Source organism: Anomalospiza imberbis, chromosome 4 (genome assembly GCF_031753505.1).
Source record: "Anomalospiza imberbis isolate Cuckoo-Finch-1a 21T00152 chromosome 4, ASM3175350v1, whole genome shotgun sequence".
NCBI classification, from domain to species: domain Eukaryota; kingdom Metazoa; phylum Chordata; class Aves; order Passeriformes; family Viduidae; genus Anomalospiza; species Anomalospiza imberbis.
In genome coordinates, this window is record NC_089684.1 from 29,606,998 (window position 1) to 29,728,893 (window position 121,896).

Genomic DNA, 121,896 nt, shown 5'->3' on the forward strand with positions numbered 1-121,896 from the left:
CCCTGGGGCTAGGATTGTTTTATTTACAGCTGTCTGTGCAGAGATTCCAACGCTGTGCGTAGGAATGGTTTCAGACTAAAGCCAGTTAATAACCAGAGAGCCAGCAGGTGGCACTCAAGAATATCCAAGACTCTGGAATCATGCAGGACCAATAAAACTTGCATCTGCAGTGCACAACAGCAACCTGTGCCTCATTACATAGGTGTGCTGCCTATCAGCAGCCTGAGAAAGAGGCGATAACCTGAAGTGCTAAGGCCACAATTGCTTTAATCTCCTTTATTGAAGGGATCCAGGCATCCCAGGCAGGATCCAGACTCTTGCCTGGGAGCAGCTTGCTTCTCAGCAGGGGTGCAGCTGGGCAGCACCGCTGCTCCCTCTGCGCTCCCAGCCAGCCAGCACTCGTGCACGGGGGAAAGCTGAGGATAATCATGGCAAAGGGCCTGCCACGGCTGAACAGGAACAATCTGCAGCTCTCAGGAGCACTAAAACATCTCCTAAACGCTGCTAAAACAACAGCAACAGGCCTCCCATTAGGGCAAGGCCATCCTCCTTCCCAAGCCCAGGCTCTGGCAAGGCACAGCAGTGCGAGACATCCACTCCTCCCTCATGCAGCTCTGCCAAACACATCCACGTGATTTGGGATTTCTGGGTGGCAATGCTCGCGCAGGTTTTTAAAGTTGTTTCAGCAGCCTGAAATTAAAGGTTTTAAAGCAGGTAAACAGCTTAATCCCTTTTGTGGTGGCTCTATTTCCTAAAATTAATTTGGCTACTCACAAGCCCTCTGCAAAGACCTTTTTCCAAAGCACCTTTTTCCAAACAAAATCCAAGACAATCAAGTGATTCCCCCAGATGGAGTCTTTAAGAAATTACCATGAGCCCACCAAAAGAAACTGTGAGCAGCTGTTAGCATTGGGCCCTGCAGTGAAACATGCTTGGTACTTCTCTCTGTACAAGGATTTCAGAGTTTTTTAGTTTGCTTTCCTAAATCAGTTCCTCACTGGAACTGCTACAGGGTGGACCTGGCTGGAGCAAGGAGGTTGCTGGTTAAGAAGCATCATTTAATGGCACGTAACTGTCATAGGTGACCTCTGGAAGGTGGTGTAGCATGTCCAGCCCAGAAGAGGACATCAGTGAGCCACAGCCCCAGCTTGTGCCCTTTGCACAAGTTCATTCCTGGAAAATCTGCATGCTTGGCCCAGCCAGCCCCACTAGAAGCAAGCTGCTCCCACCCTGCTCATTTCCTCCTGGGATGACGGTGATGCCCCCCCTTCAAACCTCTGTATGGTGAGCACCAGGGGGAAGGCAGCAGGGTCTTCTCCACTCACCCCTACATCAAACCACAAGTCAGGCTGGCAAAGAGCGAGGCAGGGGAGCTCCCAGTGAGCCCGGGCTGCCGCAGCAGGGGACAGTCCACACCCGCTTGGCAGGTTCCATGGCTGTCCCATGGGCACAGCCCAGGGCTGCTCGATGCCTCGCACACACCATCTGCTGCCTCTCGGGTCAAGGCAGCTCCCAGCTCATGGAAAATTTTGACATGAGTAATTTCATTGTTTTTGTTTAGCTTGGACTGAAATCAAATTCCACAGAGACACCAGGATGGCCCTGAAAGCCTATGTTTTAACCAGCTTATCTGTACATCCCTTGAAAGATAATCCAATTCCGGGTTCTGCAGCAATTCACATCCCCAGTTCTGCACCACCCTGAGTGCTGTTTGGGATCCCTTGTGCAGCCCTAGCTTCATGTGGGGTGTGAGAAGCTGCAGCACGGGCCTCAAGGTGCTGGTGCAGGAGGCAGTGGGAACAGAGGATCACAGATAATCCTGAGTAAACAACCAGCTGAGCCTTCCTTGGCAGCGCTTTCCCATTGTCTATTATGTACAGCTGGACAAATGTCAATAAATTACCAATGGAAATAAGCCCTGGTGAGCAGGCAGCTTGGCTTAACAGCTGTTTTCTAGGTGGCACAGTGGCATTTCAGCTCCACTTTGCAATCGGTGCTGCATCAGCCGCCTCCGGGGGTGGGAAGGGAAGGAGGAAAGCAAGCCCTGCACAGAGGGAGGGTTTGTACCTGGCCTCCCTCAGGGGAGAACACAGTGAGAGTTGGATATCTTGGGGGAGGAGAAGGTAAAAAGCCAAGCAGGCAGTGGTGAGTCATGGGAAGCTGTGGCTTCCTGCCAGACACCACGGAGGTCACAGCCAGCACTGGCATCCCACTCCCAGCACACTTGCTCCTGCAGCTTATCCATGGGGGAGCAGTGGCGGGGAACACGGAGTGGAGCAATGCAAGGGCTTGCACAGGATCACTGGGAAGCTTCCTGAGTGCCAGGAAAGCTTGGGAAGAGAAAGAAAACCACAGAGGGATGCATGGAAGGCTGCAGCTCCTCCATCTGCACCCTTCAGCGTACACACATCGCCACACTACCTGACACTACTCTCATACCCGCCATCCAAGTTTGCCGGCGTGCCAGCCCGGCTCCGAAGGCTGGCTGGCAGCCAGCGCCCACAGAGAGGCAGTCTCACAGCTGATCTGCACAGGGAAGGAGATGTGGAGAACTGGGGAGGGCGAGGGACACGTCTGATTGACACCTATTCCTCCCAAAACAACTTCACTGCTTGGCTCCTTCCACACTGAAGTGAGGTGGGTTGTCAACTTCAGCAAGAGGCACCCTTTTTTATCGACCCTGGGTCGCTCAGAGGGATCTCAGAAACAGGTCACCAGCGTGACAGCAAGCTAGTTTGTCTGACATATTCTGCAGGAGAGTGTGTATTTTCACGTTGCTCAGCACCTCTGAGGGGAGCAGAGCTGGCAGCAGCCAGATGTGAGAGTGGCACGCAGTGTCCAGGACAGCTGGAGCCAGTGCACTCACTCCCTGCTGTGGAGCCCCTGTAAAAACCACCCACCAAACTCCCATAAAAACTCTGTGGTCTGCTCTTGGGTGGCTGTTAAATATAATTATGTCAAGAAATGAGAGGCTCTCACTTTCAGAGGAAAAGGCATTAAGCTGCAAAATCGTTGAGAACTGTTTATTATGTAGCATCTGTTTAATCTCCACCAGGAAAAAATACCTCGGAGGATGGAGGGCTGAATTGGTAACTCCATCCTTTGCCTTCAGCCTTGGGGATTTTTGTAATTAAGCACAGTGAAATCAGAGATGATTTCAAATTGTCTTCCTGGAAAGGCAAAACAGAAAAAGAAAGCCCACCTGCCTGCACACAACCGGACCTAAAAGGGTTGAAAGCAGACCACAGGCTGTGCATTCCAGCCACACAGCTCCCACAGGCTCTCCTGGTCTCCCTGATCACCCAGCTGTGGCCAAGATAAACTATGAAATCAGCCTGAACACAACCAGGAATAGGGAGGTGAGAGGAGTAGTGCTTACAGAAGGAAACTATGCAAACCACAACCACCCCACAAGCCTCTTCTGGTCACAAGCAAGCCGGGGGGGATTGTGCAAACCAGGCTGCCAGTGAAATGCAGGTGCTCTCCAGGGACCCAGAAACTGAGGATGGTAATTGATGGAAAGATTCATTTCCCAACTGCAAGCAGCAATGGTGGCAATTTCTGGGGGTTTAAGACAGACTGAATATCAAAAGCTGAACCTGTGAAAAAGAGATTTAGGACTTCTCCAAACAGAAGGAATAAGCCTGACTTCTAAAGCATTTAGCTGGGGCTTCTGAAGAGTCACCTCGACAGTAATGATTGCAGCCTAACAGCCCAAATTCCCTGCAAGTTCCTGCAGCAGAGACCCTTGTTTCCTCTGTATAAAAGAATCCCAGGGTGTTATATCCTCCACTTACCTCAAAGCAGGGTATTTATCCAAGAAACTGCATCAGCTGTAAACACCACTCAAGTTTTTACCCTCTTGGCCACCGAGATTTATATGAATCAATATACGGTTCTGCCTGCTGAATAGTGATGCTGACATTCACCATCTATTTGGTCTCACAAACCCTGACAAGCCTTGCACAATACTGCAGTGCTTCTATGTAGCATTTTCTCCCGGCATCATTCTTCTGTGGAGAAAAGAGGACCTCACCACTGTAGGATGGAAGAAAAGATGCTGTATTTCATATTCTCTTCCCCAAACCGAATCCTTGGCTTTTCATGCCTAGCAGGACAGACACTGCAAGCCATCTCTCCTCAGAAAGCACAGCCTGGTTTATCGTGTCTGTGACAGCACCTTATAGCACTTACTCGACTTTCACATCTTCCCTAATGAAAATTTGTTATCACCTTCCACAAGAAACAAACGAGGAGCTGATTTTCTACTCCAAACCGAAGCAGAAAAACACGGGTGTTCAGAAAGTAACACGGTAAAACAGCAAAGGGACGGCCAGCGCGTCCTCCCTCAGACCTTTAAACGGAAACACCAGCGCTTGACTGGGCTTTTTAACTGAAAACCCAGATAAATGTAACCGGAGGGAGAGCGCCTCCTGTTTCTACAGCAACCGAGGGCCCGGCGCGGCGCTGGCAATTGCATCCCGGGAGCGGCCGTGGGGGGGCTCGGGAACAAAAGCCACCGCGCCGGTAAACAGGGGACGGACACGGGGAAACCGAGAGGCGCCCGCTGCCCCGGGGTCGCGCCGCCGGCCGCCCCCGCCCCACCTGTAGCGCATCCCCGGCACTCACCCCAGAGCAGGGTGAGGATGTGCGCCCGCGGCACCAGGCTGAGCGCGTAGACGGCGCCCAGGTGCAGCAGCCCCATGAGCACCACGTTGCGCCAGACGATGGCCTGCCCGCCGCCCGCCGTGCCCGCCTCGCCGCCGGCCGCCCTCCGGGGTGCGGCCATCGCGCCGGCCGGGCGCTGGGGAGGGGCGGCGGCGGCCCCCGCGCAGCGCGGCCCCGCAGCGGCTACGGGCGGCCGGGACGCGCCGCCGCCGCATCTGTTGCTGCCGCCGCCGCCTCCATGGAGCCGCCGCGCCGCCGGCTGCGCCCCGCACCGCGGCGGGGACGGGCAGGGGGCGGCCGCGGGGACCGCATAGCGACAGCCAATGGTGGCCCCGGGCCGCCCGCTCCGCCCCGGCCGCCGCTCCGGCTCCGGCTCCGGCTCCGCCCGCGGCCGCCTCCCGGCGCGCCCCCGCGGCAGCGCGGCCCCGCTGCCCGGCCGCAGCGCTCACGCCGGCTCGCCGGAGACAAAGGTTCCAGTGGCGTTTAATTCTGGCAGGTCGTGCCATCAAAGTAAAAGATGCCGCCGGCGCTAGCGGGGTGCGGGTGTTGGAGACGTGGTGGGTAAAGTTTCCTGCCTGGGAGTGACAAGGTGGGCACTGAAAACAAGCACACAGACAGGCAGCAAGCTGTCGGCAGCGCACACCCGAAGGAAGAGCTGCCTCGCTTGGTGTTTACCCCGTCCCACTGCGGATGGAGCGGCATTGTTTTAGCGCTCCGGTGTGGTTTTGGGGGGCGGGGGCCGCCGCTCCCTGTGTTTCCCCCGCGCTGCCGCGACCTCCCGCTGCCAGCTGTGCCGGAGAGAAAGAATCCCGGGACACCGGGGATGCCAGGGTAGGCGTTGTCAATGGCAAGTTCACCGGTGGCACAAGGGTGGCCCGGAGGAGCGGCAGGCGGAAAGCAGCTCGCTGTTACTAGCGAGGTGCTTCACCTGCCGCGGAGCAAGAGCATCCTGCACAAGCAGCATACAGAGGGTTTGAGTCATTAGGTGGGAACCAGACACTGATTCCAGATAAAACGTTTGCTTGTGGCAAATTTTGTTTGGTGCTGAACGCTCCTGGGAGGACTGGAGGGAAGGAGGGATCGGTCCAGGAGTGCCAGCCGCCCTCTGCCCTGGCTGGGACTAGATTTGCCATGATTTACAGCTTGCCATGTTCTTCACTTGCTGCACCAGGACCGCAGAAGAAGGTGAATTAACTTGCGCTGTGCTTTCCTGCCCTGACCATCTCCAGGTGCCCAAGGTCAACTGTCAGGCTTATTTCAAGTGTACCTACTACTGATCTAATACGTGATACTCATCTTCCTGTTTGGACTCTGATGTTGGGGGCAGGTAGGAGAGAAAACTCCATCCCTTCAATGATTTTTCCATGTCTCGGTGCCTGAGAGCAGGAAGAAGCCCTCACACCACACAGAAGGAACCTGCAGAGCCCAAGCTCACCTCTGCACACCACAGATAGGATGCCCTGAGTGTTTAAGGCAGGAATATCAGGGTTCAAGGTGAATGAAATGGGAATGCTACCAGGCAGCAAGGAAGTACGGTGACCCAGGGAGCACATCCCTCTGAAAAGGCAGGATGTAACCGTTCATCCTGACCTGTTTTTGCAGACTATTAAAGCATGGCACAGGATAGATGTCAGTCGTGTATGCTCGTGCAGATGCAAGTGGCACTGAAGCCTCCTAGCTGCCTTCCACAGACATTCCTGCCACCCTGGCAAGAGGCAAACACATAGAAATTTCTTTGCCAGATTTCTAGCTAATTCAAGTCACTGATGAACACATCTGTGAAGGTTCCCTCTGTGAGCCATTAAACACAAGACTGTAAGTTTCATACCCCACATTTACCTCTAGCTCCCAGCAGTTTGCTTACAGAGTAGCCAACACAGCAGGGACAGCAGGTGAACAGAGATGACATGAAAAATGCTCTGCTGTGGCCACAGGTCCTCTGGGTGTACAGAGTGCTGATGCTTAGGGTGACACTGTCAGGTAACTTCTGTGGAGAAGTCCTTGTGTCCCTCTCCAAGTGAAGTTGGCTGCATGCAGAGAAAGCTGGGCATGCAGAGAAAGTGCAGCAGCAAAACTGTAAGGGGGATATTATGTGGTACCCAGCCCAGATGGCTCCAGAGCAGTCCCTAATGCTCATGGAGCTGCTGGTCCTGATGGAGGACCAGCGGAAGCCCAAGGCAGACTGAAGTATCCCCGTTTGAGAATGTCATTGCACAGTGTCATTCCCCATGCGTGGAGCCCATCACTCTTCCCCTGCTCCCAGAAATCACTGCTTGGGCAGTGGCAGCTCAGTGACAGCATCAGCATTTGTCCCAGGATCACTGCAGTGGCTGTGGGAAGCAAAATATTTTGGGACATGATGATGTGAAAACATCTACTCTCTTAAATAAAGATACCTGGCTACACAAATCACAATGTCAGGACTATGTGTCACAGAGAAAGAGCTGAACTTTCAGATTAAGGCCTTGCTAGTACCCAGAAATGCAAAGAAAAGATTTTGCAAATCTGAATCCTACTTCCCTTGGTGTAAAAAAAAAATATAATATTGGAAAACATTCAGTGAGCCAGAATTGCCTAGAGAAAAAAAAACCAAAAAAAACTGGGGAGCAGCAACCAAAACAGCAACAGAGTTAAAAGGAGATTTTCTCAATAAACATTCCTGAGTTCATATTTTTAAAAGCGAAGGATGTGCAAGTCTGGAAGAAAAAAAAAAAAGAAAAAAAAAAAGAAAAAAAAAGAAAAAAAGCTTGAGTGTAGTTCAGAGATCTGGAAACAACTTGGTTTTGTCTGCTGTACCCAATGGTGCATGGAGATGAGCTGAAAAGGAGAACTCAAGGCAGTTTTTTGAGAGGAAGGTGACAGCCTCCCTCTTGTCTGCACATCTTGCCTTAGCTGGCAATTCCAGCTGGACTTTCTGTTGTCATGCCTGTCCATCTGCTCGCTGAGTTTGGCCTCCAGTGCTGCAACAATGCCTTTTCTGTGCAGGTAAAAGGGGCACCTGGCACTGAGCTGCGGTCCAGGGGACCTGTCTGTAGTTCTTGTTCCTGTCTTGTGCATTGACTTCAAATGATCTCACTGTGTGGTCTGCCTCACACAGTTCTTGCTTAAATCTCACTGCTGGGTGAGAGGGCTGGACTACAGACTCAAATCCACTCGCGGGAAGCAGGCAGGAATGTGATTCCCCCAGGACTGAACCTGCCTTTCTGAACCTGCCTGAAATGCTGCACCAGGTTGCTGAACACACTGGCACAGGCTCTGAGAAGTGCTTCAGTGCACCTCACAAGTGATCACACATCCTCTCAGCCTCGCCAGTGAGAGAGGGCTCATCCATCATCTGCACCGAGGTGTGAAATGCTGCCCTGGACACCAGCCTGGGAATACCTCACTGGCAGATTCCCACTGCTGATGGGGACAGCTGTCTCTGGGCCACAAAGAAATTTCTGTGTTGCTGGGAGGAAGGAGGTTATAGGTTACTCTGGCAGCACAACTGAGTGTCCGTCAAACAATGTGAGAACAAAGGACAAGGACCTAAATCTTGTGGAGCTTCCCGTTCCAGCAGAAAACATCATGGACTTGCAGGGGTTCAGGGTTCAGCACTGCTGCTGGAGTTAGGTACTGCCCCTTAGACAAAGCCTGTTTTCTTTCCTCACTTGGCAGGGAGAAGCGCGGGGCAATCCACTCAGAGCTGCGAATGGCCGCTGCCTGGTGTGTTCTGTGTGTCAGTGCCTGTGTGGGCACAGCAGCAGCTTGTCAGGTGGATGGATGCCTGTGCCATCAAAAATCCTTACTGCCAAGCAACACGAGGCCTAGAGGCTCTCTGCCTCACTGTGGTGAGCCAAGCTGGGATGCTCCTCTGGAGCTGAGACTGAGAAGGGCCTGAAAGCCTTTGTATCTCCACAATTTTATTATCACAAAGGTTTCAGCAACAGCAAAAACTGACCCCTAATGCTGCATAGCTCCAGAATTTATTTGTCCTTCTCCAGTTATTTGACCTGGCTATTTCCTGCCTTAGAAAGCCACCCAAAGGAGGTCAGAGGGAGGCTTTTGCCAGGGTTTGAGAGTGGTGTGGCAGGGGGAGGCAGGCAGACACTAGCTCACCTCCATCCCAAGTGGGTCTGGCGCAGCACTGGCTTCAACTCCTGATGGGCCTGGACCCAGCAGAGCATGGCTTAATGAGTGATATTGCTACAAAGCACATTAGTCTGAGGAGCTTATTAATTTCTAACTACACCTCCTGAGGCAACTGGATCAACAGAGAACATATCATTAAATCCAAGATTGTTTTTGATATATTTTAAACATTCTGCTAGAATCCTCTGCCTGGAAGAAAGAGGGCAGTGGTGATGAAAGGTGGTGAATGGTTCGTGGGAACACTGAGTATATTTTAATGGTTCTCAGTCCTGCCTGCTACCATCACATTTCAGTGTCAGTGCAGACCTATTTAATATATATGTTGTCAACAGTGGCCTTTCTTTTTTTTTTTTTTTTCTTTTCTCTTGCCATGAAAAATAAAGATCCCAAAGCATTGTTCAAATGAGCACTTTAAGTAAAGAAGGAAACAAAGCCTTAAACGTCAGAGGGACAAGGAATATGTGATCAACGTTTGTGGATTGAAGTGCTTCTTCTGTACCTGGCAAAGAATTTGTGCAACAATTTCTCAAGAAGCCTTCTGTGTGCTGTCCAGGCAGACACAAACTTATTGGGTGAGGTCAGCTGCAGCTGCCTTTTTAGAGTGCTTCTTAATAAATCTTCTCCTAATTAGATGCTCTTCTGGATAACTTGCAGCTCTAAAGCTCAGAGGAATTTTAATCAGTTCATCCTCTTCTGAGTGAGGATTACATTAAATGTATCCATACATCCATTCTGACTGGCCATTTGGTGATGTATCTGTTTGATCTGCAGGATCTCCAGAGGAAACATGGGAATGATCAACCCAGTACACAGCAAGTCAAGGCTGGGAGATTACCCATTTAGGGCTGGACGTGCTGAAATTGTTCCTGGTATCAGTACAGTATTTATTACATTCTTCAGTATTCTCTGGTAATGGCCTTGGCCCTTGTTCAAGGCTGAGCAATTCTGCTCAAAACCTCAACAGGACACTCAGCATTCCCTGCAGGGGAGGTGCTGTCAGTTGGTGGCAGATGTTTGGCTGGATTCCCCTTTCGCTTTGAGCCCTGCCTGCCTCTAGACTTGCTGCTCTGCCTTTGCCATGGATGCCTCAGAACAATGAACACTTTGGGGTGTGGAGCCATGTGGGATGGCAGGTAGTGGGGAGGGGAGGTAGGGAGGGGAAATATCTGACTCAGGATCTCCTCTGTTTCCCCTCTCAGGCGTAAAGGGGCTGGGCTAATGATCCAGCGGGGCTGGTGCTGCTGAAACCAAGTACCAGCATGGTGGTGAAGGTGAGGGTGAAGCTGAGGGCAGCCTGCAGAGCTCTGGGGAGTGGTGCCACTGCTCCACATGCTGGCTCTGCCATGCTTCCCAAAACATGCCCCCTCCCCTCCATAGCTTTTTGGAGAAACAGTTCTGGCAGCAAGACCCCTGTCCCTTGTCTCTCATTAGCCTAGTCAGCCTAGCACATGCTTCCTTCTGGGCAGAGAAAACACAGTGAAACACTATGCAGTAAACTCACATTCCCAATTTATGTTTGGGAACTGCGTGATCCGGAAGGTGCAACACAGGAAAAATCTGATGTACGCTGTGCACAGGCTAGAAAGGCAGCAGCAATTAAAGACAATCTCCAACATTCATGCCTAATGCCTAATGCTGACCTCGGACCTCTGCCAGCAAAACCAAAGTAAATCCATTACAGAGCTTTACAAGCACAAAAAGGTTTTCACTCAAGCGCTTAACTTGGATGTCCTGCCTGCAGCCAGGCCTCTCTGCAGCATTGCTGCTGTTACATCCCCACCTGTTCCCAGCAAATAGGACACAACTGCATTAACTCTGCCCTTTCCTGCTGGCCCTTTTGCTTGGATGGTGGCCGCTGAAGTAGCAAGGTACCTCCTCATGTCAGCTGCCATCAGATAACACCTATGCTGCTCTGAATACATCCTTGAATTTCCTTCCATCCCTTCTTAGAATTCTGCAGCCTTGGGTGGCTGCAAAGAGGAGCACTTGGTTGGTTTTACAAAGGTATAAATCCCTTCTCACTCAGTGAGATCAAAATTAGGCTATTTGGGGCCAAATTATTTTACCAGCATAACTTGGCAGGACTTTGTTGCCTTCTGTAAATGAAGATGGCTATTTGCATTTATCCCATCAGATGGGTGGCTAATTGCTTGGCATTCCTTGAAGATACGAACAGACGGCAGCATAACCGATAATTCATCTCAGCTGCTCTCAGGAGAGAAGTAGCAGATTTTTGCATCCACTCCTGTTACGCACTCGGGCAGTGCAGCTTTCCTGTCCTGAGCTCCTGACAATGGCTGAAGTGGAAGACAGCTTTTGTTTCAGCAAGGAGAGGAGATTACTCCATTGCTGACAGTGTCCAGGCCATGGTGCAACATCAAGGTACCCTTAGGATACTATCACCTCAAAACCTCTCCTCATTTCTCTTATCTGGTGGTCTCATTTTTGATCATTTCAATTTCCAGACCAAACCTACACCTGGCCAGCTCATAGCACATTTGTTCTCATGCAACACTGCTTTCTAGCTCCAAACAACCCGATTCCCTTGTGCTCTTCACAAGGGGAACAAGCAAAATTTATTTAATTTCTTCCCATTAAATAAACTCTTCAGTCCTGTCCCTGGCATGTGTGCCTTGCTGAGTCCCTTCTCATTTGGCATCCTCTTTGACATGGATGCAAGTCTCATGAAGGTTTGTGTCATTAAGCACTCCTTAGCTTTCACATAGCCATATCTTACACAGGGATAGTCCCAGCTAATTACTCTCACATCCTGCTGCTCTTGTTCCCAACTTATGAGCTTCCAATTTACAGCAGTGCTTTTGCCCACAACCCTGCACCTACTGGAGGGCATGCCCTTCTGCCATCAACACCAATCTCCCCAGTTGTTACTGCCAGAAACAGCCAGCTTCCCAAAATATGAAACATCTGCCCACCCTTCACAAGTGCCAGCGCATGCCACCATTCCTGCTCCATGTCAAGAACTCCCAAAAATTCAGGGAGAGCACATGCAAGGCCAGCTCCTAAATTCCTTTAGCATTACCTAAATTACAATTTATAAATAAAAAGATCTTTATTATTATTTTTATTATTAATTTATAAATAAAAATAAATTATCTGCAGGTTTGGTCCTGAAGTACTGAGATTGCTTTTTTCTTTTCCTTGCTCAGCAGTGCATCACAGAAAGCAAAGGCCAGCCTAGCACAGCTGCTTTTCACCCTATTGAGGATTTTTTAAAATTTATTTTTGTTTACCTTTTAATGTGTTCTTATAAAACTTCTTTTCTACCTTGAATCAAGACACAAAGGTGCTGAATACACTGCTGTAAGTATATTTATACAAGAATACTTGTAACACTGCTTAGAAACCTATAAACTAGATTAAAAAATTTACTTCAAGTGTTGTTTAAACTCCTGAAATAAGGTAACTCCAAGCTGAAGCCTTGTGTTCACCAATTTTAAAAGCTTATGAAGTAAGAAAATGCTGGAAAGGAAATAAAAGTGTTTTGCCTAATAAATCAGTTTGAATTAACAGAAGCCAGCAGTGATTTACACTGTTATTGAGATTATTGCTTGCAGTATGCTCTGCCAAATCTACATTCCACAAGCACTGATATTTTAGGTTGTTTTAATGCAAAACTGCCTCTTTTGTTTCCCAAACCCAGACATTTCTTCCAACTGCTGGTCTTTCTGTGTCCTACACAGACCTTTTAGTGATAAAAAGAGAACAACAAAAGTATTCTCATGCCCAGGACACAACAGAAAGCAGCCCCACTGTACTCCAGTTCAAAATCCCTCCACTGCACTTCATAAAGACAAATTTTAATAAATTTACGTTTATTGAAAATATCACATTAGCTTTTATTTTGCTCATTTTCCCCAGTGCACAATTAAGCTATTTAACATGTAAATTGTAATAACAGAACTGCAAGCAGCTTCATAAAATGAAAGACCAAATACACTTGTAATATGATCAGACTGTTTTAATCTGGTGGATAAGGAACAGTGGGGTGGAAGGGAATAATCTGTTTTAGGGTCCAATACACAATCTATCTTGTTGTTTCAACACATACATCTGTTATTAAAAGCCACTGTTTAGCAGTGTAACATGCACCTAAAAATTGACAACGTGGGACATCAGCCATTAAATATTCTATTTGTAGATGAGAATCATTAGGGATGGGAAAAGGATTAAAATAAGAAGAAAAGCACCAGGGCTCCACAGCCCTTCTAGAACCAGGTACTTTGCAGGGAGAGTGTAATGCCATTTGTCAGCTCTACTGCGCCATGCTGTGAGGATGAGCATTTGGTCCATTTCCCCCATGTCTGCCGTAGAAATGCACTTCTTTGGGAAAGCAACCACCAGGGCTCTGCAAGTGTGGGGCCACCTCATACCCCCAGCTTATTGGCCTGGGTGAGGACAACCTTGAGGACTGGCATGAAAGCAGAGGTCTCGCTGAAGTTGCTGGTGCTGACAATGTGTGTGTGGATGTTCAGTCCCTCCTGGTAGTTGCGGGTCTCGATGCTCTTCACAATGTTGTGCAAGCCACTAATGATGGTTGGAGAGAGCTGCAAGGAAGGCAGGCAAAGCACATCAGCACAAAGGAAGAGAAAAACTAGAAAAAGAAAAACTAGAAAAAATTTGAAAAAGAAATTCTGAGCATGGCACTTGGCTCTCAGGAAGGTGTAGCACTTAGCTCCTTTATTTGGATAGCCATCTTCAGAGCTGCACCACACTGGGAAATCTAACAACAGACTTCAACCAGAATGGACCTTCTCTGCAGTATTGCTATGCCCTGCAAGCCTTCCCTGCCAGCCCCTGGATGCACTTCCCTGGGGTGGGAGACCTGCTGCGACACACTCCTGGCACCAGAAAAACCTACTGAGTTTTTGCCTTTGGATAAGGTTGATTGCTCAGCAAACGTGGCCTGACAACAAGAGGATTACATCACTCTAATCTTAAGGTACTAAGACATTTAAGCACAGTCCTTTATTCTGCCAAAGCCTCCTGGAAGGCTTTGGAAAAATTACCAGATCTTCAAAAGTACTTGCACATCTGCCTTCCAGTGAAGTCACTGAGCTTCCAAAATTGAAGTCCCCTGGTTTCTGTTTTGACCCCAGGCTGTGCGTCTCGGTTCCTGCCTGGAGCAGAGAAATGGTGCCTGCTGCAAGGGGCTCTGCTCTTTGGCTCAGCACAGCCTCTGCACAGCTCCATAAAACTCATGACACGACCCCAAAACAACACTGTAAAGTCTGCACAGGCATGTGGGGCCAAGCACAGTAACTGGCTGTTTTCTAAGAAATCCATGCAAACTTCCAATAAACGGATGTGGAGCACACTTCCAAAATAAAAATGAGCACCTGCTACATACTGCAGAAGTAGTACTTCACCAATGAAGTCACTGGCCATACGTGACTGAGGGATGGGGGGAAGTAAAACAGAACTTACTGTCTGTTCCCTAAGTTTGTCATACAGAAACTCCAGGCGTTTATTTGCATCATCCAGTTTCCTCTTGGTTTGCTGCAAGACAAATAAATGCATCAAAGGACAGCGGTTTTTAGAATCCCAGACCAATCTGATATCATTGCAAACAGGTCCATGTGGCACATCAAATTCCTTTCTCAACATTTTCCTAACACATCATTTAGATTCTTTGAACTGTACTCTTCTCCCCGATTTTGCTAGGAAAGACCACATGACTGTAGTTCTCCACATGTAAGCACTTCAGCTGTCTACAGAAAATAGAAAACAGTAGGTGCACCCCAAAAGCCACTGGTCATTTGCAAACCCCACTGGCATAGCTGATAAGAAAAGTGACAATTCTGAGTTGCAACACAATTTTTTTTTTTCCTGTGGTTCACTGAAAAAGCATAGTGATAACTGGATAAAATTATTACTCAAATGAAGAATCCAGCAACACTAGTGAGAGCTTAAGGGCACATGCAGATTCTCCATTTCTAAGTGTGTAAAACTCAGCCATCATTTATGGCAAATCCTAATTATATTTTTCCTTATGTGAATAGTAAAGCCAGTAGTTTGTCTAAGTTTTTAGTGTCAAGAGAAAAAACTAATAGCCTAACCCAATCTGTCCTTACAGACACTTTGTGCTTCCATGACTTTTACAAAGTAAACCTCTCACTGGTGTGCCTGGAATTATTTTGCCACCAAAGGCTCTTAAAATAACCCCAGAACATTTCACCTGGAGCTGCAGCTGCTGTAGAAATGAATTTTCACCCACTTTTTTTTTTTTAACAACATCTGAAATTGTAGATTTTATTCCAGAGTAATAAAACAGAAATAAAGCATCAAGGTTACAATTGCAGGAGCACAAAAAAGCTGCTGGTCAACAGCAGCAGAAATGGCATCAGTGCACAAGAGTAATGGAATTTCCTCCGAAATCAGTCTGTGCACCAATCCATCTTCACTTAGGATAACCGCCATTTTCTCTGGCAAGTGGAAACGTTTCTCTGGATTAAATAACTGCCTGGAGAAAATAAAGCCTGTGGGAATGCTCTAGCTCAAGGGTGAAGACCAACTGCTGGCTGCTTGCTGTGCTAGAAATTAGGGAAAGCTGTTCAGATGGCATAAAGGCGAACACAGCACATGGATCTTGGGCCACATGCTGAAAACTCCTGAGCAGCAGTTATGTCATCAAGGAACTGAGATATCTAAGGAAAAAGTACCCCAAGAGGAGCAGCTAAGAAGCCACCAGTTCTTTTGGACTGCCTGACTCTCAGATGCATGACCACAGAACACTTGTTTCAAAACCCATGAAAAGGTGCACATGCTATTTTTATTTTACAGATGGCCAGCTAGGACAGAGAGGAATAAATCGTGTCTAGAAAACAGCAAGACATCTCTCCAGCCAAAGCAATTTGGTGGAAGTGCAAACTGGGTGTTCTCGTTCTTTGGGTCCCGTTCCCATTTTCCCCTTTAGAATGTAATAGCTGAACAGTGTCTGTATTTGCTCTGACAACAACTGATGTGTACAGTCAGGGTGGTGTCTCTTGTCTCCATGGGCTGAAACACTTTCACTGCCTAAAAAAATCAGAGAGACTTAACAAGAAGCAAGCAAAATGTATTGGCAGAGTAGAAAAGCAATCCCCAGGTGCAGATATGAGTGGAATGCTTTTGCCTTCTGTCTGTCTGTCTGCGGGAAGGGGCACTTAGAGGAAGAAAAGGTCAAAGGGAATGCAGAACACACTATATATACATACAAACACAGACATACACACATATATATGCACTCTACAGCCTTTAAATAAAGGATTTTGAGCAACTGTGTGATACTGAACTGACAAGAGCAAGAGTCTGTGCTGCTGACCAAGCAAATTCAGTGCACAAAGCCCTCTGCATGCCACCAGCTCCACCTTTTAGCATGTGGCAGGCACGAGCTGAACAGTCAGCACCTGGGCTTTGTGGTAGCATGTTATTTACTGGCCATCAGAAATAAATGAGCAGCTTCGGGAGGGATAGCTCATTTATGAGGTACTGGCTGCCATGGGAAATGGCTTTCCTATCCAGCTCCAGTGGTTATGTTAAAGCTGTTAACCCTCCCTTTCCCAGGCAACTGTTGTTTCCCCTTGAAATGAGTTTGTTATCAGAAATCACAAGTCACAGAAATCACCTACCGGATCGGAGGCAGACAGCAGGCACCTCTGGATGAGAGCTTCAAACGTAGTCTTCAGAATAAGGTGCTCCTCAGGGATGGGCTTCTTGGTGATCTTCTCTGTTGGCAGTGCCTGAACATGCTGAGCAACAGAGAACAGGTGAGGCTTTTCCAGGTCACTGTGCCCACATGTTGTTTTCAGCTAAACCAACTGGCATTATTGCCTAGCTTGGCACAGCTCCTATTTCTTCCCTGTGGGTGTGTGGAGGTGACTTTACCAGCATCTGCTGTTGCTCCCTCTGGGAAGCTGTGAAAGTTGCAGAAGGAAGCAGCTTGTTGGCCCATACTGACTATAGGATTAGTGCCATCTAGGTGGAGATTACAGTAGCAAAATGCCAGCATGGTACAAAGCCAGTGCCTGGAAACTCCACAGTACACTTTGTGGCTACAAGAAAAGCCTGGACAGCAGGATCCTGCCTGGCAGGCTCTACTGATGGACAAGCAAACCCATGCAGTGCTGGGGCTACGTTACCTGGATGGCATTGCCGATCGGGGCCCCCGGGGCCCCCTCTGTGCTGGGTTTGGAAACAGTGGGTGGCATGCTGGATGGCCCCAGGGGCTGGGCAGCAGGCTGGAAGCCACCCTGCAGCACCATCTGCCCTGCAGGGAGGTGTGGAGGCTGGAAGCTGGGGGCACTGCTGGGCGGTGCTGGAGCCTGGGGCTGCTGCATCTGAGACTGCGGGTCCGCCAGCGGGTTCATGATGGGGGAGGTGATGGGGACGGGGGGCAGGAAGTTGTCAGGGACCTGGGGAAAAAAGCAGGGCATTTATGTTGGTGTGGCTGTTGCAGGCATAGCACAACACCCAGCTCTTACAGACTTCCCAAACTTCAGTAATTGGGAATGCTGGACACAGAAATAACAGGAGCAGAAAAGACAGAATTTCACTCTGGCTGACCAAACCCATCCCTCTGGCTGCACAGTAAGTGCCTTGGTGCAGTCCAGCTTGCCCCTGCCCACAAGAGCTGAGTGCAGCCATCTCGAATCAGAGCCACTCTCCCTCCAAACCACAGGTTTGGCAGACTAGCTCTATTAGAAGAAAAAACCCACACCTACATCTATTCTTACTATTGGGTCATTATATTTAGACTTTTGTGTCTCACTTTCAAGAGTGTATTTTTGTCCATGCAGTACAGTACGTAGGTCACAGCCAGCAACATGCCCCAGTAAAGCTTCTGAAAGCCTTTCAGGCTTCTGGCACACAGGTCTGCACTAAGGCAGATTACCAGGGCATTTCAGATTCATCCTTGAGCATCTGCCAGTCTTTACACAGGGGTGTTTCACAAACATTTGGTAGAGGGAAGAAACAACAAAATGAGCTACTGGCCTCTGCTACACATCATGCAGGAATCAAAACAACAGAAAGGGCTTCCGTGGGAATGTGCACGTTTCTTCAGGTGTGCATGGAAAAAAAAGGGAAGATTGCAGAACCCTCAAAGAATGATGCTAAAATTGAGCTAGTGGTTTGGAACAGCAAAAAAAAAAAAAAAAAAACCATTCCCAATCCAGCAACAAAGTAGTCAATTATAAAATAAATTAATCGCAGCAATAAACTTTTGAGTGGTGAATAAGTTCTTAGTTAGGAGGAACACAGCTGAAAATTATGGCTTGAAACGCCAGATATTTCTTCTCTTTTATAACAGTCCATGTGGTGAGTCATTTTATAATATCCTAAACCACCCCTCAGACACTGGACAGAAGGGAAACAAACATAGAAACATGACTGACAGATTTGTTAAATACTCAAGAGGGAACGCAACAAACACATTCCTCATTTAGAAGGAGCCAACCCGCAAGCCTTGGCTATGGCAGAAATTCTGGCTGTGACACACACAACAGAAGTAGCAAGAGCCCCGTGTGCAGAAGGCTGCTTCTTGAGCTCTCTGCTCCAGCAGTTATTCTGACACTAAGAGTTCTCTATCCAGCCTCCAAAAGCTTCTTCACCTTGAACTGCAGACACCAAAACCAAAAGGGTAAAGAAGACTCCTGCCTTTGCCTTCACCCAAACCTTATCTTGGCTGCTCTAATGTTTTGTATTCCCCACACTTTACATGCTCCAGACTAACTCTTGCCTCCCAGGGTCAGAGTGGTGGATAACACTGACTGCTGTGGAGATACTTCAGGCTACAGCAGCACCAGGGGATGAAAAGGCTCGCTCTGCTCCGTGCCAAGTGTTCCCAGTTATCCTGCCCTGCTGCAATTTAAATCCATTTTGTAAAACTACATTATCTCCATCATGAAAATTGTCTTACTCTCAACAGATCTCTCAGGGTCAGACCCTTAATCAGGATAAATTGCTTTCGGCTCCAGCAATGTAAATAATCTATAACAATTTGCACAGCCTCCTTATTTTGCCTAAGTATCATCTCCTGCAAAATTCTGCTGCTTTACTGCAGATGAAAACAGTTGGAAGTATTTGCTTCAAACCACAATGTTGTTATTAACAACCACAACTTCAGCAAAAACCCACCATCTCTTTAGAGGCTAAGACATTTTGAGAGGGATAATGCATATTAGAGAGACATAAAGGCTATTTCTGCTCCTGAGATGCAGCTTTTGTTTGTTGCTAACTCTTCTCTTTCCTTCTCCCGCTAACAAGTTTCCCAGGAGCAGCTTAAACTATTGTTTTTCAAGGGGTCAGCACTCAGCTGTGTTGAGGTAGGACTTCCTAGAGTACCTTCTTCTTCTTGGCAGCTCTGTTGAGGGTGGGAGGGTCATTCCAGCCGTTCTGAGGCCCTGGGACAGAAAGAGAACAGAGACTGTAAGTAGCTAGGAAGAAGGCAGTGATGCCTTCTTAAGCTCAGCTGGGCCAGATCCATGCCATGGCTCTGCTGGCAGAGCCTGCCCTGACCTGCCTGTTCCTCTGCCCTTCCCCAAGGGCCAGAACATCTATGCCAGCCAGAGCCTCCCAACATCCCTGCCATCAGATCCTTTGGGCTCCATGCCCACTGGGCAAAGTTTGGGATCTTGACCAACTGTTCCCAAGCTAATAACCTAATAATTAACTTTTTCTTCTCTTGCAGGAAAAAAGAGCTTTGAGCAGATATGCCTTTGAAGAGGGCCTACCATGCCCCAAAAAGCTCTGCTACACAGACTGCATATGTGAAGAGAGCTTATCCACGACATTTGTATAAGTTCCCCAGACACACCACACAAAAAGAAGAGGAATAAGAGGCCTTAAGCATTTCAGGCCAGTCACCTTGGAATCACAAAAGAGCCGTAAACCCAGCTTTCCCCTGCCAGCTACAGCATGGTTTTGGGTGCTTTGCATCCCCGAATCAGAGCAGAGCTGCTTGAGCAAGGTGGAAAAATCTGGCTTTCTGTACCAGGGATGATTTGTTTGAAACGGGAAGCACAGAGGATGTCTGAGCAGATTCACTCCCAGTCTGGGGTGCTGCTCTGCACCAAACCTTTTGCTCTCCCAAGAAAGCAAGCCCCCTGCAGCTGTGAGATTTGCACCCCAAAGCTCCCATCAGTGCAGTAGGAAGAGCTGCCCACCTCCTCATGGAGCACATGGAATTGGGCCCATGGCATTGCACCCAGGCATTACCATGGCCGCCCCGAGTAATCAGGATTTATTGCACAAAGCCACAAAAAGCCAACAAAACCAAATCCCTGCTCAATGGACTTTTTCACCACAGTGTTTTTCACTTAGCAGATGATGAATTTACCTTAGACAGCACAGGTTAACATTACTGCAGAATTTGCTCAATTTATCTGAAATTTCATTTGCTCCCAGGCTTTTGTCCAGCAAATTCCACATCCAGAGCATGTTAAAGGGGTAAATGAAAAGCTATTCAAAACCCCTTTCACATTTGCTTTCTCTTTAACCAAAGGCAGTGCCATCTCCTGGCAGCCTCCTCTATTCCTCCCTATCCAGAAAATCTCAGAGTATTTCAGATACAGGGAGTCTAACTGTTAGGAATAGGATGTTAAGAAAATCTTCCAGACTTACTGCTATTAACTTCCTGGAATAATTTGCATTAAAAAAGGAAAATATTTAAAAAGTATTTGTTTCTGTGGTTAAAAACTCCAGATATATTGTTATTGGTTTCAATTAAGGAATTAAAAATCAATTTGATTAAAGTCTAGTTGGCAAACAGCATCACACTTCATGTTCTGTAAAGAACATTTGCATAATTGATGTCCATTCAATTAATTTCATGTAGTGCCTGTAATTATTTTCAGGTTAGGTGGTACCTAGTTCACCTGTGAAGGGATAGGCCTGGTCTTGAGATGGTAGACTTTCTGCAGACAAAATGTAAAGATAACTAAAAAAAGAATTTTTCTTCAAAAATAATAAAGCAGTCGGCCTTTAATTTTTGACCAGCAATTTAGTTTCACAACATGCATCAGCAGAAAAAACCACCTAACCAAATTACAATGCCAGCCTGGAGACGAGTCATTTGTTCAAACCCCCCATGGAACTGCTTTTCTCCACCTTCCCCCACAACAAGCCCGTTGCTCTTTCCATGCAGTAAATCGGTGTTTCTAGTTGTTTTTAACAAATGTTGCGGTGTTCTAGCCTTTTTTCTTCTCTCGTCTGATGCTGTGATTTTCTATTCCAGTGCAGTGCACAGACCATTACTCTTAGCCACAATCTTCTCAACACCATTTTACCATTCCAGAAAGCTTTTCAAGAGATGCTTGAAATACCTGACTTTAAGGTGGATCTCCCAAGTATTTTCTCAAACCAAGGCATGCTCTCAACTGCATGCAGCCCAGCAAAATGAGTATGTTCACAAATCAGCTTTACACTCACACAAAGACACACTGCCTGCTCAGAATGAGCAACAAACCCAAATGGCAAAATGTAGCCAATAAAGCCCTCACCATTCCAAAGAGGAAAGGAGCATTGGGGTGGAGATAACTCCTGTCCCTGGGGTTGGCCTGCTCATACTTCTGGTGAAAACCCTTCCCTTAGCTCAGGATTGGTCTACTGCATTTTCAAACAAGATTCGAGATGCTGAAAATTAGAACTCCCTTGAAAGTATGTCCTAAGATCTAACACAAAACAAAGTGAAAGAGGTTGAACATAAAATTAAATGTGGGCTTTTCTTGCTTACAGAAGCTTCAAGCACAGCTTAACATATTGATGTTATGTGCCTTTGCAAAAACCAGAAAATATTTACAGAACTCTTCCTTTTCACATGCCTCTTTAAATCCAAGCCAGTTCAAAGATCAGGTGGTTGTGAAGAGTTCAGATTTGAGACATTTTTTCCTTCCTCCCTTATTCCTGCTTTTAAATGAGTCACAACTGCAAAGTGAAGCATGACGTTCCCAGGTAAGTTCATCACCACACACAAAAGCACACCACTTTGTTGCCAGGATCAGCATCACTGCACCAGAACACTCAGAGTTACAGGTGAGATCTACTTCTGGCTGCAGATCTCAGTGGTTCTACAAGATCTCATGCCAAGGCATCCCCCACTAGGCAGTGCAGCTGCTCAGAAAATGTGTTGGTGGTTAAGCATATTAAGCATGTACACTGTCATTGCTGCACTTAGAAAACAAGGGGTTTTTCATTCTTGTTGGTATGCTTTCTGAAAGGTGTAATCTAAACACTGGAAGAGAACAGAGTGTGCTCTTCAGGCACACTTCATCTTTCTTCCACAGTTCTCCAGCTGCAATCATCACTTGTGTGTAGGCATGAGCCATCCTGGGCTCAGCACCTCACCATGCCCTGCAGTCCACCCCTGCCTTTCAGCCTAAGGCTGCAGAAATCAGAGGATGCCCAAGTTTGGGTTCCTGAAGGTCTGACACTTTGTACTGGCTACCCTGCTCACCACAGCTACTGAGAAGAACAGAAGCAGCATTGATAGTTCTCAGAAAGTTTGATAAAAAGCCTAATATGAACAACTTTTAACTCTGAAAAGAGCTTCACCCACTCTGAGCACGCCATGTGGACTATGTCACGTCACTGCAAGAAACTCAGCAAGTGGCAGACCCAAAGTGCCTGCCAGTGATGCAAGTTGAGCAGTAAAATGGATAAGAACAATTTTCTTGTTCCTTGCATTTATTTGGAGGTGCAGAAGCTATGCTGTCTGCATTATAATGTGCTGCTTGACATTCCAAGTCTAGAACCCTATCCAACACCTCTCCCTCCATCCAATTTAATAATTCCTCTGGCTTAGAGATTCAAGTTTGACACATCCTGTAACATGGGGTGAGGAGAGATCACACTACAGCACCTCCAAAACCAGAAAGGACACCAAATCTGGCTGCATGGTGGATGGAAAAGGCCTTTTCTCTCTTTGCAACTTTGGCAGTCCTACACCAGTCCTATTTTTTGACATAGCAAAATACCACTTTCCCCCCAAACACAAGGGGGTATGTGAGCTGCCAGCCTCAAGGAGACCAGCAGGAGCACCTACTCATAGGATTCATGCTGCCAAAGGCAAAATGCCTTTTGTGCACTGCATCACCCCTAACAGACTTTTAAAATAAGAGAGGGAATGACAGTGGGCAAATTAGGGTCTGTCAGTAAAACAGACATCCCCAAAACATCCTTCAAATCTTGCCCAGTATTCCCTGTACCCTCTGCTACCCAGATCTGCTCCTTGATTCTTCAGCTAGACCACCTGGATGTGAAGGGTGCTCATGAGCAGGTTTAGAAAAGGACTGCTGATTCTTCCTGGACTGTCTGACATGCAAAGCTGCTGTTTCACAGGCTGCTAAGTGAAGGCACAGGTTTGTTATGGCAGGCGAGGTCACTGTCCCACGGCAGTGACACCCAGGCAGTCACAAGCAGACATAGAGCCCCATCTCAGCGAGTGCTCTCTCACCAAGCATGCTCCAACGTGCTCCTAAGTGTCAGCCACACACACATGCTTTTAACTGACATTCAGGGAAGAGACATGTAAAAGCATTTCTAAATCACTTCTGATTATCTTTTGAGGCATTCATAACCTCAGTAAATCCCATCACAATAAGAGGTTAGGGACAAAATAACAAAAGAGAGCTGATGCTATGGGAAATGCTGTTTAAATTAAATATGCTGGCAATCCAGGATTAAAAGGCTGCTCAAGAACCAGGGACATGGACAAATCACATCTGCAAAATCATTCAGTGAGGAGAATCGGGATCATCTTGTCTGCAGCGATTAGGAAAACTTGCTCATTTTTGTACTTTGCTCTCCAGTCACAGTGCAGGCTCTGACACCAACGTTAAAACTGAGCCATGATCCATCCATGGCATACAACAGCCTCATAAGAAGCCTGTTGTAGCATCCTCCCTTGGGCAAGACAAAAGCTCTGTGACAGTGGCATGGTCTGGCTCCCCCAAGAAAGGTGCATCACAACTGCTCATGCTGCAGCCCTATCAGAGATGCACAGGGATGATGACATGGTTTAGAAATGCTTTGAACTGATCTCTAAGCAAAAGCAAACTTTTTACAGAGCATTCACAAGGAAACAAGTGCATATTTAACTGAGTGGGTGAAGACCAAACCCCTCCCTCCTCCCTGCCTGCCCCCCTGTCCAAGCGCAGACCTGTTCTCTGGGATGCAGGAAGGTCACTGGTTGCAGGCAGAGTACCTGTTGGTCCAGTAGGTAATGCATAAGCCACAGAAGTTGCTGGAAGTCCTGGCCTGCCATGCTGAAAGGATGTGCCAGAAGGAGGAACAGGGAAGGAAGAGATGGGATTCAGGCTCGCTGGGGAGGGTTGAGGCTGCCCAGGGTACAGCGGGGAGGGCATGGAGTGGGCAGGGGCAGAGGGCAGGTAGGAGGGGGTGGTGTTAGGGGCAGGGCTGGGGTAAGAGGCTGAAGCAAGGGCAGCAATAGGCTGCTGAGGCTGATAAAGAGCTGGTCCCCCAGTTCCAGAGGAGTACTGCTGTGTGGCCTGATACGCTACAAACGGAGAAAAAAACAGTCAGTGAGTTCACAACAGAACAGCAGGTTTCATCTGCCTCTGCTTCCTTCTTCACTTGACTCTCCTCTCTTCGTGCCCCACCCCCCCAAAACCACTTACCTGCCCAGCCAAATCCTGGCTCCCACAACTCTGCCTACACTTGCAGGACTGCTCAAATCCCCAGCCTGTCACTGGGAGCAGGGAAGCACAGAGAGGATGGCCTTGGCTCAAAGGACTGTTGCTCTTCCACACAAACCTTCCAGCCCAGAGCCATCATGATGCCTGGGGTGGGGCTGGACACATGGACACTGCTGTCTTTTACACCACTGCAATCCTCACAGGGGCTCTCAGAGAAAGGAAAGCCCTGTCCCAAGGTTTTCACAAAGGGAAAACTTAGGCCAAGGAAATGAATACAGACTCTGGAAGGGAATGTAAGCTCACAGCCTTTCACTGTGGGTCCTGCAGCCTACTTTCAGTGCCTCTGCCCATCTATGGCCATTTTTCCTCTCTCATGCCACTCTCACTTTCAGTCCCTGCTTTGAGTGAGTCAGGGCTCTGCCCCCTTCTTCACTCACCTCTACTCATTTCCTCATCCCCTCTCCCATTCTCATGGAGCCCCAATGAGAAATGGATGGCCCAGCTGTGTCTCTCTTTACCAGGTCTGTGCTGCTTTCCCAGGACTCAGACTTTGGAGTCTCTGACCCTAGCACAACCTTGGGCCAGGACAGCTGAGGAGTGAGTCAGAGAGCTGTGGGTAGACACCTCAGCAGAGGAGGAATGTTTGACAGAGGGCATCTGAAGCCTGGACTCCACCAAGAAATGACAGATGTCATCCCATCTTTCTCCCCACCCTGCAAGAGCTCTGGGACTGGCTTGGTCTGAACACTCCCAACCACAGGGGAGGGACTGGTTATCCCTGAGTTAAGGCTGGCCCACCTGGGTGTGAGGGAGAGGGGGAGGCTGCTGTTACTCACTCTGTGGGTACGCTGGCCGCGTTCCTGCTTGCGAGTACATGCTGTAGTTCGAAGACGCGGCTTGCTGTGGTGGCATGCTGGGGCCAACAGCACCTGGCATAATAAACCCTGGAGGAGGTGGGTTGTCCCCCTGTCAAAAAAAGAATTACGGGAAAAATGGTTGGGAGAGGCAGGATTTAATCAGTAATGGTAATGCAGTGCTGAAGCAGAACTGCAGCAAAATGATGAGTTCACGTTTCAAGGCCTGAAACCATGTTCCCTGGAAGAAGGGAATCACCAGCACAGGGGCAAGTGCCTCCAACCACCCCAGTGCCTTAGGGTGCCCAGCACAGCACTGAAAGCACAGCTGGATGTGCAGTGACTTCAGCAGCAAGCAGAGCAGCACACACCTGCCTGCACAAGGAAGAGCTCCCTGCCAGCACTGACTGGTGTTCAGGCAGCCCGAGAGCACCCTGCCATCTTTCAGCTAAACTTAAATGGTAACTCTGAAGCTTCTAATCTCCATGGAAAAGGGGGAAAGGAAAAATCACATTTCAAATATTCCAGTGTGGGGCAAGGGTTGGGGAGACTCAGGTCACACTGAGCTCCCACTCAAGACTTTCCATTGCCACTCCTCTGGGCATTGGTGAAAAAAAAGTAAGGAGATGCAGAGGAGTAAAACCAGAGCACACATGGAAGCTGCTCTGTCCATCTATCTCTACCAGACTGTGCCAAGCATATGGATTACACCAGGGGACACACTAGGGTGGAGCAGAGGCTCAGAGAGGAATAATGAAGGTTATACCTGTGTGTCAGAGGGACAGCCTGCAGGAGGATGGCTGGGAAGGGCAGTAGGAGTTTTGTTACTCCAGGTAGTGACAGTAGGGGCAATTCTAACCTGAATCGAACAAAGAAATACCAATCATGGAAAACAAAACAATAAAAAGGTCTAAAGGGTTTCACAAAACAAGATGCAAAGAAGTGTACGCAAGAAGGTTTGCATGCTGGCACTTGTAACAGCCATAAAATCTCAGGAGAAGAAGGGAATAACATTCAAGACAGACAAAAATCACTGTGCACTGGAGCCAAAGTGAATTGCAGAGTGCGGACGAAGCACAGTGTTGCAGCTGCAATAGGCTGTGGAGCAAGTGCAGTGTTATGTGTGCCAGTCAGCCAGGTCTCCATCTTTCATCACATTTTCCTACTGCAGAAGCCCCCCCCCGCCACTGGTCCATGACAGTGAACATCACTAACCACAGCTGCAAGCCCCAGGTTCCATGTTAAATTCAAAACATATGCCTCACACAGAAGGAGTCTGGTCAAATTGAGCTTCAGATGAATTTTAAAAGGTTAAAATATAATTTTAAAAGGTTAAAAACTGATATTCAGCTCTTGCACATGCACAAATACACATCTTAATGGAAATTGCTTCCCAGCCAGTCTCCCGTAGCTGCTTTCCTCCATCTTCCTTCTTTGCCACTCCAAACGGCTTCAATTCCATACAACCACTCCTACCTTTCTGATGGGATAGAAATCAAGAACTTCCTGTGCCTGGGACATTCCTGAGCAATGAGTGGGCATGCTGCCCCAACGCAGGACACATGGCTGGGGTTCAAGGATATAAGCAGAGGGAAAGCTGTGACCCTGCAGCCCTGGCTGGCTCAGCTGGCTTCAGTCTATGTGTCTCTAACCCTACGCAGTGCTAAGCTAATGGTGCAGTCAGCTGCACAACAGCCACTGCTAATGCCTGCATAACTCATCACCAGAGTATCTAAAAGACTTTTCACCCCGTTCCACACCTGGTTTACTCAGATGAAAAAGAGGGTTCAACAAAACTATGCTGAAAGGAATCCAAGTGTTAAGAACATGTTCCATTTGGGACAGCAGCTAAAGGCTGCCTCAAGCTTGAACAAGCCCTATATACACGCTTTCTTAAAGGAAGTCAAACAAAGCAAGTATCCTAACATGCAAACATGTAATTTCTTTCCATTCTGGTTCATCAGCTGGGAACCTTTCTGACTGACACCTGTCCCCTTCAAGGCCTTCCTGCTGAGGATAAACTCCCTGAAAAGCCAGTAACACAGCAGGTTGTAACTCCCAGGGAACTGGGACTGTGATACACCCAGCCTTTAATTAACAAGCAGGGCTTGCTGAAATAATTGCTTGAAGCATTTCGGAAACAGTGGGAGAAAGAGGGAACTCTGGTTTAAAAAAGCATTGCTCATATCTCAACATCTAGAGGAGAGCTGCTATTCTCCAGAGCCAAACAGGACACACAGAGCTTCACTTCTCAACGCAAGTAATTGGTTACAAGGAAGAAAGCCAAAGACACAGACAGCAGAGTAGTGAGGATGCATTTAAAATCATATGCAATGGGGTTAGCAAGGTAAATCCTGGATGAAGGATTTGTCCCTTCTGAAATCTACCATGCTAATACCCTGGAGAGAAGGCAGAGACATACACTACTGCTGACATCAAGAATGTCCAACTCCCACCCCCTCCCCGCCCCCCCTCAACCTTTCATCCCTTCTTTCTTCCTGCCCTGGTTTTTCTGGCAGGCAGTGCCTGGGGGCAGCACAGACAACAGATACCTCTGCTTGTGCCAATCTCTGCCTAAGGAGAACACACACAGCCCTAACACAGCTCTGCTCTCAGAAAAGCCCAGCCCAGAGCATCTTTAGAGGGGGGGGCACATGAGCTGCAGTGCTGTGCTGGGGGATTAGAGATCTGGCAGTGCTCTCAAAGCACACACAGAGCTGGGGCTGCCCAACACTCCACACTGCCCTGATGGCCAGTGTGTTCTGCTGCAGTGTCATCCTCAGGTTAGAGGTAAAACCAGCAAATTTCCCTCCCCCATTTCTCCTCTTCCTCTCTGCACAGCTCCCTTATTAGTCTCATACTCACCTGGTCTTTCTTGTAGCAGAGCTCACTCTCAGCCTCCCCACCAGCCCACGCCCTCTTACACCTGGCTGGGAAGGTGTTTTTACAGCAGGCTGTACCCACAGCTGCAGAAAAGTGCCCTCAATTTGCTATAACCACTGCTCAGCAACTTCTGCAGCCAAAATCAGACCTAGGGGCAGGAATAATCTGCCCCAAAGGAGGTTGGAGAGCAGCATAAACAAGCCCCAAGGCCTGCAGGGATGGAACAACATCAGGGACTGTGAGAGGAAGCACACAGAACTCCTGCAGTGCTCTCCCACACAGCTGTTCTTGGCACCGAAGCACATTTTCAAACAAAGGGGGGAAACACCTAATCTTCAGACGCAGGCTACTTGACAAGGTGTTTAAAGGATGTTTCCAGGTGAGGAGTAAAGGAGGCATCTGTACTGACTGAAAGGAAGCATCAATGACCTTCACCACAAGGCTCTCAGTAGAGGTTTGTCACACAGCCTCAGATCAAGAGAAAGGAAAAAAAATTATTACATCTATTACTCTGCAGAACTCAAGCACCATGTCCCTCCCTTACTGCCAAAGGCCATTTACCTGCTGGTAATACTGCTGGGCTGGAGCCTGGGGCGCTTGCATCCGTCCAGCCACGGGGCCAGCTTGCCCTTTGGGCATGGGCTCTCTCTCATATGGTCCCTTGAGGCTGTCCTGTCCCACTGGGAGCTCCCCTTGGGCTCTGCAAAGCCTGTCCCGTAGCTGCACGATGTTTGGCTGCAATCAGAAAAGGACAGCGAAGGGAGCTGAAATGCACTGCCTGGCACCCAGTGCATCACACCGAGAAGCTGAGTGGCCACTCACTGATGAACTCTCTCTGAGCCTGCTTTATTTCATTGGAATAAGTCTTTTCTGCATGAGACATGAGGCCATTGGAACTGCCTTACAACTGCCTCATTTCCAAACCAGCTCTCTACAAATATCAGCTGATGGAAGACGGGAAGTCAGATGAGAACAATTAAATGTTGATGTAATTTCATTTGCCTTATCTGGCTTGCAGGAGGGACACCCTTTGGCAGTCACTGGCTGCAGGCACAAGGGTGCGAAACCAAGAGGGAGCAGAAGTCTGTTGCCTGCCAGCTAAGCAAGGCCAGTGCAGGCTGAGTGGAACAGCCTGACTGTCACATTCCAAGGTGCAGGTCAAGTGGCAGTCCTGATGCTGAACTGCACCAGAGCTTTGCTTGAAGCATACCTGTTCACAGAGAGGGAGCAAAGAGCCTGAAGGCCCCATACCTGGTTGGTGTTGGCAGGGAGGAAGGTGAGTGCTGCAGCCAGGCTTCCCTGAGCAGCCAGGAGGTTGGCATACTGGCTCATCTTCTCAGCCAGAAGGGCACCCATGGTGTTCGGGTCCACAGCCTGCGTGAGCTGCACGGCTTTGCGCAGGATCACAACCTTCTCTATTAAATCCTGGAAGATCAGGAGGGGAAAAACACACCCACAAGTGAGAACAACGAAGTGAAGTAGGCCCTGGCAGGACCCTTCTCACCCAGTGGGGAGCCCAAGCCAAGTGCAGGTTTCCCGAACAGCCACATCTGCACCAAAGGCATGGCTGCTCCCAGAGGATGGAACAGCAACCGCCCACCAAGCAGGTTCTAACAGCAGAGCCAGAAAAGTTCAAAAGAACTGCTTTTATCAAACAGGATTTCAGGGCTCTATCAGCACCAAGCATCTCCACCAAGTGGATGCTTTCATAAAATGATCTGGTGACAGCCTCAGAGCAAACAGACAACATCACACCTGTCACCACTACTGGTGCCGCACTGCTGCATGCTCATTTTCGTAAGTCAGTTCTTATCCATCTTAAAAGGATCTAAAAACTCCCTTACATGAGTTGTCTATAGTTCCCTGGTTGTTACAGCAAAATGGTTTTCCTGATATTCACCAGAAATACTCTAGATCTTGCCTTCCTTGCACATCCCCCAATACCAGAGCTGGTCTTCGTTGGGTTTCTTTCGAGTCCTAAATTATAGGAACATTTTCTGTTAGGTTTTCTTATGTTTTTCTTACTGTATTTATACTGAAGGATACCAGAAATATTCATTTGCCAAAATTAAAGCCCTTTTAAAAATCTTACAAGGCATTTAATGACAGTATACCACAAGAAGATTTTAACCATACATTACTAATAAAGATTGTTTTCTAACCGTTTTTCCCTACAAATCAGCACTTCAAAAAAGGTAAGGGGGAAAAAAACCCAAAGCAACAGCTTTTGTTGCCACTCTCATAGTAAACAAGCCACCTAATTAGGACTTCAACAACATTTTCCAATTTTACACCCTGAGAGACCAAAGCTATGCAATCAAAATGCAAATTCAAACTGAAGGTAAATCTGTAAATAAAGCCTTCAAAATCAAATTATTCTGATAATTCAGAGAGTTAATGACATGAAGCAAAACTCAGATACACATCAGTTCCTTCAGTTAACTAAACAGTCTCACAGAATGGTCAAGTACGTATTTTCTAAAACTGGTTCTTCAAAGGCCTTAAACAGATGGAAGAAAATTTTGTATCATAAAGTATGATATAAGAATATTTTGTATCATAAAAGAAATTATTCCATTACTGCTTCATTCCACTTATCAACCCTATTCCCTCAAGATATCTACTATAAGCAATGTATTTCACTGCTAGAAAGCAAACTTTTTATGTGCAAACCCCTAGGGAAAACTCTCATGAGAACCTTCCTACAACAGCCTCTCCAGTTTTAAATCTAATTCCATTGGTTTCTTCTCCTGAACTTCCAAAAGTAGAAAAGTCCAAGTATTTCCTAACCACAAAAAATGCAAGCAATGAAAGACCCTTCTTTACCAAAACACTAAGTACTACAATTATTTTACACAAGAAGTGAATTAGTACCACTAATGTGGTACTAATACCACAGTATATTAGCACTCAAACAACAAGGCAAGCACAAGGGCCACTGTACTTCCCAACACATTTTCCAGTATCATACTTGTGTGTTATTTTTCCAGAAAGGAAAGGCTTGCATCCTGATGTGCATCAGACAGCAAAGCTTTACAACAGATAATTTGATTTAAGAGCCAAGTGATTGCAGTCTGTTATTTCCAACATCTTTCTTAAAAGAATTACCAACCTGAAGGGACAAGGGGCTGTTTCCATCCTGAACTTTAGTCCAACAAGCAACAAGTTTATCCACATTGCCAGCACAAATGTAACAGAGGCAAGCTTGCGTCTGCAGAATGCTGTCCCCCTCATTCTCCAGCCTGCTACCCAGGAGATCTAGATAAAATAAGAACAAAGATGCTGGTAAATCACTCTGGGTATCCCTCCCCACCACTGCTGAAGCTGGGGAAGCAACTAGCCAAGGAACTGTGAGCAAAGCCATGCTACCGCTCCGGAATTATCCAGCCTCTGAAGTGTCCTTACCACAAAGGGCTGTAAACTCGTCTGGCCTGGCATAAGTGAGCACAGCAGCCAATGCCTCTCTCCAATTCTGCAGGTCACAAGACTGCACAATCTCTTTCCAGTTCTTTGTTACAACTGCAGTGATGAGCTAGAGCAGGAGAGAGACTATAGTTAGGATCTTCTTGAGATTTCCCCTGTATAATGCACAGGATAATTTGGATCTGCTCCAGTGTACTCATCCCCACTGCATCCAGGGTCACAACAGGTACTGCACTGCAGTTCAACAGCTGCACAAGAGCACATCTTACTTAAAAAGGAAAAAAATCACAAAACAAGCTCAGAGAGCACAGAGGCCAATTATTCTTGCTACAAAATTAACAAGAAAAGAATACACAAATCTCCACAAGCTGTTGCAAATTGTTTTCAGCACTATTTTTGCAGACAAAGATAACCTACCAAGTATTTAGCTATAGTCTTCTACCCAATGCCCAGGGAGATGTATGAATTTTGTTTGTTAAACTGTTTCATTCGGCTTTAAGCTCTTGGTCTCAAGCTGACCAGCAAGGGGCAGTTGAAAAGGCTGCATAAAGAAAGCAGCAAGTTGGCAGCAATATAAACCTGAGCTGGCTGTAGTAACCCTACACTGGCTGCCTCTGCAGAGTCCTCAGAATGAAATTACAGTTTCTTCCTTCTAAAATTCTGCCTCAAGTTATTTTGCTTTGGACAAAAGACAGACTTGGCAGCTGTGCTGCTCTAGAGTGAACAAAGCCCTTCTCATGCCAAGACTTCAAGCTCAGAAACAGCTGAAGAAGCAGTATGTGTGCAGTTTGGGACCAAAAGAGAAAAAACACACCTGGACAACAAATGCAACATCCTAACTACAAGGTCAATGTTTGCTTGTCAGCATAGGCACAGATAACTGGTCAGCTCTTCATAAAAACACCTTTTTCCAAAGGATGAACTACAGTGAAGAAATTCCTGTAAAAGCTGCCACCCTTGCTAAACCAACTGTTCTTTTAAAGCCATTTCTCCTGTTTCAGCCTCCTGTCACTACTTTCTCATATTGGTAGTAAAAAAACAAAGACATGCACAAGCAGCATCTGCAACCCCTAGCACTGCAAAAAGCTGAAAATAACAATAACCAGCTGGTCATAACACACTGTCTCCTAGACAAATGGTGATTAATCTACCCTGGGCATACTTTGCTCTCTCTTCTGTGCATGCAGTAAAACAAAGCATCAGCAAAATCTGTGAAGTCTGATCATGGGCAGAAATCAACATAATGCTGCTGGCCCTGAGCATGGGTCACGTATGAAAAAAGTGACAGAACAGCAGACTGAAATGTGCCTTTCTTAAGGCACTTGTCTTTATTGTTGACAATCTATTAGTGTATATGCAACTCAAAGACACTGGAGATGGGATAAAGAATATTCTTGTGCACTGATATTCAGGTGGTGTGCCTCTCATCAATGCATTAAAAAAGAGTAACAAAAATGCTTCTGCCCCGAGATCTTACTGACTTCAACACTTACTAACATCTGCCAGAAATAAACCTATAAAATGGCAAGGAAACTTTTTAAGGTGAAAAAGGAAGTTTCCAAAGGCATATGAGCACGTTACTTCTGACTTGAAAGCACATACCCTGGTGATTTTGCTCTGCATCTTGGCAAAGTACTTCTCCTGCGTCCGGGAGAGCAGCTCCTGCCCGCCGGCAATGGCCAGGATGATGGCGTCGGCCATGCGGTTGTCGTGCAGGCACAGATCCACTGCACTTTCAAAGTTCCCTGTCAGCAGAGCCTGTGTGATCAGCCCATCCACATCTGCAACGACACAGGGGTGCACTTCCAAATGCTGCCACAAAAGCCACAGAGATGCAGCAGCAGGTGACACTGTCCGACTGTACAACACTGGCACAGTTCTCTGCAAACCAGTCTGCTTCTGGCCAGGTGCTTACAGGGGTGCTCACCTTCACCTCCAGCCTCAAACACACATGGGCACAGATATACCACAGGGGCACGCACTTACCTTGTGACAGAGCAAGTTCCTAGAGGTCTAAATGGCCCCTAAAACAACTACCTGAATAGTGCCATAAAAAGTCAAACCTCGACAGGGGTCAGTAGCTTCTGTGTTACTCAAGATCCCCTGGGAGTTTCTGTAGAAACAGCACTTCATGCCTGACCAAGCATAACTACTTTTATCACTCAGAGCAGCTGCATGTCAGCAATGGGGTACACAAGTGCTGTATAACTTCCTTCCTTCAAAAAGTTGTATTTTCGAGTGCCTCGAGACTGCATGAGAATGCAGTTAGAGGCAAGTAATTAGAACCCTTCAAAATCTGTGCAGAATTTGCCTTCTCACTGGAACACCAGTATCAACAGCAGTACTTACAAATAACAGTACATACAATAAAATCAATACCAAGGTTTTTTTGTACCTCCACTAACAGAAATGTTAAATGTTGTCTTTGCAGATCCCAAATCTTCAGTTTCTTTTTTATGGTCCTTCAGTGTCTAAGAGAAAGGAAAAGCATAATTTCTGAGATTATGCAAACACTTAGAAAATACACACATTTTAAAACCATATGGCTCTTGCACTGCAAGTTAAATTTAGAACTTCAGACTGCCAGTCAACTTGAAGACCACTAACTTAGAAGGGAAGGTTATCCCTGTGTGCCAGTTTGGGCAGAGGTAAAGTTACTTTTCTTCACAGTAGCCAGTATGGGGCTGTGTGATTTGTCCTGCAAACAGTGTTGATAATACAGAGATGTTGCTGCTTTTGCTGAGCAGCACTTGCACAGCACCAAGGCCTTTTCTGCTTCTCCTACTACACCTCTGGTGAGAAGGTGGGGAGTGCATGGGAAGCTGGGATGAGACACAACCAGGACAGCTGACCCCAAACTGACTCAAGGGATATTCCAGGCCATGTAACATCATGCTCAGCATAATATAAAACTGGAGGAAGAAGAAAGAGGGGGATGTTTGCAGTGATGGCATTTTTCTTCTCAAATCACTGTTACATGTGATGGAGCTCAGCTTTCTTAGGGATGCAAATCTGCCTGCTCATGGGAAGCAGTGAATTAATTCCGTGTTTTTGTTTTACCAATTAAAGTTTCTTTATCTCAGGAGTACCAGCAGCCAGACACCTGGATCCTGGGTACCAACTTACATCTGTAGCCATATACACACAAGCCCCTCTGAGCAAAATTACAGCTACAATGAGAAAATCAGAATCCTTTTCTTTCCTTCTCTTTCAGCCTTAACCCCCACCAAGAACAGTAGTCTACCATTAATGCTACCTAGGTTCCACTCGGCTCCACTTTGAATTTCAGGTCATCCTTGAAACCCTCTGCCCTAGACATACTCCCCAGTTTAATTAAGCAAATTACACATGAACACAAGCTTAATTTTCAACACAGAAGTCCAATGTAGCACTCAGGACAGGAATGTTCAGTAGACAAGAGGCTGCTTTTTCTACAAAACTCCCCCAGAATATTAAGACAGAGACCACTTTGTGTGAGTACCTGGATTTTGGGGTTTCAAACGAAACTTTTCAATAATAAAAAATAGCATCAAAAGAGAAGTCTCTCTTCACCATTCATTTTCACAGCAGATGCTAAGCAGAGTGCAGAACCTGACCCACAAACCATCTCCTCTGTCACAAGCCATTGCTCCAGTACATGAAGGGAGTTCAGGAACACCCTGCTTGTTCAGCTAAACTGAAGGACACAGCAGACCAAAAACATTCATTTGGAGGGGGAAGCAAGTCTGAAACAAGCTTTATGTTTAATTTGTGAAAAGGACACAGCATCTGGAAAATGGTTTTGTTGTCAGATAACTCTGGATGTTGTGTGTTTGATATTGATTGAGAGCATGTTGTGACTACCAGAGGAATAATGTGCCCGTTCAGTTACTTTATGTATGTGACAGCATGCCCTGATGTATCACTAGTGGCCTCAGGCCAGGCTCACAAATATTTATATAGGCTAAGGTCATGTTTGGATGTGAATTCTCTCCTAGAAGAGACATTTGTAATGAGATATCCAATATCTTCATGACTGCATACAGCAAAACCCTTACACTGTCAGACACACACGTGTCTGCCACTACAGAGCCTAAAGAATTAACAAGCAATCAAGCACCTAACCCAAGGAGAGCATCCTGATTTCAGTGTCTTTAACAGGCTGTTTGTTATGTGGAGTCAAGTGCACCACCCCAACATGCATGAGCCCTAAACCACTGTCCTCATCTTCACAGCCAGCTGTAGACAGGCACCAAGCCCAGGAGGCTACCAGCCCAAATTCTAATCCAAAACAGAGACTGAGGGAATGGGGAAGAATGAAGTTGGCCTGTTCACACAGCAATATACTATTTTCAGTGCTAGTGACACCTCACAAGGCAGAGGCTGGGCCCTTAGTGCTAATTAAAGACCTGTCCTCATATGTAAAACACAGGGCTGAAAACAATGCTGTTCAAATGGAGTGTAGGATCCCAAATGCTGACATGGTTGAGCACAAACTGCCTGCAATAAAGCTGGCTGAACATACTGCCTGACGAAGTTGAAAAAAAAATCTCAGCAAGAGTCCAGTTTCACCATTATAAGTAATTTTTTGAATTTCTGTATATCCTCAGCAGCAGGAAAAGCCAAGAAAATGAAATGCTGTTAAAAGGAACAAAGTAAATACAGGGGAGGTCAGCAGGGTTAGTCTAGAGGGCAACAGATACCTCTCCCAAGAACTGTTCCTCTGTAGTCTGGCCTTCATCCCCCTCATTTGGCACAGATCCATCAGATTCTGTAGGAGCCTTCAGCAGAGAGAAGATGCCATAAAAATTCACCAGCAAAAGAGACAGAAATGCTTTGCATTGCAGAGTACAGTCACCTTTCCACCAACCAACAGTTAGAATCAGACTGAAAATCACAGAAATGCATTGGCAATATATGCTTGAGCCTCACAAACAGGGTAGAGGCCCTGTTTCCTTGCTCTCTTGTCATTACGCAGTATCTTGTGCTGTTGTCATCTTAGCTGCCTCAAAACATGCAACAACAGCTTTCTTCCCCACGAGGCAGCTGCAGATGACTCTGAACTGTTTGTGGCACAAAAGCACTGCAGTCCTGCTGTAGACCCAGGCCACTGCAATTACAGTGTGGGCAGTGCCTGAACTGTAGTTACCAGTCTTGAAGGAAAAATTATAGGACCACACTCTCAGTCCTGCTTTCTTTAAAGCCTGATGAAGGTGCTGTTCTTGAAATCAGGTGCCAATGAGACCCCATATTAAAATCTGTGACTGAGAGCCCTTCACTGGAAAAGGAGAACATCTGAGTGGAAAAGAAGTGGTTGTTTTTTTTAAATAACACCTTCATCCTACTGAATGTAGGAACTTGCCACATGCTGGATTATTTGTGACTTATTTTGGAACAACTATCAAGTGGAAAGAAAAATGATTCTTACTTTAAAAATTACCATGGCATTATGAAACTAACCACAGAGTTACATACATGTGTTTGCCTACCTCTCCCAAGACACCATCTGCAAGACCTTCTTTATTCAGAGCAGATGTGATCTAGAAAACAACAAAGATTTAAGTAAGTACCCTTTTAAAGAGGCACCAAATTCTCAGATTGAGAAACTGGCACATGGAGCCACTACGTTACTTGCACAACAGTTAACATGAAATTAAACATTTTAACATAAAACTGAAGCCATTTCCTTTTCCAGCCTGATGATGAATTTACTGCTAAGATACCTGCACCCCAAGCTCTGATGGAAACAACAGCTGCCCTACACCTTTAAACCTTTAATTGTCAACTCAAGGGCTTCAAACCTCACTAGAGGTGCTGGAAACCACAGGAATAAAAGCAGTATCAGAACATGAAAGACAAAATCCTCTGTCTGCTCTGGTCAGGGAAAATAAAGCAGTGACAATCCTTGTGGAACAGAGAGCCTGTCAGGAAGCTGTGGGTTCTTGACATCAGGCACTTGGCTGTGGGCTAGGATTTTCCAAGGTAAAAAAAAAAAAAAGTTTAAATGCCCAGCTTCTACTGCTTTGCAAAGCAAATCATTACTTCAGATTCAATTAGGGCTCTCAAAGCCAGCAATTTTATGTACAGAGTTTCTATATTATTTCAGCATCAGGGAGCCTGGGTTTCACATTACTCCTAAAATTACCTACTGCTTTTTGTATTGTAGGCTTTATTTTACCCTTGTAGACTGGTTTGTGTAAAGAGCCGAGCTCAAATTGCTGGAGACAGTTTTCTCTTTCTTTTTTAATCACTGGTTTACAATAAAAATGAGAAATCCAGGACTTGGCTTGCATGAGAATCACAGGTTTTAAGAATATAACCCACCCTTCCCACGTTCTTAACAGCTTATTACAAGGAGCTGAAATGTGTGATCCCTGTTTTTACTTTCCTAGTGCTAACAATAATAGGAAAACCAAGTTGTGATTTAGTAAGCTTTTCATCTGGGTATCACAGACTTTCAGATGAGCTGTATTGTGCCACTTATTGACACTGAAAAATACATGGAGTCAACTTCTTTGTGGAACGTTTTGAGAAAAAAGCTACATAAAAACAGACCTTGCAGCTCCTCCCATCTGTTTCCTAAATATTGAAATAATGTGATAGGCCCAGCTTTCCAGGCTACCCTGTTCAGCTGTGCCTGTTTTTCCAGCTTCTCCCCATGCACAGGGGAACCATAAAACCAGAGCAAAAGCAAGTAGTGGGCTTTAATCTCATGAGGCCACTCTGCAGAACCACTACTAACTTTCAACTGGATTTTGTGATTGAGAGCTGCTTTTCAAAAACAGGATTACCCTTACTGTGCTTGCCTCTGCACAAATATTTAAAAGCTAAGGACAAACTGTTATCAAAACCATGATTTTTTTTCCATAATCATATTAATTTTGCCCTGAAGGGCATTTAATTTGTGAGCACAATACACTTTAATGGAGCCAATCTTTATGTCAAACTAATGTTTTGTTTTCAATGAAAATTAGTCAAATGTTAAAATCCACTGAAACAGAACTGAAGAAATACTAGATAGTTCCTGGGTAGACAACTGGAAACAATAGAGCCAAAAGGCACAGCAGGTAACTCCCTGTAACACTGAGTAAAAATCTTCCAGCTGGGAAGAAAGGTCTATAATGATGTGCAAATTGCTTCCTGGTAATCCAAATTTTGCTTTTTCAAATGTAACCACGTTTGATCTCTGGCCTTGTTTTTTTTCCTTTTCCTTTCAAAAATGAATGATGTCTCCCACAAACAAAAAAGACTGTCCATGTCTAGTTAATGAAAACTGCTTACATGTTCTTCTACAACACAGCCTAAGAGCAGATCCCATTCCATGATGCTCGAGTGGAAGGATGTCACATAGCAAAGTTACATGAATAGCCTGAACCAATTAATATCAAAGCTTCTTGATGAGTGAGAATTTCATATCAACAATGGACAGCCAGATGCAGACACACTTTTGAAGTCTGCTGCCTGCTCTGGCATTTCCACTGAACATCCACATTGCAAGAAGACACAACTAATGAGAAAACCCAACAGAACAAACTGTTTTCTGTAAGAATTCTGAAATTAAATTCTGAAATTCAAAAGTTATTTATCTCACATATTGCACATTTACCTTCTTCCTCAGATCATCCTTCCTGTATCCTAAGAGCTCGAGGTATCTAACACGTGAATCTTCTTCGAAGTTCACCTTTAAAAAGTTAAAGACTATATTGCAATTCAAAATTTTTCATTTTCTCCCTCACTGGCAAAAATGACCCAGTGAGATTTACTCACCAGTAAACTGACTTTACCCAGTCAGTTTACTCTGAGTAGACTGAAGGTAATAATGAGAAATGCAAAAATCTTCAGTGACTTGGGCAGCTGAGCAGGTGGGCAAGGCTTCCATCTGTTTATTGTAGGTGAACAATCTGTTTATCTGCTTCACCTGGAAACCTCTAAATGCTTAGAGTGATCAGTGAAAGCCCATCTAAAGCTATCCCACAGCTTTAATCCTTCTCACCAGCTCCCTGTACAAATATGTGCTGATGGGGAATATCAAAAACCATGGGATACCCTCACCCCACTTTTACTTTGCCGTGACTCCTCACAAACCCCACAAACCCCCCGGTCCTGAGGACCCTACCTCTTCTGGTGAGCCTCCTAAGTGCCATGGCTTATGGGCACCATTCCCACAGCCTGCAGCTTTTAGTTCCCAGCATCTCTTCAGCTAAGTGTGCAGAAGGAACCACCTCCCAGCTCTCCCAGTCCCTGGGGAGCTCCTGAAGGGCTGTCACCCTGTTACCTTTAAGAAGGCCCACACGTTCCTCTCAAAGTCAGCCAGGGCCATGTCGATTTTCTTCTGGCAGTAGCTGACAAAGCCCTCAGACTGCACAGCCTCCTGCAGCTGGTTTGAGCGGGCCAGGAACTCCTTCTCTGTGACAACCTGGCTCACGTAGACGTGGGGATGCTGCTGCTGCTGCTCCATGCCCGGCTGCTGCGGAGGCTTGGAATTCTCAAACGTCACCAGCTTGCCTCCAAACTGGAATTGAAGCACACATACAGTATGTGAAAATACAAGTATACAGCAGGGGAGTATGTATGAAAAAGTATTTTACATAACAGATGTATGATCATTGTCCAACAACTGAACACTCCTGACATCTGCTCATTTAGTTGTTTCCCCTCCATCCCATATTTCTATGCATGTAAGGAGCTTGTTGGATAAGTACGTTCACATTTAATAAGATTTGTAAGCAGAGCCATTCCTGTGCCAGTTTTTTTCTCAGACAAAACTCAGACCAGAAAATGAGAGCTAGAGCTGTGGGTCTATGCAGTACCCAGCAACAGTGGAGTATTTCATGATACTGCAAAGCAGTTGCCAAAGAAACCTTTACTTGACATCATTAAGTAAATGCTCAAGCATGATGTTTGCCCTGCTCTTGCCAGGCTGTTTAGCAGTTGAAACTCTACTGAGAGATAGGCAGTAAGTTGTGACAACATTTGAAGAGGTAAAATCAGCACAAGAGAATAATTAGGAGAGGCTTATGATATTATTTCATTCTATAGCTCAAAGTTAATTTACACAGGCAAGTCCAGTAAAACCTGCATTAGAAAAAAGCAAAAGCCTAGCCAGGGAAAAGACTGACACCTGGCTCCTAGGAAACCAGGACAAATAAGGGAATAAACAACATCATAAAATAACACATCAGTCAGTGGCTAGGCAACATCACTTTTCTTTGACAGGAGAAAATTGCATTTAATTTGTGCATTAGATGATGAATAAACAGACATATGACGTTGAAAATTGAGTAGTGTTGCAGCAGAGAAATCAAATTCAAATGGACAGGCTAAAATCTCCAGAAGTTCCCAAATAAATGGCCTGTGGGTTTAGAAAATAAGCCAAAAGTGGAGCCAAGGAGCAAAAAAGCTGAGCTTGCCATCCCCTCAGCTGGCTCCTCTGCAAATCAACCAGCCATGGAGGAACCCACCCTTGTGCTGCTACAGCAACTCCTGTTACCTTGATCAAAGCTAACCTGACTGTTCTCCACCATACTGATTCACATGAGTGCAGTTTGAAGCTATGAAGTCTCAGATACTTGCCCAGTTTTGTCTCATTCCCCCCAGTGTATATTTATTTACTCTAAAGCAAGCACTGCATAGAAACAAAAGTGAAGCCCTAATGCCAAGACATAAACAAATGTCTCTCAGCAATGTTTCTTGTCCCAAGCATTCTGGTCAGGCTTTTTCTGTCCCCAGTGCCCTGTCTGGAAGCTGCCCCGAGCATCTCCCGTTATGATAACAAAGAGGAAGATATCCCAAGGTGGAGCCCCACGCTGAACTCCCTCCTTCCTAAGGAGTTTAGCAGGTGCCAGCACTATCTCCCTACCTGCCAGGCCAGCCCGGCCCATCCCTGTCTCCTCCTTACCGAGAAGGATGCTCCCATGGGTCGCCGGATCCACTTGGGTGGTTTCTTCAGAGGCATCACCACACTCTGTGGGGCAGTCTGCTGGGGAAGCTGCAGGGGAGGCAGGGGCTGGCCTGTGCCAAACGGATCGAGGTTCCCAAAAGACGAGGAGAGCTTTGATAACACAAGGGGGAAAAACCAGAAGCGACATTACTCTAGTAAACTAAACATTTATTTGTGCTGAAGCGGTACTCCTGCAAGCAGGGCTGCAGGCAGCCAATGAAGACTTGCCATATTTTGTTTCCCACCCCCCTTTCTGTCCCCATTCTGAACAATTTTCAACACCTGGTCAACTTGCTTCTGCCTCAGGCCATCGGCGCTGCCGCCCATTATGGAGTAGACACTGATGCGCCCATCGAAGGAGGCTGCAGACAGCACAGCAGGGTTCCTCGGGCACCACTGGATATCAAAGCACCACTGGGTGTTCGTGGGCAGCTCATACAGCACCTGGAGAGCAAAACCAAGCCAACAAATCAGAGCTTTCATGGAGCACACTGCCCGATAGCAACAATCTTCCGGTGTGCCGTGAGGCCGGTCTGCTCTCCTTGCTCCCCAGCAGCTTCCACATCACCATACATATTGACAGCAGGCAAACCCTCATGATCTCCAAACAGCAGGACATCACACACCACTGCTTCATCTCCTTCTTCTCTCATTAAATCTTCTGTTTAATCCTCACAGGACAAATGATGCAGGTAGGATATGTCTGTGCTGTCCCACTGACATTCATGCTAGCTTATTCAGAGCTGATTTAGGTATCCTCACATGCTATGTGGAAGAAGTCTGTTTTCACAGGAAAACTGAAAAGGGTAAAACCTGCACCATGGGCAGACAGCCTTTTGTGCCCTGGAACAGACAAGCTCCCCTTACAGCAAATATTTAACCATAAACCAGGAGAAACTCAAAGAACAAAGTGCTAGCTGTCAGCAAAATGCTGTCTCCCATGGAACTAATTTTTGTTTTTAATAAAAACATGCAGCATGATTCAACCACATGTAAAAACTTCATAACAGCACAAGATCTAGCTCAGATAACTCATCTAACACTGTACAGCTCTTGCACTTTTGGGCCAATGTCTGAATTTTAGAAACACTTCCCACTCCACAATTATTGCCCACTAGAGGAAAGGAGCCCTCCAGCATGTCCGAAGCCTTTCCCCTGGTCTAGGGACAAACACTGTCTGAAAAAATAGATCTGCATTCTCTTTGAAAGGTATTCCCAGGCCCAAAAGGGCAGGGTGGGAACACATCTGAGTGGCTCTCACTGATCTGCCACAACTATGGCAACCTGCAAAAACCCTCCTGACTGGATAAAGTTCTTATAGAAGGAAAAAGGCTATCGCAACAATGATCCAGCCACACTGGACCAAAAACAAAAGAAGTGGAAGCATATACTTAGTTTAAGTTCAGCCATTTCCATCTCTTATAATGAACAGGAGCATCACTACTCAGTCAGAGAGAAGCTGCAAGGACAAATGTGTAATATTGACAATACCAGGAAGGAATCCTGCACCACCACAACAAGCTCAGAAGACACATATAGCAAACAGGATTGGGGGCAACATCCCACAGAAGCATCATTCCTAGGAATGCAAGCACAGAACATGTGCTTTGCATCTGCCACCTCTGAACAGACATTTCTGGATTTTTAAAAGTGGTATACATACAGTACCTCGCCTGTGTTAGGGTTGGAGCAGAGAATTTTAGCATCCTTCCCACAGCTAAGTAGCAGCTCTGGATCTGCCATACTCCAAGCAATGGCCAATATACCCCTGCATGAAAAGCCACAACAAAAAAAAAGCTTAATGTAAATGCAAAATTGTGATAAACAAAGCATATTTACAAGTTCAGCAACCCACATCAAAATTCTCTCTCCAATCCATCCTCTTACAGAAGGAGGAATTTTTCAATGTTATCAGCCCTTATTTTGGTTGAAATAGATGTTTTTTATTTTCTGCATGAAAGGTATAAAGATGCAGCCATTGTATCTGAACATTAAATGCAACAGTCATATGGGAGAACCTGGGCATTAGTAACCATATGGTTTGTTTGCCTGCAGTGCCACTAATATCCAGTGTGCAAACCCATAGGTAAGGCCAGTGACTAGGAAGTTTTTCAGCTTTTTATTAGCAAGACATTCAAGTCAGCAGAACCCACTGGCAGCAGTTTTGGTAGAAGCCACAACACTGTTCTTCCTTCTTAAATCAATCATTGGATTTGATCAATAAGGAAAGTTTCACCAACAATGGAGGAGGGACAAGAATTTAACAAAATCATCCACTACACCAAAAATTAAGGCATTTAGGAGACCGAGGGGCACAGAAACTGTGCAAACCCACACGAGGATGTGCCTGGGTGCACCTTTACTACGTTATTCAGCCAAAATCAACCACTACTCATTCTTTTTTCCTTAGCTCCCTCTTCTTAAGAAACTTAGAAACAAACTAGCAGCTTCACTGTTTCAGCAGCCTGGTGGGTTTGTTTATTTAGTTTTGGGGCCTGTTTCCTTCAGAGTACCAAGCTCCAAAAACACAAGTTCTTTCATGGCACAGGGCCACCTGGTCAGCAAGCCAGCATACATCACTGGCTGCTGCTGAAATTGCCAGCACCAAGGGAGCCTTCCTCCCCAGGGAACAGCAGAAGTGAGGTGTACAAAATGGGACAGTCACCAACAGTGCAAATACCATGGAGCACACCATGCTATATAAGACTCATACCTTGTGTGACTTTCTAGAACACGAAGTGGTGAGGAGGCAAATCTTAGGTCCCACATCTGAATAACAGGCAGCCTGTCATCCTCCGAGGCCAAAACCATCTGGGTGGCAACTTCAGGGTGCCACGCCAAGCCCGAGCAGTGCATCTGAGGGGAGACATCAGGCCAAAGCATCACATAACTGAGCAGCACTAAAGGAAAAAGAAAACTAGCCCAAATATGTCTGTATGCATGGTAAAACATCACTGCAAGGGAATTTGCAGATGTGTTTCTAGGCATTATTTCTGACTGCGTTCAGACTGGGAAATTCTCCTTATTCCTGTGAATGAGGAGACTTGCACTTAAGTTTCCCAAGGTCCTCTCAGAGAGATTAAACTGTGCTGACTTTTTCACAGTCCTAGGATTTTAATGTGAGAAAACACTAAAGCTCACCATATAAACATTTTCCTCTATTATTTTTATTGCTATTTTAATAAAAGCCAACATTAGGCAGAGAATGCCTCATTATTGTCAGGAGAACATTGTATCACAGGACAGCCGTCACATGATGAAGACAGCCTACTGTGCTGCTGTTATGTCAGGCAACAAACATAGGAAACACTGAAAGTTACATAGTTTATCAAAATAATAATACAGTGAGGATAAAGCTACTTCCCAACCACCCACTTCTAAATTTCATTTTTAACTCTTGCTGTATCTTTGGAGTTTGTTATAGCAATACTGTATTTAGAACAATATCAAATTATACAAATATGTCACTCTCCACGAGTTCAATAGGCTCTTTTTTGCACTTATACTGCCTAAAGGGGTGGCATGGTGGTTGTAACTATAGGAGGCAGCACCCTGTAACCTGCTCAATGCCACACTTCTCTGTGGCAAAATCATTAAAATCTTTCTGTGGTAGCCCCAAACAGGTCAGTAAGTGCTTTCTTAAAATTCAGTCATCACTCTGATAGGACACCCAAAGTGACTTGCCTTGCTTCAGCCTGCATCTGGTTATTTTAGTTTATAATGCTGACAACCCCTCTTGCATTAATATACTCCCAAGAGCAATGTGGGCCAGGCACCAGTATCTTTGTCACATAAGAAGGGGTGCCAGGAGCCATCCCTACACCCCTGTGCAAGCACGCCAGCAGCAGCAGGAGAGAACTCACCCTGTTGTTGTGGTCACTGACTTTGATGATGGGCTCGTTCTTCCTGAGATCCCACACGGTGGCCCGGCCGCTGGGGCTGGCGGATGCCAGGATGTGCTGCACTTGCCTGTTCCACGCAATGCAGCTGATGTCCTCCAGAGGCTGCCGCACACACACAACAGCCTGTCACAACCCGCCACGCCGCAGGCTCAAACCCTGCTATTTTCAGCACTCGCTAAGTGACAAATCTGCAAGGTAAGTGCCCCGTGTACTGGGGTGTGCTCTGGCTTCCTTTCTACATATGCTGTAGTGTACAACACCTGAAAACACTGATTTATAAGCTGCTAGAATTTCTCTGGGAAGTTATTTTCTGCTTTACAGTACTACACATTAGTTATTAAAACAAGACTAAGCAAAACTGTCTTCAAGAACAGAAACTTACTCCATGAAAGTGTATCCAGACATATGAACTGCTCTTTTGTCTTGGACTATTAGGTCTTTATTTAGCAAAAAAAAAAAAAAAAAAGAAAGAGGTTTGCTTGGAGAAATTGGTTTTTTTTTTTTTTTTTCATTCCCCCCAGTTCTTATTTTTAGACCAAAAATTTAAAGCATTATTAACCCAGCTCCTGTTGCCCTATTATTTCTAGTTGCCATTATACATAAGGACTAAAAGATATCCCAGCCTAAAACATCACTATTACACATAAAAAGCCTTTTACAGGGATCTCTAAGGTGAGCATCCTCTCAAAGGACTATATGTTAATAAATTACTTGAACTAAACAAAGTAACCAAACCCCACAAAGTTTAAATTAAAAATCTTTACATTGAAGATTATGTCTCATCCCATTTGCACACTTTTTTGTCTCCAAATTATCATGCAGTAATAAACCCATTTTTCAGTAACCATGAACTTCTGTGGAATTTTGTAACAGCAACAGAAGTGTGCTTGTATTGAAACAACTTCCTCCCATTCTTCAATTTCCTTCACAAGGCAAAAAGCACAAAAGACTGTTGTTTTTCCCCATAAATCATCTTTAAGAGACACAGGCTAAACACTGGACCTTGAGTATAGCAATTAAACCACTCCCTGACACCCACCAAAGTAACTGCAAAACCTACTACGTACTGTGCAGCAAGCCAAGACTGTAGGTCTGTCCTGGATAAAGAAGACAACACATCCAGGGCTGCTGCAGGGGAAGCTGAGCCCACCACTCAATGCATGGACTCATTGCACTTACAGGCACAGCCAGGACACTGCTCTCCAGGGGCTACAAAAACAGCAGCATCCAGTCACCCTTGTATGCAGCTACTACCCAAGTTTGACTTCAAGAGGCTTCCCCTCCTCCATGCTCTTGAGACTGCTTTAAAACTGCAAATTTCAACCAGCTGTCACTTAACTGCCATGCATCTTCTTCATGAGTCTGCTCTGGAGAATTTATTAAACACAAATCTGGTACCTGTGTCTTCGCTCCTGGTGTCATTGGTGTAGCAAAGTTGTTCAAGTCCCAGATATAGATTTCAGATTCATTAGCACCAGAGGCCACCAGATTAGTCTGTAAGAAATATTAATCGGCATTAAGAGTATTTCAGCATCAACTTTCCCAGTCTTAGCTGCTGGGAGGCATCAGATCTGCAGGACTCTGCCAATTTCCCCTGTCAGCTCAGGATATAGGAAAAAAATATAGGGGAAATAGTGACACAGCAGAGGAGGAAGCAGTGCTGCAGTTATGGCCACCTCAGAGCTTTGCTCTGGACAGCGTGGCATTCCTGCCCTGCCCACAGTGAGTGCAGCCATCCAAAGCACTCCTGCACCTGGGATGCAAAAGTCCAGGCAGGGCAACATGAGCCAAGGTCACCAAGTGCCCTTTGGTCACATTTTGCGGCTGTTGACAGGCAAGTCCTGAGTTCACAACAGGCAGAGAGGGACAGGAAGCGATTCAGAGAGGACACAGTGAACACAGTACAGCCTTGCTGGAGGCAAGTGTGCAGGGACAGAAGTGTTATTTAGGAAACAAATCCAGCTGAATTCTCACAGCTGGTGGCAACAAGGAAAAATCAACACACTGTATCTAGAAGGAAGCAAATGCTCATTGGTGATGTGGGAGGGACTGTTGGTTTTGAGAGCTCTTCTGCTCAAGAGGCCACATGGCTGTGTCCCCTTGCTGTCTCCTCTCAGGAAGGGGGCCTTGAAGGTGGATCCTACCCAATCACCAAAGGAGAGACCTAAAAACTGATCTCACCCAAGAAACATGAATGAGAGCACATAATTCCTTCCTGTGTGACTGGCACAATGCACAGAAGCTAAGAGAAGAAACTGACTAAAAACACCCTGGAGAGCACCTCTACTTGACACATAAGCAGAGCTAAAAAGATCAACTAAATTGACAAGGTAAACTGATGAGGGGAAAGAATGAAGCAGATACCTCAGGCACTTTCATTCCCCATCCTGAAATGCCAGTAATGGGACAGGTGTTTCCTACTAAATACAAACAGACACTCAAACACCAACTATAGTTCATGCTTTCCAGGGGAGGGAAAGCAGCAGAAACATCTGAGGTTACAAGTTAAGATAGGCCACTCCTCTATTAATGGTATGTTAAGAGAAACAGCAGAAAAACCAACCTGGAACATGTTGACATCAAGCGCTCTCACTGGTCCCGTGTGCTTGTCCTTCTGGGCTATTATTACCTCAGCCTCTCCACCTATGATTTTGGCTGAATCATACAAGATGACATTTCCATTTTCACCCCCAGCAATCAGGACTCCAGACACTCTGTCCCCTGAGGTCATGCTGTGAGGGCCCCAGATCAGCTTGTGGTACCTGTAAGACACAGAGGGCCCCACAGTCTTAGAACCATCCACCACCAGCTCCCCGTAGGTTGATACATCCCATTTTTGCTCACCCCAGCTACAGTGAGAAAAGCACTGCCTCCATTTCTCCCGAAGGAAGAGTCTTAGCACAACCCTTTCCATCAGGAAGGCATGCCCCAATTCTGCTCATTAACAAGAGGCACAACGTGCACAACCAATAACCCACAAACTGATAACATCTCCAACCTCCTGGCTTCAAAATCAGGTAAGTGCTCCTAACAACAAAAGCAGCCATCAAAGTAAGGGCTGTAAGCCCATCTAGCCACAACCTGAGAAAAAACTCTGCTATCTGTGAGCAGCTTCACACAGCAGAAAAAACAGGTGGAAGTAGAAAAATTCCATATGCTTTTCCTTATCTGTGCTTTTGGATGTGCAAGTGTTTTATCTGCCATACCAGGGACTCAGCAAATTTAGTCAACATCACAGACACATCTCTTGGACCACGGCCTATTTTCAGGCTAACTCAAGAGGAATCAAACATACTTCCAGAAATTAAGAACACTATTGTGTCCATCTGTAAATACCCAAATTCCCTTCAACTCAATTAACTTCCTGCATAAGCAAAACAGCATTCCTGTGCACTTAGCCATGCAAAGAATGAGTATGTTCTGCATAAAATGACACAACCACTTATCAGCTCTCATGCAAGCAGAAAGCAAACCCACATTGACTGGAAGGTGGCAAAGAGATACCTTAGCATTCACTGTAATATTGCTCATCTATTTGTTACCTCTGGGCAATCTTCAAGTAATTTTTTAAAATCACACGAACTTTAGCATGGTAAGATATGCTGGGTGAGAAATAGCATAACAGCCAAGTGTTCAGGCTCCCAGTGTTGAGATTACAGAAGAGGTTCACAAAAGAATGATACTACAAATGGAAATTTGTCTGTGATATCAGACAGACCCATTCCTGGGTATGATTTTTATGCTTCTGCACCTAACTGTGCAAGTTTACGAGAAATGACGTAACTGACAGGGTTGTCCAGACATCACCAGCAAGACTGAACAGGACTTAAAACAACCCAAAATGAAGGCAGGAAACAATGAGGAGCAAAACCCAAAAATTAACAGTGCAATTACTTTCCTTTTGTCCTTTACTCTTTCCAAGATAAAGTATGGCTCTATAAAAGCAGTGCAAAACTGCTTGGAGGGCAATTAAGGATTTATCTTTTGTGGGTCTAATCACCTGGACATTTTCATTTGCTGAAAACCAAAATACAGCCTGACGTATACATTGCTATCTAATCTTTAATTAGAAACAAACAAACAACCCTCAACCTCATTTTAATGCATTTTCTGGGGCAAAGTCACATTCTTGTGTTGCTGGTCAAGGGAGGTACTTTCCAAGGAGTGCTCCATCCTGGCTATAAGGAGTGCTTCTAGAAATTCAGAATGCAAATGGCAAGTCTTGAAGAATTTAATTCACAGTTAAGATAAGGTAGAACAATGAAACTCAAAGATCCAACACTGTCTCTTGCTCTGAGCAGGTCAGTAGGACATATTGACATCAGATCTGCTCACTGAGTAGGGCATTTAAAAAGGGACTGTGGCTTTTTCAGCTCTGCCAGAGAGCTGCTACAAGTGCTGCTGAGATGGAAACTGGATGCTTTGATGCTAACAGTATTTGTCTGGATAAGCACATGGTGAGGAGCTAACAGCTAAGTGGAGCTGTGCAGCCAGGAATTTGGCTAACCCAAGTTAGTTATGTTACAGAAGTCCCCCTGAAATGCCTAAATACAAACAGGATGGTGCAATATGAAAAGTTGCCAACATAATTTCACATTTTCTTCTGTTTTCTTGTGAATCCCAGAGGCTTCCTAAGAAAAAGGCTCCACACATATATTAAAAAATTTTCTGTTTATGTCAAAGCATGAGCTGCTTTCTTAGAGTCCAAGATCACTGCCCCACAGTATCAACTGCGCACACTTGCCTTCATCTTTCAGTGCTGAACTTCTGCTTCTCTCCTCAACAAGTGCAGCCAAACCACATGAAGCGACATTTCTACACATACCACACGTAACAGTTCCACACACTGTACTTTTCTCTTACAACACTGCCTACCTCTGTGAGGAGGAGAATGTGGCACAGCTCTTCATATCCAGTGAAGGGTCTGCTAAGTCCAACTCAAATATTTCTAGAGAAGCACTTGTACTGAAGGTTGCATCCAGCTGCTGAGCTGATGTACCTGTGAGGAAGCACGCCTGGCAGTGAGAGAGCCACGATACACAGAGCAGTAACTGCAAATGCAGCACAAGAAGGGGAACAAAACATCATCCTTTCAAAAAGGATCCTGAGATGGGGTCAGGCTTCTGTTTTTGTTACTGAGATGAAGTTCCACACAACTCTCCTCCTCATGGTTCTTTTGTCTGGATGTTTCTTAATATGTATAAGCAGGAAAAGCTTTAGGCAAGTACCTCTCCCCGATGATGCACAGAACCCAATTAAAGTTACAAAGCAGCCAAAAGTGACTAGTGCTTAGGATTGGTGTCACCTTTCCCTGGCAGAAAGAGAAGGATGCTCACTGTCACTTGCAGAATGCAAAGCATGTTTTTATCAGCACAATGCAGGAACTCCATTCAAAACCCCACAACATATACAGCACTCCAGCCCCCAGGACACAGAGTATCTCCTACAGCTTTCAGTGGCCCCCTCTTGGCAGCCACCGCACACAACCCGAGGTCTGCTAGCACATGCTTCCCAAAAAACTCACCTGTAGCCAGGTAAATAGGGTGCTGCTGGGCAGGGCTCCATGCCTGCATGGCAGTACGGTCTACTTCCTTCAGCTTCATTTTGCTGAAAAGTAAGACCAAGACAGGTGATGCTTAAATGGTGCAGGGTGAGACTGCACTGCCACGGATTCAGGAGCCGCATTAGGACTCGGCAGAAGCAGCCAGAGGGACCATTTTTCTAAAGATATCCCTCAGACAGAAAGCCAAGCCATCCTCTCCAGAGGACACCCTGGGGGAGGGGAGGAATACCTCTCCATTAGCAGAAAAACATTGACACGTAGAGGAAACTGACGGCTACTGAACATAACACAGGAAAACGTGGGCAAAGCTTCAACAGCTGTGAAAAACCCTCTTCTCACAGCACCGAGGGATCGAGCACCCTACAGCAGCTTTCTTCCTTAACCCCCGAAACAAACCCAGCCCCGGGCAGACCCTCCCCAGACCGTGCCGCCAAACACGCTCAGCGGCTCATTCCTGGCTCTTATTTCAGCCCCCCAGGGCTCCCCCGCCTCGGTGCACCCCGCGCGGCCAGCGGGACCGCCACCGTCGCCCCGTTTCCGACAGGAACCGGAGGAAAACAGCAGTAAGACAGAGGATTTTGCCGTCCCTGCCCTCACCTCCGCGTCCCCGGCGCTCACCCGTCCCCGGACCGCTCCAACGTGGCAGCCCCGGCACCGCCTCCCGGCCGCCACCACCTTCCGGGCGCGCCCCGCGGCTTCCGGGCGGCGGCGGCGGGGCCGCGCCTTCCCGGCGCGGGGAGCGGCGGGCAGCGACGGGAAGCGGGGGGCGGCGGTGCTGGTGGGAGGGTGTGTATGGGGATGTGCAGCCCCTCCTTCCGCGCGTGTCCTCCGTGTCCCTCGGGCGGGAGCAGCCATCGGCCCTGGGGAAGAGGGAGACTGGTTAGGGGCGCCGGGAGCAGGGGGGGGGGCGCAGCAGGGGCCGCGGTGCCGCCTGTCCTCAGCTCAAGGGCAGTAATCATGGCGTGCTCATGATGTGAACAGCAGTGAGACTCATCACGGGACAGGGGCCACCCCAGGGCGGGGGAACAGCCCAAGGGAGCTCAGCCGGCTTCCATAGCTGGAGGCCACAGTCCCGGACCCACCTCCTCACGGCAGCCGGGACACAACTCCGCTGCCGCCTCCCGCCGCCGCTGGGCTCCGCGGCCGCTTGGCGGGCAGACGCCGTGCGCGGGGCGGGCGCTGCCCAGACCGCATGGCGCGGCCCAGCGGGAGCACAGCGGGAGAGGCGGCGGGTGCCGCCGGCCCCGCTATAAATAGGGGCTGGAGGCGCGGCTCCCATTGGCGCTGAGGATCGCCCCTCGCCACTGGCTGCGCCCGCCGCCGCCGCCGCTCCCGGTTGGCTCGGGCCGCTCCCGGTCCCGCCGCCGCCACCCGCGGTGACGCGGCCGCGCCGCCGCGTCCAATGGGGCCGCGGTCCGACGGTCCCGCCGGCCAATGGCGAGGCGGCGGCCAGGCGCGCGGGCGGTGGCCAATGGGCGGGCCCGCCGTTGCGCGCGCGCGGCGGCAGGCGCGGCGGCTGTGGCGGCCATGACGCGGAGCTGCTCCGCGCTGGGCTGCACCGCGCGCGACACCGGGCGGAGCCGCGAGCGCGGCATCTCCTTCCACCAGTGAGTGCGCCCGCCCCGCGCCCCTCCGGCCGGCCGGCCGTCTCTTCATCCCGCCGTCTCGCTCTGCCGCAGGTTCCCGGTGGACGCCGCGCAGCGCCGCGAGTGGATCCGCGCCGTGAACCGCGTGGACCCGCGGAGCCGCCGGGCGTGGCGGCCCGGCCCCGGCGCCATCCTCTGCTCCCGACACTTTGCCGAAGGGGACTTCGAGCGCTACGGGCTGCGGCGGAAGCTGCGGCGGGGGGCCGTGCCCTCCCGCTTCCTCCCCTCGGTGCGGGCGGGTACCGGGCGCGCTCCCCGCTCCCCCCCGGCGGTTCCGCCGTGTGCCGTGACCTGCCCTCTCTTTCCCCCGCCAGGAGCCGCCGGGCGCCGGCCGCAGGAGGAGCAGGACCCCCGGCCGAACGCTGAAGCAGCCGCTGCCCAGCCCGCCCGCCGGGGACCACAACTACAGCCTGCAGGGACAGCGGGCGGCCGAGCCGCGGCCGCCGCCGGACGCCCCGCGGCACCAGCAGCAGCCGCCCGCCGCCGGGACATGCGGCCCCGCGCACCGGCGCAGGACCGTGCCGAGCATCCTCAGGGAGCTGGCGGAAAAGCGGCAGCTTTCTGAGGAAATCGTGAGTTTGCTGCAGACGCAGTTTTCAGGTACTGCCGGGACACTTGCTGAGGCAGAGTGCACTCCCTCGCCCCGGGTTCGCGTCTTTGCTTAACCCGTGCCAAGGAAGAGGCGAGGCACAGTGGTATCGTTGCTGAGCCCTACACTTCACGCCAGCCTTCAGGACTGAGTTGTTCCAGAGGCCATGCTGTTGCCTTGTATTCTGCAGGGTGTTGATGTCATGCATCCCTCTGTTTCCAGCCATTTATTTGTTTCACTAAAGTTGACCTTTTGTGATTTCTTAAGCAGATTTGCCTCGAGAGTTGCACAGCTGGAGGCAGATGGCAGACTACTCACCAGAAATGAGGCAATTTGCTTGTCTTCTCCATCTCTACCATATTAAGGCCTATGATTACCTACGGAAGATTCTTCCCCTCCCTCATCCTTACAGCCTGACAAAGCAAGTTTTTAGTTATTCATTCATTCATTCATTCCAAGTGTATTTCCAGTACTCGTGTAGAAACAGATGTAACAGATCCGTCCTGAAGCTGCTTTGTTACTTCCCTGCATGGTCAGTACTTTCCTTGGCTTCCCACCACTAGGGTGAGAGGAAAGAAACTCGCACTATGCATGATGAAAAGCAGGGCTGCTTTCTTTGCCCTGCATGTCTCAGCCTGCTCTGCAGCTCTGGGCATGGCTGACCATGTCTTAAGAGGTAAAAAGTGCTGCCTGTTGCTTCAACTTTTCCAGAATCACGTCTCCTAATCACATCCTCCCTTTTTTATTTCCAGCTGGCTGTCTAATAACGAGGCTGCTGCAGGCTTCAGCAGTGACATTTTTCTCCAGCTTCAGGAAAAGGTGGAGAGAGGGGATCAGGCCTGCCGCTACTGTGCCGTGCTGGTACAGGATGTGTCCCTGCAGAAGCAGCAGGAGTGGGACCCACAGACCAAGCAGCTGACGGGCTTTGTTGACTTGGGAGCAGGCATCCTTGACGCTGATGAAGCTCCGCTGGCGTCGGAAGCGATAATCCTCATGGCAGTCGGCATCTCGAGCCCTTGGACAGCTCCCCTTGGCTATTTCTTGGTGAACAGCACATCCGGCCACTTCCTTGCTCAGCTCCTTCGTCAGGCCATCCATAAGCTGAACAACGTTGGGATCGTGGTCCTGGCTGTGACATCGGGTGCCTCTGCTCGCGGTGCTGAGACTGCCAGAGCTTTGGGGATCAGGATAGATCCCAAAAGGATTCAGTGCACTTTCCAGCATCCACCCGGTTCTGCTCACAGCATCGCATACTTCTTTGATGTTTATCATGCCCTCCTGCTGATGAGGAATGCTCTGCAATGCTTCCAGAAGGTCGAGTGGCTCGGTGACACCATGTGGTGGCAGCATGTGGTGGAGCTGGCAGCTTTGGGCGAGCAGAGGGTGTTGGAGCTGTGCGGTCCTGAGTCAGGCAGGGGTGGGAGTAAAGGGAGTTACCGCCTGCAGGTGAACCTTGCTACCCTGCTGTTCAGCGAGGGTGTTGCTGAGGCACTGGAGCACCTCCAGAAGATGGGCCTTGCCTCGTTTCAGAGCTGCAGTGGGACTGTCAAGTTTGTGCGTCTGATGAGCTCTCTGTGCGATGTATTTTATGGCAGAGGCCCCTATGGAAAGGAGCCTTTGCTTGCTGGAAATTACACCAAAATAAGCAACCTCTTCGATGAGGCCAGGAGCTGCTTTGTCAACTTAACAGACTCTGTGGGGAGATACATTATTAAGAGCAAACGCAAACTGGGATTTCTGAGCTTCTTGCTCAACGCTGAAAGCCTCAAGTGGCTTTCCTCCAACCAAACATGTCCAAAAGGTACTCCTTCCCACCACCTCCACACACATGCCTTCAGCCTGGACCCTCTGGAGCAGTTTCTCAGGGCCCTTCAACAAGCCTGTGGCAGCAGCAGCCCCACCTGCTCTGTGTTCCAGGCTGCTTACCACAAACTGCTGGCCAACTGCAGCCTGGCCTCCGGCTCACCACCCAGCAGTGGCAATGGCAGCCCCTGGGATGCATCCCTGTCTCAGAGGAGAGCTCTGACTCTGGGCAGCATTCGTGCTCAGTATCACCCAGCTCCTGGGAGGACTCTGGCCCCAGAGTACCCCTACAGCGCAGGCCTGCTTTTGCCCAGCTCTGCCCTCAGCAACGCGCTGACAGATCTGTCGCTGCACACACAGAGTCTCACCTGCACTGCTGGCTGGGTGGCCGAGCAGTTGGCCTTGGACTTGCAGTGTGAGGCTTGTTTTGCCTCTCTGTTTGAGGCAGATGAGAGCAGGCTAAGATGGAGGTCAGTGCTCTACATAAAAAAGTTAGGTGGCATGAGTCTGCCCTCGGCCAGTGTGCACCACATAACAAGCATTTCAGAACAAGTCCTAAAGCGATATGGCAAAGTAGGAGGTGCCAACAAAAATACCAAGCTGTGGCTTTTGTGTCTAGAACAGAAAGTCTTCCAGGAGCTTCTGGGAGAAAGCCCCCTCTTTCCCACCCTCACAAACCATTTATTTGAGGGGGAACTGAGCATCAACAACCACTACACAGTCTTAGTAAAGGAAATAACACGGTGTTACTTAAACATCAGAACACACCCCGCCCAACGCTTGAATTTGAAATACCCTTGTGGAAGGCACAAATTGAAGAGACTGAACGGAAAGCATTTGTTTCCATCACCACTGGGTAGCTGTCAGTCAAGCTAAACCCACACATGGTCTTAGTGATTACGCTGTGATTCCAAGGATGGCTGTTCCTTGCTGAGGCTGAGTGCTGGACAGATCTAGGCAACACACGTGAGGAAACAATGTTGGCAAATCTAGTGTTGAGAAGCAGTGCTGTTTTGGGCCACTGCAAACCCCCTAACCAGAGTTTAACTGAACAAAGCAAGGAAGTTTATCTGATCCCCTGTTCCTTCTAGCAGTCCTGCAGAGCAGCCATGTATTTATGTGGCAGGTCAGGATGAACCAGGGTTGCTCAAGGTGACTGGGGCAGCAGTAGGAGACTACAATGTTCCTGGAAGTGCTGGGTGGCTTTAGTGCTGCGAGTGCTTTTGCCAGAAGAAAACTGATACTTGATGGGGTTGCAGGGAATCACATGCACTGGCACTTTGATTTCACCAAAAAGATGTGCTTTATAAAATCTGGGAGCAAGAAAGTTTGCAGAGTTTCTACTTAAAAAGGAAAATAAAGATGTGAAAAGAAAGTGGCACTCAAGTTGTACACAAGCTCTAATCACCTTTCTAGTATGTCTCATGAAACAGCTAAAGATGCTGGTCCAGTCTAGATCTTCTGGATCAGTGCTGAGCCTGTGACCAGATTGTTGTGTCCACTGGCATCCAGGAGCACCAATACTCTCCTCTAGGGGCAGGAATATATGGGTGTGCTGCAGCAGGGCAAGCATTTCAGTTCCCATTTCACGGCCCCATCCTCCAAGGGCTGGCCTGTGTCCTGCAGCCCAGGGCATATGGCACGCTCCCTTCAATGTTTCTACTGATCTCTTGAACCATAGCTTTGATGCCACCAAATAAGACAAGCTTCTTCAGTTAGTTCATTTCCATGGCAAGGAAGCTGCCTCCAGTGCTTTGCCTGGAATAGCAAAGTTCGGCAGAACTGCTGCTAAGCGGTTTCCTTTTGCCATGCAGAACTGGAGTTGCATCCATAGAGGTGGAAGGAAACAAATTCCCACAAAACCTGCTGTTCACTCACTTTCAAGATACATGATGGAGCATGGATGAAAACTGGTGATCTGTCACATCCTAAGGCAGTAATAATAAAGGTATCATTCTGCCTACCAGTAAGTTGACAAAACTGTCCCTGGTTGGTTTGGGTTTCTCCTCCTTCCCTTAGTTTTGCTGCACTCAACCCCTCAAGCTCTGCTTTGAGAGCAGCAGCACCACAGAAATTCATACAATCTCTGCTGGGAGGAACAAACCAGAACCTCTGAGCTTTTTTTTTTTTTTCCAATCCAAGTATCTATGCAAAAAAGCACCTTGAAGCCATCACTGTCACAGAGCCATTCCAGCTACAAGAGACTTTGCAGGAAACTATTCCCTCCCGTCTATATGTGATTTTTGGAACAACTGGCAAAATGCTGCTGAAATCTCAGTGACAGATTGCAATCATGGAATGTTGGAACACTTGAATTGCCTCCACCTCCAGCTCTAAGATGAGTAGTTATGAACTCATGGATTGCCATGGATTGTTGTGCATGAGAACACACCAATAACCAAGGGATATTTATTTATCTCTGGTAGCATTTGGTCTCACACTGAAAATCCAAGTCAGTACTTGCATCAGAAGTGGACCTAGAGTTAACAATTTATTTTGGTATTTCTCTGACAAACCTTCTGTGTATATTTGTCAGTGCTGAAGCAAAGGAGTGCAAAAAAATCATATTTACAGAATAGTATAAATGTTTATTTTTTGTGACTTATCTGACTGTTTTATTTGTACAATATAGAAAAGAGTATTCTTTGAATAGGTCTTGTAAATATAAATTTAATTTTTCTACTTTTGGATGTAAACAGAACTATAAAATGAACCCTTGCCCCATTCCCAATTATTTTTTATGTAACTGGATGAACTTAACTGTTAACCTTGTCCAGCAGTTTGATGCAAATGGCTAAGGAAGTACAAAAACCAATGCATACACTCTGCACCAGGGAGAAGGGAGAGAGGAATCCAAGCTTAATATTTGAGAAAGCTTGTTCAAAACAAAATAGAAGAACTAAGAGCATTTGATTGCACCTTCAAAGTCTTTACAAGCAAAATATTCTCCAGCAATGCCATCATACATAATTACAACTGTAATCTAAATTTCACAAGTGCTTTTGCACACTGTATATAAATACACATCACAAAAGGTGCAACTTAGAGTAAAACACTGAATATATACAAAATTAACACAGATTGAAGTCTAAATAAAAGGCATATTGCAATCTGTTTGAAAAATAACGTAAGTAGGTATTACTTTATTCACTTACACTAATTTACATTTATACAAATCTTACTGGACAGACTATATTAGGTCACTAGAAGGGAACGGAATAGCTGCACTATCTACAGGTAAAGTTACTGCACTGATTTTTTAGTAAATCCAAGTCCTAATAATGAAAAAACGTGGCATTTACTTACACAAGAGGTGGATTCCCTTTTCAGAGATTTGCACAAACATTGCTATTTATGCTCAGGGAGATGTCCTTAGCTGACAGAGCCCTTCAGACAGTGACTGGCAGGTCAGACCTGGTCTGTGAGCCCACCACTGCTGCTGACTGCCTCCCAGGCATTTCAAGGAGGCACCAGAGAAGGGTCAAGGGCCTTCTGCGCAGTGCACAGGGCTGGGAGGTGAAGCATCTTCCTACCCTATTGCCTTCACACATTGAGGCTCTGCTGCTGGTGTGCCTAGCCCCTATCTCTCCCCAGCCAGGACCTGCATTTCTCTGTATTTACAGTTTTATAGAAGGAATGCAAAATCCCTTTTGGAAAAAACGTAGCTAGTTCAGGCTGCAGTGAGACAGGTAATAAAAATGCCTGTGATTAAACATGGTTAATGGATGTTCATGATAGGCAAGTAACCCACCAGGTTAATTCTGCAAATGTGTTCCACTATCAAAAATGTGATCTGATATTGCCTGTAACAAATACTGAAAAAAATCCCCTGCCTTAGTCTATGCCCAGCTATAGCTGATTGCCCCCATTTAGTGTAAAAAGGATCTGTGTCTGTTTTTGTAGCAATCCTGATTCTGTGCTAGCACTTCCTCTGATCACAGCTCTCACAATTATTCTAAACAACACTAGAAGAGCCTTTATGCCAAGTAAATAGCCAACATGGAGAGAAGCAGCATCCTGAATACCCACAGCAGGCTGAACATGATCCCTACCTGCATTTGCAAGTCGATTCAGATGCAGATTGTCATGTCCTGTGACTTCAGCTTCTCAGGCCTAAACACTTTCCCAGGGTTACAGCTTGATCCTAGAAAACATAACAGACTCCACAGCCCTACTTCCAGTGGGGGATTAGGCTGCTGCAGACCTCTGAAAAACCGAGCTTCACCTAAACAACAGCATCAATCAACTACACACTTAGGTAACACTACACTGGGCAGACAGTCTGGCATTATGGCTACTCTTCCTCACTTCTGAGGACAGGCCACTGTCTTAGCCTTCAAGTTCCAGCTTAAGAAACACCTGAGCATTCTGGCCCATTCCTATGAAAAATTCCCTGTAATGCCATTCTCCTCTGTACTCCTTGGGCCCTGCTCCAGAAACATTCTCTACAACTTGCTCAGTTGGGGTGCAAGCAACCCCTCAGTATTGTTACCTATGTATCTCACAGTGCTCCGTGCACTACAGGGACATACTGTGTCACGTCCTAAATACAAGTACTACCTTCCATTTAGATGCTTATTTCTACCTATTTCCTTTCAGAATTATCTTGGATACACTGGTACCTCCATATTACAGGCCTGTCAGCAAAAGCATGACCTGGCTGTTGACATCACCTGTATTTTCCTGTATGCACAGTGATGCAAATCCATACACTGTAAATAATATATATTATAATAATTTATATATGCCCTTCAGACAATTATTCTGGGGGAAAGGGGAGAACACATCTAATTTTTAAGAAACTCAGGGTAAAAGCTGTACATTGGGAAGAAGAACTGACTTTTAGGCATTGTCTGACGTAGAAGACGATTTAGCTAAGATTTAAAAGGCTCTACATCTTGTTATAAAAGAATTTCCTGTTTCAATCTTACATGGGTCAATTTACAACAAGCACCAAATTAACAAATATTATTAAATCCATCCTTTATGCTAAACCAAAGTGTCCCTGTGCCTTAAGTGTTCTGTTCAGTCCGCTTCATTGTGGCTCATGTGCATGAGTCAGCAGTTCATGGCACAAGGATCACCTTTGGACTTCCCTGCAGAGCTGATAACCCTCATCAGACAGCGTCCAAACTCCTCCAGGATCATGCGCTCTGCTGCAGCTTTGGACTTGCCCGTCTTTTCCGCTTGCTCTGCCTGTGCTAGGAGGCATTCACAGGTTGCATCGGCCACTTCCTTTGTGACAAATGTAAAGGGCAGCCTGAAACAAAGAAACATCCACTTACTGTCTGCAAAAACACACAAGGCACCTAACTCCAGGGCTGGCAACTTTTTAGTCCTAGGACTGACGAGATTTCATCTGTCCCATTGCTTCCAAGAGCCTTTAGATAGTGAATAAGCCTCAGTTCACAGCCAAAGGAACTGGTGGGTCAGAATCCCTACTGTTAGAGGAACAGTGTTCCATCCCACCTCTACAGCTTACACAGACAAGGTTCAGAGATGACAGGGACATACCAGTCACACACATCAAAAACCTGTGTTAGAAACAACTCAAAGAGGGTGCAGCATTAACTTACTTCCCACCACCACTGCTGAGTGCTGGTGTTGGCCTTGTCAGCAAGTCTGAGATCTGGGAAGATAACTTGGTCTTTGCAGCAGTCTGCTGCTGCACCCTGACCTCTGCAGCATCTGCTAAATGCATCAATGTCTTTCGCTCCGGGCTTTCTTCAAAATTTTTACAGCCAATGCATTTGCATATGGAAGAACACATGATTTTTGCCTGAAAGAAACAAACAAAACAAAAGAAACCTGTTGCAAGTTTGACTCCCCTTATGAGAAATCACAACAAAAAGGAGATCTTATTTTAATCTCTTGCCAATTAGCAACTAGAACAAACTCCCAAGTAATAGTCTTCTCTCTAAATTCTTACCTTGAGATGTCTTCCCAGAATGTATACTTCAATTGAATCACAGAATCATAGAGCACAGAATGTAAATAAGTGGTTTCCCACTCATCCCTTTCTTCATCAACCTCCAGTTTCCAGTCAGCTGAGTTTTGAGAAAGGGTCATCTACACTGTCTCTACATTCAGAGACTGATCAGTTAGCAATGAAGTAACAACAATTTCTGCTTTTGAATTCCAAAGACACGTTCTAACCCACAGCATCTGTGGGGTGCTGCTTCAACTCCTCCTAGGGACTTGGTGCAGTAAATTTCTTTAGGAAATGGTGCTATTCAGTAAAAAACAAATCCAAGCCTAAGTTCAAAATTGCTAAATTGTTTAAAATTAAAATTACAGAACAGCAGCGACCATTTTTTCCATGTACATGGCTTTCTATGTGCAAATTTCTGGGAGAAGAGGTAACATTACAGGAATGAAAACAAACAGAAGAGAAAACATTATAGCAATACAAGGAAGAGACAAAGCAAATGAGAGAAGTCACTACACTAAAGGGAAAAAGCTACTAGTTTTCAAATGAGATAATGCTTTGTACCTCATAACATTCACAGTAGTTTTTGAGACATCCCGAGCGTTTACAGTTACACCCTTTGCTGTGCCTCCGATCCGACTCTCCTTCCTTTCCTTTCCCTATTTTGGGCTTGAAGGCTTCAGGGTTTCTGTCGAGGCAGGCCTGTCAATGCAGACCCAAAGGGTCAGTCATTGCATGCAGGAAGAATTAGAGGTGCAATAAAAGAACTTAAGCCTTGCACATGTGGGAGGAGATCAGGGCATTATACACCCACTCTGCCCCACTCTGGAGCTTCAGAAAAAAGAAGCTAAATAACTTTGAGCCCAGGGGGCAGGGGAAGAGGCCCCTCACCTTTATTGCTTTTTGCCTATCGTTTTCATGGTCCAGGTTGTTATAACAATTTGTACAGTTGCAGTTATTGCAGAATTCACCGTTTGCAAAACAGTCACAATACCTGAAACAGAAGATGCAGAAAGCATTTGTAAACGTTGACCATTACATTGGTGTGTGAGTATTGACTCCCACACTGCAGTAGCAGAAGTTCCTACTCTGGCATCAATATGGGTAAGGGACACCTTATGCTCAACTCCACGTGAACAAGCAGTACCAAAATCCTCTAGTGCAAGTCTAGCTGCTGTCTAAAGACTCAGGTGGAGCTCAAGGGTGTCCACCTGAGCTCATCCCATAGCACAGGTCCCCCAAGCAGCAAGAGAAGTTAATGAGACTTTTTCCAAGACTGACTCTTGGGTCCCCCACATATTGAGGGCAGGTCTGCTGCAGCCACTTCACACCAGCCACCTGACCCAGTCAGTCCAAGTCAGCCCTCAGAAGCCCTCATACAGCCAAAATAAAAGGCAAGCAATTGGAGTGACAGTTAACAGGCAAACTAACCCAGCAAGGAGATTTTTTTTTGTTAGTTTTGCCTTTAAGCTGGGATGGAAGAATAGAAAAGGGATAACAACTGATACATCTCAGAGGCTTTGAAGCACAGGTAACCAGGGCAAGGATATGAATGAGGATAAAGCAGACTTTAAAAAGGGACAAATATATGAACAAAAAGCAGAAAAACATGGACAGCAAAAGCCAATCATGTTGCCATATTTCTTCTGTACCTCTGGTGCCTCCCATCAAAAACAACATCTCACCAATCCACAGACTCATAGATCTGATACAAGGAAACACCACATTCATTCCCAGCTCAAACATGGCTTTAGGCCACAACAAACTCCAACATGTTTCAAGGCTTGCAGGAACACCTCCAGCTAATAGCTAAAAGCTGCTGATCCTCTTCACTTGCTTTTCAAATCCTGCTGGGGGTGTATGGTCATTTTTTGGAGCCTAAACCCATTGTTAAACTGGCTTTCTGTGGCTGGCCCAGCCTAAAACTACATAAATAGATTAGGCTTGCCCTGGAGCCCACTGCAACCCTTCATCAGGTTGACCTAGATTTTGGAGATTTTTAGCATCTTGAATGATCCCAGAGAAAAACTAATTCAAAAGCTTTTACAACCTGTAATAGCTCTTCTTGATTTTTTAAAATTCAGTGGTAGAATAGTCCTGGTTTCCAAAAGAACCAGATCCAGCATCAATACAGAACATGAGCAAATAACTTAACTGAGTTGACTTCTTAGTAGAATAGGCTATGAGCCGACCTTATTTGGGAAAAAATAAGTTCCCCTCTAGACAAAAAAAAAAAAAAAGTTTTACTACTGAGAAAGCACCTGTGCCAGATTGAATTAACCATCTGCTCTGCACCAATGCCCAGAACACATAACATCAGTGATTTTACATGAACAGTTTGCTTCCTAACAGTATTCTGAAGGTGTGAATTATTCCCAGTGATGCCATTCCTCTCCCAGCATTTCTAGGGCACATTCAGGCACCAAAACCTAACCCCCTACACATCTAACATACATTGGGCACTGTGAGGTCAGTCATGTATGCAAAATATCTGAAAAACAGCTACACATCTTCCTGCTATGCAACAGACAAGTCTGAGACTACGAAACACAGGGCACACCTCCCCATACAGAGGTGGGGTGCACTAAGCAAAAGACACCCAAGCTTAAGAGTTTAAACAAACTTCTTAACTTGGGTTCAGATGTCATTGCATCACTTCCCCTTTGAGTACCACACCCCTGATTTCCTCTACCTTGTCTAGGATTCAGAACCACAGATTAATTTCAGTATCTCCTCCCATTCCTGTCCCAGAAATATCAGTAAACTGACTTTGATCAAGGTGAAGAAACTCTCCTCAGCTCCAAATAATTTTGTGTCAAATTCTTACAAATACATGGAATGGAATAGCACAATATCTCATGGATAAGCAAGAGGCAGACCTATCAGTGAAGAATCACTTGTCTATTCAATACTTTATTAAAATATACACAGCCCATTTTTTCTGAAGTATTTGATCTAGCATGGTATTACTGATGTACTTCACCAAAGTATAGTAAATACCCACAAATTATACCATGAGATACCATTTCACTCGTGGTACCAACAAGGCAACCAGAGCTGCTGAGTGGACTTGGCTCCACCATGCAATAAGGTACATGATGCAAAATTAGACATTTTTAAATATCATGGTCCATATAGCTCACAGGAGCTGCAAAATTACACAGGCTCTGCAACACCTCCACCAATATACACCTTAAATCAGCATATAGATATAAAATTTTTGACATACTTAAAACCATTATATTCTGATACGTGGCACACATTTGTGATGTTAAAAATAAGGCTTAAAAGAAAAAAACTGTACCAAGCTGTACTTACAATTTCAAACACAGAGACTTAGTACAATTGCAAGGCTTCCTGGGGCGGTTTGCAGACTCAGAAGAAATTATTCTGGAGAGAGAAAAGGGCATTTATTTATACACAGTTTTATCAGTTTGTTCTTATTTTAAATTTTAAACAGCTCATAATAAAAACTTTGAACAAATCTTTATATTCCCCTTGCATTAGTTTTTGGGTGACTGTGTTTAAGTAACTATTATAAGTAGTGCCTTTCCAACCCAGAAAGAGATGGATTATTTGCTGCAAATTTGGATGCATGCCTGAAGTAGAAATTAGACTTTAAAGCTAGAGGAAGCATAACTAAAAACTGGAGTCAGGGAAACCTTCCCCAGAATCCCTTCAAGTGCAGTGGGACCAGATCCAACCAAAATTCACGCAACATGATTGTGCCTTTTCTTTTGTTCTACTTAGAATTAAACAAATCCAAGAAAACAACAAAAAAAATACCCCCTCTGGAATAATGGGAAAGCAAGCGAAACCACAGTACTCAGTTTTCAGATAAATTTTATAGTAGACACAGTCTTTAACTGCTCGTAAGACATGGATTTTGTGACACTAATCACATCTGATGAGATTTGTTCCATCCCTATCCAGCAATTTCTGCATGTAATACCACGGAGATTAAATCAAACCCATTCATTTGAATAGCTGCATCTGGATTTGGGATTAGTTTGCATCAGTTGAGGTTGCAGCAACAAAAAAGCAACTTCATGTTCACAATTTCCAGCAAACAGTAACACAAAAGGACTGTGCAGAACAGCTAAGACTGCTGGATTGGCAAAGGGAAAATAATATACATTAGCTGTTATTTTCATCCTTAAAGGAAAAATGAAAGACTGAAAAAACCAAAAACCTCCCATCAGGATCCATTTTGCTGTTTGGCTGAATTTCTGTATGTGTTAAGCATCTAGCTTATATATTGTTCAGAACCTCTTCGCAGCAATGTTGAGAAATAGTTGAGGCCTGTTGCTCACAGGTGCTGTTGCAAATAAAAAATGAGCAACAGGGAGCTTTCAGGTCAACTTCCTGCTACATGAGTTCAAAAAACAGAAAGGAAAATACAGCTTTGATCAAGAGACTGGCTCAAATGCCAGAGAGATCCACATCCTTCAGTTAGACGTAATAATCACACCACAGCAGACTTGAAAATTCCCCAAACCAAACTCCAAGACCTCATGCTTATTCAAGCAGCCTATTCTAGAGGTTTTGGGATTTTTTTTCAGAACTCTTACCCATTAAATGGCAGCCGTGCCTGGGACTGGACACTGGATGTCCCTGTGAAGCCACTGTTGCTCGCTATGGATACATAGGATGACTGCTGTAGCTAACAAAACAAAAAGGTTAATGCCTGACATGAAAGAAATTATAAACAAGAGGATGTGTTGCTAGTCTTTAAATTAGCTTTCCAGATATTGCTACAAAAATAACTTGCTTCTAAGAACACTTTTAGACTCTTATAGAACTTGGACCAGGTGGCAACTTCCTGCCTCCATACTAAGCATAAAAATACTATTTTAGATTGTATTTTTTGTTGTCTATTATAGTGTCTAGATCCATACAGATGACAGGGATAACACACAGAAATGTTCAGACCACAAACAGCTCCTAAAAACACGCTCATTTTTCCCCTAATAGAGCAGAATCACTTCCTGCACAAATTAGTAGCTTCCTTTATATACAAGCCACTTGTTATGAAAGTAAGCAAAATCAAAATGGTTTGCATTCCAAACCCTCTGCATACCTGAACCCACCATTTATTTTTCACATAAAAAAACCTAAATCTCATAAGAACCAGCCAAACAATACTGCTCTGGGCTACCTTCTTTAGCATTACCTAGAAGCAGCTGTTTGCTCCTGCTGGGACAGGTTCTGGGGACATATTGGCACATAGCAAGATACAGACCTACTGGGGCCAGGCAAATGGGGACAGGTTGTGACTGGAACATAAACCTCAGGAGAGGTCCAACAGATGCTAGTTTTAAGTAAAATTTGCAGAACTAGACTGGAAGGACACAGTAACAACCTTCAGGGTCAAACTGCAACTGTGACAAAACCAAAAGGCAACCAGAAACCAGTCTGGTACCAGCAATTACAGGAGCTATCAGAGTCTTTGTTTCTACAAATTTCAGCCTTCAGCAGAACATTTCATTTATTCTCCTTTTCATCCTGACTGTTGGTCAGATCCTGGCAAAGAGCAAAAAACGAATCCTTAGGCCTCAGCTGGGTAACTGGTACCAGCTACTTCTGACCCCTGGCAATGTGCTTAGCATTAACTAACACCATTTTATAATGAAGACAGCCATTCTCTGTGATCAAGAAGGTCACATATATGCTCCCTTTCTCATCATCAGACTCTGAAGGTCCTGTGAACCAAGCAGACAAACCAATAGGATTTCTTCTTCCCCTCACTATTTCTGGGCACCAGGCCAATTACTCTGCTCCTTACTGTCCATGGAGATCTCAGACACCCAGACAACCAGGTGGTAGTGACTGTCATGGAACAGGGAAGTGTAACAGCACACAGAGCAGTTATAAAATCAAGCTGTTCCAAGACCCAAGTGATGAACCTGGACTGGAACTGCTGCTGTACACTGAGCCCTGTGACTGCCAGTGGTCAGGGTCACCTCCACTGACATCTGAGGACCAAGTGACTTGTATTCTTTCATATGATTTTCAAGTCTAGGTTATGATTGCTAAAGTGATGAAGCAAACTGTGTATCAAGATCTGACCCAATGTGCAGGGTCTAGGTGATTAGAAATTCCAAGCTGAGATCTAGGTGATTTGAGTAAGTTGCCATTATAAATTCTGTACTACGCTACTCAAAATTGCACTACACCGATTTTGCTTACAGAAATGCTGTGCTATTATGCTAATAAAAACTCCTTTGAGAAAACAAAGCTTTAATTGCAATTATGATTGAAATTAAAGTGCTGTCATCATTCTGCCAAGGGTTCCTAAAAGAAACTGTTGCCTCAGAGTCAGGTGGCAGTCACAGAGCAGAAACCTTTAAGAGAAAGGCAGAATGTTCCACAAGAGCAGCATTTGCTTAACCATCTCTGGGAAAGACCATACCTGTGTGACATACTGAGCTGGAAGGACTGCATAGCCAACATTTCCTGTGCCAGGGGCTGGTGCCAATACAGTGCCTGGGGGGAGGTTGGTGAGGTTGGGCTGGATCTGTGGCAGTGGAGTGGCTGGCATGATAAGTCTTTGTTGGGGCTGACTGGTAGTGACTATTTGAGAAGTTGAGTTGATTGGTTTGGGCACCACCTGGAGAGAAAAGAGCTCTTTATGAAATCAGTGTTTCAGTAATTCAGAACACACCTTGATTAGTAGAACAGTTCTTTACAGATCTGGAAGCAGACTTTTTTTCTGTCCAGCCAAAAGAGGTCAGGACTATTACATGACTTAAACTTAACTCACCTGTTTCACAGTCTGTGCTGGTACTATGGGAACTGACATACGCACGGGGGTTGCGTTCACCACCACGGGCTTCGCTGGTGTCAAGAAACAACATCATATGAACATGTGTTAGTCAATCCAAGTCCACAGTTCAGCCCTTCAGACTTTAACATGTGCATAACACAGAGGTACTTAACACTAACTCATGGCATGCAACACTTGGGTCTAGACAAGACCTTTGTAAACAGGTCTTTGGCACACATTTCACTGCAATGGATTAAAAAAATCAGCCAGAGTGCAGATCTCCTCTGGACACTAGATCTCCCTTACATCCCTTTTCCCTTTGAAATCTTTTATTCCATCACCCCTCTGGAAAGCATGGATAGAAACCAGCAAAAACACCTGACACTTCTAAAGCAATTTACATGGAAGGATCTTCATGTTACAGGAGTTTTGGCAATATGCTTGTGGGCTGTCCCACCTTCATGCTCTTCATATAGAGGAGATGGGAGAGGCCATGAACCACCCACAGATCTGGTAAACTAGGGAAAAGCAACCTAAAATGCTCCCAGGATTCAGGCCCAGCTACAGAGCAATTTGATACAAAGGAGCATTTTCACATACAGACCAGAGGTAGCAGCAGAATATGCAATTTATGGAAGTCTTACCACAAAACCAAGTACATCTGGCAGTCTTCACAGATCTCTGTTAAGTATTCATTTTAATCATTACAGAAGAAACATGAAAGAAAAACCCAACAGAGGCTTCAGACAATGTTACCACCAGCACTTACCCTGTTGCAGAGGTTGAGTATTCGTACTGGGATTTTGACTGGCAGGTTGGGTTGAACTACTGGCTGTTGTGGCAGTAACGAGTCTGACATAATGGAACTTGCTTCCAGGTACCTGAATCTGCTGAACATTGGGTGCAGTTGCCAAGGGAATAATTGTCTTAAATTGAGATGTACCCATTCCTCCTACAGTAATGGTCTGCACTGCTGATTTCACAGCCTGTTAAGCCAACACAGACAGCACAAAGTTACTTGTACAAAGGCAGAAAGAACATCAACACGTTTATTTCTCAATTTGTTAGTGAGCAACTCTAGCATACCAGTTATACCCTTGAGAGGGAAGACAGTTACCCTCTTTTTGCTTTCAAAAGTAGAACAGATGCAAAGGGATTAAATGCCTCTCAACAGCTCAGAGTAAACTGAGTTCCATTTTCAATGCTCTACACCAAACACCAGAGTAAACTAGTATTTACATGAGTAGGGTGACTCAGTCCACAAGATACATCTGCCAAAACTATTTCAAGTGACTACAGAGAACATGGCTCTGTTTTTCTTCCACAATCAAACAAACAAACACAGAAATATTCCTACAATTAAAAGCACATGGTAAGAACTTGCAGAACAGTTTGTCTGGACTACATCATAATTTATCTGTGTGTGTACAGATATGTCCCGTTAAGATAGTTTGTAATTAATCCACAGAAATCACTGTGCAACCCTTGAGAGGAAAAGGAAACAGAATCCATAACTGATGGACATCAGAAAGAGTACAAGCTGAGAAATGAAAGAAGCGAGAACAATGAGGAGTAGCAAAACAAATTAATTAAGAAAAAAATGCAAAATGCTGAAAGAAAGGGAGCTCAGCAGACCTGTGCTACCTTACACCTGGAGTATCAGTATACCTGGAATTTGCAAAAGTTAATCTTTCCAACTTTTCTCAAACTACAAACTAATAACAAGAAAGTTTTATTTCATTTATACACATTCATAAGTCTACTGGTTTGATAACAGCCTCTTTTCCCAGACTTGACCAACCTCAAACTTTGATTTCTTCCTTTTTCTCCTTCCATTTACCTTTTTTTAAAGCTCAGCTTTTTATTCTTGGTATCTTTTACTATTGATATAAAGCATATTGTCCTTGACATCAAGTTTAAGTACTACATTTGGTTGACAGTATGACGTGAATTCTTATGAGAACATTTTCCCAGCTGCCCAGCTTTCAAGCAACTACATGAATGAAATCTCAGTTTGCACACATTTTACTAGAAAAACAACCCTGCTCTTCTAAAAGATGTTTTCTTGAAATTTTTTATTTTTCTTAAGATATTTTATACCTTAACAAGCCAGAGCATCAAAAAAAACCACTATGTGCAAGCGCAGTCACAGACATTATCAAAGGGAGACCAGTACTCTCTAGCTCACAAATAAGCAGCTGCTCTCCAAGGACAACTGGGAAAATTGTAAAATTCAAGAGACAGTTCTTCTAAAGGCATGTTCTTGAGCCCAGTGAAGACAGGTGAAGCCCTTGTGTTGTGTCAGATAGCTTTGCAACAGGAACTCCCACAGACATCTCCATTTTCTCACTAAGAGTGCTTGCATTAGAGAGACTTAACCTTTTATCAACTATTTCAGAAGACAGTTTTCCCTGGGAAAAAAAAACAGTTCGAATTTCTATGGTGTCCATACTCCAATATCAGCATTCCAATTATTTCCTGTATCAGTAAGATAAGAATGGGAAAATCTGTCTGAGTCTCTGGTCTCATGCTGTACATGCGTGTCCACTCCCAGCTATATCTATACTCTGGATATATTTATGTCCATACACATTCCTTCATGTTTACCAGAACAAGAGAACAGATATTGTGATAGAAAAAGATTTACCTAAGATCACAAAAAAGGAAAACAGCAAAAACTGTCATTTGTAAGAAAGGTCAGTTTTGTCTTGTGATTAATAAATGCAAAGCTATTTATAAAAGCTGTTACGGAAAACCCAATTTTTCTAGAAATGAGACACAGGCAATAAATAATTTCTGGTTCTGTTGGTTTCAGTCCAGATCTCTACAGCAGGATTATGAACTCCACTGCTTCAAACCTCAGAAATACCTGGAAAGCAGCCCTAGGCAGTGGCAGAGAAACACTGGCAGAAGAGACAGAACCACCCAAAGAACTCCTCCTCATGTCAGAGTTCTTCATGTGACTTGGGAGATTCAGTACACAGAAACAAGAATTTTTACCAAGCGGGGCTTTCCAGGTTGGAAAGCTACTTCCTAACAGCACGCCCTTGTATGGGCTTGCAATGGTTTGCACCTCTCAACTGAATAAGTATACACTCCTTGGGGCATTATTTTTGCCAATTCCTAAGCAAACACCATTCCAAGAACACGGCGGACAGACCGCTGCCAACCCATGGTCCAACACCCCAGTTTCCAGCAAGCAATGACACAGACACAGCATAAGACAAAGGAAAGTCAGTCTGTACCTGGGTGGTTGTGTGGTTGACTATAGCCTTCCCAGGGGAGGAGGGTGCTGACTGCTGCACTGTGAGGATCTGCTGTCCTAACGCTACATTCAGTGGGACGCCCACCGTCTTCTGGGGGGAGTTGGGAGGCTGGGAGGCCACTGACACCACTGTTAGCTGCTTGGCAAAACAAAAAGCAGTTTAAACCTCTGTGCAGGATACAGGACCCTGTACATATACATTCCCCTCCTCAGGACAGCACAGCTCTCCACCAGAACAGAGCTCTTTCTGTGAACAAGGGTGCTGCATTTAACCACAACTCACACGGGTCCAGCTGTAACAACAGCTAATAGAGCCCTTAGGAACTTGAAGGCTTCACTGGTTTCCAGCACCAAAAGGCTCCTGCAGAAATCTAGCACAGCATCTGGATGGGAGTAAGGGGTTGTCTTTCCATTTGTTTTGTTTTTTTTAAGGAAACTGTCCCATTAAAGCCTGAGCATTGTTAAGAGGGATCTTCTAAAGGGGCATTGGTACAATGACTATTGCATCATAAATAGGAATTTTAAAGAAAAGCTGTTCAAAAGAAAATTCTCACCTCACACTACCAATTCAGCAAAGTATAAGAACATCAGTACTTTCAAATCTACACTGCAGTTTCCCACAGAGATCCAGTCTTCTGTCCACATTTCTGCAGAGTGCAATTTTTAAACACTCTATATAACCACACCCCTTCCAAGGCTGGTTTTCTACTTTCTGTTCTAAACTTCCTTATGTTTTAAGAATAATCAGATACTTAGAATTGCTTATCAACAGTAAATTCAAGAGGTAATCCTAAAGAGTTTTTTCACACTCACTTCTAGTTAAAAAAAGTAACTTTAGAATAAAAATTAACTCCTTTATGTCGCTTCTCTTACTAATAATTGTCAAACACAAGACTTTTACTCCATCTGTATTAACACTGCATCACTAAAGCATAGCCAAACTAAAATAATTCTTTATTCTCACTTTGTTTTTATACATGAGATTTTAGTTTGCCTGCACTGTGCATCTTGTCCCCCTACCTCTATTTCTCCAGCAATATTCCTCTTCTCAAGACAATTATCAAATCCAAAACACATGAGTCACCTTGACCTGTGCCAATCTCCAGCTCTGTGCAAGGACCATTGCAAATCTCATTTACTTCAGAAGTGATCAGGGAAGACTAAATTGCCTATGCAGTAGCAGGCAATGGTTAGTAAGTGCTGACCTATTAATATTATTGAGGTCTCCTCTTAAACAGCCTGTTGACATTTTATGAAGGCATTAAAAAGAATTTGAGTGCTTGGCTAAGAGCTGCTCTCAGCATTGATGCTTAGGGAATGGCAAGAAATTGCAGGAATGGGAAACTATGCAGTAATGCATATCTACTTAAAACCACAGTAAGGGAGCCAGTTGAAAAAAATCTAAAGTGGGGCAGTACCACAGAGCATTGTGATGCAAAATGGAGTCTCTGGAGATATTTTTATGGACTCTGGAGACATGTTTATTATCTCTGCAGATAATAAACAGCTTGTAGCAAAGACACAGAGAACTCCATTCAGACCACTGTGCAGGAGAGATAGAAGGCTGCAGCCAGAACAGTCCTTACCTTATTGGGGGATTTGAGTGGTGAGATAGCTATTTTATTCGGTGTCTGTTGTGTTGTTGTGCTCAAAGATGATCCAATGACTCCACTCTCAGAGATGGTTATTGTCTTTGGTGGTGTCCCTGGAGCAGACTGTGAAAAAACCCTACCTATAAACAATGAAGATACCATCAGCTCCAGTTATCCCTGGTCACAGTAACTTTTAAAGCAAAGTTTTCCCTGCCATTTGTGCAATTTATCCCTGCTTCTGAGAGTGTACGACCTGACAGGAAGGACACTGGCATTCTTTAAGTTAGATTTAGCAACAAAGAAGAAAACAATTGCTGTTATTACAAACAAAAAGACAGTTTGCTCGGGCTTAAAAAAAGAGCCAAAATGCACACTGAGCTTTCTGTGCCATTCAGCTGATAATTCTTGACAGCCAGAACAGCATCCTGAGGAGCAGAGCCCTCCAGTACACCTGCACCACACACAAACACCCAGCCAGCTGGCAGTTTCCTGGGAAAGCCCTGGGCTGCTGCCAATGCACAGAGAAACTGAGCATCTGTGGGGGACTACTTCCTTTGAAACCTCAGCCATCAAACACGAGCTGTGTTACAGTGACCAAGAAAAAGATGTTTGGTCTGTCTACAGTCAGCTTTGAGGTTCTGGGGTTTTTATTTTCTCTGTTGATGGTTGCCTCTTTCAGTGCCTAACAGTTTTTAGTCACACTACCACCCAGGTTTTCATGTGTGTGTCATATATTCTCTCACTTTTTACAATGCCAAATAAGAGTAAACATCAAAAACGGCAGCTCCAAATCATGACATCAGTTTCAGGAATATTGCAAACTCCCAAAATGGAAAACAGATTTTTTTTTCCCCCCATACTTTCTAAGTTTCTTTCCAAAGAATGCTTGACCACTGAGCTTTCCCCTGCTCCACTTTGGTTCAGACTCATTTCTATCATAGCTTCTGTCACCCATTCTCTTGTACTACATTTATAAAAATAAGAAACAAACAAACAAACAAATACCAGCATAACTTTTCCATCCAAAATCAACTAGAGGCATAACAATTAAAGTCAACTGGAACTAATAAGAAAAAGCACTATCCTCATGGCAAGTTGATTTCCTCTGACGTCTGTGTGCTCTAAAATCACCATTTTGTGCAGTCTAACTAACAGCATAGATAGTTGCCAGCAGCTGCTAAAGCCATATGCAACCTGAAGAATGTCAGTCTGTGGGGAATTTCACCATCTAGAGGTTTCAATCCTTTGAGTTACTTTCTTGTGACAGCTTCCCCCTTCTCACTACATCTCCTCCTTGGCATCAGCTTCCTAAAGAGAATCTGGTTGCTTATGTTGACATGTCTTTCAAGTTTACAACTTCCACCTCAGCTTGCAGGTATTTCCAGGCAATTAAAAATGTTTATCAGATTCAGGAAAACATGCATAAGAAAATCAAAACACAAACCACAAATGTTACACCTTCACTAAAGTGATCCCAGCCTCTCAAAGCTGGCAAGCTGTGCTAGCTGTTTGGAATGGTGAGGGAAAACTGGTATTTACAGATTTCCCTCTCAATTAATAAAGCAACTTTACCTCCCAGTGATGGTTTTAGTGATGGCTCATGCACATGTGATTTTTCAAAATACTGATTTAAAAACTGCAAGTCATTTTAATGTTTTTGGGCTGGGTTTTTTGTTTGTTTGGATTGGTTTTTTAAACACACAAACAACTTAATTCAAGTATTTATAAGCATAATAATCTTCTTACAGGTCTATATATTTGGTAGAGAATTTGAGAAAGAGGACAAACTGGGGAGTGGGATGGGGAATTCCTCTTTCACCTGAAACACATGTCAGGCTGCAGGCAGCCCGATGACTCAAGAAAGAGATTATGTTCCAGCTATGTGCCATTCACTGGTATCTATCAGTGTTTTGAATAGAGACAGTTGCATCCTTTTTAAAACAGGCTCAAGTCCCTGTGCTGTAAAGACTTAACAAATTTGTTTAAATACCTGGAAAAGATTTTAGGCCTACTTTGGCTGATCAATCTGTAAGCAGTTAGATATCTTTCAAAGATCTAAAGACAACTCCAGTTTCCTACATTTGTCTTTTTCAGAAAATTCAGATGTCTAAGATGTTTAGCAACAGATACACTGCCATTATATACAAGTTATTACACTGTGTTTTTTTCTTTAATTTTGTTGGTGTTTTTGCTGTTTTTCTGTGGTCAGTTGGGCTTTTATTTTTTTTTATAAGGATATAGAGTTGTTTTCCAAACAGAAATACCATTTGTTATTTGCCTTAATTACTTTCCTAGATACTTCTGCAATTGTTATTTTTGAAGTAGGTGAGCAACTTAACAAAAACAACACAGGTTTATTCACTTTCTTCCTTCAAACATTTTTTCCTGTTACTAGCATGTATTACCTTTAAGTCCAACTATAAGCAGATTAAAATAATACAAAAGCATGTGTCTCCCTTTCTCCCTGTGTACTTATAAAATGTTTCTACAAATACTTTCTGTTCATCAAGTAATCTTTTCTGTGGCTCTGGGGTATTTTTTTTCTCCTCCCCAAAATCCATGAACTAAAAGCACCTTGCAGTAAAAGCAGCTCTGCAATTCCCAAGATTATTCCAAATGAGCTAAGTATAAAGGTACCAACAACTGCATTTATCTGCTTCTACCGAAAAAGTTTTCTGATTTTTTTTTCAATTGCTTGAGATACTTTGACAGAAACTACAGTAAAAGTGTTGAGACAGAAGAATTTCTACAATTATCATTTCTTTGAAAAGCCTTTAAAAAATGGCAAAGCAAAACAAGTCAAAGTAGTACAACCTGCAATGACTGGTGACACTTGAGTGGTCTGCCCTGTAACAGCTTTGCTATTGATTGGTTTTGCAAATATCAGCTTGGTGATCACCGGGCCAGAAGTTGGGGTTCGAGTCTTCTTCGCAATCTAAAAGATGGAGGAAAAAAGATCTAAAGTAACTTGAGCATTTTGGATCTAAATTATTGTATTGTTAAGTACATTAAAAATTAAGAAGGGCAATACTTGCACACATAATTAGAAGAATAACTGTGTATCTTGCATTTCATCTCCACTTCTCTTTATGGAAAGAACTAGGAGATTATCCTCGACACTTCAGAATGCCAGCTACCAAAATAGGATAGCCAAATCCCTCTCAGCTTTTTCAGGAGATAGCTCTTTGTGCAAACACCTCATCTTCAAGATGCTGAAATTATTTATTACGTGTGGTTGGTCTACACAAAAATGGTAAAATTAAATACACAATTCTGCGTATCTGAAGCTTTAAATGAAGTCACTTCTTTTTGAGCCAACCAGGACAAAACTTGTCCCCAGTGATTTTAATATGACCACTACTGCTCTGAAACATCTCTTGACCATTTTGACATAGCAGCACACTTGTTTTGCAAATGGGGAAAATGCTTTCTGCAACAGTTCTCCAAAAGCACACGGATCATCATTGCCTGCAAGTTTTGAGTACTGGCTAGCCAAGAACAAATCAGTTGGCTACCTCCAGGTACAAGGGGATCTGTTTTCATATTGCAATCCAGTCTCCTGAAACACAGCTGGACCAAGAACATGTACAGCAATTCAATGACAGATAATTTCAGCTTGAAATCTTTGTAAGCAGGAAAGTATAGTCTTCAAAGTTTGAAAGAAGATTTTTCTCCCCTTCCACACTGAGAGAAGTTAACTGCCAGATGCATTTATTCCAACAGTTTTTATACATTGGCAGCAAGTTAGCGCATAGTTCAATTTAGAGGTTGACTTTTTCCAAAGACTTTTAACCTGCTGACTGTAGAGGCTGCCTGTGGATGTGGCCTGAGTCTATGTGAGCACACTGGAAGGCTGTGTGCTCACATTTACTGAAGCCCTTACACCTGCCTACCCCACAGGTGAGGTACATGCTGCCTCTCCTCCACCACATCCTGTGGGCACTAGCCATCAACTCCAGCAGTATCAAAGAGGCACAATATTAGCATCCACGTGGGGAGCCACCTCTCAAGGGCACAGAGCCACCTTTCTTACTCAAGCAGCTAAATCAGAAATCTGCCTGACATGCAAAGATACAGAGCTGACAGCTACTTTCGACAGCCTGAGTAAGTTACAAGTGCTCAAATGAAGCAATTGAGTAGGCTGGAAGTTATGGTTTCCTCCACAAAAACCTATGTAAAGAATTTGTTGCCTGAAAACACCATTTTTACAACCACATAAGGCAAAACCATTCAAAATATTCAGCAGCACATAACAAATTCCTCAGCTGCTCCACAAAAAGCACACATGAGGCTGCCCCCAGCTCCCAATAGCACAGTCATGGCACAGCCAGGGAAGTTGGAGCTCCCTCTGCTATGGCATTGGAGCCCTTCCAGCAGGCTGGTGTGGAAAGCCAAGGGCACCTCTGTGTGCCTAAGCTACACCCAAGCCAGGGAAGCCAGCAAGGAGCAGCTCTGATGCCAGGCACTCCTAAAGAATGGATCTTATTTAAAGGAAGCTACATGCTGCTCCACAGTTACACTACAAGTGCTGCTCAGGCATAGTAGGTGCTTTATGGGTGATTTACGACTGTCAAGGTGCTAAAATTAAACAGAGGAGAAATAAACCTGTTCTTTTTGGAAATATATTAAGTAAAACTTTGAAACATAAGTTGTTTGAAGAAGCAAGCTTCATTCACAGCCCTGTTCACAAATTTAACTCAGTCATTTCTAAATTTCAATGATTCAATTATCTTAGCACAGATACAGCTGAGAGATGAGCAAGCATTTTATCCGTATTTTTTTTTTTTCAGCTTGGACACACTTTAATTTCTGATCAATTCTACACATTTCATCTGCTTGATCTGAGGTTTCTGTTTTGCTTAAATTAATCTTACCTTGCCATAAGGTATTATTGCAACTCAACTGCTATGGCTTTTTCTCTGAAGTGAGAGCTAAGTCTAGCTCAGAACATGATGAGCACTCAGCAGAACAGCCAGCTCTGGATAACAGCAGTTGTTTCCCAGTAACAGTCAATAAATGTGCTTAAAAGACTTACACGAATGTATGTAAAATACTACCAACCATTAACACAAAGTATTTCAGAAAAAAACTTTAAAATCCCAAAATAACAGATCAACACAAGTAGCCCTGCTTCCCTCATACTCGACTTGCAGTATCCTCCTCAAATAAATTTCCCCCTGCTTTTTAGGTGAACTGTTTTGTCTACAAAGAGGGAGGTCTAATAAACAAGTGAATCCCCTCAGGGCTTAGGAAACAGCAAGACAAATGTGGTTGGTTATAAATGAGGAACAGCACTCCTGCTCCTACCTGCTTGCCAAGCAAGCCTTTCTGAGGTTTATGGCACTGGATATCCCCAGCCACCAGGGAGAAGCTTCTCCACACCACTGGGAAACTCACTGACCATTTCAGTAAAGACTGGAGAAGTCAGATGAAATAATCAAGATGCCACTCTGATACTTCGGAATGGGCAAATTCTCTGGAGCACTTTGCCATTGCCTGTACTGACCACAAGGAGCTTAACATTATCCCCCTGCCTATGTAAGCTAAGCATGCTCTCTGCAAGTTACTTTGCGTTAGACTGCAAATATATTCCCCGGAGCAACAAGCTCTTTCATAGCAATGTTATTATATTTAGGAGCACACATCAAACTTCTTTCCCCTACAGAAGTCAAGAGATTTACCTGCAGGCAACTGGACTTCAAGGGTCAAGTTCTGTCTTCCTAAACACTCTCCACTAAAGATGAACTATCAAGTTCATACAGCTGAACTTTGTTTTCAGAATGTTCTATTCATACAGAAATAGGCACACTCGTAACTCACACTTACTGCTGGATATCCACATAGTCAGCTTCCACAAAGGAGCTAATACACTGTAAATCCACTCCCTAGATGACCTGTTGGGAGCCTGTTCATGTACCCACTCTCTGTCATTTATATTTGGCCTAGTATGAAAAATCAGGGACTCTAAAAATGGAAAAGAACACCTTAACTTCAGAGATTAAGAAACTGAGCTAGGAATGGGAGTTTGAGGTTAGGGAGTGCACAAGGTCCCTTTTCAATGACGAAATAAAGCCACAAGGATGGCTTAGCAGCTGCCTTGCCATGGTAGCAACAATGCTATGGACACTGTTAAAACCAGAGCCAGTTACCACACAAAACAAGCACAAGACAGACTTAAGAGCAGCCATAGTGATGTGTCAGACACCCGGTTCAGAGTCATGTGCAAGGCCAAACTGCTGCTTAATAAACCTGAACTAAAGCAGTAGAGCAGCAGGCACACCACCGCTTTTAAGGCGGTAGGCAGGCAAGAGCCACAGGCTGAAAGCAGATGTACTTGCCCAGCAGTTTTTTTCCACACATCCATGGCACTAGTTTCAAATCAGGACAAGTTGCTATAAGGACAGTAATTAACCTCTGGATATAGATGAGGCCAAAGGCCCTGCCACACTTAACACCTCAGAGTCTCATACATCTAGAACTGTAAGCAAAGAAGGAGTCAAATTCCAAGAAACATTTTGCTGAACTCTACCAATTATGCCTCAGGTGCTGAGACTTCAACTATCACAATTAGATTACAAGATTAGATTAGATGTCAAGGCAATTGAGTTTCTCTAATGATATGCAAAGCCTTTATGAAAGTGACCACAAGAACTGATAAGAGCTCTTTGACATCTAATCTGTACCAGTTCATTCTCAGAACCAAGTCAAAGTCTTGTGCTGCCCTCCATCTGAAATACTTGATTCACAAGAGATAAATTACACAAGACTCACGAGGAGTCAGGGAGGCATTCACAGCCTCCTTTTCCACTCACCGAAAGTTTAAGGGGCTCGTTCAGGGTGATGGGGTAAATGAATCACTGCATTTTCTAAGACAGGGACTCAAGGTGTCAGTTACCTCCCCTGTCATTCAGGGTAGAGTAGAGCCAGAATCACCCACCCAGCCTCATATGTCATTCGGAAACTTCAGAAATTTTCTACAGGGAAAAGCACTGTCTATAAAGTGCTAATGTAATCATTTCCCCTGCAATATCGGGTGCTAACCTTGTCTTCTTGCTTTTCATTTCTACTCCCTCCTCTCCTTGTGGGAAAAAAGCAATGTCAAGTGCTAACAAAGTGTTTTGCAAAGGGAACCAATGGCTTAACAAAAAGAAACCACAAGAAAACAAATTTACCCAAACTGCAATTAACTAGATTTAAAAATGGATGCAAGTTCATTAGTAAGAGCTTCTGCTAAGGAACGTGTAGAATTCCCAATGGCAAATCCCAGAGGTCGGTAGCCAAGCTGCTGATTTCAGTCACTGACAGCACAAATCAGCTCATGCAAGGAAAAACCACATCACAGTTAAGTCCTTCTCCTCAGTTTCCTGTATCTGGCACTTGGCAGTGAATAATGAAGCCAAGTAACAGGAACTGATCCTTTCTTAAATGTTCCTATGATGACTAAAGAGCAGAGACTTTCTTGAAAACTATAGTGACAATCATCTACGTTTCAAATGGCCATTATTAAATATGTTTCCAGGTATGATGTAGCAACAAAAAAGGAGAAAGTAGAAATTGGTGCAGTAGAAATCATCTGCAACTTTAGAGAAAATATTCAGAATTGATCTTATTCACCTGCCATGAAAATACTAATCAAGGAACATTTTGCTAATAAAATTCTTTAAACTTTGTCATTTTGATGTGCAGCTGATTATTTTTAATAGTATACTTAGGAGTTTAATTTCTCATTTCATTTAGACAGTAAAATAAATATTTTCCCATCAATCTACATTGAGTTCTACTTGTCCTTTACTTTAAGAAGTCTCATTTCTGCCTCACTGCCAATAGAACAAAGTCACTCACATTTAGTTCTGCCACATAACAGATGAGAATCAGACCCTTTGGGTCATAACCCAAGTCTTTTCAACACATTTTCAGATCCAAGCAGATTCTCTGTGGTTTCAAATATCTCAAGATCCATGCCAGAGATTGGGAACAAAACCTTGAATGTTCAGCTTATGATAACTAGATTTGAGGCAGACCAGATACACCCTTCTGTTCTTTTTCAGATGCTAGAAGTTTTTTTCAGAGAGTTTATTTAAACAAACTGAACATAATAGGCAGAAGCTACTCTTCCATAAAGGAGGGTATACTTTGAATAAACAACAACAGGCATATAAAGTTGAATTCAGTCTTCCTGAAAGTATGTAGAATTTATTTGTATAAAATGAAAATAATGAGAAAATTATCTTCAATTTATTGGATAGTTCACTTTCTCCGAGACAAACCCTAAGTTTCTAGACAGTAGCTAGAGGCAAACAGCATAAAATGGCAAACGTAGCCACAGATGAAAGCATGGGCTAAGAGCAGCATTGTACTTTTTAATACAAAGAATAAATGCAAAGGCTGAAAGCAACAGTGTGTCAATCAGTGCAGGAAACAGACAAAAATTGCAGCAACAGAACTGGTTTTAATAAGTTTCATCAGCATAACTCATTTTACCTGTACTGTTTTTACTTGCTGGGACTGCAAGACAGAGGGCTGGGCCGCAGTGTTTATCAGCTGACTTCCCTGTGTCAAAGCTGAGACACCCACAACAGGTTTCACTTCTGACCGACCTCCAATGACAACTTTGATCTGCTGGCCTTGTACCTTGGAGTCTCCACCCTGGGCTTGGGACACAGCCTTCTGTGACTGCGGGAGCTGGCTGTGGGGTAATGCTAAAACAATAGGCTGACCAGACTTGCCCAAAGTTGTTACAATCAGCTTTTGCCCATCTGGTTTAATACTCTGACTGCCTATTTTAATATCAGTGGCCTTGTTCAGAATAATCTGATTAGCTGAGATAGTGACAGGGGTCTGAGCACCAAGTTTATGGAGGCCACCTGCGAAGGCAGGCTTTACAGCTGCATTCACATCAGGGCTTGGAGCTGTGGTGGTCAGTGCCGTATCTCCTGAGTGGCTGCTGGGTGCAGGGACCGATTCCGTGGTGACTGTGGCTGTAATCATGGCCGAGGAGTCACTGGTGGAGTTTACGTTCACTATTTCTTCCAGTTCTGTTTCCATGGGAATAGACTCTCCTATTGGCGAAGACACGATAACAGCCTCGATGCTGTCATCTTCCACCAGAGTTATGCCGGTGTCCATGATTTCCTCAGGCAGCAAGCTGTTCACTTCTGCTGAAACCACCTCCATCTTAGTAGCTGTGGCAGTGATGGCTGGAGCAGGTACTGCAACATTTTAAAAAGTTATTGGCTTCCAGAAAACACATTTTTTCAAAGCTTTATGAATAATATTACCAAAGAAAATACAGCCAAATTTTTTCAGACTGAAAGTATTATGCATGCACAGGAGGGATATCAGGGGAAAAAAAAACCTTAAAGTGTAACATACTAAGCTGAATTGAGTCTCAGTAATAACTTATATCAAACGTTTACAGTATCATTTGCTGAAGTAAAATAAAGGCATTACCACTCCACTCTCCACACCACAGTACACAAAGAAGCAGTGCTTCCCCCCTGAAGATATGGGCACACACATATAAACTCACTGAAGTATAAAGCAAGAGTTACACAGCTTTTAAAAAAATCTAATAGATGATGATGTCCTCTCATACATGCCAACATTGATTAGCAGGTTATCTTGCTTAAGAGACTTATTATCTATACCAGATGTAGCATTATCGCCAAATTTTCATTTTGGAAATCTCGGAGAAAAATAAATGACTGTTTAGTGATGGACTTGAACAACCCCAGAAGCTCAATCAACAGCCACCTACCACAGGATCAAGCCAAAGCCCTGCCACTCACAAGATGAAGAGATAATCCCTTGATGCTGGCTATGAAAAGAAGAGCTCAGTAATTTTCTTACCTCAATACTCACCAGAAAATTTATAACACTCAAATTCATTATTCATTTGAAAGGTGTTCCAAATACAAAACAAATAACACACACCATATGAAAAAAAAAAAAAAAGAAATTCTTAAGAGCACCCAAACTATATATTAAACACCTGCAGCGAGATTCAAAGCCAGAGTCACTTCCACTTGAGAAACCTTACAGACATTACTGGAAACGGTCACACTGTACCATTCCCCTAAAGCTGTATCAGTGTCAAGAGCCAGAAAACAGATCAGCTTAATAAGGCATTTTCTGCACTTGCTGACCCCATGAGCACACTTGGGCCCCGGATGGGTGAGCACACCACGTGGGTCTGCCTACATGCTCCTGAGCACTAATTATAAGCTCAAGGGGACAAAACCCTTGCAAATTCTGTTTCCTAGTTGCTAGGAAAAGCAGAGCTGAGTTTTAATACTAATTCATAAGGAACTGTGCCAGTGAAAACACTGACCAAATGCCGAAGTGACATTATTTCCTCTGGAGTCATTGTGGGGCTGTTTTGTACAGCTGCTAAGTACAGAACAGCTGCATTTCACCCACAAGGTGGAAGGATTGGGGGAAAAAATCCCTGCTAGAATTACACAGTTTCCATGCCGAGCTCCAGAGACTATGCTGGAACAGTCCTGGCCTCCCTGATTGCCAAGGGTGCCACTCTGACCCCTTCACCTCAGAGTGCCATCCAGACCAAACTGCCCTGACACTCAAGAAGCCTGAGCCCTGAAAGAACTGCACGGACAGTCAAACTCACAGCTCACTTATTGGCAGGCATTTAAAGATAGAAAGTTATCTGATGTCACTGCCAGAAATACCTCCTATGGAAAGCATTTCTCCCCCAGTAATGCCTGCACAGTGATGCCAGCCCTGGTAAGCAGCCCTAGACAAAACAGGCAGCTCCGAGGGACACATTAGTAATAGTATCATATTGCTGCCTTAAAGTCAAACAGGTTAACTGCATAGATGATTACTCTAAAGTAGACAGGTTTTGAAGACAGCATATGTTAAGGTCACTAGGTCTTCTGAGCTGTGTCACTTGCCTGTCACCTCAACTACTTGCAAAGGTTTGCGGCTCAGATAGTAAAACTTCAAACTATTTCAGACACAAAAAAATACACCTCAAACCAAAGCATCATCCTGTTCTATATTGATATGCCCATAGGGCTTGGATCCAGAAGTTAGACTCCTAGTGTCAAGCACAACCCATGTAATGATTGCCTCCAAGTTTGAAAAGGAGACAATCATCTAAATCAGACAGTGGGAAATCCACCTCACTCTGTAATTATAAATAGTTTTAAATAACTTGCTTTTGTTTTGCATTTGTACATGTTTTTCCCAAGAAGAAAGGCATTCTTAGCATCTTTTAACAGTATGATCATAAAATACTTAAATATAAGTAGTTGTATAGTTCATCAGTTATTTGCATTCTTTATCCTTGCCATTTGGTTGTGTTACAAAGCGGTAAGTGCTTATTAAATACCTATATCTAGTTGAAAGCATATTTTTATTAAAATACATGGAGTCAGGTTTTTAAACAGCATTTTGAGTCCAAACTAACCACTGCAGGTCAGAATGCAGAAGAAAAAGAAATATCACATATAGTCTGGAATCAGAAACTGAGAAGTGAAAAGGAAAGAAACATTACTCATAGTTACTGGGTTAACAATTTATGGCAATCACATAGGAAGATTTTGCAGTTATCAGGTAATTTTAAACTTAGCTTTCATTATTGTATTTAGGCTAGTGTGCTCAACAACAGCAAAAAAGAACCATAACACAACCCACTTGGTCAACTTCTTCACAGTAGGTTGGACATGACTGGAATAGATACATGAAAGGCAACAATGAAAATTTCATCCTGGCTACAACAGAGGCTGCTGTCAAAGGCAACTTCAACATCCCTGCAGATTTTACTTCTTGGTATCTAGCCAGGATTTCTCAACAGTTCAGCTGTTTATTTTTTACTAATGCTTTTATACAGTTTCTATTTTTCCAGCTCCTCTACTAAAGCGATTACCAACAGTAAAAGCATGCCAACCTCTTTTAAGATCCTAACAGCCTTGAGATCGTCAAGAAAGGGTAGCAAGTAGTTTTAACTATTTAAACCCTTCAAAGTTTCCTTCACTTCAGCAGCTATGCTTTGAGTACTGAATAATGCACAAGTGCTAACTACAACCCCTTACAAAGATGCATCACTACATGTTTACTCAAAGCTTGAAGGAAAAAACCAATCTACACCAAGCAAGTGTTTAAGCTTCAGACTGGGAAACTCAGCAAATATCCTAGGTTCGGATTACTAAACAGATTATTTTAGCCTAAAAAATAATGGCCACACAATTAAATAAAAGTTCACCAAAAAAAAATCACATGAAGATTTGTAAACACAGCTAGCTCAGAACACCCAACCATCCAAACACATTAAAAAACGTTAGAGACTAAAGCATATTGTCAGCAAAGTCCTGGACCAACAACTTTGAAAAATGCTGGGTATGGTAAGAAGGAGAGGAACAAACTCTCAGTTTGAGCAAACCACCTGTGACCATCTTACTCATAAAACAGATTCCTATTCTTGATATTCAGGAAGGAAAAATATATATATATGATGGTGTAAAGGATAAAGGGGACTTCTAAGGAAGAGGACAAAGAAGATCAGGATTGTAAGCAAAAATACAGAATGGTGTCTGACAGGTATCTGTGATTTATGATCTTTTTTCTCCATGACTAGCATGTCACTTCAAAATCTCTAAGAAACTCTATTAAAAGTATTGAGATCAATCATATCAACATCTTTGTTGATAAAACACCAGAACAGCCACACTAAACAGGAAAAAAAAAATCAATATAATTAAGCACAGTGATCTACAAAGAAGTAAACAAAATGCAAGACATAAAAATGTCTTGTATTTAGCATTTTATTACATGCAGAAACATTTCCATTTCACTAAGAATAGCCAACTTACCTGCCTGCAACCATGAGCAGTTCGAGTAGGGTGACAGGTTACAAAGCTACCAGCAGGGCTATGTACTGCAGGCAAGCAAAACACACACTTATAAATTCAGATTATACAGAAACAAGGCTGCTGAGACCAGGTTTACATGAATTCCTGGGAAGGTGATGCATGTTAGCAAGGCCACGAAAACAGAGCAGAGAGCCACGGCACTCATCAACATTTGTGGCTGCTGGCCTGGTAGTGCTCAGCCATGGGAACACTCTGGTATAACCCAACACATCTAGGAACACTGGCCAGACCTGCCTTGAGTCACTGGCAATGCTAATTTTTTAACCAAATTCCCAAGTATCACTTTCACCAGCAAATAAGGAAACCAAATCAGTAACAGCTTTTTTATGATCACCTCTTGAAGTACCACACAAACCCACACCACCCAAAATCAAAAGCCTCATAAATGCAACCCATCTAAGTTACGCCAGAAGCAGCAGGGATTCTCTTGGGACCAGTAAGAAAATACTAAGTGAAACTAAGTATCATTGCCAGATACAGCAGTATCTGTAAGTAGTTCTTTAAAGCTGGGACAGATACACTTAAGAGTAGCACCCTTAAGAGCCATCAAGAGCAAATATTTCCAACTTCTGAGCTAAAACTGTGCAAAAACCCTTAAAAAGAAGTATGAAGAAGAACAATGAAGCCTGCCCCCAAGAAAGGGCAGAGCGAGGCTGAAAACCTGAGTCAGAAGAATGGCAGAAAAGCAAGAGTGAACAACCTAACTATTGTTCACTGCAAGTACAGTGGACTCTAATGAAAATGCATATAAAAGAATGCAGGATCAACAGTTAGTCAGTACAAAAGGGCTGACATTTTGATTTTCCATAGCTGAGACAAAAATGTGCCAACACCATCTCTTCTCTTTCCAATCAAGGTGCAGCAGAGGACTGCAAGCAGGGCATGGCTCACATATGAGGATTTTTAAACTCAAAAATCCCACATTACATGGTTGCATTCATAAAATTGGCATATTTAAACCTTAACTAGCAAAGGTTTAAAAACACAATATATTTCCTTCCTAAGTCCATTTATTAGAACAAAATCAAGAGCAGGAGGAAAAAGGGGAAATACAGAATGGATCCTTGATGATTTAAGTGAGAAGTATGAGATGCTGTCAACTACACCTTAGTTGCTTAAAGATATTGCTTTTCAAATTTTTCAGCTTCTGCTTATCTGCTCTCTCCATTTCTGGCAGATATGTAAATTCCTGAAGGCTGCTGAGCTGAAGAAATCTGTTTTTTTGTGACCTTAATACTTCAAAATTAAGAAATTTGAAATGCCCAGCCCTCAAGTGCCAGTGCCTAGACCTTTCTGCCAGGGCAGGGACAGGTAGCAGACCTGTCAGCAAAAGGTGTGCCCAGGTGTTGGATCTCCTGCAGCAGGTGGTAGGAAAGAGTTGGATCACTGGTTCCAAGCACAGGCTGCAGGAGACTCATAGTCCACAGCCAAAGAGACAAAAACTCTCCCACCAGCACACCCAGAAGAGATAGGGGAAATAATGCTGAAGAATGGAGGCTTGCAATGGCAAGGACTGGCAGAAGGAAGAGACTTCTCCCAAAGGCTGAGGTGCCCTTACCAAACTGCTTTGCTCCTCTGCAGATGAAGAGGAAACACCCATCACAGCAGGAAAGATGCTGGAGCTAAGGCAGCCCCATCTACTCCCTTTGCTGCCAGCAGGAGTTTGGGTGCTCAGAAACCTGATCTGTGAGGGACTGGGGGATCCATCTGACAGAGAAAGGAAAGAGATCTTTGTCCATAGGCTAGTCTGCATGGTGAGGAGAGTTTTAGACTGAAGTTGTCAGAAGAGGGAAACCAAGGGTTGTGATCTGGAGCAGAGTCTGGTTGGAGGCCTGCAGCCAGCAGTGATCTCCAAGGGATCAGTACTGCGTCAGGTCCTGCTGGACTTGTTAAATGATCTGGATGAAGGGACAGAGTGCATCCTCAGCAAGTTTGTGGATGATTCAAAACTGGGAGGTGTGGCTAATGCATCAAGAGGTTGTGCTACAATTCAGTGAGACTTGGACAGAGAGGAACCTAATGAAATTCATCAAAAGTAAGTGCAGGGTCCTACACCTGGTGAGGAATAATCCCACACACCAGTACAGGCTGGGGGCTTACCTGCTGGAAAGCAGCTCTGTGGAGAAGGACCTGGAAGTTCCAGGGGAGTAGTAGTTCCATGCAAGCCAGCAGCATGTGCCCCTCTGGCCAAGAAGGCCAATAGTATTCTGGGGTGAATTAGGAACAGTGGGGTCACTATCTAGAACTGCTGCCCAGAGAGGCTGCAGTGTGTCCTCTTCTGCAGAAACCCACATAGACACAAACATATGTAGCCTGCCCTAGGTTCTGTTAGACTAGATGATCTCCAGAGGTCCCTTCCAACCCCACCCATTCTGTGATTCTGTGAGCAGCTGGAAGCTGCAACAATTTAAATACAATCCAGTAGAAATAAAAAATAAAATCATGTTGCAATTATTCAACCATGAAACACTTAGTAAGCTCTCCATGCTGCTATAATTAACAGATAATAGTACAAAATATTGACAAGGACACTTAAAACATGAGCACCCACTCCTGCCCAAAAAACCCAATACAAAGAAGAAGAAAGAGATTATGTTCTTTGCAGACATGCTGTAAAGAAAAAAAAAATTAAAGTTTTCAGAAGTATTCATGTCTTACTGTCTTCAAAATAGAAATGTTTTACACAACTGCATCTTCTTCACCACAACAGCTGCTACAAATACACTTCAAGACTCTGCTATCCTGTGACTTATACCTGTTTTCTTCACATCAAAACTATTTCTCACATAGAAGGAATCTCAGCATGCTACCATAGAAATTCAATTACACAAACCAAGTACAAAAGCAATTTTTACAATTAAACTAACAAGGTCCTTAGAAAGAGTACATAACCAAAAATCCCCATGAGTCAGAGCCTTTCAGGCAAAATAGAAGGTGAAAAGAAAAAGGGAAAAAGCTCTAACTAGGTTTTGGATAAAAGCAACATGTCATACAGATTGCAAATGGTTGAATTACATTACATGAACAAGTGAGTGTGTTGTTTCCTAGAAAAACAGCATTTCAAAACACAGGAATCTCTAGCTCTGGATTGGACAACCCCCTTTTCATCACAATAAAATACTACATTGCCCAAATTGTAGTATTTATTTTAAAAAATAAAATTATTAAGGAAGAACATTCCAGCTGTTGAGAGGTACTGAGCAGTATTACTGAAGAAAACACAACAAAACTCCAAGCACTCACTCAGAGTCATGAAAGTCTTAAACACTGCTTGTTTACCACACACCTCACTCACAGCAACTTTCCAGGAAAGTACTGGAAATAACATTCCGTGCAGCAAAATACTTCAAAGCAGTTTGGATTGCCTTCTGTAATGGGAAACAATGTTCTACTTTCAAGTAGAGCTTTAGGCAAACTAAAAATAAAATAGAAACTAAAAATAAGAACATTCCCCTTCACCCTTCCCTTGGTTTGCACGCCAGTTTCAGTCATTTTCAAAACATGCCATAGCACAAAAGCTAAAACACAGAACTGCACAGGTGCTACAACCACTAAATACATTCTGAAGATGCTCACGACAGTGAACAATCCAAATTTCGGGTTTGTGGATTCCAGGGTCTTTACTTTTAATCAAGTGCTTCTAATCTTATGTTCCATACAAACTTTGGGGTGAGACCAAAAGGAAAAAGCCTTAAAATAACTTCAAGTAATTTAATTTTTTGCTGCGTTTAGTAGGCCAACAGTAAGGTATTATGAAGCTAAAGTTACATTGAATAAACATGTAGTGAATTTAGCTTGACTGATAAAAAAAACAAAAACCAAACAAACCTGAAATGTGAGGAGTTCTTATCACTAGGCCCAAAAAAATGCAGATTTTTGTCTTATATATATAGCTTAAAATAAAGGTCTTGCTTTCCAAACTCCAGACACCCCTTGAATGTGAGGCTACAGAAGAATTCAGAGGACACAGCAATATCACACCAAGAACACTGAACAAATGTGAAAACTACCACCATAGACTTGATATCAAGTTCCTCACAGGCTTTCAGCAGGTGTTATCATATTGCACACCCTTAAGATCAGGCTTGCTGCCAGCAATTTCAGCAAGCGTACATTTTAGAGCTGTATTTATGAACAAGAGTTCATCATAACAGAATCCTAACCTACCATTTTTATTGAGACTTTGCTAACTGGGAAGCACATTGATGATCCAAGTGTTTCTCACCTATACTACAATAGCACTGCCCAGTTAGGTACAATACATGAAGTTCATTCTAACTGAAACAACCCCCCACACACCACACTGATTTCAGTGAGGTATTTAATTAAAAAAAAAAAAAGCTAAAATAGCACTGAAAATTTTGCCCCAAAAGCTTAATTCATTACGTGTCTTATGCAATCATGATCCTTTTCAAAGTTAGAACACCACAGAGATGGAAACTAGAGAAAAACCTTAACACAAAAAAGTGCAGTGCTTTAAAGGTAGTGCTGTCAAGATTTGAACAGCAGCAAAAGCTGCTATGGCCACTACCACTTTTTGAACTTATCTAGATTGGCTTTCTTCATTTTTGACTCAAGTGGAGCATTAAAACAAAAATAAAGATAGCCCAAACAGTTACTTTGCAGTGATTTGCAGGAAAACATGCTTCTAGCTGCAATCTCAGCAGTTCTACCAGCTTTAAACATGACAACACTCCACAAGTACAGAATATATTCACTTGCAGAAGGGCTGAGCTGAAGATAAATAGCTCACCTGCAGGCAAACCAGGATTTCCTTCAGATTCCTTCAAAAACCACTATTAACACCTCCTCCCCACTTCAATCTCTAGATAAAGCACCTCTGTATTCCTTTTGGGAAAACTTACTTAAACAACTATTACTGTGCAATAGCTGACTGACCTTTGTGGAATGAAATTCCACATTAAGATTTTGAATTGAAATCAATTCAACAGGAGAAATAGGAATTTCTGTGGAATCTTCATCCCTGCTCCAGTACCATGTGGGTCACTTCAAATGCAGGCTGCTCAGACCTCTGAAGTCTCATGTGCCATAACATAACAAGTTGAAGAGCTTCTGAAACAAACTCATGACTTTCATTAGCTGTAGGTAAGAAAACCAACAGCTTTGCATATGCATTTCAAAAATTCCCAAAAACTTACAGACATAGCCAGATAGAAACATTTCAGTGACTAGGGCTACACTGTATCTCTTACAACCTTTGTTTTCAGTATGCTGCAAGCAACACGGCAAGATATCAACAATCTTATTCTATCCCTGGAGAAGCTTTATTCCACACAATATGCCAATGCCACTTAGGAAGAAGAGCTCTTTGCATGCACCCTCTATACTGCTCACTGGGAAGCTATTCCAGTGCCCAATCACTCTCTGGGGGAGGAACCCTTTCCTAATACCCAACCTAAACAAGCAGCAGGCCTTGAGAAAAGCCCCAAATCTGTCTTTACAGGATACCCTTCCAAATTTGATTTTCATGGCAGACATGCTCAACCACCCATTGGACAAGCCACCACCACACTGTCTGAGCTGATACCGATCCAGAATGTTCATCTCTTTCTCAGAATTACTAAGTGAAGAAACAATAGTATGCAAAGCCTTAACTGTATTTTTCCATGGAAAAAGTTGTTTGGCTTTTTTTTAATGTAGCAAAATCTAGTTCTTTACCACATCTAAAACCAATTTGTATATACAAAAGAAGCTTTTTGCCAACTTTTTTTTGACAGCTTTTGTCAGTTAATAATTTTGAGGATTGGAGATTAACAGTGATTAACATAGGACACCGGAGCTGACCTGCAGCTTGGCAGGTTCTCTGTGTGACTCAGCTGCCCTAGTTCATCACTACACAGTGAACAGCACCTCACACCCACAAAGAGCTGGACACACCTGAACCACAGGCTGTCACTCTGTAAATTCTCCCACAATCCAGCTCAGGACATGCACCCAAACAGCTCTGTGTCAAACTGTACAGTCCACTGAAACCAATTCAGCAGCAGCAATAGAACTTGAAAATAACTATGGGATGTCTTTCTGTAAAATTCTATAGCATCTGCATTTATCAATGTCATTAAGAATTTTTGTTAAGAATCCAGGACATCCAATTTGTCAAAACCTTTTATTCAACCTATTTATTTTTGCTGACATAACATCAAAACTCACCTTCCTGCTCAACAAAGAATGAGCTCTTATTTTTCCCAGTCATTCCAAACAGTAAAAATTCACAGGTAGCCTCCCTCTTGCCTATTTTCTGCTTCTCTCCTGGGGAAATCTACATTTTTTTTTTTTTGTCCATAAGAAACAGAAGTGACAAATTTTGACTGCAAAACTGACTTCAGCCTTGCTGGTCATAGCAGTGTAGCCAGTTCACTCTACTGGCACCAAAACTAATCTCTGCAAATGGAAAAAACACCCACTGGTCATTTAATGGTCCAGTGCTTGCTAGTGCAAAGGATTTAGAACACCTACCTATGCAAAGTAGAATCAAGTCACAGTTTAGAAAGTGAAGGTCACTGGTTTGCCTAAGTTGATTTCAAGAGGAAAACAAATCTTAGAGAAACAAATCCTTTTATAGGGTCATTTTATAAGCAAAACAAACTACAGAACAGGCTAGGTCATCTCCTTGTTTGCTGTGTTCGCTCATCCCTTTTTGACAAATACAAACAAGCACATCAACTATTGCAGGCAACTGAAATTCACAAACAAGACAAAAAAAATAGGAAATGCAGTTCTTAAACTATTGACACCAGACATGCTTTCATTCCTTTGTTAGAAAAGCCTCCACAGAAGTATATGTATAATGAAGACTCATGCTGCTCTGCTGGCATATTGTCAAATGAAAGAACACAATTCCATGTAGGTGATCTTGCTGTACTACATTTCTCCTAATTAACCGCCATTCTTCAATTTTGCTATTTTTTCCAATAATGGGTAAAATAGTGTCATTCATTTTAGGCATCCCCCATTTTCTTACTCTGACACTCTATGTTTTGTCTCTAAAACTGAAAAGTTTGTTTTGTCATAAAGCAAAGAATTACAAAAATCACTCAGCACTGTGTTTTTTTCAACAGAGAGGCTTTTGTTTAGGCTTACTGAGCTAGAGATGCTTTAATAAAATGCGTGTCATGAAACTAGACAAAAATTAATCCATGAGGAAGCTATGATTAACAAGGGTAAGTAGAAAAATTATTCATCTAAGACTACAAACTCACCATGTTTGCATATGTAATAGCAGAGTGAAAGCAAATAGCTTTGACACAGTAACAAAATATGTATGTGGAACACAGACAAAATTTCCATTCTCTTTCCCAATGCCCACATAAGACAATTCATGGAGGCAGTTTTGTCTGCATGCTTCCCCGAGGACCATGGCTCTAGGTTTAGAAAATACAATACCAATGGCAAACAATAGCAAAGAAAAAAACTCAACCTCACTCCTTATCAAATGCTGAATACATAACCAGTGTAAGTATCCAGTCTTTTTTCCAACATTTACAAGGAATACTTAAGAAAATACCAGGTGTTCTCGTACCACAAATTAACCATCTATAGTCACAAAATAGTTCCCAAGGCAACCATAATTTCCTCAACCAACGCACACCATTCCCTTCCCATTACTCTACATTCTGCTAAGCGAGTGCTCGCGGCCTGAGACACCACACAAACAACTGTGTGCAGCAGATCAGCAGAATGGGCAAGGTACACAAATTAGCAACTCTTACGTGTTTAAACTGGAACTTGTCAAGTGATACGTACATGAGAATTTTATATTACACAGCTGAGGTTTTTGGGTTTGTTTAATTTTTTTTCCATGGGAAGATTGCTTAAGCTCATGTTTCCACTGCCATGTTTAAAATAGAGGTGCTAGCTGATTTCTTTTTAAGACTGGACAGAAAATAAAAAACAACAAACCAACTTGTCCACATACCAATTAGGAAGAGATCCTTCTTCCCTTGGCAAGTTCTGAGTCATTTATACTTCCATTATAATTTTAAATGGAAAAGCAAAAGCTAAAAAACTTATATGTCAACAAACTGATAATTATACACTAATAAAACAAGCACCTGCTACAATTTTATAGGACTAATTGTGAGCAATATCCTAGCAATACCTTTATTGCACGGTTACTTCAAATAGCATCATTTGCTACTTTGTGTGTACATGAGCAGCAGCATTACTTTCCCTGTATTTCAACTCCTTGCATGTTCTAAGCCAGCACTACTGCTAAAGGTCTCCTCTTCTCCACCTTCAGCATCTGCCTTTTTGTTTCCATCCATTTTCCCTCCTTGTGCTAGCAAACATCTGTATAACTGCAAGAACAGCTCAGATGAAGGAGCCAGGCAGGAGCAAAGCCATCCAAAACCAACTGTAGGTTGTCACAAACCCATTTTCTCTATGCCACTGACACTGGTGTCCAACCCAGGAAGAAAACTAATCCACAAAGTAGTAAACAAATTCTGGTGAGTCAGTGTGCTGAGACAGCTCTGTTCAAAGTCAATGAGCACCAGAGCAGCCCCAAGGGATCACACATGAAAGACTTTTCACAGAAACAAGTTTCACCCAAGGAAGACAGACTTCTCAAGTCTGTAATAGAAACTGCTGTTACTCCAAAAGAATAGAAACCCCAAAACAGTCAGTCCCTAAAAAAGGGGATTCTGTAAGTACCTAGAACACTAAGGGCATACCCCTCATATGGGCAGCAACAAGTCCAGTAGCAGGATGGCTTCTGAAGGGGAGTGATGCACAAATTAAGGAGCTACCAATCTACATCCAGATCTGGAACATGGGAATCTCTACTTCATGCAGCTTTGCACCCCACAACTAATCAAGGGATTATTCTGTTAGTCTCCCTCTTTCTTGTGCAAGAACATTCCTTTCCAGACTTCTAATGTTGTCAGGTGAGCAAGCCTAGTCACAGGCTGTACTGAAAGCCACATGCTGCTTATCAGCTTTCTGAGCAACTGAGGAAACCAAGCTATTCGAATATAAGGCCTGGCAAAATATGAACTTTTGAAACAAGAATTCAAGAAACATTTTCCACTTCTCTTTGGGAACTCCTGAAACTAAGAATAATAATAAAAAACCCGAAGAATCAGAGTTTATCTCCTAGGTACTTGCTATGAAGTGGCCCACCGCACCCTTGCACTGCTGTAGTGTACAAGCTCTGTAGGACATTAGGATGTGCTTCTCATAGCATGTGAGCACTACCTCTTATAATAGCCATAGAGAACAAAAGCACAATCACATCAAGTGACAGATAAGGTACCACAGTTTGTTGCTGAAGCAGAAATCAAAACACAACCCCCCAATCTACCTTAGTTCTCTCTGAAAACATGTTTCAAACAAGCGTAAGGGAAAGGAACCTAAGGGGCTCTGATGGTTTTTCCAAATCTAAAATAAAAGATATTGTAGTGTATGAGATAACATCTCTAAGGTTGAATTCTGACAGTACTCTTCATCATCACCCTTCTTATGCACCTGTAGTTTGCAGATACCCCACATGCTTTTACATTTAAAACTTCTCAAGAATTCAAGAACGACAGAACTGTTCAGAGCCTTTAGTTACAAACAATCTGAGCTGGACATCAAAGTATAAGCAAACCAAACATCAGCAGATAGTTCTTGATATGTAAGCTGAACAAGCAGCCTTGCATAACAAACTGCTGAAGCTTTACCCCACCACAACAAGCATGAAGTACTTTTTTATCCCATTAGGGAGGCTGGGCTGTGTTTTCAAACACTCTCCAAGCCAGCCTGTAAGACTGTTTGGCCTACACAGCAATACAACCATACCTCTCTCTCTAGGTTGGTGCAACTCTGTACAAGGCATGTAACTAACATGTAACTCAGTGACAGATATGTAAACTGGATGTCTTGACAAGTAATAATTAAAAAAAAGACAAGTCTAATGCATTTTATTTTAAAAAAAGATTCCACTGACAGAAGACATATATTCATTCAGCTGATAACCTACTATTCTTCTTGCCTCCAATAAGCCAAAAGCTATTGTGAAGATAACCACATACTCAAGGATTGAATAACCTGTTTGTTACTGACAGTTTCATGTAAACATTGCAAAGAACACTTTGAGTTATTTCTCTGTATTCAGTATTTCCTACAGTAACCTTAATATATTTCAAGGAACTGTTCAGAAGGATGAAAACTAATGAAAGGTGATTTAAATATCTGTCCTTTCCTCACCTGATATCTTAATTCTGAGAGTTTTGCTCCTGATTACAGTACATTCCAGTGGACAGTTTCATGTGCTCTCAGTGCCACCAGGCTTTCCAGAACCCAAAGCCTCAATATCAAGCATTACATAATTAGTACATGGCATGCTTCAAAGTCAAAGCCACAAATAATCAAAAACATTCTGAATACTGATATACCTCATAACAAGAAAGATGGTGACAAAAAAAGCTAGGACTGTCCCAAAAGATGGTCTGGCTACATTCACTGATTCGTTAAGTTTGAAAGGCACCTCTGGAAATGATCCTGTCCTACCTCCCTGACAAGACAAGGCCACTTGGAGCAGGTGACACAGGACAAACAACGGCATCTCCACAACCTCCCACGGCAGCCTGATCCAGTGCTCTGCCACCCTCAACATAAAGCTCTTCCTCGTGCTGAGGTGAACTTCTTGTATTTTTGCTTACAGCCATTTATCCATATCCCGTTGCTGGGCACCGCTAAAAACTCTGCCACCATCCTCTTGGCACCCGCTTTTGAGATAGTTATATGCATTAATGACATCAGTCTTCTCTTCTCTAGACTAAACAAGCCCAGCTCCCGCAGTCTCTCTTAATACGAGAGATGCTCCAGATCCCTTATCGTCTTCGCGGCCTCCACTGGACCCCCCTCCAGGAGTTCCTTGTTTTTCTTGTACTGAGGAGACCAGAACCAGACACATTCCCTTGGAGCTGGGGGCTGTCCACAGCCGGGCAGCGCACGCTCAGGCCACAGGTGCGCCCTGGCACCGCGATGAGCTGAGGAAGCACCGCACCCACTCCGTGGGGCAGAGCCGGAGCGAGCATCCCGCTGACACAGCCGCGGCGTCCTCACCTACCCGGCGCCGTGCCCGGCGCGGCCCCCCGGGAGTGACCCGGTCTTCTCGAACGGCGCATGCCGGCGAGCAGCCCGGGCCCCGGAGCCGCCCGACTCGCTGTCCCCGGGCCGGGGCAGCCGGGCCCCGCCAACCCCGGGCCCAGCGCGACGAGCCTCGGCGGCCGCCTGCCCCGCGCGGTGCGGCCAGCGCGGCCGCTCCCCCCGCGCCCCCCGGGCCGGGTCTCACCTCGCGGGAGCGGCCCGGGCCCGTCAGCGCCGGCGGCCGCCGCCGCATTTCGAAAGATCCGCCATTTTCAGCCCGTCACCGCCGCTCCCGCCCCCGCCGCACCTGCCCCCGCCGCCCCGCCCCGGCGCCGCCCCCGAGCCGCGAACCCCAACCCCTTCCGCACCGGCGAGTCCCGCGCAGACCCCGCTCCAAGGGGGAACCTCGCCCCGCCGCGGGGCCGCCGTGGCCCCACCGCTCTGTCGCGGCTCCGGGCACAGCTGACCCCGGCGAGCGGCAGGGAGGGGACGCGCCGGGCGGGCACCCCCGCGGCGGCGAGGCGGCCGGGACCGACTGTCCGCGCCATCCCGGGGAGGCCGGCGGGGCCACCCGGGAACCCGGCCCACCGCGGGGAGAGCGCCCGGCGATGCCGGGCCTGTTCTTTCCTGGCGGGAGGCGACTGTCAGCTGTGCCCGCGCCCCCCTTCCCTATCCTCCCGCCGCCGCTTTCCCGCCCCTCGCACTCACCGGGCGGGCGGGCGCGCTTCTTCTCCCTCCGCTAGCGATGCCTCTCGCCGGTGCCGGCGCCTCCCGGTGCCGCTCCCGGCGGCCGCGGCGGCGGCGGCCGCGCCCGCGCCGATCCCGCCGCCGCGTTTGTTCAAAATCACGCGCCCCGCGCCATTCCCCCGCCGCATCCCATAATACCGCGCCGCCCTGGCAACCGCCGGCGCAGCGCCCCACGCTTCCGGGACCGCCCCTCCCCGCCGTCCGCTTCCGGGGCCGCGCGCGGGCACCACCCGTGGAGGAGGAGGAGGAGGCGGCGGCGGTCCGGCTTTATCCCACTCGCGGTGTAAATCCCGTGGGACATCTCCGTGGGATATCCCCTCCCGCCCCCCCCCACGCAACCAACCGCGCGCGGGGCCGGCCCGCCCGCGCCCCCCTCCCGCGGCCTGCGTGCGCTCCCCCGTCACGTGACACGCACCCCCCCCTCCTGCCGGCGCGCGCGGCTCCATGGTGGGAGGAGGTGGCTCCCAAGATGGCGGCGGGCGCGGTGAGGCAGGACTTGGCGCAGCTGATGAACTCCAGCGGTTCCCACAAGGACCTGGCGGGAAAGTGAGTTGCCGGCCGCCTCCACTGCCGCCTCCCCGCGTTGGGGCGAGGGTTGCGAGCCGCCCGCGGGGTGAGGGGGCGCCGTGCGCTGGGAGGGTGGGTCGTGTCCTGCGGCCGCGTTTTTTCGAATAAAAAGGAGACAGAAAGGTTTCGCTTCATGGTTGTGTAGTTTTTTCATTCACAGGCTCCCGCGTGTCCGCTCGGCCCCCCGCAGGGGTCTGCTGCTGCCCCTGGGTGTGCCACAGCGAGAGGCCGGGGAGTTTGTTTTCCTCTGCTGCCGTGCATGTATCAGCGACTCTCTTGTTGCTATTAAGAATTATTAGCGCTTCATTACGTGCGTGTTTTGGACAGCAGCCCTTAGGGCTTGAGCTTCTCGTGGCGCGATGTGTCGCATAGCTTTTCACTCCGAGACTCCAGTCAGGTGTGGATCTGTCACCTGGAATTCTTTGACTCCCTGTCCAGTTGCTTGTGTTCTAGGGAGGCTGTGTCACTTTTAGGATTTTCGTGTAAAACGTTGCAAATTTTCCCCTCAAAATGTGGCTTCCACGCGGACGTAGTACTTCATCAGTGTGACACACACTGAGGAAAAGCTTCATTAGCTTGCTGAAACAATGAAACAGAACTTGCTATTTTTAGCAGAATAAGCTCTTGAAAACACATGGAGTACACCTGTGTTGGTGTCACGTGGCTGTAACATAATATTTATCACTACGCTATTTCTCAGTCACATTGAATGTGGCATTTTGAACGTTTGACTACCTTGATTAATCTGAATCTATGAGCAATACAGATTCCATTGCTTTTTCAATGCGCTATCCTGGGCATTTGATTATTATTATTATTATTATTATTTTAAACTTCCAAAAATTGCACATATGTTCTTAGATAACAAAATGATTGAGCTCTGTTAACTGAGAATGTAGTCCCGGGATTTAAGAAGAGCCAAGTACCAATTCCAGGTGAATGTTCATGACACTTGGGAACGAATTGGAGAATTGCCATCTCAAGGTATAGAAAATATGAGCAAAAAATAGGGCTCTGACATAGAAAGTACACAGAGAGGCAGAAGTTCTAAGTGAAAAACTGTGTGGTTTTTAACCTTTTTAAAATTTATTTATGGACAGGTACCGTCAAATATTGGAAAAAGCTATTCAGCTGTCGGGTGTGGAACAGCTTGAAGCTCTGAAAGCTTTTGTAGAAGCAAGTAAGTGCATAAGTGGTGTGAGTGGTTGTACAGTAAGTGAAGGCCAGAGCTCTGTGGGTTTGTGTATTTGTTAGCTCTACGTGAGACTGTGTAAATGCAATGTACTTTTGTCCTGTTGGAACTCAGACACAACAGGAAGAGGAACCCTCATCACCACATTCAGAAGTGAAGAGGGAATGGATTTGTAATCTTTGTGGTTATTACAGCCTTCCAACCTGTCAGCAGTGGAAGGTGAAAACAAAGCAGTCTCTCTTGAGTGCTGAAGTTTGTACTGGATGCGAAGTGGTATTTAAACTGACAGCCTCCTCCTTCATCCGTTTGTAAAACTGCCAAGAAATTGTTAGTGTTTTTTTTTGTGTGTGTGTTGTACTGGGTGTTTGGCTTGTTGAACATCTCTGTAAATTATATCTGCTATAATGTTTCTAAAGTTGAGAATAAGCTTAGTGAGCTTTAGCCCAAACAGGTACTTTGTCCAAGATATTTCAGCAACTGAGAACTATAAATCAAGGTGAAAAATTCATTTATCTGTCAGGGGTTAGAACTCTGGTGACCTCTAGTGTAAACAGTTTCTGAAAGAAAAGGAAAACCCACCTTTATCTAAAAAAAAAAAATCCCATTCATTTGCATAGTTTTTAAAATTTAAATACTCAGACTTAATGTAAAAGCAAATTATCACCTGTAGTGAAGGCACTGAAAAATTTTGCATCTATTCTGTGTTTTTCTTCTGTGCATCTCTGAACCAGTGGTGAATGAGAATGTCAGTCTGGTGATCTCACGGCAGCTGCTCACAGATTTCTGCACACATCTTCCAAGTCTCCCTGACAGCACAGCCAAAGAAATTTACCACTTCACCTTGGAAAAGATACAGCCCAGAGTTATTTCATTTGAAGAACAGGTGAGAGATCAGTGGTGAGACGGGTTTTGGCTTGTGGGTTTGGCTTTAGTTTTTCCCCTCCTTGTCTGCTGACTATTTCAAGCCTTTCAAAAAGCTGCTCAAAACATACTTCTACTTAGAGTCCGATTTTTCAGTCCTGTACATGGAAAACCTGAGCTAAATGCAGAGAGCACTTAGGACTGTCCAAAGATTACAAACTGCCACTTCATCATGGTAATGGACATGTAATTCCTCTGCTTCCAGTAATTGGGTTGTTACAATGAAACAGTCCTTGAGCTGCTGGAGGTGTCTGGAGAGACAGGCTGCTACTCACTGTATTGCCTTTTAGCTGAGTAGTAAAACAGACAGGTGGTGTGAAGAGTATGCACCTGGAAAAATAGCTTTTGTTTCAAAATAAATAAATTTTCTCTGTGTGTTTATTTTAGCCATAATTATTTTACCAGGAAAAAATATTTTCTTGGAATCCAATTCTGCTTAACTACTGAATATGCTGCTTTGCTTTTTCAGTTCAATTCTGTGTTTTGTTGTCCAAATGCATAGTATCATCTGAGAGTTCTTACAGAAGTTGTTTACATAAAAAGGCCTTAGGATCTCGTATTGGAGTAGAAAGTCAAGGTAGTTTCTGCCATGATTTTTATTTGCTTCTCTTTATCTTTTTTTAAGCAGCATTTACTCTGAGCTAAACATGCTTGCATGTATGTCATCGTGATTATGCAGAAATTAAATCCAGTATATCAGATTATTTCTTTTTTTTTAACCTACATTTCCAGTTAAAAACCCAAGTTGTAAGCACTAATATTTTACCTGCTGACAGCTGCTCTTCAAAGCGGAAGTTTCTTCATTAGGATCTAATCACAGATCACCTCATTCCTACCTCACAGGCATGATATGAGATGTAACTGCAAGAAATGCCTTGTGCTTCTTGGTGCTCCAGTTCTTGAAAGATTTGTTTCATCTTTTTAAAAGCTTTATAAATGATGGTTACTTTTGCTGTTGATTTTATTGTCTTTCAGGTGGCTTCAATAAGGCAACATCTTGCATCAATCTATGAGAAAGAAGAAGACTGGAGAAATGCAGCACAAGTGTTGGTGGGGATCCCTTTGGAAACAGGGCAAAAGTATGTTACGCCCAGTTCTATGGTGTTAGCTGTACCTGCTCTCTCTGTACTGAACTAGACCTGCAAGTGAGAATTTTGGGGTTTGCTGCACCAGAAGTTACGCACTATTAATTATTCTTGTTGATAAACAAGTTCTTTTTAATAGTATTTTGCAGAAGTGTTTCTAAAGTTACTGAAAGTCCCTTGGAAGGTGGCAGTTTTTCAATGTGTTCACCTTCTCAGTTCAAAATGAAGACATAGTTTGAAATTCGATTTGGGTATTAACAAATGCAGTTGGGGATTCTTTTGTGTGTTTCTGAGGTGGGGTTTGTTTTAGTTTGGTTTGTTTGGGTTTTTTAGGTGTAGAACCGTTGCAGTTAGTTTTCTCTGGCAGTCCTTTCCCCTTTCTCACTGTGCGCATAGAAGGAATTGCTGTAGGTTTTGCCTATTTAGCACCTGTTTGTTGCACTGCAAGGTTGATTCTTAACTCAAGTGGCTCACCACTGGTGGCAAACTTCCAGTCCGCAAAAAATGGATTATGAGAATGTACATTCGTCACTTGGTGGACGGCGTTATTTCTACTGGTGTTTGCAGGACCCAGTTCTGTATTGGCATTCATCTCAAATTTCCTTACTCTCTACAGAAAGCACTAATTTGGCAGTAGAGAAGAAGAAAGCAGGGTAAAGCAAATGTTGCCAAGTGCTTAAGAATCATAACAAATGTTAGAGCAGCTAAGAGCAAAGGTAGTTCTGGAACAACTCTGAGCACTTGCTTTTTTCTTTCCTCTACAGGCAGTACAATGTAGATTATAAACTTGAGACCTACCTGAAAATTGCCAGGCTGTATTTGGAGGATGATGACCCAGTTCAAGCAGAAGCTTACATCAATCGAGCTTCCCTGCTTCAGAATGAATCAACTAATGAACAGCTGCAAATCCATTATAAGGTTGTCTAACCTGCTTTATTGCTTTCTCTTTCTAAAGGGAGACAATTCCACCTTGAGATATTTTACTGCACTGCCGCTAAAACTTTCATCATGGGAAAAGAGACAAAGGGAGAAGCTATATGGTTTTGGAAGCTTGAGACACACATCTTAGCAGTTATTAAACAATTCATTCCTTACCATTTGGAGATAAGTCTGTAATGGTTCCTTAAATGCCAGCTTTACTGATAGAAAATAAAAACTTGGCTAAAAAAATCTGAAATATTGTTGAAAATATTGCCTCCCCCTTTGTCTATAAATCTAAATGGGGGAAAAAATTGCATCCAATATTAGAGACAGTAGTAGTCCTCCCACCCCCTAGTAAATAATAAGTCCCATACATAAAAGTAGCCTAAAGTCTTGAGTAGTAAATTAACTGCTGACATTCCTGCTTTTTTGTGGGTTTACTGTGTACATAGTTCATACACAAACTTCTCAAACCATTTTAGTAACTGATGAGCATTAATTACTACAGTGTGACAGAATTGGTCAAGTGTGGTGGTGTTTAAAATTCTGTGACACAAAACAGATGTGCCATGAGCAGTAACTCAGTGTTTGGTTGGATTTCCCTTTCCTTTTTCCCTCATCCCATATAAAGTTTTGAAGTGTGCACTCAGTTGAAAGTGTAAATATTTTCTGTGAATCTTAGAAAAGCACAAAGGAATATCAGGTGGTGTTCCCATGCTGAAAGGGAAAAGCAAATACTTGAAACATAAATTGCTGTCTAAGTGGTAGTTGTCAGTGCCAGTAGTGAAGGGGAAACACACAAGTACATTATCAACTGTACAATATTTCAATTACTTAGGCTCAATACATGGCTTCTCAACATTTGCAATGTTTAGCATGTGAACAGTGGTGGGAAATGTCCTTTCAATTGATTTCCCTGATGATACTTTAGCAAGGACTTGTTAAGTCAAGCTAATTCTTTGAAGGCACACGTTTCCTTAGGAAGCAGAAGAGCAGTATTTATGGGAGCTATCACTTGACAGTGTGCAATTTTTACACACCTGTATTATGCAGCCACCTCTGCTGCTTTTCTTTTTCTGAGCTATCCTTCCTTTCTAGGTTTGCTATGCTCGAGTACTCGACTACAGAAGGAAGTTCATTGAGGCTGCCCAAAGGTACAACGAGCTGTCCTACAAGAGCATAGTCCATGAGACTGAGCGGCTGGAGGCATTGAAACACGCATTGCATTGTACGATTTTGGCATCAGCAGGTAAAATACACCTCACGTTTTTGTGTAAAAGGTATTTCCCCTGAAACAAGTCAGCCTGTGTATTACTTGTATGACTAAGATTTGGTGAGGAATCCAAAGTTGTGAACACGTTGTCAGAATTACATGTTGGCAAACTGTTAGCTCAGAGTTGGATTAGTTCAGTGTCTTTGCCTTTGAACTGAACACAACCAAATTCCTTACTCAGTAGAGCTTTGTTGGCTGTAATTTGCATGCATTGGGGGAAAAAGGTAACTTCCTGCTGTTTACCTCTACGTACTCAGTGTTTTGGTGGTCAGTTATGAGAATTCCTCTTGACTTTCCTAGGACAACAGCGTTCCCGCATGCTTGCTACTCTCTTCAAGGATGAGAGATGCCAGCAGCTTGCAGCCTATGGGATCTTGGAGAAAATGTATCTCGACAGAATTATCCGTGGAAATCAACTGCAAGAGTTTGCAGCTATGCTAATGCCTCACCAGAAAGCAACTACAGCTGATGGTACACACTTCTCTAAAACCTTGTAATGCTAGGTGTTCATCCATGGGAGTTAGAATTCCCAAATCAGTCAAGAAGAGTCATGGAAAAGAATTTGTTATTGCTTATATCATAATTTATAAAATATTTTTCAGCATGTATAGTTAGATAGTAAGGCTTTTTAGATATAGTTAATATTTATGATTTGCCATTAAGGTTTTGAAATACTCTTCTAGAAGATAACTTGTCACATTTTCTTTCCCTGTCCATGTACAGTCGTCTTCACTGATAATTTCCCAGTGTTTCTAATGGAGTCTCTGTCCTCGCGAGCTTCTCAGGCACTGTTAAGAGTGCCTAGAAACCCATGACATGCATGCAGGCCATAAATGGTCTGTACTGATGATACATTTATTGGAACTGCTTCCTGACTTGACAGGAAGGTGACATAGTGAGGGGATGGTTTGGACCTCACACATGTCTCCACTGACATGGCACTAAATCCTGAACCTCTGAACAGTCAGGAAAAATGTCAAGTAATGACTTAGCTGGTATCCTAAACACACTGGTCTCAGTTTTCTAGATTGGAAGAATATAAAAGTCGAAAAATACATAGGCATGAAATACCTCTGAATCAGGAAAATCTTCCTAGTGAAAAATAATTGTTGATTAAGGAAAAATAAGTAACCATGTACTTGCAGAAGTGAAAACTGGGTTCAAAGTACTTGCTAGCAATATGCTGCATTCCTTCCCTTGATGACTTTGTTGTTTATTTATAACCTGTACTGTTTGTCCTTAAAGAATGCAGGTTAGCTGGTGTTTAATAATGTGCTTATCTTCAGCTAGAGGTTAAGGGGCAAATGAGTTATACTGTTGAAAACTGTTCAGTCAAGGAGAGAGACATCAGATAAGGGTTTATCACAAGCAGAGGAAGAGAGAGGTTAATTGTACCCCTAAGAGCCATAATGAATAGTAAGAAAACCCCCAATGGTCTTTCCATTTGTCAGGCTAGGATCACAGGAGGTCAAACCCCCTCCATTCAGACAGTTAGTCTTGTAGCAAGGACTCCACTTGCTTACTCTAGAAATTAAATGAAAGGTTTATCTGTTTTAAAATCAGCCATGTGCCATCCATTTGTTCCTGTCTGCTGTCTCTGGGCAGATTAACAGTGATCCAAGGCAGATGCATCTGGACCTTCTGCACATGTAACACTTCAGAAAAAGGAAGAGAAGCATTTTTTCATTTGCTGTACTATATAAACCAGTATTTCAATCTTAGAGTAATGTTTTGGGTTTTTTTTCCTCATCTAACCCTAAAGGCTCCAGTATTCTGGACAGAGCTGTTATTGAACACAACTTACTATCTGCAAGCAAACTTTACAACAACATTACCTTTGAAGAGCTTGGAGCATTACTAGAGATACCTGCAGCCAAGGTATCCATTTCATACCTTTTTTTTTTTTTTTTAGACAAGGAGCATGAATGGCATGAGAAAATGTCTATGGTAAATATTAGGAAAATTAGTTAAATATTAGGGAATAATTAAATATTCCATGTTATGAGGAATGTTAAGTATCTAGCACATCTTATGAGAATGGGTGTGGCACAATGTGGAATGAACAACAGCGGAGTTAGATGCCACTGATTGTTTGTCTAATCACGTAGTGAATGCTGTCTGTAGGTTCCTTCCCCCCTGTATGTGGACCTGGTTAAAAACCCATAAGACTGTTAAGTCTGAATAATTTCTAACTTCTCTGAGAATGGACTAAGTTTCTGACATCTTTCCTTGTTATTCTAGGCAGAGAAGATCGCTTCTCAGATGATAACTGAGGGTCGCATGAACGGCTTTATTGATCAGATTGATGGAATTGTTCACTTTGAGAGTAAGTGCAACCACAGTACTATTTTTTTTTTAGCACCTTTCAGAGTGAGCTTCTTGAGGTGGTCCCTGCCAGGATAAGGAAATTAAGTTTATGAATAATCCCTTCTGCCTGAAGTGAGCTTGCTCGTCCTGCTGTAGCCAGGAGGTGGCAGAGTTGGCCATAAAGGACAACCTTTGACACTTGACCCACTCCCTGCAGCGGTCTTTGCAGCCTCTTACCCACAGGAAAGAGTGAATTTATTCCATCAGTCTTCTTCTAGGAACAGGTTCACTTACAAGTTCTCTGTTCCAATCTGCTTCAACGCAGGAGTTAGACTTGTAACAGGTAGCCAAAATAATTGCAGCTTTTGAGTACAGAAGTGATCCTGGTGTCACTGCTAGGAAAGCTTCTTCTGTGAGCTAGGTGAGGGCAGTGGCAAAAGGAAAGGTTGCAGTTGACAAGGCAAGGGAATTGCTAAGACTTATTTTGTTTAGTATTGGTTGTTTTTTCTTTTCAGCTCGTGAAGCTTTGCCAACCTGGGACAAGCAGATTCAGTCCCTGTGTTTCCAGGTGAACAACCTTCTGGAGAAGATCAGTCAGACAGCCCCGGAGTGGACAGCGCAAGCCATGGAGGCCCAGATGGCTCAGTGACCGTGCCTCCCAATGGAGGCAGTCATCTGCCTGCTGTGCTGGCAGGGGGAGCTGAGCAGGACTGGAAAACAAACAAAACACCATCTTCACTTCCCCATCTTCTGCTTTCACTACGGCTTAGGACACAGCTAGCTGATCCCATGTTTGGTGTGACAGGCTCCCAGTTCTCTGAGCTTAGATTGGTGCTTTTGCTGCCTCTGCATTGCACTCTGCTCTGTGGTTTTCATTTTAAAGAAGCTGTAATGTCTGCAGGGAGCTTTGGGTTTGGTTTATTTAATTTTATTTTTTTCCCCAGTGTATTGCTATAGCTTTGTAGCCCGTTACTTCTTATGATGCGTGTTCTGCTATGAAAATAGAAGCACCATGTTTCCTTTAGTTGTAATTATTCTAATAAAGGCTGAGATATGCCACTTGGTTTAAGTGTTGTAAGGACCTGTGATTTTGTTTTCTTTTTTTTCTTAAACAGTAACTTGAAATAAAACAGATTTTTGTAATTGCATTTTCAGCTCCTAGAAATGTTAAATAAAAACCTTTTTTTTTCTTTCTTTGCTTATAAAATGCATGCCAAGGTGTCATGTGATAAGCAGGACTAACTTGAAATGCTTATGCACAGCAATGAAGTACCAAAGTGGCCCTTCTGGTGTTTATCAGTCTGGAGGTCGGCACTCTTTACCCATCCTTGCTTTGCCAGATACACACATTTAAAAAACATGACAAATATTTTGGTTTTCAGAGGCTTCTATGCTTGGTTATCTCCAGTCTGTTGGAAACTCCATCCACTCAATTATCCACTCAGTTGCATATCTAGTTCCATACCTTGGATCCATCATATTTTTCAGTTCTTTAATGGGTTAGAGAAACAAAACCAAGTTGGCTGACAAGGCAAACATTCCTGAAGAAAGGAATTAATAAGTTTCAGGATGTCAAGCACAGCAGAAACTAATTGCTATTAAATCAAAATCTTTAAACAGGAATGAGCAGCATGCACACTTCCTATACTTAACACTTGTCATTGTTTGTAAAGAAGTGTCTTGTTTCAAGGTGTGTTGACATTACTACTCAGTAATAAACTGTCTGGTGAGTATAGACCCAATTATGATGTTCTTCTTTGCTGTGCAAGTGCTGCACATCTTAGTACTGCATCATCATAAAAGAGCAAAGTGATGACATAAATGGTGAGAGTAGGCTGAAGGGTATTTCGACCACCAATTTCCAAGGGAAATTACTTGTAACTTGTTCAAAGTGGTACTGGCTGAGAATTTTCTCTCAAGAGAAATGCTGACATAGTTACTATTAGTTTGGAGCCTGTTGTTTTTCTTTTTGCTTGTGCTCTGACTTCTGCACAGAGCTCTTTTCCTGGAGCATGCCCTTTGCAGATGGGCCATGTATGCCATTCATATACATTCCCATTTAGGTTGTTTGCTGCTTCAGTCTGGTACTTAAAGGAGAATCCATTCCTGAAAAGCCATAGTGGTGTGTGTTCACAGCTGTTTTGTGGACCTTTTCTCCCTGTGGGCCAGGACTGACTTCTGGAAAGCAATAAACAGTTCTACTGAACCATTTCTGAAAGGACAGACCTGAAGTGGCCAAGTCAAGCCTCAAAACCAAGATGACCTTTGGTGATGCACATTTCAAGCCACAGACTGATTTATCTGATGGCCCTGACAGCATTCCCAAATCTAACCAGGGAATGCCGTGGTGAGCCAGGGACAGGTGAGGGAAGCAGAGCCACTTCCAGCAAGGATGAACACACAAGGGACAGAACGTGTAGCCTTGACACATGCAGCATTTGGGGTATGTAATGCAACAGGAATGCTATGGAAAGAGAGTGTAATTTTCACATCAGCAGGGAAGACCTAATTTATTAGAGTAAGTACAGTTACCTGCAGATATTGCTGTAATCCATTGCCCTGCCCATGCTAGAGGCATTAGAGAAACCTGTAAAGGGAATGGCTCAGAGCACCTGGTCCAATATGTTATATATATGCAAAGAGCTTGAAGAGTGGAGAAAGTATGCTCTGTGGGATATCAGTCCAGCCCACTGGAGATACAGGTATGTGATATACAGCCTGGACATGGAAGCATTAATAAATGTTTTTCTCACAAAAATCCAAATAGGAACATAAATGGCAGAGACTATACACTGTCTTACTTTGTTCTTATTCTGCAGTTGACAGTTTTAGGTAAGGAAAACTGGATCCACCATTCTCACATTAGAACAATAGTTAAATGATCTATCAGTTGATCAACAAGTGACTTTCAAGAATCCTTCATTATTTTATATAGCTAATCATTACCACTCCATGGCAATTGTGTTGGCCATAATTCTATTACATTTATTACTTGTAAGGACAGTGGTTCAATACCTTGAAAGTTTTCTTTTTATTTCTTTTTCCTTAAAGTAAATCAGCAGGTATATTCAGTTAAAACAGAGGGATGATGAGGAATACACGTAGTGTTGGTGGCTACAGGCTGTGCCCTGGGTGGGAGGAATGTCAGGAGCCCCTGGCAAGGGGCTGTGACTATGCCAGGGAGTGACTGGTCACCCTGATTACACACCAGGAGCTGATGAACAGCAATAAGACCCCAGACTAAATATCACCACTGGAATGGGCGTGCAGACTGTAAAAGTGCAAACGTCTGTGAAAGTATATGTATTTTTATATATACTATATATACTGTGAAAGTATAATCCTTTGTTCAAGTTCGCTTGTTGGAAGCACAACTCCAGCTGTTATGGTGTTGCTGCATCCCCATTAAATAACTTTGAGGCTCCAGAAGAGTGGGACATTGCTATGGGAAACCTGCGTGAGCGTGGGGAGCCAAGCGGGGCACCCACCGGCTCCCTGGAAGTGCCCGCTGGGAAGGGCCTTCGGTCCCAGCGGCGAGCCCGGGGCGGTGGGAGCGCGGCTGCCAGAGCGGCTCCTGGGCGGCCAGACAGGGAAGTTTCCTTAACACTCGTGCGTGCAGAGCAGTGCCAGCCCCTCGAGCCCATTCCCCACCGCTGGCCCCGGGGTCGTCCCTGCTTCAGCCGGGATCCAAAGCCGGCAGCTCGCCACTAGATGGAGAGCCAAGCGCACAGAACCCGCGTGGAGGCCTCAGCGCTTGTGGGGCAGCGGCGCATTCCCGCTTCTATTCTGTGATTAGACTCTGCTCATCCGTAGCGAGCACAGGAGAACAAATGAATGGGTCTCTGGGCTCTGTAGATTTGTGAGCCTTTAGCTGCATTCAGAGCAGGTTACAAAGCTTGTTTCAATATGCAGGGCTTAGGTTGTACTTCTTGACTTCAACTAGCTGTCTCCTGGTACCAGAAAGTTTTCCCTTCACCCAAGCTAAAAATGACAAAAAGAGAACTTTGCTCAGAGTAAGGGAGTAAAAATTACCACAGGGCCTCACAGGATGATCAAAACAATACATAAAATGTTTTTAAGTATAATGTGGGACTGAATTTGGGATGAGGTCTTGGTATTATAACAATTTTTTTTTTAATAAAATCTTAGTACAATGAGCTACATTTATCTAGAAATGTTTAGTTTTCTTTCTATGAAGAAACCTGGAAACAATGTAAATCATCTGTTAGGCGGACAACACCCATGCAAATCCATTTCCTTTTTTTTTGTTTAAGGCTTAGGGACTTTGCTTTACAGATGATAAATTACTTCTCTATGAAATCATGTTTTTATTCTTTGTTGCAGTCACTATTTTAACTTTGTTATTCATTGCAAAAATAATCCAAAAGCAAAGTAAAGAAGTTTACCAGACTAAGAACATTAGACTGAAAAGTAGGGGGTCAGCCTAGGTTCATAGTGAGTACACAGTATTCATTTTGTTGCAACATTGTAAACTTGAAATTATGATTTTTAAGGGAAGGAATGCCACCCAGAGGCACCTTGACAGGCTTCAGAGGTGGGGCTGTGCGAGCCCTCAACCTCAAGTTCAACAAGGCCCAGTGCAAGATCCTGCAGGTGAGCTGAGGCAATCCTGAGCACAAACACAGGCTGGACAGAGAATGCACTGAGATCAGCCCTGAGGACAAGCACTTGGGAGTGTTCATGGATAAGCAGCTCAATATGACCTGGCAATGTGTGCCTACAGCCCAGAAAGCCAAATGTATCCTGGGCTGCATCCAGAGCAGTGTGGCCAGCAGGGAGAGGGAGGGGATTCTGCCCCTCTGCTCTGCTCTGCCCCACTCAGAATGCTGTGTCCAGTCCTGGGGTACCCCAGGGCTAATGGCTTTAACTTGAAAGAGAGCAGGCTTAGATTAGATATTAGGAAGAAATTCCCTACTGTGAGGGTGGTGAGACACTGGCACAGGTTGCCCGGAGAGGTTGTGGATGTCCCATCCCTAGAAGTGCTCAAGGCCAGCTCAGAAGGGGCTTTGAGCAACCTGTTCTAGGGGCAGGTGTTCCTGCCCATGGCAGAAGGGTTGGAACTAGATCAGCTCCAATGCTGTAAATCAAGCAATTGGTATATTTTCACAGCATGGCATGTGTGGATTGTTTGGGGCAAGGATTGAGGAAAACACATATTATCAGTTACCTCACAGATTTGGGTGAGTCCTAGCATGATTATATTTTTGTTGCCTTTCAAATGCTGCAATCATCGTTGTAACTTCCATATTTCAGGGTATATAATGCTTCCATTATTGCCTGTATGATGCTTTGTTTCTGGGTACAAAACACTTCCCAGCTGCTGTGACTTTGCTTTCAAGACAGGCACTGTGGTTTCACACCTGATCACCATCAAAGCCCCGGGTAACAATTGGCACTGATGGTTTCAGAGGGTTTATAAGAAACAGGAAGGAAAGAAGCTCCTTTCTCTAGCATAGTCTGTCTAGCTGGTCTCTACTAGGTGTGAAGTCCCAAGGTACTGCACTGACTATGAAGTTAGAGGAAAATGGTGAGGTATGTGAAGTACTTTGTAACTATTTCAGGTGGTCAAAGTCCATGAGCAGCTGTAATATTCTGATCTGAGGAACAGTCACTTTCTCCAGTTTCTACTGCTTTGCCTTGTACATTTCTGTTGGACGTGGCATTTTGTTGTAACTCTGCATAGCTTGTGGCATTACAGACAGCATTATGGCTAGGTTTGTGCCCTTTTAATTTTCATGCTTATTATATGAAAATAGACAATTGTCATGATGTATTTCTACTTTTCAGTAATGGATAAAACCAGAGAGGATTCTCACAGTCTTTGTAAGATGTGTTGTAACTTGAATGTGTTCCCAGCCTGTGCTATTTCTATTGTTGTCATCTTTTTGAAGGGCTGGAAATCCAGATCTGCCTTTGTAAGCCTCCTTTGCCAGCAGCTTGTCGATGGCTTTGATCTGTGGGGTTTTGCTAATGGAGCTCAATACCTGCTCCCCTAACCTGAGGGCATCTTCTCTGATCAGATGCTTTTTCCTTCCATGCAGAATAAAGATTACCAGCCAGGGGAGGATTAGCAGAGAGGGCAAGATTATGAATTTCCTGGAGGCTGTTGGGGAATTCAAGATGCACACCCAGCCAGTGGGGCTAATACAGTATGCATGACCTAAGAAGGTGTATTTGTACTGTGGGGTAACTGAAGACCCAAGACAGGATCATAAGGATTTTTTGTTGTCGCTTGCAAAAGTTGCTGCAACTATCACAGTGAAGGAATATCTATTCCAGACTTACATTGAATTTTTTGTGTGATTTTTAGCTGGCATTTGCCTTTGTATTGTAAGTGCTGCTTCTCCTCTTTGTGGCAGATGTGAAGAGATAAACAGATGGGAGTTGATCATTGGACTAGGAGCTCACATTAGTCTAGGGCTCATCCATAGGCTGGCTATTCTGTCAGTATTCCTAGAGAAAATATGTCAAAACAGAAATGTGATTCACTTAATAAAGAACTACAGGATGGGAATGTATTAGTGCAGGTCAATATGACTTAAAGGGAAACAGGTGCTGGCAAACAAGTTAAGTAGGGTTGAAAAAAGTAATTGTGCAGGGGACAAGAGGTACCCAGCTTCACAGGTGCTTGTGATTTGCAAGAATTAGCCTTTCAGAGCTGATAGGATGAGAGCTAACAAACTGAGGTCATTCTAGCTGTTGATTAAGGAATCCTTATCAGCTGGGAGTTTTTGTTAGAGACAGCCTCAATTCAGCATTTCTGTTTGCAGTCTACAAGTAAATAGCTAATAGAATGATGTTTGTGGGTGCTGTGTTACAGCGAAGGCACAGGCTGGTAAGGCAAGGCAGTCCGGGTGGAGGGGAGTCATGAATGCAAAATAGAGCTTGAAATGGCTGCATTCAAATTAGACACAGGTGTGTTAGTATTTCATTGTTTTTTGTGTTGCATATTGGTACTGGATTAAGCCATTAAGAGAAATAAGCCTGAAATATTTGTACATCTTTTTAAAGCTCTGCTAAAACATATGGACAATAGAGTAAAGTGTGGTCAGACTGATTTTAAAAAAGGTGAACTCTTTTTAGGGAGGACCTGAAGAATTTGGCCTGTTGAGCTCTCTCAGAAGCCCCTGGAGTGGCTAACTATCAACTTTCTTCCATGCAAAACATATTCACTGAACTAGGGTGAAAGATGCAGTAAGAAATGGGTAAAAAATGAAAATATGTAACTGTAGTGTTAAAACAAAGCAGCAGTTCCTCAGAGCAGGAATTAAGATCTGGAACTAACTGTCAAAGGGCAAGGGTAGGTTTCCACTGTTTTGCTGTCTTGAAATCCAGAATGGCTGCCTGGCTGGCAAGTGGCTTAGTCAGTTAATACTTGTGGCAGCACATTTCTCTCTCTCTCAGGATTTTTCATAGAGGTGCACAGAGAGTAAGAAAGAGAAAACAATTTCTATTTCTGCTAGTTGTTTGTCTCATGTGGAATGTGTTTGGAGAATTGTTTACCTGGGGTGATTGCTTGATTGGATTCTGGTGAGGATTGTTTGGGCCTAATGGCCAGTCAGATCCACCGGTGTCTGGACTCTCGGCAGAGGGTCACGAGTTGGAGTTAGATATAGTAGTTAGAACAAGCAGGTTTGTAGTTTTAGTATCTTCCTTTATCTAGTGTATTAATGTATTTTAGCATAGTTATAATAAATCATTCAGCCTTCTGAATTGGAGTCAGACATCATCATTTCTTCTCACTGGGTTTGCCTGCATTTGCAACAATACTGGCTGAGTTTAGTCCGAAGGCAACAGTGCAATTTAAGGGTCTGACCTATAGGAGGTCAGACACCATGACCTAATGGTCTGTTCAAGCCTCAAGCTTTTTCAATCTGTGAAGTGATTTGAAGGTGAAAAGACTTGTACCTTACCCAATTCTGCACAGCAGCCATGCTGTAGCCTTTAATTGTTTTTATTCTGTGATGCTTGTATTTGAGGCAGAACTGCATCAGAAATTTATGGCCAGACAACAAAGCAATCAAATGCATCAAATAATAACTGCACTAACTTCTGGGTCTGAGTGGAAGGGTACATTCTATTTTCCAATAAGGTAATCACATTTCATCTGACAGTTTGACTTTAACTAATGAAATATGTATTTAAATTCCTTGATCAGAAAGTGAGATGCTAGAGGATATATTGCTACATGTGAAGTGCTCTGCTGTTGCTTGCCTTAGTCAAGTCAGGAAAACATTTTCCAGGTAGTTATCAAACATGGGTGAAGAGCTCATAACAGCTGTGCCTTGCCCTCTAGTGAGAGACATTGACATTAGGGCTGATGAGTGACCCAGCTGGATACTTGGGGAGAATCAAAGGGCAGGTGGGTGATTTTCAAATCAGACTGCCCTACCTTGCAGGTGGGTGGGCTGTTGTGAGCAGAGTGGTGGGGTTGTTCAGAAATGCCTTCTGCTGTCAGCTAGAGCCTGTGGCATTTGGCTAGTTCTGAATGTGATTTACAGACTGATGCTGGTCATGAAATCCCATCAGCACACTGCCTCCTGGCATGAATGTGGACAGCCTTTGGGAGACAGATGGGGAAAGGGCCTCCAAAGGACACAGATTGGATTATCAGTTGTAGTACTTCATCACATGCTGGACTCTTGCATAATTTTTAATTGAAAAAAGATGACTGACAATTCAATTACACATCCTACTGTGCAGGCATTCAATTTCATAGCCAGTTGTTCCTCTTCTCTCTGCCCAAGGACAGATCTGGTTTTACCCTGATGTCAGTTTTGTTGCCTTGTGACCATTAATCTCACTGCCAAGCTGTTGCATGCACCAGCCTGTGCAGAGGAATCCTACTGGAAGCTGCAGCTGGTAGGAAGAGGAGGTATGGCAGAAAACTCCCTTGTATCAAAGGGTTTCTTATAAACCCACCTGTGCTGAGAGCAGGCATTGGGGATGTTTAGGTGTGTTTATGCATGTTGTGGGAGCTGGGAACAAAGCAATGTGCTCATTACTGATGACTTATTGTTGCTCAAGTGTTTAGGAGAGAGATACCAGCCAGCTGCTACCTGCTCCTGAGGGTCTGAAACAATTCTGGTCGTTAAGAGATGGTTAAAGATGTTCAATGTGCTCCTCCAAGCTTGTTGTTTCCCACACTTGCAGAGCTGTCAGGCATTGTCTTCCATTGTTGACATTCTGCAATTGCTTCTGGCTGCTATCAGCATTGATTGTGGTATTAGCTTGTACTGGAATAGGAGAGAATCCATGCAAGTGGCTGACTTTTCTTTCTCACCCATAGCTGGCAATCAGTTCTTAAGCTGCTGTGCCTAGAACAAATCACTGCATTCTCACAAAATGAAATATGTTCCATTTTAGTAGGAAGCCCTTTGTACTTAGCTGGATTGATTTATCCTGAGAGCACCATGGAGCCAACTTAGAGTTTCTACGTGCTAGATACAGTACATGGGAAGGGAATCTGTTACCTCACATTTTAAGGGCTTCAGAAATGAAACACTGTTTCTATCTCACAGCAAGTTTAACTAGGTTGTTAGTTTTGGGGCTTCACCAGCTGTTTTGTGCACTAGGTGAAGTTATAAACCTGTCCTGTGTCCTTCATGTGGCTGGAATATGGCTCTGGATGGGTTGGAGTTGCAACCCTGGCAGCCCAGTGTGCCCCATTTTCCAGTGTAACAGCTGTAAAGATGTCCCAAAGTGCTACAGGTGTACAAGATTAACAGGGATTGTTTCTAGTGGGGAGGCCCTGAGAAGGAGATGCCAGCTTGAATTAGTGGCACTATACTTCTGAAATCTGGTGTTGCATGAAAAGGGGGCACATTTTGACAGGCATTCCACAGAAATATGCTGACATGGGCCTGATTCTGGGCAAGTGAGAAATCTCTGAATGAAATTGGCTTACAAGGTTAATGCATGTGCAGGAGAAGGGACTTAGGAAACCCAAGTGAAAATAACCTGTCAGGATACCTGATAGTACAAATAGTCACTGTAAAAATGGCACCAATTTTAGTACCTAAAATATTTTCTGAGCTATATCCCATTAAAAGGTTACCCTTTAAACGGTTTAGTTGTTTTGGGGGCATGTCTTGAAGAATCAGTGGTGTGTTATTTCAGCTTGTGATAAGGGCTTTTCTTTATTGCCTTGCATGGGGTATGTTTTATTCATGTTTTCCACACAGTTGGTTTTTGTTTCCTGGAAATGGCTACTGTGCATGGTGACCTGGAGAGCTGCTGCATCTCCGCACCTTTGAGGGTGAAATGGCTGGGTAGTTTCCCTTAATGAACAGCTGAATCCCACAGTGGAAGTTTCCACTGCGAGGACCCAGCAAGCTGCTCTGGCACCTTACTCAGTCCATCAGACAGTGGCTCCTGTGGCACCTGGGAGTGAATGGCAAGAGAGGAAACTGTGCCAACCCTTGCTACTTTGGGTTTTGCCTTGTGACAGTCAGGTGGCAAAAAGCAGATTTCTGTTTCAGACTGATGTTTTCCCCCAGCATCTGTGCTGCAAAGGGTTTTGTGCCATAGACATATCCAAGCCACACAGTGAGGACAAGCTGGGTGAAACAGGCTGTGCTGGGTTCTTGGGTTTTGTACCTAACCTGTCATAGGCTTTGTGCTCACCTCAATTAAGCCTTGCTTTCATATCTCTTAACTGTCCTATGTCGTAATTCATTTTTGTGCATGCTAATCAATGGCTTTAGTTTCATTGGAATGTACAAGCTGTGTGCTGGTTTTGGCTGAGATAGAGTTAATTTTCTCCACAGTAGCAGGCATGGGACTGTGTTTTGGATTTGTGCTGAACACATTGTTAATAACACAGGGATGTTTTGGTTACTGCTGAGCAGGGCTTGTACAACATCAAGGCATTTTCTGCTTCTTGTACTGCACTGCCAGTGAGGATGCTGGGTGGGGCACAAGGATTTGGGAGGGGACACACAGTCAGGAACACTGACCCCAGCTGACCCAAGGGATATTCCAGACTACATGGCATCATGCTTAGCAAATAAATCTGGGGGAAGATGAAGGAATCTTCTCCTGGGCATCCCTCCTCTTGAACTCTTTTTTTGTGTTCTACAATACTGAACAACCAATTTGCTGCCATGAAACCTGAGTACTAGCAACTGAACATTCTCAGACACTTGCTGCTTTGTCACATGGATCATTCTTGATGTGCTCTGCAGCTGGTCTCCTTTGCTGCTCCTAATCTGTGCTGAACCATTTTAAGCTCCTAAGGACACCCAATGATTCAAAGTGCTGTCATAGTTTATTTCCAGTATTAACACAGAGAAAGCATCATTTCACTGAACACGAGAGCCTGTCTAGTGCATTAGGGGCTGTCAGTAAAAGCCTAGGGGCTGTTGAGCTGAGACTACAAGATCTTTCCTTAAACATAATCAAAGAAGAATTTTTCTTGAAAACCAGTTTTCTCCTTTATCAGAAGTCTTGGTGGTGTTTTGTGTCAAAAAAAAAAAAAAAAAAAAAAAAAGCTACCTCACCTGAATTAGGGCTCCCAAGTACCAGAGAGGAAAGCCACACAAGAGGTGTCCCAAAAGAGCTTAGTGTGGTCTGCAGTGTGGTCAGGGAGCAAGGATGCTTTTCTGCAACAGGCAGAGCATTGCCTGTTGCTCTGTGTGCATAACTAATCATCCTGTCTCCTGAAGTTGAGAAACACATAACATGTTAGCCAGGGATTATTTTTGTAAACTCAAAACTGCCCTGCAGGGATTTCCCCATTGTTGGAGGACAAGCTGTTGAATTATGTCCATAGTGGTACCTTCTGGGTTTAAAATACCCTAGGGGAGGCTCAACCTGAGTGGCTTTGTTCCAATACCTGGAGGTGGGAATTAGTCTTTGTTCTTCCACTGATTTCCCTTTAGGAAAGAATGAGTAGCAGAGTATTACTAAGATCTGCTTAGACAGGAGAAATTGTAAAATGCAGCCAAGATTATGTAAAAGTTTAGGATCCCTTAGGGGGTTGAATTTTTCAGGCTCACTAGGTTTGGAGATGATTCTTGGGAGCAGTAGCCCGAAGCTGTGATGGGAGGCCACACAAAGCCTTTGCCTGTCCAGGCAAATGAGTCCCATAGTATTTCTCAAGGGGAAAATGCAACCTGATCCAACAGTCCCTTAAGGTCAGCGGTTCAGATAAGGGAGGACATGGACCAGTGCCTTGTACCTTTAATTTACAAACCAGCTAATAGGAGCCCACCTGAATCAGGGTTTTGGAGAAGCAGAGAGAATAGCCAAATGTGAGTTGTCCCAAACCACCTCAGTGTGGCCTGCAGGGTGGTCAGGGAGCAAGGATGCTTCTCATACAGCATTACCCATTGCACTGTGTGGGTAGTTAATCCTCCAGTCTCCTAAAGCTGAGAAACACCAGAGAAACATGCTCACCTTTTGAGATGGGTGGGACACCTTTTGCTCAGGAAAGTGTTGGTTATCCTGCTTGCCTATGGAGGGACCAATTCTGCCTGGGATGTTGTGTGCTTATACCACCTTTAGACAGCATTCATTGGACAGGAGAAATTATATTCAGAATACTGTCCCTCATACCATGACAGCCACATCACCCCGAGGGTTAACCCTTCCTCTGACAGTGATTCAGGCCATGCCAATGGAATAACATCTTGTTTGGAGATTGAAATGAGCCACAGATTGCTTAGATGAATGGAAAATGTGGTGTTAATGGTAACAGATCCAGTGTAACTAACATGTGACAGTATAAAAGGGCAAAAAAGATCCTTTATACATGTCAGAACAAAAAAAAAAGGTACAAAAAAGAGACAAAAAATAAGTTACTTCTTCTTGTATATGTTTCTGGGTATGATTTTCTGGGGTAGTCCTTGGCTCCTGTCTGCAGTAGACACTTTACTGAGAAAGCAGAGCCACTGGTACTCAGTGATTCCCAAGACTGTGATTTAACACAAGTAAGTTTTGCTAAGGGCTATTGATCTTTCCTTATTATTTAAATATCCTTCCCCCCTTCCATTTTAGGTGATATAATTTATCAGCAGCACTGACAGTGTCAGAAATCCTGGGAAGTCCTGGTTTGCAAGGAGACCTTTGAGGTAGCAATAGAGAAAATGTACAAAACTTAGCCTGAAGCAAGTGCTTGTTTTCAGCTGAAACCTTCCCAGCAGCTCCTTGTCAAAGGCAAGGTGGAAGACATGTAGCAGACTCTGGTGCCTGGCTGTGAACTGAGTTGCCTTGGGATTGTGGCACAGCATTAACACAAATATTGTCACACAGTAACAATAGGAAATCATCTTCTCTATCTAGTGTAATACAGACTTTCCTGCAGTCATGGAGTAGCAAGTAATAAACAGTGCTGAGGGCTGCTGTAAAGAAGATGGCGATTTCTTATCTTGAGATTAAGGTTTTGTTTTCCTTGCAGAAACTATCTCAAAGCTTGTAGCTGGAGAAACTGTTGTGTTACTTCTTCAAAATGTGCCACAGTTAGCATTGCTTATGACTGAGGAAAGAGGATGCAGTTGTTCTGTGATGGAGTGGGAGCCACAAAAAAGGGGACAAGAATGTACAGAGACTAATCCCTTTTCTCTTGCATCTTCCATCAAGTGTGTGGGCTTAATTATGTAGCTATTTGAAAATGTATGGAATTGGCATTCCAGCTAAGGATGTACAGAATGATTCAGTGTGCTTTCAACATCTGCGCTGTAAAAATGGGGTGGCTGGATCAGGGAAATTAACTGAGGAGAGTAGGAAATGAGCCAGATATTAGGGATTTATCTGAAATTCTGTGAGTTTGAGGGTAGAATTTGTGTTGGCAGGGTGCATTCTTGAGATACACATCAGCACCTTTGCCTGGATATCCCTCCCAGTACAAACCACTGTATTTACAGAGGTCAGTGCTTTTGGGCTTATCACTGGAATTTTAACTGTGAAATTTGTCCTGTTGATACCTCACTGGTTCTGAGCATGGGGGTCCTGCAGACACAGGTTGGAATGAAGGAATCCAAACAAGGTGAAGGCTATTTCTCAATGAAATGGTACTAATGAAGTGTCCTGCTGGTCTCTACTGTTCTGTTTACCCAAATGCCATTTCTTACCATGTTTTCCCAGCTTGACCGTGTGAAAGCTGAGTAGGGGCTCTCTGCTCCTTAAAACTGCTACAAATCTGTTAGACTGTACACATCATGGATCTAAATATACATTTAGGTAAAATATATAACACAGCTGCTAGGCAGTTTATTTTCACCAGTGGAAAGACTATATTTCAAGAGAGTGGTGAAATGTCAAGTGAATTATGGGGTTTGTCTTCTTACTTGTAAAAATAAATTGTATATTCTATAATCTGAACCAGACTAGGTTTTAATTATGCACTGTTTTGCTTTGATTTACTAGGCAGGTTATCTAGAGGCCAAAACACTAGCAGATATATTGTAGTAAGTCTGGAATGACTTAAAGGGCAAACATTAGACTGAGTAATTCATTTTGAACAAGCTATCATAGGTTTTTTTGCTAGGTTTTCTTTCATCTTTTGCCTCCAAGCTTAACTCTTTTGTGGATTACTGTAACTTAATGTCTGCTTTATAATTTGATTGTTAATTATCAACCCTGTTGGTCCTGCATATAGTTTATCCCAATAGGGGTCTGGAGAAATAGATGTAATTGAACTTGTCTATGCAGGACTCTTAGCTAATTGACTGCTTTTTCTTGTGGAGAGCTGAGTCTGGAAAGATAAGCCACAGGCACTGGTGTTTCAGTGAAACGTGTGCAGCACACGATGGGAGATGCTTACTGAAGTTTCACGTTACTGGTAGCAACACTGATGTCTAATCTTCCTAGATATATGATACTCCAGCCAGACTCCAGAGATTTTACACTCTGGTCTTTGTATCATGCTTGAAATTTTTTGTTCAAATCAAATGCCAGAAGTTTCTGCAGAGCAGGATGGGTTTTGAGCCAGACAAGCATTTCTTATCAGTGGATTGAGTGCTTGTGGTCAGTGATGAACAATTGGGTTTGACATTCTCTTGCATGCTGGTCATGAATTCTGACAGCAGTTTGGGAGATGCTGTCAGTAGGATTGCAGTGTTACAGTAACAACTCAGCCCTTAAAATGGCAATGGAAATTGTTAGTTTGGATTAGTAAAGATAAGAGCTGAGAAATGCTGACTGTAAAAATCACCTGTTAACATCCCCAATCTGGACATCAAATCTAGTAGATTTTATGAAACCCATTAAATACAAGGGCTGAAAAACTGATATTAGACCAGAATCTCTGTAAAGAATCCAGTAAACTTACCTAGTGTAAAGTAAAACAACAGCAACATGGGGATGGTCTGGGCTGATGTCTCGGAAGGTTTTTTGAAGGCAGATGTTTCAAACAAAAGCAAGGAGATGCTAATCTTCACTAAGAAAGCACTTTAGAGAAAATGTTACATCAATAACTGGGCAGCAGTAGATCAAACTGCGGACAGACCAACTGTCCAAAGTCAGTGAGCACTGATTCTGTGCTGGAAGAATGACTACTGTTCTCATATCGAATGATCCTCTAGCCTGACCCCGCTTCCTTCTGGGATCTTAAGTATTTTTAGCCTGTTTGATAACTCAGCTGTAAAATGGACATATGTACATTCAACTTGTGTACTGACATATGTGCATTCAAAGTGGTTTCTTGATATGTGATCAGGTGCTGCAAAGCAAACTGGTATTTGTCAGTGAGCTGTGGGACTGGGTTTGTTTACTTGGATTTGTAAGATTATTTACCTAAGTTAGATTTTTGAGCTGCTTTTTGACTTAGATCAGTAAAAAGTTTATTAAAAAGCATCAGATCTATCTGAAGAATTATATAAGTAGAAAGCAAATTACTGAAGAGTAGTGCTCTCTATTCTAAGTGCTCCCAAAGTATGTAGTGCCCATTGCTAGTTCTTTGCAGTACTGGATCAGAACAGCATCTGCCTCACACTATGACTGTGGTTTCTAAATTAAGTCAGGGAAGAAAATTTGGCCCTACTCCTCAAATAGCCTTTTTCTATTTCACAGTCAAATATCCCCAGTTTAAAGAAACCCCATAACCAGCAAAACTGGGTGGAACTCTTCATTCACCCACTTTGCCTAACAGTAAGTGCTGAATGTAGTGACCCTGCTATAAACACTACCAGAACCTACTCTGACCAGCCCAAAGTAAAGGCCATGTTTTTTTAATTTATTCCTGTAGTTAGCATGCACTGGCTAGGTTGTGAAGAGCTAGGCGAATTACTAAAATTCTTTGCAGAGCTAGAGCTGAACTTGATTATTTTTTAGCAGTAAGTTTTTAATTACTG

General features: G+C 44.4%; 5 protein-coding genes across 21 annotated transcripts in view; 2 read left to right on the forward strand and 3 right to left on the reverse strand.

Annotated features, from left to right (window-relative positions):
• SCD5 (stearoyl-CoA desaturase 5) overlaps nt 1-4,950 on the reverse strand; it is a 24,965-nt gene extending 20,015 nt beyond the window's left edge. Inside the window, exon 1 of the mRNA XM_068187666.1 lies at nt 4,630-4,950. Coding sequence (XP_068043767.1) covers nt 4,630-4,789 — 160 coding nt within the window. The 5' untranslated portion in view covers nt 4,790-4,950. The remainder of the gene's footprint in view (nt 1-4,629) is intronic.
• Nucleotides 4,951-12,615: 7,665 nt separating this feature from the next.
• On the reverse strand, nt 12,616-51,665 carry SEC31A (SEC31 homolog A, COPII coat complex component). 12 transcript variants are annotated; one of them, XM_068187678.1, is made up of 29 exons: nt 51,591-51,665; nt 50,955-51,037; nt 50,306-50,429; nt 47,994-48,192; nt 46,829-46,924; nt 45,392-45,532; nt 44,242-44,384; nt 43,197-43,296; nt 41,811-41,972; nt 41,487-41,639; nt 39,864-40,100; nt 39,195-39,269; nt 37,078-37,128; nt 36,292-36,369; nt 34,005-34,080; nt 33,212-33,390; nt 31,592-31,718; nt 31,299-31,444; nt 29,438-29,611; nt 28,748-28,921; nt 26,070-26,162; nt 25,286-25,415; nt 23,999-24,310; nt 20,673-20,711; nt 19,141-19,199; nt 16,938-17,210; nt 16,428-16,547; nt 14,245-14,316; nt 12,616-13,364 (listed from the first exon to the last, which is right to left on the reverse strand). In XM_068187678.1, the coding sequence occupies exons 2-29, from the start codon at nt 51,031-51,033 to the stop codon at nt 13,185-13,187; spliced, it is 3,792 nt and encodes a 1,263-aa protein (XP_068043779.1). In that variant the 5' UTR covers nt 51,034-51,037; nt 51,591-51,665; the 3' UTR covers nt 12,616-13,184. The 12 variants fall into 12 exon arrangements, with proteins under 12 accessions (XP_068043779.1, XP_068043777.1, XP_068043776.1 ...); XM_068187676.1 differs by having other exon boundaries at nt 20,664-20,711; XM_068187675.1 differs by having other exon boundaries at nt 23,954-24,310.
• A 791-nt stretch (nt 51,666-52,456) lies between these two features.
• Nucleotides 52,457-58,994, forward strand: THAP9 (THAP domain containing 9). Its single transcript, XM_068187687.1, has 5 exons — nt 52,457-52,600; nt 52,673-52,868; nt 52,954-53,239; nt 53,499-53,649; nt 53,981-58,994. The coding sequence occupies exons 1-5, from the start codon at nt 52,521-52,523 to the stop codon at nt 55,905-55,907; spliced, it is 2,640 nt and encodes an 879-aa protein (XP_068043788.1). The 5' UTR covers nt 52,457-52,520; the 3' UTR covers nt 55,908-58,994.
• Nucleotides 57,599-97,418, reverse strand: LIN54 (lin-54 DREAM MuvB core complex component). 6 transcript variants are annotated; one of them, XM_068187688.1, is made up of 14 exons: nt 97,279-97,418; nt 81,065-81,792; nt 75,398-75,518; nt 72,578-72,723; nt 70,972-71,127; nt 68,496-68,712; nt 67,724-67,797; nt 67,373-67,570; nt 65,532-65,623; nt 64,279-64,350; nt 61,852-61,954; nt 61,525-61,662; nt 60,608-60,810; nt 57,599-60,291 (listed from the first exon to the last, which is right to left on the reverse strand). In XM_068187688.1, exons 2-14 carry the CDS (start codon nt 81,755-81,757, stop codon nt 60,090-60,092), a joined length of 2,415 nt encoding a protein of 804 aa, XP_068043789.1. In that variant the 5' UTR covers nt 81,758-81,792; nt 97,279-97,418; the 3' UTR covers nt 57,599-60,089. The 6 variants fall into 6 exon arrangements, with proteins under 6 accessions (XP_068043789.1, XP_068043790.1, XP_068043791.1 ...); XM_068187689.1 differs by lacking the exon at nt 97,279-97,418 and adding an exon at nt 96,776-96,886; XM_068187690.1 differs by lacking the exon at nt 70,972-71,127.
• Nucleotides 97,316-106,662, forward strand: COPS4 (COP9 signalosome subunit 4). The gene is made up of 10 exons (XM_068187705.1): nt 97,316-97,863; nt 98,985-99,064; nt 99,808-99,959; nt 100,973-101,076; nt 101,847-102,000; nt 103,102-103,252; nt 103,577-103,747; nt 105,039-105,154; nt 105,518-105,602; nt 106,099-106,662. Exons 1-10 carry the CDS (start codon nt 97,316-97,318, stop codon nt 106,230-106,232), a joined length of 1,695 nt encoding a protein of 564 aa, XP_068043806.1. The 3' UTR covers nt 106,233-106,662.
• Nucleotides 106,663-121,896: the final 15,234 nt, after the last annotated feature.

Bases quoted from the DNA above. Each gene is read 5' to 3' on its own strand.
- SEC31A (XM_068187674.1), bottom strand. From the start codon at position 51,033: ATGAAGCTGAAGGAAGTAGACCGTACTGCCATGCAGGCATGGAGCCCT. The intron at 41,973-43,196 runs GTACTGTATGTA...TTTGCTCTCCAG, and splicing joins CCAACCCTAACACAGGCGAG to GTGCTGTATGAGCTGCCCAC. The intron at 31,719-33,211 runs GTATGTGCTTTC...CTCCTGCTCTAG, and splicing joins TGCAGAGCAAAATCACCAGG to CTCATCACTGCAGTTGTAAC.
- THAP9 (XM_068187687.1), top strand. From the start codon at position 52,521: ATGACGCGGAGCTGCTCCGCGCTGGGCTGCACCGCGCGCGACACCGGG. The intron at 53,240-53,498 runs GTACTGCCGGGA...TTTCTTAAGCAG, and splicing joins GCTGCAGACGCAGTTTTCAG to ATTTGCCTCGAGAGTTGCAC. The intron at 53,650-53,980 runs GCAAGTTTTTAG...TTTTATTTCCAG, and splicing joins CATCCTTACAGCCTGACAAA to CTGGCTGTCTAATAACGAGG.
- LIN54 (XM_068187688.1), bottom strand. From the start codon at position 81,757: ATGGAGGTGGTTTCAGCAGAAGTGAACAGCTTGCTGCCTGAGGAAATC. The intron at 60,811-61,524 runs GTACAAAGCATT...TGTTTCTTTCAG, and splicing joins ACTACTGTGAATGTTATGAG to GCAAAAATCATGTGTTCTTC. The intron at 60,292-60,607 runs GTAAGTTAATGC...TCTTTGTTTCAG, and splicing joins CTCAGCAGTGGTGGTGGGAA to GCTGCCCTTTACATTTGTCA.
- COPS4 (XM_068187705.1), top strand. From the start codon at position 97,316: ATGCCTCTCGCCGGTGCCGGCGCCTCCCGGTGCCGCTCCCGGCGGCCG. The intron at 103,748-105,038 runs GTACACACTTCT...CTAACCCTAAAG, and splicing joins GAAAGCAACTACAGCTGATG to GCTCCAGTATTCTGGACAGA. The intron at 105,155-105,517 runs GTATCCATTTCA...TTGTTATTCTAG, and splicing joins TAGAGATACCTGCAGCCAAG to GCAGAGAAGATCGCTTCTCA.